The following is a 138,742-nucleotide window of genomic DNA, read 5'->3' on the forward strand; positions in this document are numbered from 1 at the left end:
TTGCTCAAAACTGTTCAACTATTGTCTTTCTCTTTGAGTCAACTACTCACCACGTGCTAGCTAGCTGTAGCTTATGTTTTCAGTGCTAGATTAATTATCTGATCCTTTGATTGGGTGGACAACATGTCAGCTCATGCTGGAAAAGCTCTGATAGGCTGATGGAGTCCCCTGGAAGTTGTCATAATTACTGTGTAAGTCTGTGCAAGTGGGTGAGAACCATGAGCCTCCTAGGTTTTGTATTAAAGTCAATGTACCCTGAGGAGGACGGAAGATAACTGTCCTCCGGCTACACAATGGTGCTACCCAACTGAGTGCTGTTGAGGCTACTGTAGACCTTCTTTGCAAAATAGTGTGTTTTAATCAGTTATTTGGTGTCGTGATTATATTTATTATAGTTTTATCGAAAAAGGATAACTTTTTAAGTGTTTTACAATTTTTATTTCTGTGAAATTCAGTGAGGAGGATGGGCCTCCCCTTCCTCCTCTGAGAAGCCTCCACTGTTCCACAGCGCTACAACAAGCAGTGCAGCAGTAATGAATGAGTAGGAAAGTGTATCTATAGGCTTGCGTTGTTGTTATTATTAGCGGCTTGGGTCATTTCTAATATCAAATAATATTTCACTTTCTCTGGTCATAGGAGTAGCAACATGAATTTGTGCATGAGGCAGAAATAATGCGGTGAGACTCGAGTTTCGCCATCAGCTGGAAGATTGTGTCCCGTTTTGGACAGTGTCAATGGAGGAAAGGGAGAGTGAAGGGATGTTGAGAGGGGGACCCTCATTCTCCTCTCTTCCCTCTGCTGCAACTGACAATCAGATGCAAGCACCATCAGCCCAGTTATAAAGAAAAAATATTTAAATGTATGCTCACTCAGCTGTGCCTCACACGTAATCCAACAATGGATCTATTACCGGTGTGATCATATAGCCTACCTCAAATTAAAAATGGCCTGAACAGCAGGGCAATTCAAACAGGGCAATTCAAACAAAACCAATATATGATGATATTGCATTTGGCCTATAGCTTACTGCACAAAAACCTCATTGCTACAGTACTGTTTTTAATTGGTTATTGTTGCATAGGTTTACATTTTTTAAGTCATGTCTGAGCGGTAGATCTCGGCTTGCATTTTGACTCAGAAAGTGATCTTGACTCAGAAAAGGTTGGTGACCGCTGTTCTAGAGTTTTCCCTGTAGCCACCAAATAGCCTACTTGGCCACTGTTAAAACTGTAACTTAAAGAGGGTACAGCCTCAGTTTACTACTGTAAACTCAAACTGGAAGTTGCACAGAATTGTCACAACTTTCAAGTCTGTGCTCAGCAGACCCTGGTGGCAGGGAGTACTCTTTGGTATTGTTTCATCTGCTGTTGGCCCTTTAAGACAGTTTGTAAACCACCCAAAAGCGATCTATAAAAATATATATTTTTAACTGTAATGATTAGCTGTGTGTGGACGGACCTAGATACAGATGTTATTCTCACCTGCTTCATTATACTATTATCTGATAACTTTAGTTTGTTTTCAGTTTATTTAAGAAGATAAAGGAAGACAGAACAACACATTTAGAAATGGTTGGAGGTAGCTTCCACAGATCAGTCCTTTGTTAGCTACTCTGTTCATTACACTAAATATGTAGTTTCTAAGGTTTTGTTCCTACAGAGTAGACAGGACAGGACACACAAAGGGGCTGTGTTGTTCCTTTCATGGTGGATGAATAAAGGAAGGCCTTTTCCCTCGGGACTCCAGGTGCCTAGCAACTTCTCTGTCTGTTCGGTCCCTTCATGTAGTTCAGTATCGGTCATGTGATCAGTCAGGGTTTCGCTGTCCAGAGCCAGCAGAGTAGAGCTGAGAGAGAGAGAGACATCTGAACTGCATATGTAACACAGCAGGTACCACTAAATGTGATCAGTCTAATAATAGTCTCTCACTGTTTCTGAACTCCAGTTTTATGACTCATGTCAGAGAGAGAATGCTTTGTTTACTGTGTAAACTTGACTTTCCTTAGTCCTTTCAATTTAACATGTTGCAATGACTGCTGTATAACCCCCCAAACCAAATATACTTTATGAGGCATAGAGATCTCCAGCCCACCATGGTAATACTGCTGAAATAACCCTGAGGTTGGATCAATGATTAACACCCTTCAAACACACTATACTGCCCCAGTCTTGTATAGGAAAAGCCATCTGAACTGCATATGTAGCAGGTACCACTTAACGTGATCAGTTTAATAATAGTCTCTCACCAGATCTACATCTTTTGAAACTGAAGCTTTTGGACATCACACTTCCAAGATTTCCAAACATCTTAGAAAGAGATCCCATTATCCTAACTTTCATTTAGTAGGACCATCAGTCAGCCAACAACAACAACGCAAATTAGCAAATTACAAATACATTGGTTTTGTTTTTCAACTGTATCAAATGACATTACTTTGAAATCATCATGATTGGAGTTCATACAGTTTTGTTACAGAAGTTGAATGGTTGTTGCCTTATGTTGCAATGTCAAAAGGTTGCATTTGACTCAGTTGAAAAGTCATTTGAATAATCAACGGGAAAATGTAGGGACACCATGCTTCAATAACTATAGAGCTGCTTATTCTGTTCATATGCATATCTTAGCTTTTTAATGTACATGTGATCCCCCTTTTCGGAGGAAATAACAATGGACTATAGCCAAACTGAAACGGTACAGTAGTTAATATCACTGGATCCAGTCATGGTGATTAGATAGATATTTTGTTTGAAGTGACATTGATATGTGGAGGAAGAGACAACAGTTGGCTGGTAAGGTGCTGGTAAGGTGAGACTCCAGTCTCCAGGGACTTTTCTCTCCCATATTTACTATGAGAGCCCAATTAATATTTCAGCATTTGTAAGGTGCTACAGGAGGTGTTTTAAACATGAGACTGGACGTCTTAAAGTCACAGCCAGCATGCAGGAAACAGACTTCAAATTGGTTTTAGAAACAATTAGACATTTGGTTCCTGTGTATTTCTTGGATTCATCTACGTCCTTAATTGAAGATGATATATGCTCTAGGCCTGCTGCTACTGAATATAATTCTACCTTTTTATCATTTATTTCAGTCTTCTTTTCCTACTCTGCTGACATAACATTTGCCACCTGCACCTGTGAGGTGATCTCTTGTTGGTAATTGTTTATTGCTGTTGTGGTAAAGTTACTGATTGGTGGCGGTAACATGGCCTCTTGGATTGCATTTGAGGCTACCTTACACTGGCACATGTACTGATCCTTATCCCAGCATCCAACAACTTCTCATTGGATTAAAAAAAAACATTACAAAACTGCTGAAGTACAACAAATATATTGTTGGTAGTGTATGAACCTCTGTGTGCCGATGGTAACTAAATAAAACAAGAGGAAAATATATACATAATTGATTATTGCTTTCTGAATTAAACCAATAGAGATGCAAACCTTCATAAAATAACTGTCTTTATTAAAAAGCAGGTGATGTGCAGTTAACACTGCAGGACTAACACACACTGTAGCACTGTTCTGGCTGGACACAGGTGCACAATGCCCCCATTTCTCCTCATTGCCCCAAAACACTGAGGCCCTCAGTTCGTCTGCTCCCAACCTGTTCTCCCTTCCCTCTGTGCACCACTATCCACACTGTGTTGAATTCATCTGTCATCTATCTGGAGTGCAGGTGACAGCATTCAGTACAGATACAGTACTCTGTATGTTAGTAGTATTTCGGATCTTATTAGGATCCCCATTAGCTGCTGCCAAGGCAGTCGTTACTCTTCCTGGCATCCAAACAGATGATTACATCACACAATCACACTGATGATAGAACATCACCATCAAACAAATGCATCTCTTTCACAAAGTCTTTTACAAAACAAAATGCAAAAATATTCCAACACAAAATTCTAATCCTACATAAAAAATAAACACAGTTCCTTAAAAAAGTATTTGTGAACATACTGATTTTGTTCAATCTTCTGTATTCTTGCAGTGAAAAAAAAAACATTTCCACCTCTGTCTTTTTATTAACGTATCAGTCAAATTTAGTATTTTTAACAGCCTTCCTTAGTTTGAAATCATCATGCTTCATTTATATGAGGCAATAACATAGAGAAATGTCAATGAGAAGATAATGATTGAATATTCTACATTATATATCATTTGATGTAGCGTAGTTGCCTGAAGCTACGGAAATAATGAAATGTTAGTGATTTAAAATATGAATGGACTCAATGACTAACATCTTAGACAGGAATAATCATAAAAGTACAAACGTTATGTCATTAATTCAATTAGGCTTGTGAATGTTTTTAAATGAGCTTGATATATTTTCAATGGATATGCATAGCTCACTAATAATCCAACCCTTAAAACCTTGTAATTGAATTCATAAATGTAGAGACTACTGATCTTATTTTTAATTTCCTTTGTTCTCACTAAACCCAAATGGAAAGCATATGATCCTTCTTTCTTACACAATCCGGCCCTGGAACTTCTATGCTTTTCCTTCAGAGTAGATATTACAGAGACAAGTACTGTACACACGTAGACAAATCCAACAAAACAATGGTGAAAAAAGCAAAAACAAACACATCCCTTCATTGCGGAGTCTCCTTGGGATTCACGAAGCCCCATTAGAAACACGTGTAGAATAACGTTTTTGGTTGCTATATAAATAGTCCTTGTCCCATCCATCGTCCCATCACACATAGTCTTTTCTCTCGAACCCGGGCCCACCTGGGGTAGAGCGTGAGACAGAGTATGCCATCCGTGAGGGGTTGTACCTCTTCTCCCGAGGGGGACAGGAACAGCAGAGGAGGCTTCCCCCGAGGATCATGAGGGCTGAAGCCCCCCAGCCAATGTAGAGCGCTGCCCCTAACTCCCTGCGCTGAGCATCAGTCAGCAGCGGGTTGTAGAAGTCCCGGATGATAGTGTTGGCTGACCAGGACACTGGTATCAGCTGCATGACTCCCGACACGATGAAGAACACCCCAGAGATGATCATGACTTTAGCTTTGGATGCCTCGTCCTCGATACAGTTGGTGCACTTGGCCCCGGCGATGGCGATGAGCACGGCCAGGATGGCCAGGAGGATGGAGATGACCGTGAGGGCCCTGGCGGCCTGGAGGTCCTGGGAGAGGGCCAGCATGGAGTCATAGACCTTACACTGCATCTGGCCTGTGCTCTGGACAACACAGGTCATCCACAGGCCCTCCCAGATGATCTGAGCCGTGACGATGTTGCTGCCGATGAAGGCTGTTACTCGCCACATGGGCAGGGTGCAGGACACGATGGCAATGATCCATCCTAATACGCATAGAGCGATCCCCACTAACTCCAACCCTGCAGACATGGTGGTAGTTCTGTTGTTGCTGGAGCTCCTTCTGTGTTCCTTTCAGTGCGCCGTGTTCCGTCACACCTGAGATACCTGAGAGGATCTGACAGAGGATCTGTGAGAAAGAAAGAGACCAGCCAGAGTCAGAGACACTAACACCAATTTACTTAATTTAGCCCCTAGCACCTGTGAGTTTGTGATGTGTGATGTTCTGGTGCAGCCGGGAAGACAAGTATCCTTTATATCCCAGATCAGCTGAAGGGAGGAGCCCTGGAAGGTCCAAAAAAATGCTTCTCTGTGACATCACAGGGTAGGATTAAAAGTTGTAAAAAAAAATGGTGGTTTTCAAAACCTGCAAGGAGTTACTAGCCAGTATTATCGGTATTATCTTGCTCTTCACGTCACCACGAATCTCATAGTGTTTGTAAATCACTCTTTTTAAAATGTTTTAGCTTTTGACATCGGTTAGAACTTTTTAACTTTATATATATATATATTTTAAACCTAAATTAAAAATGAGGTTGAAAAGTGGGGGAATTTCCCTTTACTCATTAATAATAGATTAGCCCTAATCTTGTCTCCTCAGAGCAATCATTCTCTCACAGCATTAGCTGAAGCAGCTTGTAAAATAAGAATGCCTGATCTCAATTCATCGGCAACAAGCTGTCTTGTTCACTCTATTTGACGTGGTCTAACGGTCATGTCTGTCTGTCACTGACTCCAGTGCCCTTGAATTCCTAACAACCGGGAGGGTCTCCCCTAGTTATGCCCCAGAAACTGGGATAATAGACTTTCATGACCCGGTGTTGATAACTCTCTCCGATCCCCATCTTGCTATGAAACAGACCCATTGTTTTAGGGGCCATTTTGGAATGGCTGAAAGTGGGGGGCTGACAAAGCAAGCTCCTTGTTATCTAAGCCCAACAGATATGGTAGTCAGACAGGTAGCTAGCAGCTATGAAAGAGAATCCAACTCAACACATCATTACCATGGATAGATACCCAAGGATCAGTGAAGGAAAATGCCTGTTATTTCCTGATCTGGGTAGAATGAATGACACAGAGGCAGTTCTCTGATATAAGCTGAGAGATTTAAACATACTTTTCTTATAAACTGTATAGCGAGTAGCACAGGACCTAGTGGCACTTCCCATGTAGCAAATCACTTAATAATGTGAATGAAATGTACTGTATAAAGTAACATATAGCAACAAGTTATATTTTTCTGTAATTATATAAAAAAATATTTGAAGAAAAAATGAAGTTTATGAAACAGTTTTTATTGTGAAATTGACACACATCCAACATCAAAATAGTTGATATTTTCACACTTAACAAAAGCTGTTAAACGGTCAGTGTTTGGCATATTGTTATCCAACATACACACAACATACGCTGTTATTCATTCAGTCTATAGAATATAAAATGTAACAATGCAGATGGTTTCAATTCAATTCCTTTCAAATAGTAAGATTACAATACAATATTTACAACACCTTTGTATATTTTAAACAGGCATACAGTACGAAATAAAAGTACATCAAGTCCAGTTTGTTGTGTTCCCCTTCAACAGAGCACCATCAAAAATGATCCAGTAAAAATCAGTATTTTATTGTATTGGTAGAAATCACCACCATTTTATCTGTTCTGGAATTCAAGGTTGGTATCAAATGTCCTTCGTCCGCTGAGCAGAAAGCAGAAAGCAGCTGCTGCCAGATATCCAGGTCAGTTCAAACATAGTCTCTTTTGTCATAGCCGCTAGGGGCCACAGACCTGGTCAGGGAGTACACCATCCGCGAGGGCGGCCCTGCATACCTCTTCTCAGGTTGTGGGGGGCAACTACAGCACAGGATGCACCCCCCAATGAGGAGAAAAGCGGCTGCAGCCCAGCCCAGGTAGAGAGCCCCTCCAATCTCCCTTTTGTGAGCCTCAGGAGTGATGGGACTATAGAACTCCATGATGATGCTGTTGGCTGACCAGGACACAGGGATCAGCTGCGTCAGCGCTGCTACGATGAAGGCTACCCCCGCTGCGATCATCACCCGGGCCTTGGCCGTCTCGTCCTTTACACAGTTGGTACACTTAGCCCCCACCACGGCCACCAGCACCCCCATGATTCCCACAACTATGGAGATGACTGTGAGGGCTCGGGCTGCCTGCAGGTCCGAGCTGAGGGCCAGCATGGAGTCATATACCTTACACTGCATCTGGCCCGTGCTTTGGACCACACAGGTCATCCAGATGCCCTCCCAGATGGTCTGAGCCGTGATGATGTTGACCCCAATGAAAGCGGACACCCTCCACATGGGCAGGGCGCAGGACACGATGCTCAATATCCAACCCAGGACAGCCAGGATCATCCCCAGGATCTCTAGTCCCAACACAGCCATTTTCTTGTTTTACCTTCCTCTGTAAGCAAGTCTACAGGTGTCTTCACTCTCTTCACTTCACTGTCTCAACTTCACGCACAGAACGGTTTCACTGTCTGGGTTCTGCTCTGGAATTCTCACCACCTGTATACTCCCAGTTATCTTTATAGCACTCCACCAACAGATGGTAGAGTCTCATGGTGATTGGCCAAGGAGGTTTTCAAATGTTTTTTCTTTTCTTTCTTCTCAACGACCCCCAGAACAAGCTTTGGCATGAGAACGGCTTGGCTGCACAGATTAATGATTGAAAGGTTGGGCCATGATTGATCCCCAACTGTTTGGGCTGAGGGGAAGGTCAATAAATGGCCAAAGCGAAATAGTTAAAGGATAACGAACAGGTTAAGAATGGACAAGGTAATAATTACAAGTGGAGGAATTGGGAATAACATAAACTCATGTGTTCGTTCAACAGATGTCTACCATTGTACAATTATGTTCAGTTCAAGATACATATTTAGCTCTCTGTGGAGTGTTTACCTCAGTGTATTACTGCTAACCCTTAGAGAGAGCTGCCTAGGAGAATCTGTGTTGGCCTACTGTGTACAAGCACTATTGGCTAGTTTCCAACCCAAATACCCTAATGAAGGCATAAGCTGAATTGCGTTGGGTTTAATAATAAATATATTTTTAAACAAACTTCCATGGTTGCTGAATATCTTTTCATCTGGTTTCCAACCCCAGCAGTAGGGCTCTTTCTTGGATCACTTTCTTTCAAAATGACATGACCTGGGTCAGGAGCCAATGACTGCTCTCTCTGGTACCTGATAACATTATTTTGGGAGATGACGTTGCACAATGAATAAATGCAAAGCTGCATTTGATCATTGTTTTCCACTGCCATGATTCAGACAACAGACAAGCCTGAATTTCATAGTAAATTGTATCTTCTTTCTGACTGCCATTGAAGATTTCTGACAAAATGTGAGACTCCGCTATCTTTTGTCTTTGTTTGGCTAACAGATTTAGAGATCACAGTTAGACAAGTTTCTATTTGGCTGTCAAACATCTCCCAGTGAGTGAGTGGGATAGTGGTCATTGTGGCTTGGGAGTTGATGTGATGAGTGGGTCAGTGTTATCAGACAGTGTCCTCTCCTCAAGGTCACTCTGCACCAAAGGGTTTCACCTTTATTTGAACTGTCTCAACTGTCTGCAGCACAGGAAGTCCCACACACAGACACTGGACTCTGCATGGTTATAGATGGGTACTTACACTCCACAGGTGAACAGACTGAGTAACACAATAGAGCTATTGGAGGCTATGCTTGTTTGTACGATGCTCAAACATCCCTAGGCAGTACTTTAAGTCTATGCTATAAGACTGTCTTAAAAGTGTTTTCCCCTCATCTTATTCTTAGACTATAATGTAAATAAAGCCATTGTCCTATTTTTCATCAATGGGAGCATTGTGAAAGAAGCTAGTTCACCTTATGATCACAGTGTGGGTTACCTACCTCCCCTCCCTATGAAAATGGCTGCTTTTTGTCAGGCTCAGTTTCACTCTCCCAAATGGAACAGGGGGCACAATGGAAGGCAGCAGAAGGCACCCTTCAGAAACAAAAATGACATTGTTGCTGCTCACATTAGCATTGAAATCAAAAAACGTATTTGTGAGCGGTAGACGGGCTGAGTTGTCTAGATTTCAGGTGATATGGACCTGCAGGCATTCCTTCCCTATATTTTGGTATATTTCTTCAGATCCTGTGTCTTCAATGGGATGTCCTGTCTCAGTGTTCCGTTGGTAGCCTGACCTTATTAAGCCAGTTTCATCCTTAACCATAGGCACAGTTACCCCTCCACACATTCATAGCATTCCTGTGGTTATATCATCTGTGATAAGACCTTACTTTCAGAAGGGAATGTCCCTGCTATAAGCCAATTTAACAAAAAAGGAGTTGCTTGTCAGTATGATGTATACTATTGTATACACACATTAGCTGGCACAGTGCATGATGTACTCACATTATGATATCATACTGCTGGATAATAATGCAAAATGCTGTAATTTTCCCGGTAAAGAGTGAACTTATCTTCATTTTTGTATCATCATTGTCAGTCGTGCTAGAAGATTCTGAGTAGACACAACTTACTTAGGGTTAAATGGGAAAGTTATTTTAATTATTTTAAACAACATTAACATTTTCATGATCTAAATCTTCATCATTGAGTAACATTCATTTGAAATTTAGTACACATTTTTGGGTAAAACATGAATAGGATATTTCTCTAATTTATTTGACTCTATAAATGCATGTCTCTAGCTTTACAGAAATCATATATGTAAAACACAATCTAGCATTAATCGGCAATCATTTATACTTTATATCTGAATCACATATCCCACATGGCTGCATTTGTTCTGCACTACCCCTATAGTGTGTAATCAGGAAAGGGGGGTCGCTAACACTAGTTATCCCATCAGTCCCATCAGTCTCAAGGGGCTGTCTCTATACTAAAGCCATTGAACATACACTCTCTCACACATAGTCCCTCCTCATATATCCATTGACAGACATGGGAGACTTGACAGCAGAGTAGTTCACCACCTTGTGGTGCCCAGACCCAGCCCCGTTCCCACCCTGGGATGCTTTCGGGGGGCAGGAGCAGCAGAGTAGAGCTCCCCCTAGGAGAAGCAAACAGGAGGCAGTCCATCCAAAATACAGTGAGTTCCCAAACTCCCTCTTCCCCGTTTCCTCCAGCATCGGGTCGTAGAAATCCAAGACGATGGTGTTAGCCGTCCACGATACAGCCGTCAGCAGCAACAGCCCCGCCATGATGAAGGTCACCCCGGCTCCCAGCAACATGCGAGGCTTGCTGCCCGTGTCCGAGCTGCAGTTGGTGCACTTGGCCCCGGCTACAGACAGGCCGATGCCCATGATGCACAGCACCATAGAGACGATGACAAGGGCTCGGGCCGCCTGTAGGTCCACAGGGAGTCCAAGCATGGAGTCGTGGACCTTGCAGTGCATCTGGCCCGTGCTCTGGACAGAACAGTTCATCCACAGGCCCTCCCAGATCACTTGAGATATGACAATGTTCTGGCCAATGTAGGCGGCTACTCTCCACATTGGCAGGCCACAGGCTACCATGACCCCTAGCCAGCCTGACACACAAAGGATCATACCCAGGATCTCCAGGCCGGCCGAGGCCATCTCTGGAACTAGTCTCTCCCTGTCCCTTGGTGCTCTGGTCCTGGTCTGTGGCTGTCGTCTTTCTCTATTCTTGGTGATGTGATCTTGGGCTGTGGTCTGTCCCTTGTGCAGAGCTGTTGTAGTCTCCCCTTGTCCCCTGGCACTGGGCTGTTGTCTGTCTCTGTTCCTGTGTCTTCTGGGCTGGGCTGCAGTAGTCACTCCCTATCCCTGGGTCTCTCAGGTTTGGTCTGGATAGAAGGCGCTCTGTGTCTCAGAGCACAGCCCTCTAAAGATGATATCAGATCTCCTTGGCTCAGAACGCCCTGGATAAGACTTTAGTCAGTTACGGAGAAAGGGGGAAAGAGAAGGAGAGTGGGATAAACATATTCTACCGTTCTTTATACTGCTAAGAAGATTGTAAAGTGGAGTCAGTTTACATTCAAATAACACCAAATATTTTAGGGTAACATTGATATTTTCGCTTCACAGCTAAATCAGCTAAATCGGGTAACTCCAGTAACTGAATCACTGTCTCTGCATATGAGGTCAAGACACACAATGACAGGCTTTGTTCAGTCAGTTAGACAGATACATTATACCTCTTGGGAGAAACCGCTCTGCTCAGAACAGGCCTGGCACTGAACATGTGTCTTACTCTGCCTGTTTTGTTCAATTAAGTTCTATAAGTCTTATACCATGAAAAAAACATGTGAACTGAACAGGAAAACCTCTAGCCCTATCAACGTTTCACCTTGTTTGTTAGCGTATTCACTCAAGTTGTAATGGATGTTATCTGGACGTACAGTGCCTTGCGAAAGTATTCGGCCCCCTTGAACTTTGCGACCTTTTGCCACATTTCAGGCTTCAAACATAAAGATATAAAACTGTATTTTTTGGGACACAATCATGAAGTGGAACGACATTTATTGGATATTTCAAACTTTTTTAACAAATCAAAAACTGAAAAATTGGGCGTGCAAAATTATTCAGCCCCTTTACTTTCAGTGCAGCAAACTCTGTCCAGAAGTTCAGTGAGGATCTCTGAATGATCCAATGTTGACCTAAATGACTAACGATGATAAATACAATCCATCTGTGTGTAATCAAGTCTCCGTATAAATGCACCTGCACTGTGATAGTCTCAGAGGTCCGTTAAAAGCGCAGAGAGCATCATGAAGAACAAGGAACACACCAGGCAGGTCCGAGATACTGTTGTGAAGAAGTTTAAAGCTGGATTTGGATACAAAAAGATTTCCCAAGCTTTAAACATCCAGAGTTGTTTATGGGTGTGTATAATGGTTGTCCAGCCGTCCGTCTGTCTGTCTGTCTGTCTGTCTGTCTGTCTGTCTGTCTGTCTGTCTGTCTCTGTCTGTCTGTCGTAATGGTCCAACGAGGATCTGGTTTACACCTGATCTCAGGTTGACCCTATAGCTGTTTTGCCTACAGCAAGTTGTATAAAGCTCATTAAATGCAAACTACAAAAATACTTAAAAAGTGTCAATTAAACATTCAACGATCTTAGTGGTTACTCCCTAATACGAAGGGGAACTGAGGAGTAATTAAACATTCAACGATCTTAGTGGTTACTCCCTAATACGAAGGGGAACTGAGGAGTAATTAAACATTCAACAATCTTAGTGGTTACTCCCTAATACGAAGGGGAACTGAGGAGTAAAAATACAAAAATGATCTCTGTTTACAGAAGATGTAATTTTTTTTATATCTAGAAATAAAATGAAGTTACTTCAGAGATGTGTGAGGACAAGCATCATCGATAACGCAAGCCTCATCATGAAAACAGAAGCTACGATTAAGTTCCACATAATTATATTTTATATGTTGGCTCCCGTTACTGTAGTTACTGTAATATTCCCAACCAAAATATGTATGAGCAGCTTTGTGACTCAAAATGAATCAGAAATGCATAGTTCAGTTTCTGCAAAAGACTAATTTGCCTAACAGTTGGTAGCAGCGTTGTACTAGTCTAAGATAACTCTGGGGAGACTGGCTATAATCCTAGACTCATATCACAATACAAACACACGTGTCCAGGAACACCTAGAAAAGGCTACCCACAGACAGAATACCTACAGGATAAGGTTTGAATCACCTGAATTGTTCACCTGCCGTTGGAACGGGAGCAGGTTAGACCAGTTTCCAGGGTTACAGGTGCCTGGCTAGCTTGTCACTACCTCCTGCCATGTATATATACATGGCATGAGGTAGGTACAACCCTTTTTGGTAACAGGTAGAACTATTTTGGGTTCCATGTAGAACCCTCTGTGGAAAGGGTTTTACATGGAACCCAGAAGGGATCTACCTAGAACCAAAAAGGGTTCTTCAAAGGGTTTTCCTATGTGGACAGCCGAAGACACATTTCAGGTCCTAGATAGCACCTTTTTTCTAAGAGTGTAGGGAGAGGGAGAGGGAAGGGGAGAGGGAGAGGGGGAGAGAGAGAGAGAGAGAGAGAGAGACCTTGTTGATAGATTCTCTACCTTCTCTAAATTCTTCAATTTTAAACCTTTTTTGGTGACTCTTTTTCTTCTAGTATCTGAAATAATTAAACAAAATATAGATGAAAAACTTTTAGTAACCAAAAGTAGACAGAGAGATAACTTTTGGAGAAATGTTTTCCTCTGACATTCCTGTACTGTAGTACATTCAGAGTTAATTCTAGGTTCCAGCAAATGAATAACAGAAAATCCCTGGAGGCAGAATTGCTTTCTCTCCCTGTCACTTTTTGTCACTCACTATTGCACAATCCAGTCTGTAACTCTTGGTGTCTCTGATGCCACAACACACTATGGCACATTACTCAGCATTATCCCCTGAGAAAATACGATCGGACAAAAGAATTGAAAAAAGTGAAACCTGCCTCTAAATTCACCCCTTCATTAGAAAACATGAAATTACAGTGTGATACATTCAACATGTAGATTTAAAGGAACTTGAGTCGACTGTGTCTGGAGGACAGTCACCTAAATCTTCTGAGAATTATAAAGATTCTCATGACAAGAAATAAGGTATTATAACAACTCTTATTACACCTGATGACCACTTTGATTTAGTTTACATGTCATTTTCCTAGCCACCGTGCTTCTACACCTGTATTGCTTGCTGTTTGGGATTTTAGGCTGGGTTTCTGTACAGCACTTTGAGATATCAGCTGATGTACGAAGGGCTACATAAATACATTTGATTTGATTTGATTTGATGATGCATGTGATGCTCTGTCAATCCAGAACCACATGAGTCATTGAATTTCCTGTGCTTCTAATGGTTGCTAGTTAACGTGAGATCTTTGTCGCATGCTTGGATAACCCACTGAAACTGTGACTCTGTCCCCTTCATCATGATCCCTGGGCACAGAATAATTACATCACAGATCACACACAACAACCTCCCCCTGACTCCTACCCAACCACCCACACAGATACACACACAGATATCCGTACTTGTAGGAGAAAACCACACATCCTTATTTTCATCAACCATTATACTAAAACCAAATAAAAATGATCCCGTAATAGCATCACGGGAGTGCAACATGCCTTCTAGCCTTTCGTTAAGCCGTAATTGTAAATAAGAATTTGTTCTTAACTGACTTGCCTAGTTAAATAAAGGTTAAATCAAATTCAATAAATAAATAGTTCACACCCGCAACAATAACAATGTCTGAAAATACCACTACCTCTACATAAGCTAATTCACACTTCTAAGAATGATCAAATGTGTGGTTGGGTTATACAACCTAGTATTATATAAAAAAAAAGCTATGACTATTCAACCCCAGAAGTTATAGTTCAATTAGCACTACACATAGGCTGTGTTTATACTTTCTGTGGTGTGAAAAGCACTAAAGGTACAGTTTAGACCAGGGCTGTTCAATTCCAGTTCTGCAGGGCCTAAATAGTTATGTTTTTTTGTTTCTGCTAGTTAATTGCACTCACCTGGTGTCCCAGGTCTGAATAAGTCCCTTAATTGAAGGAGAGGATACAAACCAGAAGTGTTTCAGCCCTCCAGGGCCGACATTGAACAGCCCTGGTTTAGACAGTGGCAGGTGTTTTTGTCTCTTTGTGACCAACGTCATGTGATCCTGGGAGTAGTGTGTGCCTTTTATTGAAACTGCATGTATCTCAACAAGCCTTTTATTTCTTACACCCAGAACAACAATAACAATATCTGGAAATACTATCATTCAGTTTCAACTGCCTCTTTATTAGGAGTTCCACAATGTGATCAACATTACACCATAGAACCAGATGTATGCTGTTTGACCAAAAAACTAGAAACAATCTAACAACATGTTACCACGTTACTAGAGTAATTACAGTGTTACTACAGCTGTATAAGAGAACACTGGACGAGAAGAAGTAATGAATAGTGTTACCAAAATAAGAAAAACAGTAATGTTGCAAGAAGGTTCTGCTTTGTAGGTGTCTATGTTGTTTACGGCATTCCTTTCTAGGTGTCTATGTTGTTTACGGCATTCCTTTCTAGGTGTCTATGTTGTTTACGCCATTCCTTTCTAGGTGTCTATGTTGTTTACGGCATTCCTTTCTAGGTGTCTATGTTGTTTACGACATTCCTTTCTAGGTGTCTATGTTGTTTACGGCATTCCTCTCTAGGTGTCTATGTTGTTTACGGCATTACTGTCTAGGTGTCTATGTTGTTTACGGCATTCCTTTCTAGGTGTCTATGTTGTTTACGGCATTCCTCTCTAGGTGTCTATGTTGTTTACGGCATTCCTTTCTAGGTGTCTATGTTGTTTACGGCATTCCTTTCTAGGTGTCTCTGTTGTTTACGGCATTCCTGTGTAGCAGCACTGCGGGTGTTTGAGTGTTTGATTACATGTTTACTACGTGATCTGGTGTAGGACTCCTGATCCTAAAACAGTGGACCCTCTGAGGCCGATCTGAGTATAATCTCAGTTATAAGGTGATACGCTCCAAAACAATCTCTCTTCCTCAATGCGTAGTACCAGAGTGGGGAACTCAATCTTCTTGAGTTTCTCCATGCCAGGGTAAAATAGGGGCATTGTTCCTAGAGGTAATTTAAGCTCTCTAACAGTGGCCTCTTTCATATATGGAAACAATCTGTATCCCCCCCCCCCCCCCCCCTTCCTTTTCTCTCTACAGTCTGACAACTGCGATCACCTTCGGTTGTGTTTGTGGCTAGTCGAAGACAGACCCGTCCACAGAACTAACCAGCCAGACCCCTTGTCCATCAAAGCAGACACGTCCTCCAGGCAAACGGAAGAACAACAGGCTATAGCCCTCCAACCCCTAAGGACTGACATCTCCTTGCAAGGTCAGCTTTCAAGTATTCCTTTTCGCTCTTGCCTCTACAAAATGGTGGATGAACTGAATGACTTGTCTGATGTGCATCTATCAACTGCTCAGGTGACATAAAGAAAGATTTGATTGATTGGTTGGTTGGTTGATTGGTTGGTTGATTGGTTGGTTGATTGGTTGGTTGATTGATACTTTAACAGACATCGCTGGAGGGGAGTTCACTTTCTCTCTCTGAGTAGAGTAGAGTAACAGGACAATCATTCACTCACTCAATACGGTGGTCTTTATCAGATTTCACATGTATGTCCAATTGTAACGTTTTAATGAAATGGTGTGGTGTAGTGCAAATATTTTTGTACGGAAGTGCCCCCCCCAAAAAAATGTTTAAGTACGTCATCATTTCTCAATCAAAGTTTGTACTGACAGATGTAGCCTATTGAATATTATTACAGAATATATGTAAAATGCATCCTCCAAATGCAACGTCTGCTTATGTCGACGCACATATTGTCTCAAGAAAATGTTATATTTTGAATACCCTCAAACATCAAGTTAGGCATACCTGATTTCAAAATAGGCCATTACTGTCAATAGTAAATGATAATTCTTCACGTTTTACTGCTGAAATGTCCAAACTGCATCTGCATGCCAATCATTTGATCTCAATCAGTTTCATGAGAATATGCATTTAGATCTTCTTGAAATTCTCTTTTCTTGAGCAAATTATAGCAAATGGTGTGCTCTGTTGAGTTTTGGCCGTATGAGAAAACTAAATGCAACTATTCAGCTTCAGCTAACCATCTTAAAATCTCGTTACAAATGAGGAGGTGTTTTGGGTGTAGGTCTAACTGTAACCTTATAGGCCTACTATGCTATGCAATTATATTTGGTTCTGTTATGTAAAATACTAATGAATCATTATGTGATCTTGCAATAATTGATTCAGCTTCAGAAATAATATTTTTACCAGCTCCATGTATTCTCAAATTGAAAAAGGTGAGGGAGCGTTGCTTCCTTGCGCTCCTGCAGCACTACACCCCTGATGAAATGTAACTTTAGTTTAAATATTTGTACTGTTTTTGAAAGGGATTATCTCATAGAAAGGCAACATGTCTACCTTATTTTGGCAATGTCACAAGCCTGGGAAACCAAAGAGCACCTTACATATGAACTATTGTTGCAGTCTTGTAACATATTCTATGCAAGGGATTGTAAACTCAAGCAGGAAAATAATAAATTACAGTAGGCCTATGTATTCAAGGTGATCTGTAGGATGATATACTGGTATTTGAAATAATTAAATAAGTGGATATCCTGGTTAAACTCTGCCATTAGAGTTATAAAAGCATGTGTGTATTCTGGCATTGTTTCAAGTCAACATGATCTGCTGGGAGTCCCAGAGCTGCAAAGGTCAGCCATGGGGTCAAAGGTGAAGAGTGAATGTCAGGTAATGTAGGTAGCTGAAGTAGAATAACATTTTGTTAAAACTCTCTCATTGAAAACTATATAGCGACATCCCTTTCATTTGAGAAATGAAAGGGTTCTGTTCATATTAAGAGGAAAGGGGTTGGGAAGTATCTCAATCAAATGGTCTAATTGTCAGATTATAATACTTTTACCTGTCTAGCATTGATATTTGAGGTTTATATAAAAGATTTAAAAAAATCCTTATTCATAGATGACCTAACATGACCAGATGCACGGGGCATCATTGGCTGGGGGTTGGGGAGGGGAGGGGTGGGGTGAGAGGATTGGGGGAGGGGTGGTAGGGTTAGGGGAGGGTTGGTAGGGTTAGGGGAGGGGGGGGGGGGGGTTGGGGAGGGGTGGTAGGGTTATGGGAGGGTTGGTAGGGTTAGGGGAGGGTTGGTAGGGTTGGTAGCTTGGTTCAACTGCTAAATGACAAAATGCCATTGTATTTGACTTTAGCTAAAGACAGACAGTACTTCCAGACAGTGGCGCAGAAATGACATGTTATGTCAGCTAATACTCCTTCAGATGTATATTCATATCAAATATGTATAAAATATTTCAGAATGATCTGAATGGGTTTCCCATAACATGTGTACCTTTATTTAACTAGGCAAGTCAGTTAAAAACAAATTCTTATTTTCAATGACGACCAAGTGGGTTAACTGCCTTGTTCAGTGGCAGAACGACAGATTTTTACCTTGTCAGCTCAAGGATTTGCAACTTTTTGGTTATTAGTCCAATGCTCTAACCACTAGGCTACCTGCCGCCCCATAACATTGCATTGAAAGTGCATATTTCATTCATAATTTCGACTAAACGTATATTTTTAATGTATATGTGATTCTGAAAATAGAAATTTCAATGGTGATAAAAGTGTAAATATTTTTTTTTGTTCAACTTTAACTTCAAATTCACTGTCTCATGTTTTCTTTGACCGTACATGAGCAACGGCCTTTGATAATAATATCATAATATCCCTCAGCATGGCACTGGTTATTCTTAGCTCTTCAGCAACACCTCACACCAACCGTCAAACAGACATTTTTGTTGAGAAATCACAGACTAGATATATTAGATTACTGTTTAGTTGACAGTTTCATCCTAAAATAACATCCCAATTCCATTTTAGATACTTTATATACCAGGTTAGCCAAGCTGAAATGTAGGCCTAAAGTTTTGTTTGCTACAGTAGCCTAGGTAAATTTAACATAAGAGAAAATGGACAACTGATTGATGGCTTGAGAAGACTGGAGGTTGAGAAACGGCTTTGCCACTGGAATGTGACTTCTACTTTAGTCTACACTTGGATTTCGAGTAAGATGACACTCACCTCTTGAGCATCCTTCATTGTCCAATGGTGTCCCCTACAGGAATAACAACATACAACATCATCATTCTGTTACACCCCACATTCTGTTACACCACACATTCTGTTACACCCCACATTCTGTTACACCACACATTCTGTTACACCCCACATTCTGTTACACCCCACATTCTGTTACACCACACATTCTGTTACACCCCACATTATGTTACACCCCACATTCTGTTACACCACACATTCTGTTACACCACACATTCTGTTACACCACGCATTCTGTTACACCACGCATTCTGTTACACCCCGCATTCTGTTACACCCCACATTCTGTTACACCCCACATTCTGTTACACCACACATTCTGTTACACCACACATTCTGTTACACCACACATTCTGTTACACCACACATTCTGTTACACCCCACTTCATCTTGTATTTTGGTAGTCTTAGTGAAAACATTGTGTCCTGAATAAAGTGTCAATCAAATATTAGTGTGCAGTCATAAAAAAATATATAGTTTAAACACCTCCAAATAACACATTTCCTAATAACCCAACTCTTTTTTCAAATCCCTATTTTTAAAACTCCATAGTCAGTTTCCAAGTCATTCTTTGATATGAGTCCCATAGTAGTGAGTCAGAAGGAATAGCTGTTTTGTTTCCGTGTCAAGTGGCTACATGACCTTGAAGCTGCTCTTTTCTCTTAGGTCAGCACTGCTAGAGGTCACCGGGCTTCTGTCTGTTTGTGTATAAACATTTCTCAGCAAATGGGAGCAGAGCAGGGACTTGTAATATCATATACCTGCATCATATCTCTGTTTTTAACACATTACAAACACCACCTCCTACAACACAACTCTATAAATACTGGTCCCTTTTGTGTGAACCATCTCTGAACTCTTTGGGAATAGCTTGACTCCTCGGGACCTGTCTGTACTCAGGTTGAAGTGTGTGATACTCAGGTTGACGTGTGTGAGGTCAGGAACAATCAGTGGACAGTGTGTGTGTGAGGAACTATTCAGTCAAGATGGTTTCCCAGGGGATCCAGATCATGGGCATCATCATGTCGTTGATCGGCTGGTTGATGGTCATCATCGTGTGTGCCCTGCCTATGTGGAAGGTCACAGCCTTCATTGGAGCCAACATCGTCACGGCCCAAACCATCTGGGAGGGAATGTGGATGAACTGTGTTGTGCAGAGCACTGGGCAGATGCAGTGTAAGGTCTACGACTCCATGCTGGCACTACCCCAGGACCTCCAGGCCGCCAGAGCAATGATCATCATCTCCATCCTGACAGGTATCTTCGGCATCTGCCTGTCGATTGCAGGAGGGAAATGCACCAACTGCATAGCAGAGGAGGGATCCAAGGCTAGAGCCTGTATTGTGGCTGGAGTCCTCTACATCATCTCAGGCATCCTCTGCCTCATCCCAGTGTCCTGGTCAGCCAACACCATCATCAGGGATTTCTACAACCCCATGCTGATCGAGGCCCAGAGGAGGGAGCTGGGGGCATCTCTGTATATAGGCTGGGGTGCTGCAGCACTGCTGCTGATGGGAGGGGGGCTGCTGTGCTGGAACTGTCCCCCCAAGCAGGACCACCACTATCCGGCCAAGTTCTCTCAGGTCAGATCCACCTCCTCCGGACCCATGCAATATGTCTGAGATGTTCATGTCAGTGTCATGTTAAGATCTACTTAATCAAATTGAATTTAAATGAGGACACTAAAGACAGTTCTCATAACAAAAACTGTGAGAGTTTTAAATCACAAAGAACTTGAATGGGTTTGTTGAGTTAAAATAATGTTACGAGTTATGTTATAGTTATAATATAAGTATTTTCGTTTTTTTGAAACAGCTGATATTCTCTACTACTGAAGTACCCTGTCAGATTAAATCCATGAGGTTAGGAATACTTTATATCAAGTTATGTCTCCATTTTGGCACTGTCTTAACATTGTTCCTGTGATTAAAACAAGTGTGTCATCATTGTAAATAAACTGTACAATATAAATATAATACGTCTGTATTATCCATTTATTTATGAAAGCTCAACAATGAATCACTCACATGTGCTTTCACTGGGTTATTAGTGAGGTGAATTGTCTTTCTGTTGCAGTAAAACATTTTATCCAGTATCAGTACAAACACCCCTATGCTCTGCTCTGTTTGGTGTGTAAACCTTGACCTATTTAGAATAACTATTCAGATGCTTGATAACGATCAGATTCATGTTGACTTGATCATAAAATAGAAAAACAATAAGAGATGAGGAAAATAAGAATTTGTCTGTCTACTGGCAGCCCAATTCTGATATATTTTCCACTAATTGGTCTTTTGACAAATCACATCAGATCTTTTACAGAGATGAAAAGATTTGTCAAAAGATCAATTAGTGGAAAAAATATCAGAATTGCTCTGTCTTTGTAAATGCAGCCTCAAAAACATCTGTAGCCTACTGTCATTGTTAGGCCTACTACATTAGGTTTCAGTTAGACCTACTGATTCGTCTATCACACCAACAGGCCAATCCGCACAGCACCAGACAATTGTTATCAGGTGTGATTCATCTAGACCCCATAGGTGCAGATAAGTGTTCTTCTTTTATAAACTTAACCACGGTTGTCATTTTAACACCATCTAGAAGTAGCCTACTGTACCATGCATTCAGCTTGTTTGCAAATTCTGGGCATTAGCCTCGGCATGATCGGATGGTTTGGAGACATTATAATTTGCGCTTCCCATGTGGAAAGTGACCACGTTCATTGGCAACAACATTGTCACAGAACAGATCATGTGGAAAGGCCTGTGGTTGATGAACATGCATGGTACAGAGTACGGGGCAAATGCAGTGTACAGTCTCCAATTCCATGCTGGCACTACCTCAGGATCTACAGGCGGCCCGTGCCCTAATGGTCATCTGGTCGCTCTCAAAGCCATCCTGCTGTCTATCGTTGGGGGGAAATTCACCAACTGCACCGAGGACACGCGGTCCACAGTCTCCATAGCATCGGGAGGATTTTCATAGTCTGGGGGTCCACGGGACTCATGCTTCTGGGTGGAGGGATTCTCTGTAGCCAGTGTCCACTAAGCCAGGATCGGGGACACTCCTCCAAATACAATGTGGCAAGATATGTAAAATCCTATTCGGCAAGAGCGGCCTATGTGTGAGCACATGGCAATATTTGCTTTGAACATTGACTAGCCTAACAATGTTGCTTTGGGGCTTTTGAACTAACTTTTTGTTTTAACTCCAATAATTTAAACACATTTTCCAATAAAGTTTTTAAATTGACAAATGTATTTCATTCCACCTTTTAAAGCATTAGTGATGGGTGTGGAGTGGTTGGACTGTTGTAAGATAAAGGGCTTGTGTAGGATGGGCTACTCCATAGTCTGGACATTTACTTTGAGGCAGTGTGGTAAGATTGTCCACGAAGTAGATTAAACCAAATACCAATAACTCTTTAAGTCTCCTCCAGGGTCCACTTAATTATATCATCCATCTCACACACGCACCCTCCCTCTCCTTTACCCCTCCTTGTTAGGGTATGTCAAAGCTCGATATAGATATTTCTAAATACTGTCATACGAGGCTAGTGGTTTGGTAGACTCATACGAGGCTAGTGGTTTGGTAGCCTCATACGAGGCTAGTGGTTTGGTAGCCTCATACGAGGCTAGTGGTTTGGTAGACTCATACGAGGCTAGTGGTTTGGTAGACTCATACGAGGCTAGTGGTTTGGTAGACTCATACAAGGGTAGTGGTTTGGTAGACTCATACGAGGCTAGTGGTTTGGTAGACTCATACGAGGCTAGTGGTTTGGTAGACTCATACGAGGCTAGTGGTTTGGTAGCCTCATACGAGGCTAGTGGTTTGGTAGACTCATACGAGGCTAGTGGTTTGGTAGACTCATACGAGGCTAGTGGTTTGGTAGACTCATACGAGGCTAGTGGTTTGGTAGACTCATACGAGGCTAGTGGTTTGCTAGCCTCATACGAGGCTAGTGGTTTGGTAGACTCATACGAGGCTAGTGGTTTGGTAGACTCATACGAGGCTAGTGGTTTGGTAGACTCATACGAGGCTAGTGGTTTGGTAGACTCATACGAGGCTAGTGGTTTGGTAGCCTCAGACGAGGCTAGTGGTTTGGTAGACTCATACGAGGCTAGTGGTTTGGTAGACTCATACGAGTCTAGTGGTTTGGGGTCACCATGTTAGAACCATTTCCCCAACACAATGTGTTCAATGTATCTTAAGCATAATCTAAATGGCTCTTGTGGTTAGGTGAAGGCTTTTGGGATGAAGATAAGTTCTGATGTGGTTAGTAAGTGTCACCATTACCCTTTTCCCTAAATTGCAAGTTGTTGACAGTTTCTTGTAACCTGCAGATGATGAAATGTTAAATGATCAGACCACAGTGAGTCACTTGTGGAAACAAATGACACATTGAGTAACTGGTAGTGGAATGTCACTTTCATAACATGTCCTAACCCTACATCTTTGGAAATATAAATATAAAATCCAAATGTGGATACATACAGTGATGGAAAAAACAACTTTTTATAAAATAAATAGGCCTGCATATGTGTATTTATTTACATTTTCAAAGTCACAATGAAGGTCAGGGATTTAGCATTTTGATAGATGGGTAATGCCATCATGGAAGTGCCAGTTTCAGTGTAGATGGTATCAAGTTGGAAGAAGTGTAATCCCAATGAAGTCCAGGTTGTTTTGAACCTGTCGCATATGAAAGAGAGCTTTCTGAAGATGACAGTATTGAGTGAAGTATTGTCACCACTTTGTCAGCTCTGTCTGTGTGTCACAAAGTATCTACAGTGTGATAGCCTGAGGAAACTGGTCTGTCCGGAACAACTCACCTGGTGGCAGGAAACCACTCCTCCTGCACATTCTTCCTCCTCAGCGGGCTCCAGTTGTTTCTGATCGTCAATCAGACCTCTCACATAGCTCCAGAGATCCAGACCTAGGCAGCCAGACTTCTCTTTCTCCCACTCCGGAAACAACCTTTGGTCATGGGAAGGATCGGAAAGGAGGTGTTTGGCCAGGTGCTCAGCTTCATCGGCTTTGTGGGGGTGGCAGTGACCACGGGTATCCCCATGTGGAGGGTAACCACTTACATCGGTGCCAACATCGTAACAGGACAGATTGTGTGGGACGGCCTGTGGATGAACTGCGTGATGCAGAGCACGGGACAGATGCAGTGCAAGATAAACGACTCAGTGATGAGGCTAGCGACTGACCTTCAGGCAGCGAGGGCCCTGGTCATCATCTCCATCATCTTCATCTTTGTCGGCCTGATTGTCACCTTCATCGGGGGCCAGTGCACCAGCACCCTGAAGTCTGAATCCTCCAAGAGTAAAGTGACGATCCTTGGAGGCATCCTGCTGCTCATTGGTGCTCTTCTGGTCCTCATCCCCGTCTGCTGGTCGGCAGCGTTCACCATCTCAGACTTTAATAACCCTCTGACCATCGAGACCCAGAGGAGGGAGATAGGAGCCTCCATCTACATCGGCTGGGGCTCCACAGCGCTGCTCCTCATCGGAGGGATCACCCTCTGCACCTCCTGCCCGCCCCAGAAGATGTATGGGTACCCAGGCTATCCTCAAGGAGCACCCATGTACCCCTATCCAGGCCAACCAATGGTCCAGGCAGGGCCCTATGGGAGAGTTTACACCCCAGCCAGCAGACCCTACTCAGGGACAGGTTCGTATGCACCAAGCAAGCCATATGCAGCACCAATAGAATACGCTGTACCTGGACGGCCTGGACGGTATCTGTAACAAAGTGAAATGGAAAGCGGGAACGTCTCCCTGAATATTGACTGGTATTCTGGACCTTGATGTTTTCAAGCTATTGTTTTGGTTAGCTTTGCCTCTGAGTTTAATTGCACCACCAAAATGTACTTATATCATGTACTTTTGTCCACATTGATATGTAGATATTGTTATTGATGAGAATAACATGCAATTTATAGACATGAAAATGATTGGGTGAATGATATTCATTATGTTTATGAGTGTTTGCACTTTCACACGAGGAAGAATCTGTTCTTTCAAATGTTGACAATGTAAATCCTTATGTCTTGACTACTATACCAGTATGCAAACATTACAACAAATAGTTTGATAATGAGAATGGATGTAGCGTAAATTTTCATTTTAGCAGCAACCTGTGTTCTCCCATTATGCAACCGATACTGTTGTCTTGTAAATAGCTGGCTGGTCTATGACTTGTGATGTATCTGTACACAGAAAACAACCCATTTTTCTGTAAATATGTAGTGCCTATATTTACCAAATATAAACACACACGTTATTATATAAAACAATGTGTAGGCTTAATGTGTCTTTGTGGAAAAGTTGGGAAACAATAACTGCGATTTCAAATGTTCATGAACTGTGAGCAATAATCATACCAATAATCAAAGCCTATGCATTTTCTAACTTACGATTCATGTTTTAAAAGTTGCATTTTGAATTCAACTCTGCTTTAAATCATGAATCTAAACATCTAAGTCGTTGGGGGAGGGGGTACTAAGCTAACATATGGAGTTTGTTTAAGATGGTCATACCATAGATCATTTAGCTATTTGAGTTTGAATTTCAGGACCCTTTCAGGTATAAAAAAAATATATATATTTTTAAATTTGGCCTTTACTACTATAGCGCATAGTAGCACATTGAATAACACATTCATAAATGGCAAAATACATAAGGAATAAGGTTTTGAAGTGTATGTCTTATATCTAGGCGATATAAGAAAGCTCAGGGAATAAATATATATATATATATATTTACACATATTCAACCCCTTATTTTTGTTGACACAAAACTACATCTATACTTCCATTCATTTGTATGGGTTACCTTCAGATGTGATCCTGTGACACTTAGTTTGTAGCCAAAACGGTTTTGACGCTAGACAGAAGTTGGCACATCAGCGTTTCCGACATCAGACAAGTCCCGTGGGGCTTATAGGGGTCGTAGAGCAAAACGGAGAACACCAGCGTGTTTGTGAAAGTCTCATCTTTCTATATTAGTTTGTAGGCCAAACTGTTCAGACGCTACAGACGTTGATGTGAGTGGACCAATCTTTTTCTCATGGTTTGACAAACATCGCCGTAGCTCGGCCACTTTCCACCGCAGGTGCGGAAAGCCGACATAGGAGGATGTGGTGTACTGAGACACAGCCCATGCATATATCTCTAGCTTAAACTGTCAGATTTTGATAGGGTGTGTCAATAGACTCTTAAGGATTTTAAGGGATCAATATCTTTCAGTTACATGATGACGTGTATCTGTGAATCTCCTTTCATTTTGGAAATGAATGGTTGCATTGTTGTTTAAAAGCTCCCTCATATCTCCTCTCTCCAAATATACAAACATCCCACTGGGCACACAATGGTTGAATCTACATCGTTTCCACATCATTTCACTCAAATTACGTTCGTTGAACCAACGTGGAATAGATGTTGAATTGACGTCCGTGCTCAGTGGGATAGTTTTGAGAGTCTAGACTGTAACTCAAATAGGTTGTTTAATTAGATTGCCAACAGCTTTCTTTAAAATCAAGGTTTCTTAGATCTGTACCCGGGCTTAAAGGCAATGTTCTGTAATATGTTTATTTAATGTATTGGTTTATTTCATGAAAGAAATGGGTTCAGGATCAAAACCAAGAAAACAGAGACTGAATATAGGCCTTAACTTACTTCTGGCTATGACAAATCAGAATTCTGGTGGTATTAGCAACCTGATTACAGAAAACAATAGTTGCAATAAAAAATGTCATCATGAAAACAGGGAACAACAGTAGCTTCGAACGTCCGGCCATGACTAATGAGAATTCAGGTGGCATTCTTGACGGTTTATCTCTCTACCCTGAAACCAATGGGCAGACAGGCCTAACCACCCAGCCAAACGGCATTTACTACAGAGGCATTTTTTGAATGGACCAATTACTATCTCTTCATCACAGGTCTTGAGGTGCATCTCATCGAAACCCATTGTCATTCACACATACCGACAGGGGAGGTGAAAGAATCTGGTCCGGCTTGAAAATTACCATGTCAACTGGTTTCAGGTCAGGGGGAAGGATGTTGACTCCACCCTTTCAGGAGCAGAGAGGTCCATATAACTTCAGGGGACGTGACTTAGTCATTAGTTAACAACGATTACAACCAAGCTGAGCTGACCTGCATTGACTCTCCTCTACAACTTCTGTCTGAGCTTCATTGATTTTACAACAAAAAACAAGAATTCTTCAAAATGGTGTCGATGGGAAGACAGATGCTGGGCTTCGTCCTGGCTATCATTGGGTTCCTGGGGACCATTATTGTGTGTGCCCTGCCTATGTGGAAAGTCACAGCCTTCATCGGAGCCAACATCGTGACTGCTCAGGTCATATGGGAGGGCTTGTGGATGAACTGTGTGACCCAGAGCACGGGACAGATGCAGTGCAAGATCTATGACTCCCTCCTGGCCTTACCCCAGGACCTGCAGGCTGCCAGAGCTCTAAGCGTCATCGCCATCATCGCATCATGCTTCGGCATCCTCTTGGGAATTTCTGGAGGAAAGTGCACCAACTTTGTGGAGGATGAGGCTTCCAAAGCTAAAGTAGCCATTGCCAGTGGGATCATCTTCATCGTGGCTGGCGTCCTCATCCTCGTCCCTGTCTGCTGGTCTGCCAACACCATCATCAGGGATTTTTACAACCCTCTGCTGGTCGAGGCCCAGAGGAGGGAGCTGGGGGCCTCGCTGTACATCGGCTGGGGCACCGCAGGGCTCCTGATCCTGGGAGGGGGGCTCCTCTGCAGCTCCTGCCCACCCAAGGAGGAGCGTGACAACTACCCAGTGAAGTACTCACAGGCAAGATCCACAGCTACCAGCAGAGCTTACGTTTGAGCTGGAAACTGTTGAAAGAAAGACTGTAAATTATTTGATTATCTTTGGCAATCTTCTGTGAAATGAAAATATCATGCAAGTTACTGGTATTATCCAGTCTTGTTCTTTTCCATTTTACGTTTTGAAAGTTATGTGAAATCAGAACAGAGTAAATATGTGAAAACAAATTAACTGAGCTCTTCAGAACTTTGCAAGAAAAAGACAAGACAGAACTGTTGCCTATAAGAAATGACGTTACAGAGAAGTAGTACTAGTCTATACGCAGTGTAGAGGGATCATCTCATGGGTCATGGGGTGATGACTGAAGTGAATTGAAGCCATTCCCATAACCCTAACTTCTCTTTTACCGTATAAGGACACTGTGCCAGAATGATAGTATTGATGTAAGAACATGGACTATATGTACATTATATATGTATAATTGACTTGTCATAACTTTGTACAGTAGATCACAGTATGTTTTGCAAACAGCCAATATATGTTGATTGATTATGTCTAAAGAACGTAATCAATTGCAAACCTTATTTCTTTTGTATAAAACATTTCCAACAAAGTTTATAATTGGTGTTAACTGTCTTTTTTAAGAAATTGACTCCAAGTTACTGTGATTTCCTTTTTCTCAGCTGAAATCTTAGCTGAAAATGTCTAATAGCATAGTATTTAGGTGAAATGACCTCCTGACAATCCTCTCTCACTGTCTTCTGTTTGAATGACACCAAAAGTGGGACTTTACATCACATTGATTTGAGTAAGAAAGTGAGGAAAGTATTTAACCCTGTCACACAATCCTGAGAACACTGATTTCTTCTAAGGATTTGAAATAGATTTCCCCCATTATTAGAAATACTCACTGAGACATTTACTTTAAAGACTGGCAGTGACAGATTGACAAAATCTTTGAGGGGCAAGAATGCACAGATGAACCAGTTACACAACTTAAGCTAGGTTAGATAAAAACTATTGTCTGTGAAACAAGCTCTGCTATTTAAACTGGCTTCCTCTCAGAACCAGCTATGTAGAGATGATGTGCAGAGATTGGCCAAAATGTATAGTCCTACTGGATATTTTCATAATTTATTGTTATTTAAATTGAACAAAATGGTAGAACCTGGTTTGTTTTCATTGTTTTCATTGACAATTGTCACTACTTTCTTGAACAAGAAGCATTAAAAACATATCACCTTACCACCCCTTAAACTACATCGTAATTCCTTGTGCCAAGTATACCAAAACATGTCTCGTTACATCTTCTTCTTGTGACAGTGAGACGCTGTTTGCATACATTACATAATGCTTAAGTTAACAGTGCACATTATAAAAATATGTTGTATGAGTTTAAACAGATCAGATTATCTCTCGCCCCCAGCCCCACCTCTCTCTTTTCGTGCCAATGGAATGTGAATGTCTCCAAATCGGGGCATACTGTATGCTCTGAAATCTGGTGACCTCTCTAACCCAGTGAAAGTGAAGCTTGGCATAGGTGTGTCAGGAAAGCAAAACAAATCACTGTTGATTTTTAGTTGAGAATGTGTAAACTAAGAAGGTATGATGAGTTCACATAAACACAGAGGGCGAGAAGGGTACTTTATAGGGCTTAGTGGTCCCCTCCTCTGTTTTCTTTTCTGTCCTCCCATGACTATTTATAAACTTATTTCAGCACTATTTGCCATCTATTGCTAACAAAGTCAAATGAATCCCATTGAAAGTTCATTTTGCTGAGCTTTCAAGCTGGTGAGTTTTCAAGCACATGCCTACATCCTCATTCCTCATAGGATGTTTGAACAATAAAAGCTTAGTAAACTGATCTACCATATCCAAAAAGGAGAATAAAATGAAACTCCCACCTTTATTATCCGCACAGAACAATGTATCCTGTAAGGCTGGTATTATTTGGCTGGCTCTCAGTTTCTTAAAGCTGGACAGGCCAGTGACACTCTTCTTTCTAGTTTTCAAATGCACCAAAACACCTGATTGCCTTCCAATATTAACTTGGAGACACAAAGAGTTAGTCAATGAGTAGAGAGAGACAGAGAGACACTGCATTCAGAATGTGTTCCATGGGCATTCAGATGCTGGGCAGTGCCCTGGCCTTGATCGTCTGTGTAGGGAACGACCATTGTCGGCGGCGTGCCCATGTAGAAGGTCATAGACTTCATCTGAAAAAACAATGTCACCTCGCAAACCATCTGGGAGGGCATCTGGATGAGCTGTGTGGCCCAGAGCACGGGCCAGATACAGTTTAAGGTATATGACTCCATGATGTCCCTCAGCTCCGACCTGCAGGTTGCTAGAGCGCTGGTCGTGGTGGACATCGTGGTGGGAATTGCTGGCCTCTTCATGGTGTTTGTCGGGGGGAAGTGCACCAACTTTCTGTTGGAGGAGGTGGCCAAGGCACGGGCGACGGTGGCGGTAGGGGTGGTGCTCATCATCAGTGGGATCCTGTGTCTCATCCCTGTATCCTCGACAGCCAGTCTCATCATCCAGGACTTTTACAATCGACTCCTGGTGGATGCTCAGATGAGAGAGCTGGGCGGCTGGGATCCTGCTACTCCTGGGAGGGGGACTCCTCTGTGGTAACTGCCACCCCAAGGAGGACGACAAAGCCCCCTCTGTGAAATATATACTGGCCAAGTCGTCAGGAAGTTAAAGAAAACCGGCAGGTTCTGTGGCAAGTTCCTCCACCCCAACAAAGACCGACATTTAATATGAAGGTTCATGGGACAACCTGGTCTGCATGAAAATGTTGTTTCTCCATCTTTTCAAAAGGTATTGGTGGTATAAGAAGGTACATGGACGGACATTGGAATATAAAGGAAAAGGTACCCGTGGAAAGATGTTGTATGCAAAAAAACTGTACTATGAAGGAAAATATGCACTTAACTATTTGATTGATTAGCCAGGGAAACACTTCACTCTTAGAAAAAAGGGTTCCAAAAGGATTCTTCAGCTGCCCCATAGAGGAACCCTTTTCGGTTATCTCTTTGGAAAGGATTCTGTATAGAACTCAAAACGGTTCTACCTGGAACCCTATGGGGCAGCTGAAGTATCCTTTTGGAACCTTTTTTTCTAAGAGTGAAGTGTTTCCCTGGCTAATCAATCAAATAGTTAAGTGCATATTTTCCTTGGCTCCCAAGTGGGTGGGCCTATGCCCTCCCAGGTCCACCCATGGCTGAGCCACTGCCCAGTCATGTGAAATCCATAGATTAGGGCCTTATTCATTTATTTAAATTGACTGATTTCCTTAACTGTAATTCAGAAAAATCGTAGAAATTGTTGCATGTTGCGATTATATTGTTGTTCAGTATATGTAAATGTTATTTGTTTCTCGAATTCCTGGCAAGTTGATTATACACTGTTGCAAATTATATTAGTCAGCAACTTTTTTACTGTTGTATGTTCTCTGTTTTATTACAATAAACTATCTTTTCATATTTCAGGGTGAGTGTTTTTTTATTCAGTACTCCCACTGATGTCCTTGTTTTCACTATACGCATTCCTCATGATCATAAAATGTTCTCTGTAAGGTTCAAATAGAACACTGGTAAAACCTGTTTGACAGGAACTGGTGTCAGAGAATTCCACGCATGCTTCAAACTCAATGTGTTTTTCGACCAAAATATACAATTACAAGGCTTGCAAACATTTGGTATGTCTATTGTGACAGATATTGTTGTATCAACCCACTCTCGTAATCTTTAAATCAATAAAATAATCAACTACGTTTGAGTTCATAAAAAGACGTGGTGTGAGTTGAGTAGGTTTACACTAAGCTGTGAGAAAGCAGTGTTATGTTCCCCTGTTATCAGACCTGTAGACCAGGGAGACTCCAGTTCCGCTGTCCTCGTGCAGAAAATATTGAGAGCTTAAAATGACTGAATCCCTTAATTGCGTATAATTTGTCTCAAAATAAAATGTTCTCTTTGCCTTAGGTGTTTTTGTTATTGTGTTATTAAGACAAAGTTTAACATCAAGTCATTGATTGTCACATTATATTCAGTAGTGTTACAGAAAGACTGTCCAGTAATATTCAGTAAGATTTGAATGATCAAATCCTCCTCATATTCCACCCAGTATCAATTTATGCATCATTGTTTCACTCTGAATGACAGTTTCACTGCTGCTCGTTCTCTTTCTATTCTATTCAAAGAAACCTGCAATATTGTGGAACACCTCAGTCATGTCCCTCCATCAAATAGGTCCGACACTGATGACACACTACTGCTATCTAGTGGTATATACAGTGCCTTCAGAAAGTATTCAGACCGAGTTATTCTAAAATTGATTAAATGAAGAAAAAAAATCCCCAGCAATCTACATACAATACCCCATAATGACAAAGCAAAAACTGTTTTTTCGATATTTTGCAAATTTACTAAAAATAAAAAACTTAAATACCTTATTTACATAAATATTCAGGATGCTCAGGTGCATACTATTTCAATGTATCATCCTTGAGATGATTCTACAACTTGATTGGAGTCCACCTGTGGTAAATTCAATTGATTGGACATGATCTGGAAAGGCAAACACCAGTCTATATAAGGTCCCACAGTTGACAGTGCATGTCAGAGCAAAAACCAAGCCATGAGTTCGAAGGAATTGTCCGTAGAGCTCCAAGGCAGGATTGTGACGAGGCACAGATTTGGGGAAGGGTACCAAAAAATGTCTGCAGCATTGAAGATCCCCAAGAACACAGTGGCCTCCATCATTCTTAAATGGAAGACATTTGGAACTTCCAAGACTCTTCCTAGAGCTGGCCGCCCGGCCAAACTGAGCAATCGGTGGAGAAGGTCCTTAGTTAGGGAGGTGACCAAGAACCCTATGGTCAGTCTGACAGAGCTCTAGAGTTCCTCTGTGGAGATGGGACAACCTTTCAGAAGAACAACCATCTCAGCAGCACTCCACCAATTAGGTCTTTATGGTAAAGTGGCCAGACGGAAGCCACTCCTCAGTAAAAGGCATATGACAGCCCGCTTGGAGTTTGCCAAAAGACAACTAAAGACTCTCAGACCATGAGAAACAAGATTCTCTGGTCTAAATGAAACCAAGATTGAACTATTTGGCCTGAATGACAAGCATCACCCCTTGAGGAAACCTGGCACCATCCCTACGGTGAAGCATGGTGGTGGCAGCATCATGCTGTGGGGATGTTTTGCGCCTGCAGGGAGTGGGAGACTAGTCAGGATCGAGGGAAAGATGTATGGAGCAAAGTACAGAGAGATCCTTGATGAAAACCTGCTCCAGAGCACACAGGACCTCAGATTGGGGTGAAGGTTCACCTTCCAACAGGACAACAACCCTTAGCACACAGCCAAGACAACGCAGGAGGGGCTTCAGGACAATGTCCTTGAGTGGCCCAGCTGGAGCCCGGACTTGAACCTGATCGAATATCTCTGGAGAGACCTGAAAATTGCTGTGCAGCAACACCCCGCATCCAACCTGACAGAGGTTGAGAGGATCCGCAGAGAAGAATGGGAGAAACTCCCCAAGTACAGGTGGTCCAAGCTTGTAGCATCATACCCAAGAAGACTCAAGGCTGTAATTGCTGCCAAAGGTGCTTCAACATAAGGGTCTGAATACTTATGCAAACGTAATATTTCAGTTGAAACATTTCTAAAATCCTGTTTTTGCTTTGTCATTATATGGTATTGTGTGTACATTGACTAGGAAAAAAAACAATATAATCAATTTTAGAATAAGGCTGTAAACTAACAAAATGTGGAAAAAGTCAAGCGGTCTGAATACTTTCTGAAGGCACTGTACCTAATGTACGTTTCCCACTGTGTCCTGTAGTGTGCCTGTTAGGAAGTAGGATGGACAATGTCCAACCTAGAACCAAACAACACATTGCATAGACCTTCCTATCAGTCAAACGGACCATACTTATACCTTTTAAGGTTTGTAAACCGCAGTGCTTCAGCATGGACATTTGGTTAAGGGATTTCATTGACTTATTGACTATGGAACGAGCGGCATCTGCCCTCCAAGACCATGACAATGACCCAGAGGGTCTCTGGAACACTAGAATAACGTGTAAACCGTAGAGCATAGCCTAGTATATCAACTGTGTATTTGTTTATGAACTATACCCCCCTTCTTGCCGGGTCCCAGAGGATGCCTAGCTTGTTGTGGCACGGATCAATGGGTGTCCTCCCCCTTCTATTGTTTATTGTCATGTTTGGATGTTGGTTGTCTGTCCCATGTAGCTCAGTTGCACTTGCAACACCACTGTTGTGGGTTCAATTCCCACAGGGGACAAGTACGAAAATGTATGCACTCACTACTGTAAGTCGCTCTGGATAAGAATGACACACAATGTAAAAAAAACATCTCACTGTGTTGTTGTCTTTGTAAATGGAAAATCAAAAAGTATAAATGGGAGAAAAAAATATGTGGAAATTGCTAGACTGTAATCACAGAGATAAAAGAGCCAACAGACATTTTGAGCATATTGTTAAAACATATTTTTTCTCTTTGTTTCATCCCCAGTTCTGCACAAGCTGTAGCGCCCCCCATGGCTGTGGAGGAGCTGGGCATCACCCTGTCCATGGTGGGCCTGGCAGGCACCATCCTGATCTGTGCCCTGCCCATGTGGAAGGTTACAGCGTTCATCGGCACCCACCTGGTGGTCATGCAGGTGTTCTGGGAGGGCCTGTGGATGACCTGTGTGTCTGAAACCACGGGACAGATGCAGTGTAAAATCTATGATGCTCTTCTAGACCTGTCCCCTGACCTCCAGGCGGCCAGGGGCCTCATCGTCATCAGCATGGTACTGGGCTGCCTGGCATTCCTCGTCTTCCTCCTGGGAGCTAGGTGTACCAACTGCCTGAGCCATCCCAAGTTCAAAGCCAGCATGGTGCAGGCCGCAGGGGTCACCTTCGCCCTGGCTGGGTTAAGCATCATAGTGGCTGTGTCCTGGACGGCCCAGTCAATCATTAGGGACTTCTATAACCCGCGGGTCCCTGAGGTGCTCAAGAAAGAGATGGGGGCGGCCATCTATGTGGGCTGGGTGACCTCTGGGTTCCTGTTCTGTGGAGGAGGGGTGCTGTGTACCAGCTGTCCTCCAGGGGGGAGAGAGGGCAGGCATGGTTCCAGCAGTAGGTACACCCTGGCTAGGATGCCCACTCACACTCACAGCAGCTATGCCATAAAGAACTATGTGTGAGAGGGGAGTGCTTTATTTGCCTTTTAACTTCAGGCAAATAGTGTTGGCAGGTGTTGGCACTATGAAGAAAAATGTCACAGCAAGTTTTTCCATGACAACATTGTTATTTTGTACATTGAATGTCCATGTCTGGTTATTCAGTGTATTGTCTGACTTTCATAGATTTAGAATTGCCCTGGAACTATTTGATAGCTTGGTGGAAGTTTAAAAAAAATAAGATCATGTTAATTGATTCTTGTTACAAAATAAGTCTGACTTAGGTAATTGTAGCTATTAAAATGTTCACTCTATCACCATGAAAGATGTTTACTGAGGAAATATCTGTTATTGAAATATAATCACTGAAAATCAATAGGTTACTAATATTGACAGTACAACTACGTCAACTGAATGAACCTGATTGTTTTTATATCCCTGTATTGTAATTCACATATTTTCATTTTTCCCCATCCTATTCAACTGTGGTTACTACTTATAATGTGTTTTTGTAACAATGTTATCACAGTTAATTTTGTGATTAGCATGATTCTGCATGCTAAGAGAATAGAGGCAGTACTTTAGCGGGCAACAAATCATGTTCGTTGAATGATTTGGGATTTGAACTTAATAGAAATAAACATTTTGATTAGAAATTACTTTTGTTGCATCTCTTTTATTTATCTTATTGAAAAAGTGTATCAAAACTCATTAGAAGGGAGAAGATTGAACATTCAGAATGAAGTATGAAACATGCTGTACTTGGGGAGGCACACAAGGCTTATTTAACAATTACATGTTCCTATAAGACCACAGAGTCAGAGGCTGAAGTCAACAAAGCACACAGTGACATCTTTGTTTTAGCGACTGAGTGGCAAAACTGAAAAAGAGGGATTGTTGTGAAACCATGTCACAGTAAACAGAAGGAATCCTCTTTATTCCCCAGCTGTAGAGCAGGACTGCTGCCCCACGCCCTTTTATTTTCAGGAATCTGTGAGGACCGGTTTCACATCACACAGGCTAGACTCACACACAGGCACGCATGCCCACACACAGGCACACAGACTGTGCCTGCAGCTGGTCAAGCCCTGCTTTATGTGAGGAGCTAAGCTCAGCTCAGTCATGAAGAGGCAGTTGGAGCTAGCAGTGTTGGGCCTGGTCATTACAGGCTGGCTGTGCGTCATCCTCACCCGCTGCCTGCCCCTGGGGAGAGTCAGCGGTACTCTGGGCGACTCCACAGCCACGCTGTCGGCGTACTGAGACAGGGTGTGGCTGGAATGGGACCACTGGGACCTCAACCATGACGGTAGCCTCCACTGCTCCTTCTACCAGTCTTTGTTATCTCTCTGGAAACTTCTGAACATAGAGAGGCCTGATCATGGCTTGTATAGGTGGTGTGGTCATCAGTATCATTGGAGAGGTGTGGTTTCCGAAGAGGAATCATGTGAAAGTTGCCTCCGGTGTGGTGTTTCTGCTGTCTGTTTGTCCCTGCAGCCTGGACCTGCCACCACACTAACAAGCCACTGGAGGGCGCTGTGGTGCTGAGGAGAGAGTGGGGAGCTGCCCTGTACATAGGATGGATCTCCTCCTCTCTAATGGTAGTAGGGGGAGGGTTTCTCAGTACTAGATTCCCCACGTTCCAGCAGAAGAAGGGGTCAGAAAGAGGGGGTTATACTCCAGATTATCCTGTGGCAGAGCAGGGGCCAACCAGCCCCCTGGATACTATTCACATTACTGAATTTAGACACAGCCAGTATGCTCGGGCAACAACACAGCCATGAGAAGATGCAATCAGGTATGATTAGGTATGAATAGACCTCTAGGTACTATAGTCAATGTTAGAAATCATGCTTCCACTGCAATGAAGCACTTTGAAAGATGTTGAAGAATTTAGGATAGAGGTAAAGGAGTAGCACTAACCATGGAGTAAATTGCACTTTCAACTGTAATAATTGGGTCTGAAATGTTGTCAATTTGCTTAATTTCTGTATTGGTGGTGAAGGTTTCCCATTAAAGTGTTACAGTGGCTTCAGAAAGTATTCACACCCCTGGACTTTTCCACATTTTGTTGTGGTACAGCCTGAATTTAAAATGGATTAAATTGAGATTTTATGTCACTGGCCTACACACAATACCCTATAATATCAATGTGGAATTATGTTTTTAGGAATTTTTACAAATTAATATAATGCTAAAAGCTGAAATGTCTTCAGTCAATACGTATTCAGTAAACATTTGCTTAACAAGTCACATGGACTCACTCTGTGTGCAATAATAGTGTTTAACATTACTTTTGAATGACTACCCCATCTCTGCACCCCACATATACAATTATCTGTAAGGTCCCTCAGCCGAGCAGTGACCTTCAAACACAGATTCAAACACAAAGATCAAGGAGGTTTTCCACTGCCTTGCAAAGAAAGGCACCGATTGGTAGATGGGTATAAAAAAGCAGATATTGAATATCCCTTTAAGCATGGTGAAGTTATTTACTACACATTGGATGTTGTATCAATACACCCAGTCACTACAAAGATACAGGCGTCCTTCCTAACTCAGTTGCTCGAGAGGAAGGAAACTGCTCAGGAATTTCACTGAGGCCAATGGTGACTTTAAGTTAGTGTTTAATGGCTGTAATAACAGAAAACTGAGGATGGATCAACAACATTGTAGTTACTCCACAATACTAACCTAAATGACCAAGTGAAAAGAAGGAAGCTTGTAGAGGGCAGCAGGGTGGTTAGAGCGGTGGACTAGCAAGTTCAAACCCCCGAGCTGACAAGGTACAAATCTGTCGTTCTGCCCCTGAACAGGCTGTAATAACCCACTGTTCCTAGGCCGTCATTGAAAATAAGAATTTGTTCTTAACTGACTTGCCTAGTTCAATAAAGGTAAAAAAGAGAATTAAAATATTCCAAAACATGCATCCTGACTGTAAAAAGGCACTAAAGTAAAAGTGCGAAAAATGTGTCAAAGAAATTGACTTTATGTCCTGAATACAAAGCATTATGTTTGGGGAAAATCCAACACATCACTGATTACCCCTCTTCATATTTTCAAACATGGAGGTGGCTGCATCATGTAATGGGTATATTTGTCATCGGCAAGGAGTAGGGAGTTTTTTTTTATATAAAAAGAAATGGAATAGAGATACTGTAAGAACAGGCAAAATCCTTGAGGAAAACCTGGTTCAGTCTGCTTCACAAAAGACACTGGAAGACAAATTCACCTTTCAGCAGGATAATAACCTAAAACAAGGCCAAGTATACACAAGACTTGAAGATAGCTCGAGCAACAACCAACTTGAAGAATTTAAAATAGAATCATGTGCAAATATTGTACAATCCAGGTGTGCAAAGCTCTTAAGAGACTTACCCAGAAACACTCACAGCTGTAATCGCTACCAAAGTAATTCTAACATGTATTGGTATTGAGATATTTCGGTATTTGGGGCGGCAGGTAGTGTTGGGCCAGTAACCGAAAGGTTGCTACATCAAATCCCTGAGCTGACAAGGTACAAATCTGTCGTTCTGCCCCTGAACAAGGCAGTTAACTCACTGTTCCTAGGCCGTCATTGTCAATAAGAATTTGTTCTTAACTGCCTTGCCTAGTTAAATAAAAGATTTAATACATTTGCAAACATTTCTAAAAACAAGTCATTATGGGATATTGTGTGTAGATGGGTGAGAAGATTTTTGTTTGGGACAAAATGTGGAATAAGTCAAAGTATGAATAGTTTCTGAAGGCACTGTATCTTACAATAATGGTATAAATTTGGGATAAAGTGTCATATCTACTGTATTGGCATAGGGCTATTGATACCATTTTTGGATAGACTATGCCATAGTAATCACAAAATAATGAATAAAAACAATGAAATAGATTACGTTTTTATTTGCAATTGTTTATAAGACTCATATTTAATTATGAAGAAACATATATAAATTAAGGGGTTACATAAACTATTCATAACAAAATATGCCTTTTCAAACATGGCGAAATGGTAAACTGGGTAAAATGAAAGGCAGGGTCAAAGCCATATGAATTACTTTAGAAGAAGTTGACTCACAAAATAAACTTCATTAAATTATAGCAATTTTTTGTTTACAAGCAAACATTCAAGTGGTGCATGCAACAAAGCAAAAATACTGAATGTTATCAGATCTTCAACCAAAACTAATATTAGAACAGACACTGGAAATAAGAAGGGCTCCATTGGTATTGGAAATAGTGGCCTCTTTAATGAGGGGTTTGCAGTTTGTGTGGCAGCGGTGGTGGTAAGATAGTGTATGTATGTAGTCCTATAGGGCTCTGTGTGAAGGCTATTCCAGACGCTCGTCTCCCTCTTCCACATCCTTCAGACTGAGCACCTCCAGGGAACCTTTACCTTTCGTCTCACAGCGGATCAACACATCTATCTCCCTGAAGCAGCCCGGGTCCACCAGACACACCTGGAGGATGGAGGGAGATATATATATATATATATATATATATATATATATAGAGAGAGAGAGAGAGAGAGAGAAGTGGGAGGGAAAGCAGTGTTGTTGTTGCATTACTTGAATTATTTACTACAAGTGTATACAGTCTATTACATATTCCTTTTGTTATCAAGTCTAGATAACTATTTTAGTTTAGAGCAGGGGTGTCAAACTCATTCAATGGAGGGCCTAGTTTTCTGCAGGTTTTTGGTTTTTCCTTTCAATCAAGACCTAAACAACCAGGTGAGGGGAGCTCTTTACTAATTAGTGACCTTAATTCATCAATCAAGTACAAGGGAGGAGTGAAAACTCGCAGACACTCAGACCTTCGTGAAATGAGTTTGACACATGCGCTTTAGAGCCCTACGGTGTAGTCTTGTATAAACCAGAGAGATCTGTCTCTCACCATCTCCAGCTGGTCGTCAAAGTCTTCACTTTCCACCACCTTGAGGAGGGGTTTGAGTTTCTCCTTCAGCCTCTTGCCGTCTTTGGCCGGCAGGACCAGCCTCAGCCTCATGTGGGCCCTCTGGATCTCTATGGACTCTTTCAGCTGCCTAATCACCTCCAGAGCCTTGGAACAAACAGCAGTTAGATTCATGGGGCATTAGTATGACAAAGACTGTCATTAGTTGGTATGTACTGAAACCCAGTAAGTATTCTGGTTTATGTAGCTAAACAACAAACAGGTTCAGTGTTTAATATGACAGACTAAACTCCTCACTTAAAGGGAAACATTTATGGCTAAATCTAGCCACTGCTTGTACACACAGTATGCACAGTGAGTGAGCATTTAAAACAAAGCTGTTCATTCATGTTCAGCCGTTCATCCATGACGTTTATATTAAAATATGGCAAATGTGTACTGTAGCAACAACCTTTTGTCCCAGCCATACCTGCTGCTTGGTGCTTTTGTTGGCCTTGACAGAGTAGTGGATATCCTTCATGGCCCTCTCTATGAGGTTGACTGTGTATGGTCGCTTGGTCTCTGGGTTCACACACTTCTCTGCCACGATGGTCGCAATGTCTCTGAAACTCGTCTCCAATTGACTCTGCCTCTCCTTGTCTGAAACCTGGAGTTCTCCTTTAGCTAAAATCTGACCAACAAAGGGAAAGAAAAGACATACTGAATAGGCAAATCTCACAACAATAACATAACGTTGAATGAATGTGAGTAATATTGATTACTGGTGTTCTGTTTCTGTCAATGTATTTACTTGTTTACATATCTCTGTCAGGTCATCTGTTCCAAAGGCTTTTGACAGATCATCTTTCTTGGCAACCTGACCCTTTGAAACATTATTGAAAACAGAGCTGGTCTGCAGCACTTCATCCAGGTCCTTCTCTCTGTGTAATTGGCAAATGAAAATGGCATGGCGATTTATTAAGTGTTTACATGGGGCTTTGCTATCTCAGTTTCTTAATCCTAGTCCTGGGGTGCACATTTTTGCCCTAGCACTACACACCTGATTCCACTAATCAAAGGTTTGACAATGAGTTAGATAGTGGAATCAGGTGAATAGTGCTAGGGCAGATAGTGGAATCAGGTGAATAGTGCTAGGGCAGATAGTGGAATCAGGTGAATAATGCTAGGGCAGATAGTGGAATCAGGTGAATAATGCTAGGGCAGATAGTGGAATCAGGTGAATAATGCTAGGGCAGATAGTGGAATCAGGTGAATAGTGCTAGGGTAGATAGTGGAATCAGATGAATAATGCTAGGGCAGATAGTGGAATCAGATGAATAATGCTAGGGCAGATAGTGGAATCAGGTGAATAGTGCTAGGGCAGATAGTGGAATCAGGTGAATAGTGCTAGGGCAGATAGTGGAATCAGGTGAATAGTGCTAGGGCAGATAGTGGAATCAGGTGAATAGTGCTAGGGCAAAAAACAAAATGTGCACCCCTTCGGTTCCCCAGGACAGAAACACTGTGCTAGATGATGCTTTCAATATCTATAGGTATTGATAGGCTAATCTCGACAACCTAAAAACAAATATTATGTGAACTCAGACCCGCTATTGGATTTGGTTCTGGGGGAGTTCGAGGGGGTGACCCCTTTTGAAATTCAAAAAAGATGCCAGGTGTAGATGACTCAAAGTCCAAAGAATCAGTGATGCAAAACACATGGCACCTAGACTGTTCCTCATATCCTCATTATTCCACAGCCTCTCGACTCTGGGTAAGAATATAATGCACGATACAAGACAAGTGAGCCATGATGATGACGTGAGTCATGACTTGCTACTCTGAAACAGCACATTAGATTGTATTATTTACATATTATTTATTTACATTCATAGCTAATTATAAATACATCAAAGCTGAAAGCATACTACCATTAGTCGTAATACTACTGGTGTTTGCTATATGCCTCGGTGGGTATCAAACAGATCCAACTAGCTAACGTTAGCTATCATAGCTACGCAGCTAGCTAAATTCCTAAAATACTCACGCTCCAGATCTCCAGCTCATCACTTTATTTTTGTAGCAGGCGATTTCAAATCGTTTTCCTCCCTTTTTCATCCTCACCACCGCCACATTTGTGAGTCGGATCTGGTTTGTTGGTGTAAATATAGACATATTTCTGCTTTACAAGACAGATGAATCTGTCAGTAACACTATTTTCTTTTAGCGGCGCTGGTGTGCTATGAGTTTCACAAAAATTCCGCCGGACTGAAACATACTATGTGCAAACGGTCCTATTTTTTGTTGGTCTCTGATGGAATTGTTTAGTATTTTTTTTTAAACATTTAAATTTTGTACGGTACCATGACGACTGCTACGAATAAATATACATATGTTTACTTTTTATGTATTTGACAAACTAGATACTTTGCATAAAATATCACGTGTAAATGAAGTTGTTCCTGTACCGGTGTATTTTATCCAGAGAATATAATTGAATGCTTTAAAAACTGTGTTGCAAAGTAATGGAATAGAGGGGTGTAAACATATGGCTATGCCTATGGGATATCATCAAATATTTGTATATCTGTAATATAATTAAACCTCCAATTCCCACAATGTATTTCGTTTCATCATGGTAACAATTATGGCTGCTCCCAGCTGTTGAACTTTGATGTTCCTAAAACGTTTGTCAATATTTACATTGATGATACAAAACATTGCACAGGAGAAAGAAACCATTTTGCGGGGCTCAACTTTACTGCTTTTGGATTTGATAACCCATGTTTTGACGCTGATATTGATGGTGAGTGAGAGTGTCGCGGAGAGAACTGGGTATCTGAAAGGTGAGATGAGGATGGTGCAGAGAAGGTCAGTCGGCGCATTTTTTATATCAGTGAAATAATGTCCTCGAGCCTGGTAGCTAGCAACTGCTAGATTCTATTTCAAAAATAACTTTTGTGCCCTTTCTGAGATCTTTAGCTGATGTGTGTATGTATAGTATAGAGATCATATTTCGCGTATGTATAGAGATACTATTAAATTACTAGAAGGGATGGTCATAAACACTAAAAGTTCCAGAATGGGTTGTAATTGGTAGCCATATTGGTCAGGGAGAAATTCAAACCAGTCTGATTGGAATGAACGGCAGTAGAGGCGTAATCCTAATTTTACTTATGCAGGAAAATAAAAGTAAGGCATGTGATAGAATGATAAATTGTGTAATAAAATTATTGGCAGCCTAAAATAGTCCGAATTAAAAATACAGTTTATAAGGGTTTCATACCAATGTTCTGTATAAATAACCTTTTATGTGTAACAGACCATAAATGTTTAATTTGTTGTTTTCTTGGAAAGCTGTGAGTGCTATTATACGATACAATATCAATTCTTGTTGCATTTACAACTTGTCTAAGTCCTATCAACTGATTTGAGCCAGTATATGGTTGTGGATTGACTGCATTGCTTGAATGGAATGTTGGCATATTGGCAAATTTGAAAAAATGTATGGAATCATTCCTCTAAAACTGGTGATATACAACATCCAGGATTAGCATTAGCTACTTTAGCGTGGTGGAAAATTATGTTTCATAAAGAGAAGTATGTATACTTTCCCAGTTTTTATCACCTTTTCACCATTAAATTAAGGAACAAATTGATGTCTTTGCAGCCTGAATGGAGAATGTTCTATGCATGAACCAGTCCACAGGGGATACGAATGTATAGCCAGCTACATAGATTCCCTTTGGACTGTAAAATGAAACGACTCGATATCACCATTTGCCGGTCTTTGGGCTAATCCAGAACATAATGTCTTTGCAGGAACAAGGAAGACAGTCCGCAGCACCTTCAAGAGTATTTTTTTGTCAGGATGGCAGAACAGGATATACTTGCACACAGCTGCCGATGTTTTGGTTGGAATTTGGTTCTCACTGAAAATGGCATTGAAAAAGGTCATTTAACTCTTCACTTATTATTTGCTCAAAGAGCAGTTCTGTTTACATTTCTATTAATTCTAATTATTTATTTGTCTACTGGTAAATGAGAGTCAAATTGAGAGCTTGGGACTATAAGGTTATATCTGCATTTATGTCAAATTGAGTTGTTGACATTAATCTGGACAATGTTCTCTACCTACTATTGAAGTCAAAAGTTTACATACATTTATGTTGGAGTCATTAAATCTTGTTTTTCAACCACAACCACTTCTTGTTAAAAAAACTATCGTTTTTCCAAGTCTGTTAGGACATCTACTTTGTGCATGACACAAGTAATTCTTCCAACAATTGTTTACAGACATATTATTTCACTTATTATTCACTGTATCACAATTCCAGTGGGTCAGAAGTTGACATACACTAAGTTACTAAGTTGACTGTACCTTTAAACTGTTTGGACATTTCCAGAATATGATGTCATGGCTTTAGAAGCTTCTGATAGGCTAATTGACTCTGTTACACCAGCTCTGTCTGGTGACCAGAGTTAAACAATTTGGAGGTAATGCTACCAAATACTAATTGAGTGTAGGTAAACTTCTGGGAATGGGATGAAAGAAATAAAACTGAAATAAATTATTCTCTCTACTACAATTCTGACCTTTCACATTCTTAAAATAAAGTGGTGATCCTAACTGACCTAAGACAGGGATTTTTTTAATTGGAATAAATGTCAGGATTTGTGAAAACTGAGTTTAAATGTATTTGGCTAAGGTGTATGCAAACTTCTGACTTCAACTGTATATAGTTCTCTAAATACCCCAATTCATGTTAAGTTCAAAAGAATACAATAAAAAAAATTGCTGACATCATTCAAACCAATGGGGATTTGGAACTTTAAAACCAATTATCTCAGAATCATCTTTTTGCAGATAGAACTTTGTAGTCCCAAGCTCTCCAAATGTTACACGTTATTTTTCTCTGTACCCCATTAGAACACTCTTACCAATCCAGTGACCCTCTGGCTCTACAAAGCTGTGGAGTAGGATGGTTACAGTGTTGAGAAAGTGGTTGATGTCAAGGATCTCTCTGTACTTTGCTCTGTTCATCTTTCCCTTAATCCTGACTAGTCTCCCAGTCTCTGCCGCTGAAAAACATCCCCACAGCGTGATGCTGCCACCACCATGCTTGACCGTAGGGATGGTGCCAGGTTTCCTCCAGACGGGATGCTTGGCATTCAGGCCAAATAGTTAAATCTTGGTTTTATGAGACCAGAGAATCTTTTTTTCTCATGGTCTGAGAGTCTTTTAGGTGCGTTTTGGCAAACTCCAAGCGGGCTGTCATGTGGTTTCCATCTGGCTTCCATCTGTCAACCCCAAGTTTGCCTCTTTTTATTATTATTATTTATTTTTCTTATTTAAACCAATGGCTGGCACAGGTATAAATATTTTAAATGAATCCCGTTCAACCAGGAAAGATTTATTATTTTCATCAGTATTCCATTCTGTTGGGCAATACTTCACCATCTGAGAAATTAATAGGAGATTTGTCGCCTGGCACAGCAGACACAGCAGGAAATTGCCATTTATTCAACAGAGATACTTTACAGTTCGGGGAGAGGGATTTTTATCTCCAAAGAGAAATTACCAAGGGTGCTCGGCCCGGCCTCCGGCCCAGAGATCTAGTTTTAGATGCTCAGTGCATTGACTCTTTGTGCCCAGTGTTCAATCATGATCCTCTCTTCTTCGAGCAGCATAGAGTGTTGCAGGCAGCTCTTTGCTGTAGGAAACCATAGGGCAAGGGGCACCTTACACTGGCTGCCCTGTAGGGCTTAAATCATTTACAATGTTGCTCTGCTTTGGAGATTTGTTCTGTGTTCAAATTGTTGTCCTCATACCTCATCATTGTGCTCCCTATGGAGCTGTTGTTATTGGTTCCTACTTTCACTGTGGATGTGTGTAATGCAATAAGTTGTCCATAGCTGCATCCTGTTTTTGCATCCAGAAATGGGGCCATTCCTGTATAAAGTTTCAGAGAGATCCTTATTCTATATGTATATGTCACATATTCTGCATTTGTTTATCTTGTGCCACTTTCCAGATTTTTGATGACATCTCTCTCTCCAGTGCTCCAACAAGTTGGTCTGTATGTTCCTATTGGCTGTGTACACTGACGGACATCCCACAGAAAATGCTGAATGGTTCTGTAAGTGTCTGGAGGAGGCATCCACTGACTTCAGATATGGGAACGCCTACCTGAAAGGACTGAGATATGCAGTGTTTGGCCTGGGCAACTCTGTGTATGGCTGCCATTATAATACGCTAAGAGATCTGACAAAACACTGTGTGTCTCCTATCGATATGTTTCCACCATGTGTGGTGCTGCTACTTACACTTGCAATCCGTTTCTTTGCTTATCTGATACTTTCATGGATATTTTTTGCATATTATACATTCCTCTTTTGTACACACTAGAATACTAAGCTCATTCAATCGATTATCATTACCACTATTACTGTTCTCTCCTGTCCCATAGCTAACCATCCACTTTCTCTAAACACATCATTCAACCCCTTCTGCCTTCTCCCTTAGGTGAGTAAGAATGTGGACAAGTGGCTGTGGATGCTGAGCGGCATCCGGGTTCTGTCCAGAGGAGATGGCAACTGCAACGTAGCGAATAGCCACAATGGCAGCGTGCATGCTGACTTTCTGGTCTGGAAGACCAAGTTCCTGAGCTGCCTGCAGGTCCTGGTTGCAGGGCAGAAGAAGGCCTGTAGTGGAAACTGTAAGATGGGCAGCTCATGTAAGACCAGGAACAGGAAGAAACCACAGTCCTCAGTCTTCTCCTATCAGGCATTTCCAGAACAGCTCAGCTCTGAGGTAAGACTAAACATAACTACTCTTAACATGCATACCTCCCATTACTAATGCTATCTCATAGAGCTGATTCATAGTTCACGTAACTCCATGCAGGGTTATGCTGTCCACAATAAGGTATTTCTTATTACACTTTTATCTGGAGTGGATTCCTTGACACTACTGCTATTACTAAACATGCACATACCCTCTTTCTCATATTGTCATGGTAACGTGAGTTAGCGGTGCTACTTTCTCTTCCTGCTGTCTCCAGTGCTGTACGCAGCAGGGGTGATGTTGAGCGAGTAGAGGAGAGTGAAGAAAGAAACTACAGTATGAAGGCTAATCATTTTGATTTATCTACCATGCATCCATTTAGCTTTCATTTAATCCTGCCAATGCCGACAAACTTGTGGTGGGCAACATCATTTTAATCAGCCACGTACCCCGAGGAGTTCCTAAACTCCATAAATATGCATATGTTTTTCTTTATTTAATCAAGCAGCTCCAACAAAAGGTAATGACTTGTAATAAAATGTATCCCATATGGGATCCTGGATGTGTTTAATCATGGATGTATTTAAGATTAGTTGTGGATATATGCCTTAATAAATCAGAAGGAGGTTTGGACCCTTTAGGAGATGCTTGAAGTGAGAGAGGCAGGTCTCTCGTGTACTAGGTGTGAATGATCTCTCCGTATTTTTCATCCACTTACTCTCTCTGTTCTCACCTACAGTTGAAGTCGGAAGTTTACATACACCCTAGCCAAATACATTTAAACTCAGTTTCACAATTCCTGACATTTAATCCTAGTAGGTCAGTTAGGATCACCACTTTGTTTTAAGAATGTGAAAGGTCAGAATAATAGTAGAGAGAATGATTTATTTCAGCTTTTATTTCTTTCATCACATTCCCAGTGGGTCCGAAGTTTACATACACTCAATTAGTATTTGGTAGCATTGCCTTTAAATTGTTTAACTTTGGTCAAACGTTTAGGATAGCCTTCTACAAGCGCCCCACAATAAGTTGGGCGAATTTTGGCCCATTCTTCCTGACAGAGCTGGTGTAACGGAGTCAAGTTTGTAGGCCTCCTTGCTCGCACATGCTTTTTAAGTTCTGCCCACAAATTTTCTATAGGATTGAGGTCAGGGCTTTTTTATGGCCACTCCAATACCTTGACTTTGTTGTCCTTAAGCCATTTTGCCACAACTTTGTAAGTATGCTTGGGGTCATTGTCCATTTGGAAGACCCATTTGTGACCAAGCTTTAACTTTAGCTTTAACGACTGATGTCGTGAGATGTTGCTTCAATATATTCCCATAATTTTCTTACCTCATGATGCCATCTATTTTGTGAAGTGCACCAGTCCCCACTGCAGCAAAGCACCCCCACAACATGATGCTGCCACCCCCGTGCTTCACGGTTGGGATGGTGTTCTTCGGCTTGCAAGCCTCCCCCTTTTCCTACAAACATAACGATGGTCATTATGGCCAAACAGTTCTATTTTTGTTTCATCAGACCAGAGGACATTTCTCCAAAAAGTACGATCTTTGCCCCCATGTGCAGTTGCAAACCGTAGTCTGGCTTTTTTATGGCGGTTTTGGAGCAGTGGCTTTTTCCTTGCTGAGCGGCCTTTCAGGTTATGTCGATATAAGACTTGTTTTACTGTGGATATAGATACTTTTGTACCCGTTTCCTCCACCACCTTCACAAGGTCCTTTGCTGTTGGTCTGGGATTGATTTGCACTTTTCGCACCAGAGTACGCTCATCTCTAGGAGACAGAACGCGTCTCCTTCCTGAGCGGTATGACAGCTGCGTGGTCCCATGGTGTTTATACTTGCGTACTATTGTTTGTACAGATGAACTTGGTACCTTCATGCGTTTGGAAATTGCTCCCAAGGATGAACCAGACTTGTGGAGGTCTACCATTTTTTGAGATCTTGGCTGATTTCTTGTGATTTTCCCATAATGTCAAGCAAAGAGGCACTGAGTTTGAGGTAGACCTTGAAATACATCCACAGGTACACCTCCAATTGACTCAAATGATGTCAATTAGCCTACCAGAAATTTATTCTAAAGCCATGACATCAATTTCTGGACTGTGCCTTTAAACAGCTTGGAAAATTCAACTCATTGTATGTAATCTTCTGACCCACTGGAATTGTGATACAATGAATTATAAGTGAAATAATCTGTCTGTAAACAATTTGTTGGAAGAATTACTTGTCATGCACAAAGTAGACGTCCTAACCGACTTGCTAAAACTATAGTTTGTTAACAAGACATTTGTGGAGCGGTTGAATAACGAGTTTCCATGACTCCAGCCTAAGTGTATGTAAACTTAAGACTTCAACTGTACCTGTCATATTCTGTTCATCTCTCTCTCGTTCTGCCATCACCTTTCCCTATCTACTCCTCTCCCTCTCACCTGCTGTCTCCCGTCCTCCTCTCTTTCCCTCTCTTTCTATCTGCAGGAGGAGCTGGTAGAGTCCAGTAGTGACGAGGAGACAACTGGGTCAGAGGAGAATAGCCCAGGCTCAGTCATCGATGTGGAGGATCTAGGAAACATCTTGAACGGCATCAAGAAAGCCAAGGTCAGTCAGATACAAACCACACTCTGGGTTTTACACTAGCATACTACCTAGAAATGAAGCAATGTAATGGGCATGCATTATACAAGGTTTGCTGGTATGTATACTTGATTGGAACATAGCCATGGTTTCAATTTCAGTTTCGACATACAGTATTTCATGGTACTGTATCTGTGAGGCTGAAGGGTCACCATAGCATTTTATAACTTCGTACTATTGCTCCATAAGCCATTATGATGATTTTTTTTACAACTGCTTTACAACTTCTCCTGGCTGTTTTTGACATGGCATTGTACTACACCAGTCAAAGGCCACATATCCTCTGATTTGCCGACAAGCACATACTCTATTTGGCTTCTGTGATCTCAGGCTCCATGGGGACACCAGAGTGAGTGGGGTCCCCATGGAAGGCCTCATTGCCTTGCTTTAGCAGCTAACACATAAGCTGAACATGTGACTGTGGAGTAAACGTGGTTTCATTGAAGGAAAAGCAGAGCGAGCGGCAGATGGTGTGGTAGACACCAGCCTGGGCAGGAAAAGTGGGGACTTGCATAAGAGTGAGCTGTGAACGTGCTCTGGACGCCCACTCCCCAGACTTCTGGGGATGAGTGACTCAAGATGAGAAGAGGGAGAGGAGACATTTACAGTACTCCTCATCTCGTTTTAGTCACACTCACTACTGAAGAATGAAGGGATGGAGAGAAGCAGTAAGAGCTGCAAATATCCATCCCCTCCGTCTACCTTTCCATTTGATTGACATGTTGATTTGGGGAGACGTCTGTCCACAATAAAGTGCTGCTCTGCCTTAACAACACTATCAACAAGGCAGTTCCTAGATTTGTCGCACATTGACTGCTGTTCAGTCGTGTGGTCAGGTGCTACAAAGAGGGACAATTGGCTCAGAACAGGGCAACACGGCTGGCCCTTAAATGTACAAGAAGAGCTAACATTAATAATATGCATGTCAATCTCTCATGGCTCAAAGTGGAGGAGTGATTGACTTCATCACTACTTGTTTTTATAAGAAGTGTTGACAAGCTGAATGCACCGAGCTGTCTGTTTAAACTACTAGCACACAGCTCAGACACCCATGCATACCCCACAAGACATGTCACCAGAGGTCTCTTCACAATCCCCAAGTCCATAACACACTATGGGAGGTGCATAGTACTACATAGAGCCATGGCTACATGGAACTCTATTGCACATCAGGTAACTGATGCAAGCAGTATAATCAGATTTAAAAAAACAGATTAAAATACACCTTATGGAACCAGTGGGACTGTGAAGAGACACACACACACACACACATGTACAGACATGCATATGCACACACATCCATTGTAATATGGTGGTATTATACATTTTGTATTGTAGATGTGTAATAATGTTATATGATATTTTGTTTTATGTGTGATGTAAGTGCCTTAATGTTGCTGGATCCCAGGAAGAGTAGCTGCTGCCTTGGCAGGAACTAATGGGGATCCATAATAAATATAAATACACATGTCCTGTACATCTGAACCAGAATGGGAACATTTTCAACGCCCACAACTAGCAAATAATTGTGTTGTTCAGTGATAAAAACATATCAAGCAGGCCCAATATTAAACATATGAATCATATCATGATACAAAACATTTGCCTAACCAGGAGGGAAATAATACTTAGGTTGGATTCTTCAAAGTTGACTACAGATAATTATTTATGTATACAAAATAATGTAGTGCAATGTAGTGCAAAATGTTTTAAAGGTGTTTTTGTATTGATTATGAGGTGATTATGGTGTGATTATGAGGTGAAATCTGCATGCTGTAAATTATATAGGCTTTGAGGCATTTTGGCCATTTTGGCCATCTGGAACTGATACTAGTTTGTTTTGCACGTTGTGCAGTGCATACAGAATGAACATATTTAACAGGACTTTGCTGCTAATGATGTGTGTGTGTGTTGAAAATGTAGTATCTTTCCTACAGAAAAATACTTAAGGGTCAGCACAGCAGTGTTTAATGCCAGACAGTTTTCTGGCATCATTCTTGTTTAGGCACCATGGGACTGATATCTCCCCTGATCCAGACTGATGTTGTTGGACAGCAAAGGAGAGGAAAGGAATGTAATTTTCAGCTCTATTTGGGACAGCTGTCACTCAAGCAGAGTTTTCTGCTCTGTTCTGGTCTCCGTGATGTCACTTTCCTCCAGTGTCACCTTCCTGCTCTGACCCCACTCGGACTCCATCCTTCCTCTTATAACCAGGAAGGAGCACTTCTGTCCCAACTGTCAGTCTTTGTGCTTGCCCACTGGGGAAAGAGTGTGTGTTTGCTCAAGACGGGGTGTGAAATGAAGTTGTTTTGTGTGTTTTTAGCATCTCGGGATGGCTGAAGGGTAGTAAAGGCAATGACTTGAGTACGCACATATTTTATCCTTTCCTTCTTTCACTTTAGGTTGAACTTTAATAATTTGGACATATTCTCTTTGTTCAGAATTACCTCTGCTGCAGAGGATAAATTAATTAGAGTTACCAGCATAGAGGAGGTGTGATGGTGTGGGGGAGCTTTGCTGGGGACTTATTTACTACGGAGTAAAACTGGCCACTACCAAAAAGGCCTGATTGGTGGAGTTCTGCAGAGATGGTAGAACCTTCCAGAAGGACAACCATCTCCACATGGGAACTCTGGAGCTCTGTCAGAGTGACAATCAGGTTCTTGGTCACCTCCCTGACCAAGGCCCTTCTTCCACAATTGCTCAGTTTGGCCGGGCAGCCAGCTCTAGTAAGATTCTTGGTGGTTCCAAACTTCTTCCTTTTAAGAATGATGGAGGCCACTTTGATCTTGGGGACCTTCAATGCTGCAGACATTTATTTTGTACCCTTCTCCAGATCTGTGCCACAATCCTGTCTTAGAGGGAGGGAGAGAGTGAGTTCAGCCAGGATTTAGAACGGCTGCCATGTTATTTAATCTCGAAATCTTGATGATGTAAAAATACGACAATCCCCTACGTTTTTATTGACTAACATTTGGGATAATGTGTATCCAATTCTGTTTTGGTGTCTACAAATTGCATATTTGCTTTCACTGGACATATTCATAGGTTTTGAAAACTATCAGAAATAAACTGCACAATGGTGAAGCGTCAATTATCGCTTAACGGCAATGTAGGAGAAGGTGGCGCTCCTGGATCATTCAGACAGAAACCGCGTTAGCCAGATTGGATGACTGGTTCTACCCAGAGACATGTATTTATAGAGTTGAGCATATGCAGTTTCTGCATTATGATTTATTTACTTAAACATTCTCAGACATGTTAGCGCTCCATCAGTATTAACATTACATGTGGAATATTTTTTTCAAATACTATAAAACTGAATGTGAAGAATGAGCATTATAGAGAACAAACCCCTTTTCACGTTATTTAAGATAGAATTTAAATACTATTTTGAAATGATCAGTAAATGTAAAAAGCAATACGCACCATAAAAGTATTTAACACATTTCAAATGAATCTTGATAGGTAATAACCCTGTCTGTCAGGTTTATGAAAAAAGAAAAAGAGCATTATGATGCATTTACATGACACTACAACATTCTATGGCATCCATGTTAGCTCCCCATTGACATTACACGAGGATTATATCATGGCATTGTTGAATACTTGTTACTGATTGGCTTAAATGGCATTATGGCTCTACCACTAAGGGAAGTCAAAGACAGGGGTTTTCAGGTAGTCTAGTACTTACTGTACCTCCATACATCATATTCCCTCTCAAAACACCATTGAGATGGCTGGTCATCAATTGCTGTGCTCAGCTTATATTGAATTCACTGACAGGGTGTCCACCCACTCTGTAGAGTGGGTGAAAACATGCTTTAGTGAGGAAATGTCACTTCCTTATGCTATAAGATACATTAACCGAGACAAATATGAGTATTTCTCAAAAACGTATTTTAACATTATATCCAAAAAGTCAGATTTCTTAACCTAATACATCCGATAATAAGTACAGAGCTCTATTGAGAGTGGTGCCTCTTTCTCGCAGGAACCTTTGTAAAGGCTGTTGGTGGAAGGTGAGGACCAAGGTGCAGCGTGGTACGTGTCCATGATTTTTATTATAACCGAACACTAGAACAAAAATTATCAAAGCGGCACAAACGAAACGGCTCTATCTGGTGAAGACACACAAAACAGAAAACAACTACCCACAAAACCCATGTGGGAAAAAACTACCTAAGTATGGTTCTCAATCAGAGACAACGATAGACAGCTGCCTCTGATTGAGAACCACAAGGCCAAACAACAAAGAAATACAAAACATAGAAACTGAATATAGAATGCCCACCCTAGTCACACCCTGGCCTAACCAAAATAGAGAATAAATGCCTCTATGGCCAGGGCGTGACAACTTTTGAGGATTTTACATGTTGTGGTGGTAATCTGCAAAGTTGTTTCCAAGAGTCGCAAAAGACTAAATGAAACGAGCATGAAACGAGCAGAATTAAACGTTAAAAGATTTGAAAATAAAAAGCTTGCCCAGTGCTCCGTTGACATTTCACAGAAATATTCTAGTTTATGTGATAAATATTTGAAAAACAGTAATTTCGCATTAATATGAAAGTGTATACATAAATGTGAAAATACTAAGTCATGTCTCAAAATCCATATATATCTTACCTCTATATTGTTTTATGAAAGATGACGAGTTAAACAGTGATTCTTTCAGTTTAGCCTTAATTCTCACACAGCATCCAGCCTAGCTGATGAGATTCTATTTACCAGATTTTTGACCACTTTTTTTCTCTGTCCTCCATCAATTTAGTCACCCTAATTTTGGCCATCCTACAAGGGGAACAGATTATGATCGCAACATGAGGTTTGGACCATTGGTTTTCTTAGAGCAGTATCTTCACAATTGACATTGATCAAAAGATGCGTTTTTGATTGGACACCCTACTGGTAGTAAATACAGTAATTATAATAAATGCCTTAAATGCCTGTCTCTTGATAATGTACAGTATATAAATAAATGTAATTCAATGTCATTAAATTGTGACACAGGCAGTGCTCTGGTATATCTTTGTCACAATATGCAGGAGGGCTGATTTTGTCTCTTCGTCATTGTACACAATTGAACATTTGACATCAGAAACTAAGTCAGACTATGGACTGTAGGTGTCAAACGCTGTTTTGTGTATCGACCCCTCTCTGGCTCTTGACTCTGTTGTTGACTCTGCCAGTAGGAAATACAGTATGATGCTTCACTATTGTTCCTCCTATCGATTCTCTTTGACTAATCACCTTGGAGAATAGCTTGGTCAATAGCTATTCATAACTTTACTGCCACATTAAGTCCAGTGAGCTTTTCAAAGACTGATGGCAGTGCATTACACATTTTTGTTGTTTGCTGGGCTCTATCTGGGAACAATGCCAGACAGTGAGTGTTAAATGGATCTTTGGCCTTGCTGCTAGGCTGTTTGCTGTGTTGGGTCTGTTGTGTTGTGTGAGGACCACTGTCCTTAGTGTCCTGTTTCATTGTTGATTCCCCTCAACAAGCATCTGGACCAGGTCTGAGGGGAGGGGAATGAGGGACAGCAGCAGTTACACTCTGTGTCTGTGAGCATCACACAGGGACATGTTTGGACCATACAGAACTACAGAGATACAGTATATAGTGCTCACACTGAAACTCCAGATTACAGCACTCATAGATTGATGTTGTATATCTTTTGGAAAGTCGAATCCCAGTTTATTGGTTGCATACACAGTTTAGCTCCTAACAATGCAAAAAAAAATCAAGAAACATTGGAACAAATCTAATTAACAACCCAAACAGAACTGTGACAGTAGTCACCTCCAATCTTTTATTTTTATTTTACCAGGCAAGTCAGTTAAGAACAAATTCTTATTTTCAATGACAGCCTAGGAACAGTGGGTGCCTGTTCAGGGGCAGAACGACAGATTTGTACCTTGTCAGCTCGGGGGTTTGAACTTGCAACTTTCCGGTTACTAGTCCAACCCTCTAACCACTAGGCTACCCTGCCGCCCCAAATCTGATGTCCAGAAGTGCTTGTCGGTCATAGGACATAATACACATTTTTTTTTGAGTAAATAAAGTAAAACACTAAAATTAACTAAAGACTGCAAAGTTGGCTGGGAGCTAGCAAGAGGGCGACCATCTCCTACGCCATACTGACAGGCCTAGACATGGTCTAATAAGTCAAGGGCTGAGGTGTGGAAGAGCAGTATCCTAAACTTGCTACAAAGTATTTGCCAGAGGAAAAATTCTTCCCAGCGTGAAATAATTCCCAATCATTCTGATTGTGTTCCGATTGTGACCTCATGTTGTAACATTTTCTCACAGCATGAAAATGTTTCCAGTTCAGTAATTGCACTGGGAAGGCTGAACTCATGTGGATGTCTCTCTCACGCCTTCTCTTGCCCTTGATTTAGCTAGCTAGCATAATTAGCTGTTAGCTGGTCGAGATGGCTTGTTCTCAGAGGTGTGCAGTTTAACCTTGTTTGTATAGCTAAATAAACTAATTTAAAAGCTAGGTTTTAGCCAAAGCTATTTTTACACGACACAGGGCAAAGTACAGTAATCCCTTTACACGGTGGAGGAGGATGTGGGAGGACTGTCTGACAAGTGTGAGGGGTTACTTATTCATTCTATCCTACGACAAAAGCCCCCCTCTACCAGGGATGGAGTTCCTCGCTAAACAGGGCTGAACATGGCTTGTCTGACTGAGGACATGCTTCACATTCACCCACACACAAACACATGCATTGCCACCCCTCTCTCTGCAGCATAAACCCAGCTGTAGAGAGCAGATAGAGCTGACAGATAGCTGCTGGCTGGGCTCAGAGCCTCAAACTTTAGTCAGCTACCCCAGCAGTAAGCTAAAGTACTGCACAGCCTAGGAGGTGATAAGCAGACAGAGACAGACAGTGTTCTCTGTACAGCCCCTCAAACCCAGACAGATGCCAACCAGACCTAGACTGTTGATACTTTCGGATGCACAGGCGTTGTTTTGAGACTCAACACCACTGAGGCTGTGCTGAACCAGGCTGTTGTGCTTTTTTGTTGGCCCCCGCTACAGAGAGAACATGGACTTGCTCTGCATTTAGAGAGAGACTATGGGATGTTTGGGTCACTGGCTCTAGTCAATACGTGAGTAAGTGCACTGTCTGATATGAACAAATCCAGCCGCATGAATTGCAAAAAAGTGCAGAAAAAGGCTTGAGTTTTGTTATTGGTGTATATAGTATACAGAATCTTCCAGGCCCCGGTTCTGAAAAATGTATAATTATAGGCATTCTTTAAATCATACTACTATGGTACTGTGATTAAAACAGATGTCATGCTTGATAATACGATTATTAAGATACGGAAATCTTTCTGGTTAGAATGATTTTTTTCTCATATTTTTTTGTGTTGTTAGGCCTAACAAAGTTGATTTACTTTCCCAAAATTCACAAGTTTTCCAGAAATCCTGGTTGAAGAATTGCAGGAAATCTGGGCCTTCCAACCAGGATTTCTGGAAACCCTGTGGTCCTTGTGACTGTCATTGCTAAAACATTATACAAAAAGACAAACATCTCTTGGAAAGGTCACTAGGTGTTGTACTAAGGCTGTCTAAGTATTTTTTGTTGTATTTTATCATATTTTAATTTGCTTGCGCACCACAATGAAATCCCTTAAAGAGTAAATCAGCTTTGTATGTCCTTATTTTATTCATAATTTGTGTACTGTCTGGTCAGGTATAATCATAATTCATATCAGATCTGTGTACAGCTTGCTCTTGTGTACAGCTGTGCTTTTACAAAGTTAAAAAAAACTTGAAGTTCAGCTAATAATCAGGACCAGTGGTTGGAGCTGTGCTGTGAACCTGCTGCAGGCAGACAGTCCCTGGTGTGAGACGTCACCTGTCTGAGAACAGAATTAGCCCTGAGCCCAATGTATGCACGCTTGAATGCAAACACACACTATCCACTCTCCCCACTTTCACACACGAACACGTCCACAACTGCTGACAGACTATATCAGCCCGGCGATAACTAGCCCTTGAAGAGCCCTGTTACTCTGCTACTCTGAGACGATGAGATATAGTAGTACCCTGTAGTCAGGTCTGGGCAGTGGCAGCAGTACCCAATACAAGTAATTTGGTTGGACCGATAAACATGGCTACTCTCCAAGGCCAGTTGTCGATCATCATGGCGTTTGAGAACATGACTCTGTAATACCTATTCATACATTCAGGGAAACTTTCCACCAGGACTTCATTAATCTTGCGTCGGTGTTGTTAAACAGCGAGTCCCTGGAAGCGTGGTGTATTTACATGGTGTACTGTATGGTATGCCTCTCTCCCATGCAGTGTAATTTACTTCACCAGTCTGGCAGATTGACTGGGGGGAGGGAGCTGTACCTGTCTTAAAGAGCCCAGAGCAGTAGCATTGAGTCAGGTACTGGAGAGGCCTTCTACCCCTGGTCCCTGGGGCCCAACGGTGGTGTGGTTGTGCTTGATGGTTATTTAGCAGAGTTAAGTTTTGATTGATAAACTCTGCTTAATTGATTGATTGACTGCAGGGATATTTCCCTTTGAAAGCTAGACTTTCTCATATGTCTTGGCTACAGTAGCGAGTAGCTAATCTGTCAATCAACAAGATGAGTGTCAACATCAGCTTGGTTGATCAAGGTGGGAATCTGTCTTCCTGTCTGTCAGGAACTGCTTAGTAGCTGCAAGGTGAGGCTGGGGAACAGTCACTGCTCCATGGGCATCCAGTCATATAGAGATCTACAGTATATGACTCTGTGAGTGTCCATTGTCACCCAAGAAGTCATGACACTTCAGATAAAATCACTTAACCCTTGATTTTCATAGTCCAGTCAAAAATCAAAGACTGAATTTGGGAGTTATTTTATTTAGGATGAAATGCTTTCAAATTTGCTTGAAATACCCTAGCAATTATCAAATGTCTTAATTTGCTGGGCCAGAACTCTGTTCCCTCTCCTTTGAAGAGTTATCCATCTGTTGGAGACATATTGCATCACAAAAATTCAACAGGTGTTTGAAGTAATTGTCTGCCTACTGTTGTTTGGAATCAATCTACCCTTTTGTTTTGCCATTGTGGTACTTTTTGTTCTATTGATTTTTCCCTGTAGCAGCAGACAAGGTAACAGCCCCGAAGACCTTCTATTCTGTACTGTATATTAATTGAATCAGTATCGCCACTGTCAGCATTGCAGTGTATTACTGAGGGGCATGATTCATGTCTGTGTGATTGGTAGAGCAATGTCCTAAAGCAGGCCCCCTTTTGTCAGCATTGTTCAGGTGGTGAGATTTACAGCTGTAATATCAGTGGTGCTCAGTGACTCATAGCCTCATGGACAACCCTGTCGGGCATAGAGCAATTATCAAGGCCAAGACGGTTGATGATGCCTCAGATTGGGCATCATCACATTTGCCAAACTTATCTTACCCCATCCTGGGCCTAGTTCTGTTTAGTGCCGCATAGTCAATGTCTATGGTTCGTTGTCATGCACAAACAGATCAGGGACCATTCTAATCCTAGCCTATTCAGAGATGACACCCATATGGCCACACACAGTGACGTGACATCACACGTCATTTGGTCTATAAATAATATGTCTTGTGTAATATTTGTAAATACTGGTTTTAAAGACATCATGTTCCCACTGCTGTCTGTGGTTTGACCTGAGACAATTGACATAATGGAATACATGTCTCACTCGTGTCTGGTATTGAAATTTGCTTGTCATGATCAGAGTTGTAGTGTTTAAAGGTAAAGTTCACCCAAATTACAAAGTTACATATTGGTTTCCTTACCATGTAAGCAGTATATGGAGAAGGTTTGACAGTAATCCATGGTTTGGTTTAGTTTGTTAGTTTTGGTTTAGTCTGTCACTGAACGTTTTAGCATTTTTGGCAAAAATCCCATTGAAGTCATGGTACCGATATTAGCATTTTCTGCGCATCATGTTCAAATCATCGTTAAGTGACTTTGTTGAGCTCTTCCCAATACATTTTTTATACTTTCAGATGATTTGGACATAATGTGAAAAAAATGCTAGTATCGGTACCGTCCATGACTTGAATGGAATTGGTGCCACAAAATCCAAAATGTAAGCAATTTGAAAACAGTGACAGGGAAATAAAACCAAATCATAGATTCCTGTCATAACTTGTCCATTGACTGCTTACAGGGTGTGTAGTAATTTAGTAATTTGGGTGAACTTGAACTATTCCGTTAATGATCCAAGAGTGTTGTTTTTACAAGCCCTTATCAAATCACTAAAGAAAATATATTGTTGTCCAATTGTTATTGAAGGTCGGTGTGAGAGTAGTTACGTTTATGTCAATAAAGCACCTTTTTAATGGCCTGCTATGGGGCAAACAAACTAACCCAGAGTTTTGTTTGGCCAAACAAAAACTAACCCAGACTTTGAGGGCAAACAAAAACTAACCCAGGGTTGTGTTGGGGCAAACAGAAACTAACCCAGAGTTGTGTGTGTTTTGCTGCAAAGAAGAGAGAGCAGAGCCAGGAGGATGGACAGATTGTGAAGCTGTCCAGGCTGAATGGAATGATGAAGGCTGAGGAAAAGGAGGAGAGGAGAGAGTTGATCACTGCTGCCCTGAGGGAGGCCCTGACTGTAACGGGATTCGTCCTCCTCTGACGAGAAGTATGAGACATCGGACCAATATGCAGCGTGGTACGTGTTCATCATGTTTTAATGAACAAAATCACTGAACACAAATAGAAAATAACAAATAGAAAGACAGAAACGAAAACCGAAACAGTTCCGTGTGGAACACACAGACACAGAAAATAATCACCCATGAAACACTGGTGGGAAAAGGCTACCTAAGTATGATTCTCAATCAGAGACAACTAACGACACCTGCCTCTGATTGAGAACCATACCAGGCCAAACGCAAAATACAACATAGAAAAACAAACAGACTGCCCACCCCAACTAACGCCCTGACCATACTAAAACTAAGACAAAACAAAGTAACTAAGGTCAGAACGTGACACTGACTAAGTAAGGTAAGGAGCAGACCTTCAGTGCACTTCATAATCACTACAGAAATATAGTCAAGGTACTGTAACACTGGAAGCATTAGAGAAATATAATGGAATTGTGGTTGCACTTCTTTTTACCGTACTGAAGTGCCCAGGTATGCATGCACTTAACATTTACATGGTGGAACGTTACTTCTAGCCATGTTTTATAAAACATTATCTTTAGGACAGATGACATCAGCAACTGATGTACCATCGTTGGTCCTATAGTTCCCTTAATAGCTGCCACTTTGGTGGATAAATTATCCAGCTTCGATAATCTGCTCTGAAACAGACCCACAGCACCAGATGCATCTGAACAGCATGTCCTTAACCTTTGTGTCTACGGAGACACAGGGGAAAAAGTGATAATTCACTAGAAAAATAATAAAGGGGTCATAGGGTGGGGAGGCACTGTGTGTGTGTTGTCTAACGGGATGAGGAACGGGCCAGGATGGAGTGTGTGTAGGGAGAGTGTGTGTGTGTTGCTATGCAGAGAGTAGTGGGCTAGTGCCTTGAGTGTGTGTTGCCTAATGCGGTTTAATGATGCAGCCCGTTCCAATTACCCTCTCTTCCTTCTCTCCACTGCTGCTCCTGCTGGCACCGTCTCCGGAAACTTCACTCTCTTCTCCTCTACCCACTGCTATATCCTTGACTCGTGGTCCTCAACATAGTGGTGAGCATCAATATGGCAGGTGTAATAGATTTATAGATTTCCTTCCTGCATTTGTAAAAGAGCTCTAATGCCTAGAAGATGCTAATCAATCCACTGGTTGGTTGCCTCTGCTCAGCAGAAAAATACTTTTGTGCTTTCAGAAGTCTTAGTTTGGAAGACTTCCTTTTTCACCTGCATTTGGTTTGCAGTACAGCATTTGAGATTGCATTGAGCAATATCATTCTATGGTCATGTAGAATATGGTAGTAAGGTATTGTAGACTGACATACCTGTTACAATAGTTCATACCCTCTTACAATGTGTCAACATGCTGCCTGAGCATGAGTAATGAACACTACTATTTAACCCATAGACATACAGTTGAAGTCGGAAGTTTACATACATCTTAGCCAATTACATTTAAACTCACTTTCTCACAATTCCTGACATTTAATCCTAATAACAATTCCCTGTCTTAGGTCAGTTAGGATCGCCACTTTATTTTAAGAATGTGAAATGTCAGAATAATAGTAGAGAGTGATTTATTTCAGCTTTTATTTCTTTCATCACATTCCCAGTGGATCAGAAGTTTACATAGACTCAATTATTATTTGGTAGCATTGCCTTTAAATTGTTTAACTTTGGTCAAACGTTTCGGGTAGCCTTCCACAAGCTTCCCACAATAAGTTGGGTGAATTTTGGCACATTCCTCCTGACAGAGCTGGTGTAACTGAGTCAGATTTGTAGGCCACCTTGCTCGCACACGCTTTTTCAGTTCTGCCCACACATTTTCAATAGGATTGAGTTCAGGACTTTGTGACTGCCACTCCAATACCTTGACTTTGTTGTCTTTAAGCCATTTTGCCACAACTTTGTAAGTATGCTTGGGGTCATCCTGACTGATGTCTTGAGATGTTGCTTCAATATATCCATATAATTTTCCTACCTCATGAAGCCATCTATTTTGTGAAGTGCACCAGTCCCTCCTGCAGCAAAGCACCCCCACAACATGATTCTGCCACCCCCGTGCTTCATGGTTGGGATGATGTTCTTCGGCTTGCAAGCCTCCCATTTTTTCCTCCAAACATAACAATGGTCATTATTCCCAAACAGTTCTATTTTTGTTTCATCAGACCAGAGGACATCTCTCCAAAAAGTACGATCTTTGTCCCCAAGTGCAGTTGCAAACCGTAGTCTGGCTTTTCTATGGCAGTTTTGGAGCAGTGGCTTCTTCCTTGCTGAGCGTCCTTTCAGGTTATGTCGATATAGGACTGGTTTTACTGTGGATATAGATACTTGTTTCCTCCACCACCTTCACAAGGTCCTTTGCTGTTGTGTTCTGGGATTGACTTACACTTTTCGCACCACAGTACTGTACGTTCATTTCTAGGAGACAGAACGCTTCTCCTTCCTGAGCGGTATGATGGCTGCTTGGTCCCATGGTGTTTATACTTGCGTACTATTGTTTGTACAGATGAACGTGGTACCTTCAGGCGTTTGGAAATTGCTCCCAAGGATGAACCAGACTTGTGGAGGTCTACAATTTATTTTCTGAGGTCTTGGCTGATTTCTTGTGATTTTCCCATGATGTCAAGCAAAGAGGCACTGAGTTAGAAAGGTAGGCCTTGAAATACATCCACAGGTACACTTCCAGTTGACTCAAATGGTGTCAATTAGCCTATCAGAAGCTTCTAAAGCCATGACATCAATTTCTGGAATTTTCCAAGCTGTTTAAAGGCACAGTCAACTTAGTGTATGTAATCTTCTGACCCACTGGAATTGTGATACAGTGAATTATAAGTGAAATAATCTGTCTGTAAACAATTGTTGGAAAAATGACTTGTGTCATGCAAAAAGTAGATGTCTTAACCGACTTCCCAAAACTTTAGTTTGTTAACAAGTCATTTGTGGAGTGGTTGAAAAATGAGTTTTAATGACTCCAACCTAAGTGTATGTAAACTTCTGACTTCAACTGTACATATATTCACATATAGTGGTGTCTGAAATTATTGACACCCTTGATAAATTATTGTATAAAAAAATTGTTGTATAAAATAAATAATGAAATAGTGAGCTATAATGTATTCTTAAAAAAATGGGAAATTATAATTTTTTTACGAATTCAATTGCTCATAGAATTCTGAGTGTACAGAACACCTGCTCTTTCCATGACAGACTGACCAACTATGATCCCTCATTGTCACTTGTTAAATCCACTTCAATCAGTGTAGATGAAGGGGAGGAGACTGGTTATAGAAGGATTTTTCAGCCTTGAGACAATCGAGACATGGATTGTGTGTGTGTGCCATTCAGTGGGTGAATGGGAAAGACAAAAGATTGAAGTGCCTTTGACCGGTATAGGATTGTAGGTGCCAGGCGCACAGGTTTGAGTGTGTCAAGAACTGCAACGCTGTTTCCTGTGTGTATCAAGAATCGTCCACCACCCAAAATATTCAGCCAACTTGACACAACTGTGGAAAGCATTGGAGAACATGGGCCAGCATCCATGTGGAATGCTTTCCAAACCTTGTAGTCCATGCCCCAACGAATTGAGGCTGTTCTGAGGGCAAAAGGGGGCACAATTCAATATTAGGAAGGTGTTCCTCATGTTGTACACTCTGGATGTTAGCTAAAGAGTCTTACCTCATTTGGAAAGGAGACTTCTCTGCCTCTAATTAAGAACATAATGTTGTGAAGGCTTAATGTGTCTGTATCAACAGAGCCAACATTTTTATTTGAGCTTTTTTCTCTACAGATTTTGTCAATATTTCATCAGTATTAGCCTAAAACTTGAGCCTTAATGAGTGAAAAGTTTGGTATTTGTCGATGTAAAATGTATTATTCATTTCAGATCTGTAGAGGAGCTCTCGGACAGGACTGAGTAGGGCAAAGAGATTGAGAAACTCAAGTGTAGCGCTGGCCTACTGGGTTTCCTAGAGAACTCAGCATTATTGATAAGGGAGGAAGATCTCAGTGTCTCTTTGAATTCTGTGGAAAGTGAAAACATTTTATTTTGTTGAAACGGTTATTTTTTTACTCTGTTTATTTAGAACCTAACGAACAACTAGTCAAATCTCAAATCAAGTTTGTTCACCCACTGGGTCAATCAGCTGAAAGGACAAAGACATGTTTCCACCAGCACAAGTACCCTCCTTTAGGTGGAATCTCCTCCTTGCACGTCTAAAGACTGCATCTTTGTTGCTAGGCAGGAAGTTATGTAATGTGTGTAATATCTGTTCCATCTCCCTTCATCTGACCTGACCTCGGCCCACATTCCCCGCACTACTAGGCGCCTCCTGTATATAGCCTCGTTATTCTTATCGAGTTACTTTTTATTTTAGTCTACTTGGTAAATATTTTCTTAACTGTTCTTGAACTGCACTGTTGGTTAAGGGCTTGTAAGTAAGCATTTCACGGTAAAGTCTACACTTGTTGTATTCGGCGCATGTGACAAATAAAGTTTGATTTGATTTAATCCACTGCTATCTAACCTTATCAGTGACCGCAACCAAGTGATTGCCTCTTCCCTTACTTACTTTCTAGACCCATACTTCTTATCCACCCTCCATTGACCCCACCACATACATTCCTCATACATGTAACCATTAACTTCTAGCATAGCAGTTATTTAAAACTAGAACCCAACAAAATGGACAATATGTAGTGTACCTTCACATCTCAATTGTAAGGATATGGGTTACTCTTGTTTTACGGGTAGACTGGTGACTGTCTGATTACTTTCATGTAGCCATGGGAGATTAATACAGTGTGAATACAGTGTGACTGCAGTTGGAGTGGGTGGCTATAAGCCATACAGCAGCGCAGGTTTGGAGGTCATCTCTCTCTGTGGCTGGCCTGGTGTTCACATGAGCTTCTCCAAATAGATAGGTACAGTTAATCAGATCCACTGGGAGGGAGAGGAGCAAAGCCCACCTCCCGTCTACCTCCCCCTCGCTCCTACTCTCTCTGTGCAGACAGACATAAAAGGCAGTTGAGGCGTTTGAAGTGTAGGTTTTTACCTAATGAACACCGGAAGGGAAAGGGCCCTCAGATTAGACTCAACACTAACTCCCACTAGGCCCTGTTCTCTTCTCTGTGCTGCATCCAGCACCAGCCAGTCTTCAGCAGAATTGTAATATATCTGAGTTGGAACAACAGCCCCAGCTCCCGACACCTCCGAATTTGCCCCACGTGGGTCGACAAACAAGTAATAAACAGTAGTTAGCCTGTGCTCAGGGGGATTGTGGGTAAGAACATGATTTAGTGTGTGTGTGTGTTTCTGACTGTGTGCGTGGTACAATGGATTTGCTGTGGGTGTAAAGGAAGCGTCCTGGATCGATAGCCAGCCCCCCCGTGTTTGGGTAAATGGTAAATGCATCTTAATCCCCCATCGTGCATCATATCGTTGGGCCTTTGCTAGCATTGCAATAGACTGAGTTATATTTTATTTATTTTATTTTACAGCATAGCTCAATTACACCAGGCTTTAACCTATCCAATAACAGGAGGACACCAGTCCTGAGAACAGTGAGATCAATAATTACTCACTTTTGAAGAACATAAATCTGACACAAGATGGCTGACTTTTGTTTCCAAGGTGGGCAAGGCTATAGTTAGCTGCACAGTAACCAAAGCACACCGGGTGTCCTACTAGGATGAAAGATGACCTGTCAATGCAGCCATTATGAGCACTCAACATTTCAACACCTGAAATGTCATGTGTTTTTTTCTCTCTCATGGGGTCTATATCATGCTGTTTTACCTCACACACAGGACTGAAATAGAACTTCTCATAAATGCTGTGTCTTTTGAAAGGCATACATGGGAAGGCCCCCCTTGAATTCCTATGAAGAACCCTTGATATAAAAGCACTGGCATGTATCACGATGATTTAAAAGAGACAAATAAAAGTATTATGTTTGATGGGGCTGACTTCAGAGAATGGCTGTCAGAGCTTGAAACGCTGTAAATGAGTGGTCCAATCCACAGCTGGTATAGACAACCCTTCATCATCATGTATACTTATATCACACTCAGCCTCAACACCTTTTGAAGTTATGTTGCAAATTTTAATGTGTGGGCTTTGCTCTTGGGAAATCACACATCATACTTTTTTTTAATGCTATTGGCAAATGGTCTAGTGCCTTCTCACGTGTTATGCAATCAGTATTACTATGTTGTTACCATGTAACATTACAAAAGTTGCAATCTATCTACACATTTTGTTGTTAGGACAATTTGTTTTTAATTGTTTTTCTACAGAACTCAGTCAAATGGAATCTCACACATTGTCAATATACATGTCCCTCCCTTCTCCCCCCACACACAAATCCACATACATTCATTCTCACAGAGGGATACGCAAAGAAAAACACGAAGGCAAAAAAATCAATCCAAAACAGTCTGACATTCACAAATAGAAACAACTCAAAAACAAGACACCCACTATACAGCATGTTCTCTAAGGGTGTTTTCAGACTTGGTCCTTTCAGACAGTTTTTGTGACACTAAGCTCCGCAGTTGTCTTGTCATTATTCCCACACCATACACTAGACTACTGCAACACCGTTTCCACTGCCTTAAGCCCTTCACATTGGAGAGAGAAGTTGATGATGTGCCTGTTCGCGGAAAAACGTGTGCTGTTTTTGGATATTGATTAGCGGTTGTCAAGGATGCACAGAAATGCCAAAATATGTGTGGAGTTTTGTACTGACATGAGGTCCAGATTATTTGTTTGCATTATGTTGATCAATAGGCTAAGAGAGCTTCATAAACTGTTTATTCGATTGTGGGGTTTAAATAGTGTGAGAAGACAACATATTTGGTGAGAATCACAACATATGTACAAAATCTGATCTAGCTCTTAAAGGGGCAATAGCCTATACAATTTTCAATTAGGCCTAATTCACTAAGTGAACTGGCAAATGAGTTGAGTCCTCATTCAAAGGCAAGGGCAGTGTGAATGCAAAAAGAAACAGAGTATATTTCTTCTCTTTTTTTTTACCCCACTGGACTGAGATTGGTTATATTAAAGAGGACTATATGTGAAAACACCCTAAGATTCCAAATTTGATTAAATATGTCTAGTTTATGTTTGACGTTATAATACATAGAGTCTAATGGGATGTATACTGTAGTTCAGTCCTCCAGTTAGTTATTGCGGGTGGATATGAGGCTTTCCAATTGATGGCCATACATTTTTTTTGTAGCAATTAGACCTAGATTACAAAACGTGATATTGATCCCTAATATTTACATTTCTCAACAGACATGATCGTGGTGATGGAGGGCTATAAATTCCTAGACACAATGAAATGAAAGCACATGCAGTACCAGTCAAAGGTTTGGACACACCTACGCATTCAAGGGTTTTTATTTTATTTTTACTATTTTCTACATTGTAGAATAATAGCGAAGACACCAAAACTATAAAATAACACATATGGAATCATATAGTAACCAAAAAAGTGTTAAACAAATACAAATATATTTGAGATTTGAGATTGGCCACCCTTTGTAATCTAACATTCATAAGCATGTACCTTCGAATAACTAATTAACAGGTATTATTCTTTCCACCAGTCCATGCTAAGAGGAAGAGGAGGTTGTTACAAGCCCTCCTTTTATGGCGTCGAGTCCCACATGTGTATGGAGTCCACCCTTAGCCTCGTCTGTGCCAACAAGTGTGACTTCTGCTGGAGGTGGGTGCAGCTGAACTATCATTGTCAATGTGATTGATTTAGAGGTTTTGGAATAATTCATGCACCAGTTTATTGCAATAATTACATTATTCTCATATGCCCAGTGCAGTTGTATTCTCATCTTAACCCAATAACCAGTGCTGCATTTCACAATATGGCTAAGCACACCTAGACCCTTTTTGTTCATTGCTGAAAGTCCGGAAGAGCATATGACCCAGGACCTTACCCTCCTATCATTTTAAAATGAACCATATTACAATATTGTCATAGGCAGACTGAATACAGAACTTAGTAAAGAACCTCAGATATTCGTATCCCTCTTCACCCCGTCATTGACTGATGGCCATGCTATCTCTTAGCTAACCAAAAGCTAACGAGGCAGCTAATGATTAACGTGTGGGTGATTAATGATCGTGCTAATTAAAGGGACAGAGGTTAGAAGCTGAATTACATGACGTGACATTGAATGTGATTGGAGGGGGCAGATATTTCTCCTCAAGTTACCTTCAAAATAGCCTGGTCCCTGATCTGTGTGTGCTGTCGGAAGACAACTCCTAATGTAAGACTACACAAATAGATCTGGAACCAGGCTAACCTTTGAAAATATGAAGATAATAAAACTCCTTTGTGAAAATGTCTCTGCCAGTTCAAGCCTCTGGCGAATGGGGTGCTGTCAGTAGTGATAGTCCCGTCTGAGTTGAGGTCCCTATCTGGGACAATTGGCAACAGCAGAACCTTGTCAGACACATAGGTATTGTCTTACTGTCCTTCAGCAGCAGGGGGCACCAGAACTGATGGGTAGACTGAATGTTCTCTAGTCTAGTGAACTGTGAGTGTCTAAACAGAATTTGTGTAAACTTCTGTTAGCTTGTGCCCTTTAGGTGATCTGAGAGGGACTAAAATGGTCATGGCAGGCCGATGTAAGAGGTCACCAGACCAGTCTGGTTACTTAGCCTGACCCACTGGGGACAGACAGGCCAGGTCTGGGGCAGTGTGTGTGTGTGTGAACAGACAGAGCTGTCCTTTCTGATCTTGTCTATCTGTCCCGACAGACACCACACTAACCTGGTGGGCACAGAGTGGCGCTGGAAGATGGACCTGCTGAGAAGATACTACTGGAGGCTGTGGAGAACCACCAGAACATGTTCCGACAGTTGAGCTGAGTAACACACACACACACTAAAAAAGATGATCTGACAGTAGACAGGTAACCTTAATAACACTTTGGCTTTGTTTACACTTATAACAGAAAACAAAATTGCAACCAATTCTGGAATAGGTTGGCCTAACAGCTCATCACAATACCTAATCTAGATTCAAGAGACTATACTTCACCATCAAGTTGAGAGTCACGACACATGCTTCAATGAAGCAGAGCTGTATGAGCGCTAGAACTGTGTCACAGACCTGGTCAGGCTAACAGACAGACGCTGGGCCTGGGGGATATTTGGTTGACACTTCGGTCCCCACAGTGCAGTGTCATCATAGTTGTGCGTCCCAAATGGCACCCTATTTCCTACATAGTGCCCTGGTCAAAAGTAGTGCACTATAAAGAAATAGTGTACAATTTGGGACACAAAAAGTGCAGTGAGGCTCTGGGCTGATTCAGTCATCAGCACCCTGTCTGTCCAGCCGCTGTCACACCTCTCCTCACCGGGCCCAGAGTGTGACGCACTTGTCACTGGGCCTGTCTCTGACCTGTCTATGCTTTGTAAAGCAACAGCTCAGTTGGCCATGACAGTTCCAGCAGTTAGTAAAGAGAAAAACATGGCATCTATCTTAGTTTGTAATCAATTGAGGATGTGCACACTCGGCTTGACTTCAACAGCAGCTTCTACCCCCAAGTTATAAGACTCCTGAACAGCTAATCAATGGCAACCCGGACTATATGCATGCCCCCTCCCTTCCTCTTCTACTCTGCTGCTACTCTGTTATTACCTATGCATAGTCACTTTAATAACTCTACCTACATGTACATATTATACCTCAATTACCAATACACCGGTGCCTCCGCACATTGACTCTGTACTGGCACCCCCTGTATATATCCCGTCTATTGTTATTTACTGCTGCTCTTAAATGATTTGTTCTTATCTCTTACTTTAAAAAAAAAGTGTACTATAGGTATTTTCTTGAAACTGCATTGTTGGTTAAGGGCTTGTAAGTAGGCATTTCACTGTTGTACTTTGCGCATGTAACAAATCATTTGATTTGAAAAAGCATCCTCTCACTATATTATTCAGTGGTTTATTAGATGGCCTTTGACTATAGCAGTTGATGATTTATTCTAGGATAACCCAAACATGTCACACATGACCCATCACAAAACAATATAAATGCCTCCCCATTGGGATCAACGGAGCTCTCTCTCCCTGCCCTCTGTCGACTGCACTGATTCAGTCAGTTTAGCCAGGAATGACTCAAGTGTCACTGTTTCTCTCTTCGTCAAGTGCCAATTCCATCCAGTCAAAGGAACATGTCATTCCAATTTGTTTCCCATACTCAGCCCTTTGATGGACATCTGGATTGGAGTAGTTAGCGACATGTCTACTGGGACTGAAATGAACACAACCGAGTTGCATTGCTGATTAGTGAGCTTGTGGTTGAACCAGGGGGTTGCTGTTGGCAGGTGTGTGTGTGTGTGACTCCTCTCTAAAGTTCCTGATTTGCTCAGTGCTGCTTGTCACGTTCATCCGTGGTGGTGATCTGTTTTCATTTGACCACCTAGTTTAATTGAGTCATGTCGGCACAGAATAAAGCCATTTGGAGTCAGTTTGGGTTTTTGATGTTTTTTTCAATTCAACGTTCAGGGTTAATGATTGACATTAGGTCAAGTCAATCTTAGGGGCTCTCTGAGGACTTCTGATGGAAATGTAATCCGGATAGTCGGATCTGATCACTAAACCCCTTGGGATAATGGTCTTGGAGTATAAACATTTCTATTGTAGAGAGCTTTAGAGGACAATGGTAATGATGTGGATGTATAAGACACTAATACTCAGATTCATAACCATTCCCCTTCCTCCGTCCCGCTATCCATCGTTCTCGTTAGAATAGATACTTTTAATGGAGCACCATGTCAGCATTGATACAGTACTGTATGAACAATCCACTTTAGAGTGAATGAGTGCCCTTCCAGAGGACAGCCAGCGACCCATGTGGGAGTGTAATGTGATTCCACATCACATAATATAAATAAAATAGACACATAATGAGGCCTGAGGGACCTGTGGGGGGTATGTGTGTGTGTGTGTCAGCCTGGGCTGGTGATATGACTGAATTAAAGTGTGATTTCTCCAAGGGCCCTATATGAGGGCCGGGGGAATGTACAATTATCATTTTCAGTTTGATGTCTCTGTGTGAAGCTGTTCTGTGATGTGATTTACCCCTCAAATGTATCAGAGACAGCAGCCGTTTACCTGGCTTCATCAATGGAAATAATTATATGGATTTGTTGTCGCTTGCTGCCATTATTCAGGTTAATGTTGTTTCATACTGCATTGATCCACAGCATATCACTTTTTTGGGGGTCATGCAATTAGTGCATGAAATCAATATTTTGAAAACTTTACTGTTTACTTTTCGAATCAATTTTGGTTAGTTTTTTGGGCTTGTGTGAGAGTGCTTGGCATGTGCATCTGTATGTGTGCGCATCGGTGTGTTTGTGTGTGCATGCAAGGAGAAATATACTGAGTGAGTGTGCATGCATGGAGAAATATACTGAGTGAGTGTGGCGTGTGTTGATTCTAGGCAAGGTGAGCAACGTCTAGGCACTGCCAGGAGATCCATAGTGATCAGTGGTAGCTGAAGAGACTGAGACCTCCCAGTGGGAAGAGGAGAGGGACTTGGCCTGGCTCCAATGTTCTCTCTCTCTCTTTTATTTTTGTATATCTCTCTCTCTGACTGTTCTCTGTTTCTCCCACACCATATTTTCTTCCCACCAGTCCATTCCTTTTAAAGGGGAATGGGAACACAACCCTAAATAACCCCTTTCTTGCTTTTATTATTCATAATAAGACATAATGTTCCCCTTTAAATCGTTGAGGGGGAGTGAACAAGTGTACATCACAGGCAGAGGAGGTTTGTGCAGTCATTAGGCTCTCCAGCTTCATGGTCCCCAAGGCACAGTTCCCCCAGGAGATCAGGTGGGGGTGCCACTGAAGGTGTTGGAGGTGAAGAGAAGTTGTTGGCCCAATCCTAAGGGAGAGAAGAGATGGCTTCTCCAGCTTTGTCTCTTTCTTTCTTTGTGTCTCCCTTTCAGTCCTAATGCCATTTAGCCTGACAAAAACATAATCTGTTTCTTTCTTTTCTTACTGTAACCGTTCCTTTCTCTAGGGTGTGTTCGGGCGGCGCTCTTTCGCTCTGACCGTCACCTCTTCTCTCTTTTGAAGTCTATGCAAACACAGAAGCACATTGAGGCTTCTGACTAAGGCAGGGCCGAGCCAGGTCATAGAAGAGCCTTAATCTTGAACAGAATTGCAAATCACAGTTTCAACTGTCTGTCAGCCTAGCATCGTCTCCGTCTCTCTCTTTTTTACCAGCATGGTGCCTTAGGTAAAAAAAATACATCTTCACCTTGCATGTCTTTGAGTACACACAGTCATTATATACTGAGTGTACAAAGCATTAAGAACACCAGCTGTTTCCATGACCTAGACTGACCAGGTGAAAGCTATGATCTCTTATTGATGTCACATGTTAAATCCACTTCAAAGAGAAGATGAAGGGGAGGAACAGGTTAAAGAAGGATTTTTAAGCATGGAGTCAATTGAGACTTGGATTGTGTATGTGAGCCATTGAGAGGGTGAATGGGAAAGACAAAATATGTAAGTAACTTTGAACGGGGTATGGTAGTAGGTGCTAGGCGCACCAGTTTGTGTCAAGAAATGCAACGATGCTGGGGTTTTCACGCTCAACAGTTTCCCTTGTGTATCAACAATTGTCCACCACCCAAAGGACATCCAGCCAACTTGACACAACTGTGGAACGCTTTGGAGTCAACATGGGCCAGCATCCCTGAAGAATGCTTTCGACACCTTGCAGATTCCTTGCCCAGACAAATTGCCACTGTTCTGCAGTGTACAGTGAATTCGGAAAGTATTCAGACCCCTTGACTTTTTCACATTTGGTTATGTTACATTATTCTAAAATGGATAAAAAAATAAATAACAAATCTCATCAATCTACACAAAATACCCCATAATGACAAAGCAAAAGCAGGGTTTTAAGAAATGTTTTCAAATGTATAAAAATGGAATAAAATAAATATGACATTCACACAAGTATTCAGACCTTTTACTCAGTACTTTGTTGAAGCACCTTTGGCAGAGATTACAGCCTCGAGTCTCCTTGGGTATGACACTACAAGCTTGGCACACCTGTATTTGGGGAGTTTCTCCCATTCTTCTCTGTAGATCCTCTCAAGCTCTGTCATGTTGGATGGGGAGTGTCACTGCACAGATATTTTCAGGTCTCTCCAGAGATGTTCGAACGGGTTCAAGTCCGGGCTCTGGCTAGGCCACTCAAAGACATTCAGAGACTTGTCCCAAAGCCACTCCTGCGTTGTCTTGGCTGTGTGCTTAGGGTTGTTTTCCCATTGGAAGGTGAACTGTCTTCCCAGTCTGCGGTCCTGAGCACTCTGGAGCAAGTTTTCTTGCTTTCTGTACTTTGCTCCATTCATCTTTCCCTTGATCCTGACTAGTCTCCCAGTCCCTGTCGTTGAAAAGCTTCCCCACAGCTTGATGCTGCCATTACCATGCTTTACCATAGGGATGGTGCCAGGTTTCCTGCAGACTTGACGTTTGGCATTCAGGCCAAAGAGTTCAATCTTGGTTTCATCAGACCAGAGAATCTTGTTTCTCATGGTCTAAGAGTCCTTTAGGTGATTTTTGGCAAACTCCAAGCGGGCTGTCATGTGCCTTTTACTGAGCAATGGCTTCCCTCTCGCCTCGCTACCATAAAGGCCTGATTGGAGGAGTGCTGCAGAGATTATTGTCCTTCTGGAAGGTTCTCCCATCTCCACAGAGGAGCTCTGTCAGAGAGACCATCGTGTTCTTTGTCTTCTCCCTGACCAAGGCCCTTCTCCCCCGATTGCTCAGTTTGGCAAGGTGGCCAGCTGTAGGAAGAGTCTTGGTGGATCCAAACTTCTTCCATTTAAGAATGATGGAGGCCATTGTGTTCTTGGGGACCTTGAATGTTGCAGAATTTTTTTGTTACCATTCCCCAGATCTGTGCCTCGACACCATCGTGTCTCGGAGCTCTACGGACAATTCTTTCGATCCCATGGCTTGGTTTTTTCTCTGCCATACACTGTCAACGGTGGGACCTTAAATAGACAGGTGTGTGCCTTTTATAAATAATGTCCAATCAATTGAATTGACCACAGGTGGACTTCAAGTTGTAGAAACATCTCAAGGATGATCAATGGAAACAGGATGCACCGGAGCTAAATTTCGCGTCTTATTGCAAAGGGTCTAAATACTTACGTAAATAAGGTATCTGTTTTTAATTTGTTAACATCTCTAAAAAACTGTTTTCACTTTGTCATATGGGCTATTGTGTGTAGATTGATGAGGAACATGTTTTTTTTATCCATTTTAGAATAAGGCTGTAACGTAAGAAAGTCAAGGGGTCTGAATACTTTCCGAATGCACTGTATATGCGCAGTGGTAAACGACTTACACACACAAAGCCTCTTGGTGTGTGTGTGTGTGTGTGTGTGTGTGTACACACACACACGCAGTCCCCCTTATCGACAGGAAGGGGCGTTGATGAGCACAATAAGAGAAGCAGGTTAAGTGTCTGAGTCTGGGGAACAAGAGAACACAACAGCACACTGTCAGTTCAGAATGTCTCTCTCTCCCCTGTAGAATACACTGTTTTTCTCTGCTAAGCATTCTGAGGACAGAACAGAACACTTTGGCAACACACAATTAAAACCTCTTTGGAACTGACTGCTGAATAGATTAGAGAAGTCTTGGAGAGGCGCTGACTGCTCTGCTTGCCTGTGTCTCTGACTCAACAACCTCCCAATGTCCCTACAACGTCCCCATAACTTTTCTACAACGTCCCCCCCAATGTTTGTACAACATTTCTCTTCCGTTCTTCTGAGAAAGCTGAAATGGCATTTGATTGAACATGTTAAAAGCAGACTTCACAGCATTGTAAGTGCATTTTTATTTGCTACCGCTACCTACAGTGCTGTAACACTCTGCTCACGTTTGTGTTATGTTAATGTTGTCATCTAAGGTGACATTGACACACAGGCACAGAGGCTCAATACTAAGGACATTTTATTTTGATGGCATTGGGATTTTTGTAACTTCTTACCTATACATTACTAAGGTCCCTCAGTTGCCAAGTTATTGCCAAAGCACTGACCTCAAGTCACGTATCAGTTTTGGAGGTAAACATTGACACTCATGCCCACATATTTACCTTTGTGGTCCCTGATTTCAAAGCAACCTCTGACCTTTGAACCACATCCAAACAGATTATTCCTCCCAGGCAGATGCCCAACCAGACAGCTTGTTCCTTCCAGGTCATCCTATAGTGTCATTGGCTGTGGCCCTGCCTTGTCTGTCAGAGACCTGACTTACAGTATAGTCCCTGCTCCCTGGTCTGTCAGAGTAGGTGATGGCACCACACGACAATTCCCACAGCCACGGACAAGCTGTCTGAATTTATCGAGCCAGATGCCCAGACATGACTTTGATTGGAAAACGCAAGTGTTCACTTAGGGAAGGGGAGGTTGTGTGTGTGTGTGAAATCCTTCCAACAGTTGCTTATTTGGCTAATTGAACTCTGTCATTGCCTGTGTCCTTGCCACTCTGGGTAATTACTATGGTTATACTGTGGGATATTTATTGGAGTGAAAAGTGTTGTTTGTGTGGTTACAACCTCTACCAAACCTCTTTGACATTGTCTGTTTCCTTTGCTTTGCATGTAGCTACATCCTCCTCCTGCTGCTGTACTGGCAGTTTACAGCCAATTGCAATCAAGCCTCCCCTCTCAAAAAAGACCTGAATACTAGTAACGACGGTGCGCTCTCTCCTTTTTTATATCCTTCTTATTCTCACTCTCTCTTACTCACTCACTCACTCACTCACTCCTGAAATGGCAGAGATATCAGTGTACAGCAAAGTGTTTTCAATCACTGCTGAAATAACTACTTCCTTTGCTTGGCTCTCTTACGTTGAACATAATAAACGGCTCCTTATCCTCCGGACGTGTACCAAACTCACTAAAAGGGGCAGTAATAAAGCCTCTTGAAAAAGCCAAACCTTGACCCGGAAAATAAAGAAACTATCGGCCTATATTGAATCTCTCATTCCTTTTTCAAAAATGTGAAAAAGCTGTTGCTCAGCAACTCACTGCCTTCCTGAAGACAAATAATGTATACAAAACCCTCCCATCTGGTTTTAGACCCCATCATAGAACTGATACCGCACTCGGTGAAGGGGGTAAATGATCTTTAAATGGCGTCAGACCAAGGCTCTGCATCTATTCTTGTGCTCCTAGACTGTAGTGCAGCTTTCTAGACTATCGATCACCACATTGTCACATTCTGACCTTTATTTCCTTTGTTTTGTATTTATTTAGTATGGTCAGGGCGTGAGTTGGGTGGGCATTCTATGTTTGTTTTTCTATGATTTGGGTATTTCTATATTTCGGCCTAGTATGGTTCTCAATCAGAGGCAGGTGTCATTAGTTGTCTCTGATTGAGAATCATACTTAGGTAGCCTGGGTTTCACTGTGTGTTTGTGGGTGATTGTTCCTGTCTCTGTGTTTTGCACCAGATAGGGCTGTTTTTGGTTTTCCACGTTTATTGTTTTGTAGTGTTCGTGTTTATCGTTTTTTCATTAAACATGAATCAATATAACCACGCTGCGTTTTGGTCCGCCTTTACTTCACCACAGGAAAACCCTTACACACATTATTTTGAAGAGATTGGAAACTGTAATTGGTCTACGCCAGGCCTGGTCAAAGGCCAGCCCGTATGCGGCCCGTAACCTGATTCAATATGGCCTCGTGGAATCACGCTCAGCTCACAAAGAATTTGCAATAGTAAAATTCAAATTAAAAGCCCAATTAATACTTGCCTTTGTGTAATGATTTAACTCCCACCGCTTGTGGGACATTTTATTTTGAAGGCGCTTATAAATCACAACTGCACGAGCACAGGCAGTGACTGACAGGCTGACACGCTGACACGCATGTCACAAATTGCGCAAAAATTTGTTTTTTTGAAGAAAAGGAAAGTAGACAATGAATGTTGGGTGTTCCAGCAAGAGTGGACATCAAAATATTTAATCTTAGCTTCCTACTGCCTGAGCTATATTGTTGATGCAAATTGAGAAGAGCGTGGGGCCTAGGATCGAGCCTTGGGGTACTTACTCCCTTGGTGACAGGCAGTGGCTGAGACAGCAGATTTTCTGACTTTATACACTGCACTCTTTGAGAGAGGTAGTTAGCAAACCAGGTCAAAAACCCCTCAGAGACACCAATATTCCTTAGCCGGTCCACAAGAATGGAATGGTCTACCGTATCAAAAGCTTTGTCCTAGTCAATAAAAATAGCAGCACAACATTGCTTAGAATCAAGGGCAATGGTGACATCATTGAGGACCTTTTAAGATTGCAGTGACACATCCATAACCTGAGCAGAAACCAGATTGCATACCAGAGAGAATACTATAGACATCAAGAAAGCCAGTCAGTTGTTATTAAGTTTTTCCAACACTTTTGATAAACAGGGCAAAATAGAAATAGGCCTATAACAGTTAGGATCTGCTTGATCTCCCCTTTAAATAAAGTATGAACCGTGGCTGCCATCCAAGCAATGGGAACCTCCCCAGAAAGGGGAGAGAGAGGCTTGGTGATGATAGGGGCAGCAACCTTAAAATAAGAAAAGGTCCAAAACATCTGACACAGATGTTTTTTTGGGGTCAAGTTTCAGGAGCTCCTCCAGCACCTCAGACTCAGTGACTGCCTGCAGGGAGAAACTTTGTAGTGGGGCAGGGGAAAAAGAGGGAGAAGCATCGGGGATAGTCACATTGAAAGGGGTGGGAGATGAGGAAATGTTGGACGGGCAAGGAGGCATGGCTGAGTCAAATAGGAATCCTGACTTAATGAAGTGGTGATTTAAAGAGCTCAGCCATGTGCTTATTGCCAGTAACAACCATATCATCAACTTTAAGGGACATGGGCAGCTGTGAGGAGGAGGGTTTATTCTCCAGGTCTTTAACTGTTTTCCAGAATTTATTGGTGTTAGACCCACAGAGAGAGAACTGCTCCTTTAAGTAACTAACTTTGGCCTTCTGGATAGCCTGAGTGCTCTTATTTCTAAATTGCCTGACCGAGAGCCAGTCAGCCTGAGTATGCGTGTGCCGAGCCTTTCGCCAAATGCAATTCTTGAGGTGGAGTAACTCTGCAAGGTCACGGAGGCTGAACCTGTTTTTAATTCTCATTTCCTTCATGGGGGTGTGTTAACAATACCCCTGAAAATAAATAAAAAATAGGTCCAAGCGTCTTCGACAGAGGGGTTCAAGTTGATTCTATACCATTTTACAGAGGCGAATTCATGAAGGAAGGCTTGCTCATTAAAGTTTTTTTATCTCGCGTCTATGACAAATCAGGACAGGTCATGGCATCATGGCCCTCATGAATGAACTGAATTCCAAACTACAAGGCAAACGCCTTTTTGCACATCAGATGTACAGCCTTGTCAAAGCCTTGAAGGAAAAATTACTCCTCCTGACCCACCAAGTAGAAGTCAACAATCTCACCCACCTTCCGATACTACTAGTCTGTTCCCTATCAGATGACAACAATCTCACCCACCTTCCGATACTACTAGTCTGTTTCCTAGCAGATGACCAGCAGGAGAAGTATACGCTGCTGCGTGCTTTGAACGGTGAGTTTTTTCCATTGTTTTGGAAAATGACATGCTGTTGGTTTTCTCTCCTTTCACCTTCAATGTGGATAACGCTCCCACTGACCTGCAACTTGAGCTTATCGGTCTTCAGTCTGATGCAGTGGTTGTTTTGAATAGTTCTCCAATGTCACTGACGATGTTCTATGCATCTCTCGATGAACAAAACTTTCCAAAGATTAGGAGTCATGCTCAGAAGATGTTTGTACTGTTTGGGTCAACCAATGTATTTGAAGACATTTTCAGTGATAGAAAAATAAAACAAGTCAAGGAACAGATCATCTCTTACTGATTCTCACCTTTCAGCAATCCTGTGCATAGCGACGTCAGAAACTATACCTGATTTCACTGCTCTAGTCAATGCCCATTAGAGACTTCACTCCTCACACGGATTGAATAGTTTAATGTAATGTTGAGCTCTCTCGCTTGTGGTTTTGTGCATACCCGTTAACAAGAGTTCTGTCTGTGGTGCTGAATGCAAAGTGTACTTTTCCCTCTGAGGTCATTGCATGTTTAATAATGAAAATACCTATCAAAAGGAGCATGGTGTACATGGTGTAACGATCTTCGTCTTCATCGGATGAGGAGTAGGAAGGATCGGACCAAAATGCAGCGTGGTAAGTGTCCATGATTATTTATTAGAACAGAACACGAAAATACAAAATAACCAAGTGAATGTAAGAAATGAAAATCGAAACAGTCCTGAAAGGTGAAAACACAAAACAGGAAACATCTACCCACAAACACCATGTAACGGCTTTCTTCTATCTCCTCTTCTGATGAAGAGGTAGAACAAGGATCGGACCAAAATGCAGCGTGTAGAGTGCGATTCATATTTTAATGAACAAACGTAAAACACGAATCAAAATACAAACACTACAAAATAATAAACGTAATGAAAACCGAAACAGCCTAAACTGGTGCAAACTAACACTAAGGACAATCACCCACCACAAACTCAAAGAATATGGCTGCCTAAATATGGTTCCCAATCAGAGACAACGATAAACACCTGCCTCTGATTGAGAACCACTTCAGACAGCCATAGACTTAACTAGAACACCCCACTAGCTACAATCCCCATACATACACACCACATACAAAAACCCATGCCACACCCTGGCCTGACCAAATAAATAAAGATAAACACAAAATACTTTGACCAGGGTGTGACAGAACCCCCCCCCTAAGGTGCGGACTCCCGAACGCACCTCAAAACAATAGGGAGGGTCCGGGTGGGCGTCTGTCCATGGTGGCGGCTCCGGCGCGGGACGTGGACCCCACTCAATCAATGTCTTAGCCCCTTCTCCTCGCGTCCCTGGATAGTCCACCCTCGCCGCCGACCATGGCCTAGTAGTCCTCACCCAGAACCCCACTGGACTGAGGAGCAGATTGGGACTGAGGGGCAGCTCGGGACTGAGGCAGATCGGGACTGAGGGGAAGCTCAGGAGTGAGAGGAAGCTCAGGAGTGAGAGGAAGCTCAGGCAGGTTGATGAATCTACCAGATCCTGGCTGGCTGGTGGTTTCGGCAGATCCTGGCTGACTGGCAGATCCTGGTCGACTGGCAGATCTGGAAGATCCTGGTCGACTGGCAGATCTGGAAGAGTCTGGTCGACTGGCAGATCTGGAAGAGTCTGGTCGACTGGCAGATCTGGAAGAGTCTGGTCGACTGGCAGATCTGGAAGAGTCTGGTCGACTGGCAGACCTGGAAGAGTCTGGTCGACTGGCAGACCTGGAAGAGTCTGGTCGACTGGCAGATCTGGAAGAGTCTGGTCGACTGGCAGACCTGGAAGAGTCTGGTCGACTGGCAGATCTGGAAGAGTCTGGTCGACTGGCAGACCTGGAAGAGTCTGGTCGACTGGCAGACCTGGAAGAGTCTGGTCGACTGGCAGATCTGGAAGAGTCTGGTCGACTGGCAGATCTGGAAGAGTCTGGTCGACTGGCAGCTCTGGCTGCTCCATGCTGACTGGCTGCTCCATGCTGACTGACAGCTCTGGCTGCTCCATGCTGACTAGCAGCTCTGGCTGCTCCATGCTGACTGGATGCTCCATGCTGACTGGCAGCTCTGGCTGCTCCATGCTGACTGGCTGCTCCATGCTGACTGGCTGCTCTGGCTGCTCCATGCTGACTGGCTGCTCTGGCTGCTCCATGCTGACTGGCTGCTCCATGCTGACTGGCTGCTCCATGCTGACTGGCGGCCCTGGCTGCTCCATGCTGACTGGCGGCCCTGGCTGCTCCATGCTGACTGGCGGCCCTGGCTGCTCCATGCTGACTGGCGGCCCTGGCTGCTCCATGCTAACTGGCGGCTCTGGCGGCTCCATGCTAACTGGCGGCTCTGGCGGCTCCTTGCAGACTGGCAGCTCTGGCGGCTCCTTGCAGACTGGCAGCTCTGGCGGCTCCTTGCAGACTGGCAGCTCTGGCGGCTCCTTGCAGACTGGCAGCTTTGGCGGCATCCTGCAGACAGGCAGCTCTGGCGGCTCCTTGCAGACTGGCAGCTCCTTGCAGACTGGCAGCTCCTTGCAGACTGGCAGCTCTATGCTAACTGGCAGCTCTATGCAGACTGGCAGCTCTATGCTAACTGGCAGCTCTATGCTAACTGGCAGCTCTATGCTAACTGGCAGCTCTATGCTAACTGGCAGCTCTATGCTAACTGGCAGTTCTGAACAGGCGGGAGACTCCGGCAGCGCTGTAGAGAAGGAAGGCTCTAACAGCGCTAAACAGGCGGGAGACTCCGACAGCGCTGGAGAGGAGGAGGGCTCCGACAGCGCTGGACAGGCGAGGCGCACTGTAGGCCTGATGCGTGGTGCTGGCACTGGTGGTACTGGGCCGAGGACACGCACAGGAAGCCTGGTGCGGGGAGCTGCTACCGGAGGGCTGGGGTGTGGAGGTGGCACAGGATGGGTTAGACCGTGAAGGCGTACTGGAGATCTTGAGAGCGGTGCTGGCACAGGACGTGCAAGGCTAGGGAGGTGCACAGGAGGCCTGGTACGTGAGACTGGCACCATCTTCACCAGCCGACTAACACGCACCTCAGGACGAGTATGGAGCGCTGACCCAGGTGCCATCAAATCCCCGACACGCTCCGTCGGGCGAATTCCATGTTTAAAACACCAACACAGCAACTCCCTCATTTCTCTCTCCTCCAATTTCCCCATTAACTCCTTCACAGTCTCTGTTTCGCTCACCTCCAATTTCCCCATTAACTCCTTCACAGTCTCTGTTTCGCTCACCTCCAACACCGGCTCTGGTCTCCTCCTTGGCTCCTCACGATAAACAGGGAGAGTTGGCTCAGGTCTGGCTCCTGACTCTGCCACACTCTCCCTGAGCCCCCCCCCAAGAAATTTTTGGGGCTGACTATGGGGCCTCCGTCCGCGCCGCCTTGCTTGCTTCGCAAACTCCATTCTCCTATATCCTTCCGCGCACTGCTCCATCGAATCCCAGGCGGGCTCCGGCACTCTCCCTGGGTCGACCGCCCACCTGTCTATCTCCTCCCAAGAAGTATAGTCCATACTGTACTCCACTTTGGGCTGTTCTTGCCTGTTGACACGCTGCTTGGTCCCTTTGTGGTGGGTGATTCTGTAACGGCTTTCTTCTATCTCCTCTTCTGATGAAGAGGTAGAACAAGGATCGGACCAAAATGCAGCGTGTAGAGTGCGATTCATATTTTAATGAACAAACGTAAAACACGAATCAAAATACAAACACTACAAAATAATAAACGTAATGAAAACCGAAACAGCCTAAACTGGTGCAAACTAACACTAAGGACAATCACCCACCACAAACTCAAAGAATATGGCTGCCTAAATATGGTTCCCAATCAGAGACAACGATAAACACCTGCCTCTGATTGAGAACCACTTCAGACAGCCATAGACTTAACTAGAACACCCCACTAGCTACAATCCCCATACATACACACCACATACAAAAACCCATGCCACACCCTGGCCTGACCAAATAAATAAAGATAAACACAAAATACTTTGACCAGGGTGTGACACACCAGGTGGGAAAAGGTTACCTAAGTATGGTTCTCAATCAGAGACAACAATACAGAGCTGCCTCTGATTGAGAACCATACCAGGCCAAACGCATAGAAAATAAAACAACATAGAATGCCCACCCCAACTCACGCCCCGACCAAACCAAAATAGAGACATAAAAAAAGAACTACGGTCAGGGTGTGACACATGGAGAGAACATTATTTCTGTGCATGTTAAAAAAGTAAAATAATTAGCATATTTGGATGTGATTTACAGTAGATGTATCTGTCAACACAGTCATACACATGATATATAATTCTGGCCCGCGATGGAAAAATATATTCTAATGTGGCCCTCATGGAAAATAATTGTCCAAGCCTGGTCTACGCGTACCCTCAAGTTCTTGCCTGGTTTAGGTCTTATCTGTCGGAAATATATCAGTTCGTCTCTGTGGATGGTTTGTCCTCTGACAAATCAATGGTAAGTTTTGGTGATCCTCAAGGTTCCATTGTTTTCACTATATATACTACCTCTTGGTGATGTCATTCGGAATCTCGATGGATGTACAGTAGTCTCAAATAAAACTGTGAAGGACCTTGTCGTTACTCTGGACCCTGATCTCTCTTTTGAGGAACATATCAAAAATATTTAAAGAGTAGCCTTTTCCCATCTTCGTAACATTGCAAATATCTGAAACTTTTTGTCCAAGACTTATGCAGTAAAGCTAATCCATGCTTTTAGTCCTTCCATACATACCTACACTTGTTCCTAGAATTTCTAAGCAAACAGCTGGAGGCAGGGCTTTCTCCTGTAGAGTAAAATATGTATGGAATGGTCTGCCAATCCATGTCAGATGTAGACTCGGTCTAAACCTTTAAGTCTTTACTGAAGACTCATCTCTTCAGTAGGCCCTATGATTGAGTATAGTCTTGACCAGGGGTGCGAAGGTGAATGGCAAGGCATTGGAGTGACGGAACCACCCTTGCTGTCTCTGCCTGGCCGGCTCCCCTCTCTCCACTGCAATACTCTACCTCTGACCCTATTACGGGGACTGAGTCACTGGCTTGTTCCCGCTCTCCCATCCTTTCTGTCCTCGGGCTCGTACGGTGGTGGGCTATATATCTTTGTGGGCTATACTCAGCCCTGTCCGGGAGTAACTTTGGGATGGGGCCACTGACCTGCTCACCGGACTTGCTACCTTGTTGTGCTGCTGTTCCAGTTTCTGCTGTTCTGCCTTGTCCTGGACCTGCTGTTTCTACCTTGGAATGTTTGGCTATGAAAAGCCAACTGACATTTCCTCCTGAGGTGTTAACCTGCTGCACCTTATATAACCACTGTGATTATTATTTGACCCTGCTGGTCATCTATGAATGTTTTGAACATCTTGAAGAATGATCTGGCCTTAATGGCCATGTACTCTTATAATCTCCAACTGGCAGAGCCAGAAGAGGACTGGTCACCCCTCAGAGCCTGGTTCCACTCAAAGTTTCTTCCTAGGTTCCTGCCTTTCTAGAGATTTCCTTAGCCACCGTGCTTATACATCTGCATTGCTTGCTCTCTGGGGTTTTTAGGCTCGGTTTCTGTATAAGCACTTCGTGATAACTACTGGTGTAAAAAGGGCATTATAAATACATTTGATTGATCTCTCTGGAGAGAGAACCCAATCCTGTGGCGTTATTGGAGTCGACAGTAATCCAGTAACATTCACCGGTTAATATGTTGCGGTGCAAAATCGTCTTGGCATTCTGCCAAACTCAAGGAAGAGGGGAAGAGCAAGGCGGCGCAAACCAAAATGTTTCTCGCCTGCTGTGTCCCACACTGATTTCTCTCTCTCTCACTATCCCCTTGTTCTCTTTCTCTCCCTGTCTCCCCATTCCCTCCCCCTCTCTCGCTCTCATCCCCGTATCCTATTCCTCTCTGACCTCTTCCCCTCCAAGAGTCTAGTACCAGTGACCAAGCTGTATGTGAGTGTGGGTGCCGGCACCAAGGGCAGTCTGAAAAAGATCGACCAGCTGCTCTTCAACGACTTCTGGCCGAGGTTCCTAGACAGCCTCAAGGCTCTGGGTGAAAAGGTGAATACCTCTAGTACCCTTCGTTCTAACACTACTTAGATAAACCAAGCCAAGGTAAGCTGTACTACACTGTGCTGGCCTGGATACAACACCACAACAGTTGTTGGAACCATGCTGGAAAGGACAATGGGAATGGAAAGCAACTTGTTCGTTTTATAAATACTAGTAGCCAGTTTGGACAGGCTCAGTGCTCCAACCCCAGCCCCTCAAAACTAATTGACTAAGTTGGTGTTAAGCCAACCACACCCTCCCCTTAATTTTTACTGAATGTTCATCCAAACATCAACATCATTGTTATAGAAAAGCCCTGATAAGTACTGTTTCTATTAGCTGAGTGACTGCTATTGTGTCCTCACATCAGGGATTCAATATTATAGCCTTTTTATTATCCAAATGAATTGTAGCATTGAGCCTCTTTCATTATCTGCCTGTTGCGCTTCAATTATACGGTAATTGGTTTCACACCACTAGCAGATATCAATGAATGGCAATTTTCCACTTTTATAACATTGTAATACAACCGATGTTCATTGGGGAACAAAGACCAATTAGATGCGTAGGTAAGTTGCCGTTTTTTCCCTTGCATGTGAGTCATGTTGCTGTTTTATACAGTGACTAGCCTGGTTCCAGATCTGTTTGTGCTGTCTTGCCAATGCATGCCAATGACTATAGGAGTTTGGTTGAAAATGAAAATCTGTCCAATAGCACGATCATTATCATTATCCATGGAAAGTGTCCTAATTTGATGAGGCAACAGGAGAGAATTCTCATCTCCACGATTCAAAATTAAAAGCCAGGAGAGTTAAAAAAAAAACTCCAAACAGATAAGAGTGGTTGGCGTGGCGATGATGGACACCTTCTGATGCCTTACATTTTCACTCTCAAGGAGCGCAGTGCATCCTGGGAGTTTTCCTTTACCAATCAAAGCGGAGAGGGAATACAGTAGCACTCTCCCTGTCCCCTCTATGAGAAGTATCACTAGCTTTACATACTGGCTGGCATAACAGGAATATGCTACACTGTGATTTCTGTTCAACAAAAATATAAACGCAACATGCAACAATTTCAAAGATTTTACTGAGTTACAGTTTATATAAGGAAATCAGTCAATTGAAATAAATAGATTTGGTCCTAATCTATGGATTTCACATGACTGGGCAGAGGTGCAGCCATGGGTGGGCCTTGGAGGGCATAGGCCCAGTCACTTGGCAGCCATGCCCAACCACTGGGGAGCCAGGCCCAGCAAATCATAATGGGGTTTTCCCCACAAGGGCTTTATTACAGACAGAAATACTTCTCAAAAACCCTCCACCCCCCTCAGACGATCCCGCAGGTGAAGAAGCCAGATGTGGAGATCCTGGGCTGGCATGGTTACACTAGGTTTGCTGTTGTGAGGTCGGTTGGACATAATGCCAAATTCTCTAAAAACTATGTTGAAGGCAGCTTGTGGTAGAGAAATGAACATTAAATTATCTGGCAACAGCTCTGGTGGACATGCAGTCAGCATGAAAATTGCCCGGCATTGTGTTGTGTGACAAAACGGCACATTTTAGAGTGGCCTTTTATTGTCCCCAGCACAAGGTGAACCTGTGTAATGATCATGCTGTTTAATCAGCTTCTTGAAATGCCAGACCTGTCAGGTGGATGGATTATCTTGGCTAAGGAGAAATGCTCACTAACAGAGATGTGTATATATATAAACATATTTGTACCCAAAATGTGAGAGAAATAAGCTTTTTGTGCATATGGAACATTTCTGGGATGTTTTATTTCAGCTCATGAAACATAGGACCAACACTTTACATATTGTGTTTATATTTTTGTCAGTGTATATGTAAATTCTGAAATTCACATTCACAGACATCGCAATGTCACTTTGCTGGATGGTTGGAAAGGTATGGTACAGTGTGATGATAATATATGTTCATACATCAGTATGCTGATCCTTTATTGTGGCTGAGGTTAGTGGAAATGTCTATTTCCTCCTGATTATAATGGTATACAGTACCAGGAGCACTGAAGTGTAATGTGGTTCCATTCATTATCATATATTTCCCTGTGCTTGAAATGAGAGAAATATCAATACGAAAGTAGGAAAGGTCTGTTTACCTCATTGGGGAACTTAGAGTGACAAATAATGCCAGTGGTCTCTGCAGCTTTCTCCTCAAGCTTTTTTAGATGGTCAACGACACATCAGTGGAATGGGAATCTCTGTTTCTTTGTTATCCATTCCAAGCCTGTTTTTAATGGTTTGTTGTTGCCAGATAGCTTCTCAGCTTCTTGAGGAACCCCAACTCAACTCTGGGACTAATTTAATGAACAGTGACCCCCAAACAAATCTCTGAAAATGCAAGTCACTGGCAAAGTCTGGAATTGAAACCGTCTTCATTTCATTATACCCTCTGGAAAATGCAAGGAACTACAGATGTAGGCTGTTTTATGAGTCGAGTTTTACAGTAAGCCTCTTTTATTCTCCCAAGACTTATATTCCCCGTGAAATGTTTCAAAGAGAGAGACTTCATATTTTGAGAAAGTTCTATCCGCTGTCATTTGCTGCCATATACAGTGCCTTGCGAAAGTATTTGGCCCCCTTGAACTTTGCGACCTTTTGCCACATTTCAGGCTTCAAACATAAAGATATAAAACTGTATTTTTTTGTGAAGAATCAACAACAAGTGGGACACAATCATGAAGTGGAACGACATTTATTGGATATTTCAAACTTTTTTAACAAATCAAAAACTGAAAAATTGGGCGTGCAAAATTATTCAGCCCCTTTACTTTCAGTGCAGCAAACTCTCTCCAGAAGAGTTTCAGTTCCCTCCAGTGAGGATCTCTGAATGATCCAATGTTGACCTAAATGACTAATGATGATAAATACAATCCACCTGTGTGTAATCAAGTCTCCGTATAAATGCACCTGCACTGTGATAGTCTCAGAGGTCCGTCAAAAGCGCAGAGTGCATCATGAAGAACAAGGAACACACCAGGCAGGTCCGAGATACTGTTGTGAAGAAGTTTAAAGCCGGATTTGGATACAAAAAGATTTCCCAAGCTTTAAACATCCCAAGGAGCACTGTGCAAGCGATAATATTGAAATGGAAGGAGTATCAGAACACTGCAAATCCACCAAGACCCGGCCGTCCCTCTAAACTTTCAGCTCATACAAGGAGAAGACTGATCAGAGATGCAGCCAAGAGGCCCATGATCACTCTGGATGAACTGCAGAGATCTACAGCTGAGGTGGGAGACTCTGTCCATAGGACAACAATCAGTCGTATATTGCACAAATCTGGCCTTTATGGAAGAGTGGCAAGAAGAAAGCCATTTCTTAAAGATATCCATAAAAAGTGTCGTTTAAAGTTTGCCACAAGCCACCTGGGAGACACACCAAACATGTGGAAGAAGGTGCTCTGGTCAGATGAAACCAAAATTGAACTTTTTGGCAACAATGCAAAACGTTATGTTTGGCGTAAAAGCAACACAGCTCATCACCCTGAACTCACCATACCCACTGTCAAACATGGTGGTGGCAGCATCATGGTTTGGGCCTGCTTTTCTTCAGCAGGGACAGGGAAGATGGTTAAAATTGATGGGAAGATGGATGGAGCCAAATACAGGACCATTCTGGAAGAAAACCTGATGGAGTCTGCAAAAGACCTGAGACTGGGACGGAGATTTGTCTTCCAACAAGACAATGATCCAAAACATAAAGCAAAATCTACAATGGAATGGTTCAAAAATAAACATATCCAGGTGTACATATTCTTTATCCCCTTACACTGTGTACAAGACAGTAGTTTTGGAATTGTTAGTTAGATTACTTGTTATTACTGCATTGTCGGAACTAGAAGCACAAGCATTTCGCTACACTCGCATTAACATCTGCATGTGACAAATAAAATTTGATTTGATTTGATTTGATTTGAATGGCCAAGTCAAAGTCCAGACCTGAATCCAATCGAGAATCTGTGGAAAGAACTGAAAACTGCTGTTCACAAATGCTCTCCATCCAACCTCACTGAGCTCGAGCTGTTTTGCAAGGAGGAATGGGAAAAAATTTCAGTCTCTCGATGTGCAAAACTAATAGAGAGATACCCCAAGCGACTTACAGCTGTAATCGCAGCAAAAGGTGGCGCTACAAAGTATTAACTTAAGGGGGCTGAATAATTTTGCACGCCCAATTTTTCAGTTTTTGATTTGTTAAAAAAGTTTGAAATATCCAATAAATGTCGTTCCACTTCATGATTGTGTCCCACTTGTTGATTCTTCACAAAAACATACAGTGTTATATCTTTATGTTTGAAGCCTGAAATGTGGCAAAAGGTCGCAAAGTTCAAGGGGGCCGAATACTTTCGCAAGGCACTGTAAGAGTGGAAGAGAAACATTGTCTGCCATCCTGATTGAAAACAGTTCACGAAGTTCACTCTGCCCTGCGATGCACTGGAGAAGTAGAAGTGGGGGAATTTTTGTTCTAACTTCTAAGAAGAGGACCTTGAGTCTGCTTGCAGCACATGTTTTCCATCTGAATAGAATAGTTGGAACTCCAATGCTTTCATCAATGGTGACGTTCCGTAGAACTATTTATATTTAATCATGCCTTTTATTACAGACTTGCTCACTGTCTGACAGACACAGCCATTCAACACAACATTCTCTCCTTCTCCACACACACACATGCACACACGTACACATAGACACTCATTCCCGCCATATTTTTGTGTTTCTCTGTCTGAGTCACCCAATGAATGAATTCCAAGAAGTGACGTGAGGAATAATAGGAAATGTAGAGTCCACTCCTATAAGTCTTATCAGACACTGTGGATGTGTTCTTTCTTTGGAGAATTTATATGACAACATGAAGTTGCTACGTTGAAGGTGGTAACTAGAAAATGAGTCTCCTCCCCAACTCTCCCCTCCTATCCTTTCAGGGTAGCATGATTTACCCAGTACTATAAGAATACCCAAATGCATCTGTGTATCTTTCAAAGCTTCTAACAGTGTGAACACACACACACACACACACACACACTCCCTCTAACAGCGTATCTAATTTCAATCACCTTCATTAGCCCTTTTCTAGAAAGCAGTGGAAGAAAAACTGCACTCAGTGGCCTCGTAGCATAACAACCTTGAACATAGATGTGGGCTGTAAAATGTTTTATTGGGATGTCTTCACTTCCTGGCTACAATCAACCTGCCAGCTTCCCCCCCTCTGAGGCACAGTCTACTCTAGACAATGGACAGGTTTATTACAGCTTCATGTGTGAACCTCTTTTCACTGTAAATCTGGTGGTAAATGCAGCCAAATGGATTGCTGTAATTGCCGTCTGTGTCAGGCGTTTCACCAGTTATCAAAGTGATTTACTCTGCATTCGGGTAACTCATCGTTATCCACTACCTATGAATGTTTTTAACACTTAATAAAACAAATTTCATGGCAGAAAAACAGTCACTATGCACCAGGAATAGTCGTGGTTAGCGTTTTTTCATTGTCAAGTGAGCAAATTACTGGTAGACTGTATAAACTGTTGTTTACTTATTATCACTTAGTGTTAGTACCTGTACCCGGTGGTTTTTATTCGGTTCTGCCTGGTTCGTTTTCTGCAGCTAGTAGGATAGACCAGTCAAGTTTCTTGTCTAGGAGTAGTGAGGTCTCAATCTGTCTCTGTCTCTCTTTCTTTCTCTAGCTCTCCTTCTTGCCTTCCCTGGCCCAGTGACTTGTGGTGATGTAGATCTGTACATTCTGGTGATGGATGGTGCAATATTGGTGGATATACATGGTATATACAGTAAGGGATGGCTGAAGAAGGGGTTATCAATGTATCCTTTTACATGATGTATAGGTATGGGATGCTTATAAGAAGGTTGCTTCTGAAGAACAAGGTAGTTGCAGACATTTTTTGTCTGCATTCCTACGATTCTATATACAGTTGTAACGACGTTCGTCTGTAGGAGGAGAAGCGGACCAAAAAGCAGCGTGGTGGTTACTCATGTTCTTTAATGGAAAATGAACGATACATGAAATAACTTATCTACAAAACAACAAACGGAACGTGAAAAAACCTATACAGCCTATCCTGTGACAACAAACACAGTGACAGGAACAATCACCCACCAAACACACAGTGAAACCCAGGCTACCTAAGTATGATTCTCAATCAGAGACAACTAATGACACCTGCCTCTGATTGAGAACCATACTAGGCCGAAAACATAGAAATGCCCCAAAACATAGAAAAACAAACATAGACTGCCCACCCAACTCACGCCCTGACCATACTAAATAAATACAAAACAACGGAAATAGAGGTCAGAACGTGACAACAGTATATCTACATAATATACAACATACAAGCTATCAATGATAGACAAAGCACCTGTCTGCCGACCAGACTCAAAATATGACCAAAAAACAGGTGTGCCTGCCTGCCAGTCTTGAACAGCCTCTCTAGGGAACAGGCAGAGACACTAACAGAGGTAGTGAGTTAGGCCATAGTAATCCCATCTGTGTGGCTCATAGCTTCCTCTCATGGTGGGCTCCACCCCCATCCCTGGTTGCTAAGCTCTCCTCTCCCCTGATATTCTCTTCTCTCATTCTGACCGTTCCCTCTTTCTCTCTGCTCTGCTTTCCAAGCTGGCCTCATCCCTGTGCTGAGGGACTGACGGAGCTGTGCTGTGGCAGCTCTGTTGGCTTTGGAGGGGAGGTGGCTGCAAATACCTCACCTCCCTGCCTTCCTCCCTGGCACCATGGCCCAATTATCCATACCCCACTGATCTGAAGGGGCCAGAGCCACCACTTCTCCCTCTCTCTGAGAAGAGGATAAGGGTAGCGAGAGAGAAATGGAGTGAGAGAGAGAAGTATAGGAACAGGGGAGGAGTGTGTACCCAGTTCCCATTCTTTTCTTCTCTCCCATCGCCATTTACTTAGTCTTTCTGCTAGCTCCAACCTTTTCTCCCCTCACCTATTTACTTTGAAAAAGGCAGTGTGAAGTATACTGTGCTTAGTATAGATGTGAAATATGAGGCAGTTAATCCGGGGAGAACCATTCCTTTGTCAGGGAATGGGGGTTAGCCTATTTATTTCGACCCCTATTCCATTTCCTGTTGGTGTGTTCCTGACCGTCACAGGTTAATAGATTGCCAGGGGACCTCAGCAGGTGGTATCTCGCCCCTGGATGACGGGTGTTATCGGCGATGACCGTGATGAAGGTTCACCTGTGGGTTGACCTGTTTGACAGCCGTAAAACGACAGGAATGAGAATGATAGAGGGGCCTCTTAGACAGTTCCATGGGTGGTTTTTCATGTCATTATACCCAACAGATATGGGGTAACAGCTCGGGAAACACCTTAGCAGTGTACAAAATCGTGGAGATCTTACGAAAAACGTAACATTTCAAATACTCTGCACAGCATTTACGACAAAATGACATTCTAAATGTGCAGCATGTCTCACTCTCCCTCGATCACGACAGACAGATGGGGGTGAGGCATGAAGCATCATCACAATCTGGATAGAGACGAGTGACATTAATACATTTATTAATTCTTCTATACGTCCCAATTCTGGTACTCTCAATTGAGCAAGTCTTTTACTGTGCTGTTTAGAATGTAATCACCGTTAATTATAAAGGTCAATCAGCTATGGGACAGCAGGTAGCCTGGTGGGTAGGAGTGTTGGACCAGTAACTGAAAGGGTGTTGGATCGAATCCATGAGCCAACAAGGTAAAAATCTGTTGTTCTGCCTCTGAGCAAGGCAGTTAACCTCCAACAACAACTACTCCCCGGGGGATGATGACGTAGATGTTGATTAAGGCAGCCCCCCACTGATTCAGAGGGGTTGGGTAAAATGCAGAAGACACATTTTAGTTGTGCAACTCCCTCTCCTCCCCCCACCCTCTTTCTCTCTCTCTCAATTGTTTCAATTCAATGTAAGGGCTTTATTAGCATGGAAAACATATGTTAACGTTGCCAAAGGAAGTGAAGTAGATAATCAACAAAAGTGAAATAAACAATAAATGTACACTCACAAGTTCCAAAATAATAAAGACATTTCAAATGTCATATTATGTGCAAATAGTTAAAGTACAAAAGGGAAGTCAAACAAAATATGGGTTGTATTTACAAATGTGTTTGTTTTACGCTGGTTGCCCTTTTCTTGTGGCAATAGGTCACACATCTTGCTGCTGTGATGGCACACTGGTATTTCACACAATATATATGGGAGTTTATCAAAATTGGGTTTATTTTCAAATTCTTTGTGGGTCTGTGTAATCTGAGGGAAATGTGTCTCTAATATGTTCATATATTTGGCAGGAGGTTAGGAAGTCTCTCGACAGAGGACAGTGTACAAACTGACTCTGGTGAAGACGTGGACTGTAGACAAACTGAAGGCCTACTCGGAGCTCGCTGGGACAACCTGATTTCATTGAGGTCAAGGTAGGTGGTGACTCTTCCATCCAATCCATCTCTGCCCCCTCCATTCCTCCACCCTCATTCTTGTTCCATGGCAGGAGCTATAAAAACAACAATATCTAGAATTCAGAGCTCCTTGTGGAGTGCAGTCAAGTCATTTCTTGGAAAACCCTCTTTGGTAGTGTCTCTATCCTCACCTCATTTGCCTGTCTCTTTCCCCCTCTTCCTCTCTCTGACAGTGCTATGTTATGTGTATATAGGGAGTAGAACCACTTAATGACCAGACTCACATTTGCTCTCCTCATTACGATGTTTGTGTGAAAGCAAACCAACCACTGACTGACTCTACTGCAAATTAACTCATATAGGGGGCATAGAAAACACACAACATATGGTTAAATACCTCAGAAATACAATACAGCTCCCCCTTATATTCCCTGCAGTATGACAATAAAGAATATTTAATGACAATGTAATGGCGAAACTCCCAATGAATACAGGTTTAATGAAGTCTGAGCATGTCATACCCAATTATCTGCATTTTTTGCTGCACGTTTTCTTTCCGACTCAATTTACTGACGGGGTTTATCCTCTGATAACGGTCAGCTGGCCCTGTTTAGATGTGCCCTTCATAAGAACTGAAGTACTAAGAGAAAATGGCCGATGTATAATATAAAAAGGGAATTATCTGAACAACTGAGTCCGATCTGATGGCTTTTTCATGACATCCCAGATTAATCTCGCCGCACGCCAAACGCTGTACCATTAGTCATTGTTGAGTGATCTCCCACCACACGTATCCCAAGTGGCACCCTATTCTCTTTATATTGTAGGGCCTAATGTTTTTGTTCAGGTGCCTTTGTTCACTATATAGGGAATAGGGTTCCAATTGGGACACATACAGTGTGTGTGTGTGTAATTCATCTGAAGACTCACTGCAGTACAGTACATTGACCCTGGCGTAGTAATTAGACTGATAAAGTATTAATGTGATGGGAGGAGGAAGGCTGAATTTGTTCTTAAATGACTTGCCTAGTTTAAATAAAGGTTTCATTGAATTGTTTTTTTTGAGCAGCCTTGTCTGGACAGCATGTGGTATGGATAGTTGCTTTGTCTTCTTCATGCCTTTTTCGTGATATCCAATTGGTAGTTACAGTCTTGTCCCATCGCTGCAACTCCCGGACGGTCTCAGAGGCGAAGAGAGCCATGCATGCTCTGAAACACAACCGCCAAGCCGCACTGCTTCTTGACACACTGCCCACTTAACCCAGAAGCCAGCCACACCAATGTGTCGGAAGAAACACTGTACAGCTGGCGACCAAAGTCAATGTGCATGTGCCCGGCCGACACATGGAGTCGTTAGAGCCAGATGGGACAAAGACATCCAAGCCGGCCAAACCCTCCCCTTACCCATCGAACGCGATGCAGTGCCTTAGACCACTGCGCCACTCGGGAGGCCCTCTGTATGCCTTTTTCAGTTGGTCTTCTAGATGCGATCATTGATATTTTCCCATTGATATTTTCTGGGTGTTTCCATTCATCATTTGAATGGGATGCTTAACAACATCATACAACTGCAATTCACTGCAATATCCGTGAGGCATGATACAGTTTAGTTCAATAGACTCAGGAACTTGGGGGTAAACTGTTGAACCTGTAAAATCTCCTGATATTTACTTCTCACAGCTATGCTGTCCAGTGCTGTTAGGCTTTAAACTCCAAAATGAAACATCCTCAAAGCAAAGAAAAGCACACAGGTAATTTTCTCATCAATGTGCTATAAGACATTTATACCACCAACATTGAAGCATCATTTCTGGTCTATTATATTCTATTACCTAATCTCTTCCTTTGGCAGTACAGTAATTGTCTGATGCTAGAGGTACAATACGATGGCCCCTTTCTCCTGCTCTTTATCGCATCTTCTCCTTTAGACTCACCTCCCCTGAAGGAGAGGAGGAAGATGTGAAGAGGAAGTTACGCAAGATAGGCCACTATATCTCCTGTAAACTCTAAACAAGGCCGTCAGAATGGGAGGGGCCCTCTCAAAAAAAAACACACCCCTCTCATTTCAAAACCGGGAGCATGCTTCGGCCTGATAAGTTACATGTGTAACTGTTTGTCACACACTTTGATCCAACGCTGTGTCCTGGGTTTACGATTTATAGACACACACTGACTCCGGTGCTCCTCCCATTCATTCACTCTCTCAGCAATTATTACAGCTCAGTCAGTTCAACATCTGCTTCTCTCCTTGAACTTCGCTTCTTCACCTCCTGCTATGGGGAAGCTGTGATCACCTGCTCTCCTCATCCACACACACACACACACACACACACACACACACACACGTGTTAATGAAAATCCACCACACTTCTCACACCTTCCGTTAGCTCTCAGCTCAATCTCTCCACCAGCTGACTCAGAAGGCTCATCTCATGTGTGCTGAGTGTGTTTGTGTGCATAATAATACAATAATTTGGTGTGTATTTATATTTGTCCTGTTTCACACGTACAAGTGTGTATTATACGCATGTGTGAATTGGAAATACAGTGTGTTTTTTTTGTTGTTGAAATATCCCATTCCCCCTGAGACACCCCCCGAAAGTGAGGTCACAGCCAGGGTCAGCCATTATCATGTCAAGGAGGCAGGAGCTGTGGATCCCTCCCAAAACACCTGACAACAGCTGAGGAGATATGTTGTTCCAGAGATAATTTAGAGATGCCGACACAAGATCTTCTTGCCAATCCAACGGCACCATGAGATATTGGCCATTGGACACGGTGCCAGGCAGGCTGCATCATCAGGTCTGATGCCAACACTGTTGAAATGGATCGTTCGGCCAATCAGTGAGAGCCAAGGTTACCTGCAAAGATATTTCAATTGTGTTTAGTCATAGCATCAAGCCACAGAGTAAATGTATGGATCTGAGGGGGAAGCTATTGTGTCAAGGGACAGAGTAAATTTATGGATTCGGAACTGAGGAATCCTCCATACAGTTCAGGAGTTAAGAAAATAGTCCCCTTTAGGAATTACATTATTGTTGTGCAGATGTCAAGGTTGACTATAAACCTGAGTTTATAGTGCATTACCACTCCCACTCTAATCAACCTGTGTCTGGGCAATTAGAGAGGACAAACCCCAGGGATTTCCAACAGACACATTCATCAACATTTATGCCATGCTGCATGCGCTGATATAATAGCCTACCTCAATTTTCGCTCTTTGGAAGAAAATATTCAGGAATTATTAATATATTTTGAGTTTATGCCAGGTTAATGCAGGCATTATTTGAAGCTTGTGTGTGCTGCACTGTGATGCACTGTTTATATTTGCAGAATCACTATATTGAGAGTACAGCATTAAAATATTAGGCGCTGCTCATGGTTAATATAACCATGGCTAGATAGGGCTGATGGTTCGGATAGTTTCCTAATAGCTAAAATGGAGTGGATTATTTTACATTTTTACACTCATGGTTACAGTTACATCCAACTATCCACCATACCTAAAGTTACTGAAGTGTCTAGAAATGCCTGCATTTCTGAGGATTGTGTCAATTTCAGTGTATATCCTAGTTCTTAGAGGAGCTGAGATTCGACAACAACGAGCTGGTCGCAGCGCAGTGACAAACTATAAAAATGATTTCCATTAGCTGGGCAGAGGGAGGTAACTGAGTGGAACATGTAAAAGTTGCCCTATTTTCACCACCAAGGGACAGACAATTGGGACGTACTTGATATGGGAAAGTACTTACTACGACACAGCCTAGTGACCATGGCTTTTGCACAGCTAGAGATTCTTCTGAGATCAGGGTTTGGGAGAAGGCAAAGTGGCATACAATGCAACCCCTTTCAACACCTCAACTACAAATACCTAGGTGTCTTGTTAGACTGTAAACTCTCCTTCCAGACCCACATCAAACATCTCCAATCCAAAGTTAAATCTAGAATTGGCTTCCTATTTCGCAACAAAGCATCCTTCACTCATGCTGCCAAACATACCCGTGTAAAACTGACCATCCTACCAATCCTCGACTTCGGCGATGTCATTTACAAAATAGCCTCCAATACCCTACTCAACAAATTGGATGCAGTCTATCACAGTGCCATCCGTTTTGTCACTAAAGCCCCATATACTACCCACCATTGCGACCTGTACGCTCTCGTTGGCTGGCCCTCGCTTCATACTCGTCGCCAAACCCACTGGCTCCATGTCATCTACAAGACCCTGCTAGGTAAAGTCCCCCCTTATCTCAGCTCGCTGGTCACCATAGCATCATCCACCTGTAGCACGCGCTCCAGCAGGTATATCGCTCTGGTCACCCCCAAAACCAATTCTTTCTTTGGCCGCCTCTCCTTCCAGTTCTCTGCTGCCAATGACTGGAACGAACTACAAAAATCCTTGAAACTGGAAACACTTATCTCCCTCACTAGCTTTAAGCACCAGCTGTCAGAGCAGCTCACAGATTACTGCACCTGTACATAGCCCATCTATAATTTAGCCCAAACAACTACCTCTTTCCCTACTGTATTTATTTTATTTATTTATTTTGCTCCTTTGCACCCCATTATTTTTATTTCTACTTTGCACACTCTTCCACTGCAAATCTACCATTCCAGTGTTTTACTTGCTATATTGTATTTACTTTGCCACCATGGCCTTGTTTTTGCTTTTACCTCCCTCATCTCACCTCATTTGCTCACATCGTATATAGACTTGTTTCTACTGTATTATTGACTGTATGTTTGTTTTACTCCATGTGTAACTCTGTGTTGTTGTATGTGTCGAACTGCTTTGCTTTATCTTGGCCAGGTCGCAATTGTAAATGAGAACTTGTTCTCAACTTGCCTACCTGGTTAAATAAAGGTGAAATTAAAAATTAAAAAATTAAATGTTGAAACCCAGAAACACGCTTTGGGAGCTATCAGAGTGTTCTGTATTCACTGAATGTTTTCCTTCACAATAATTTGACTCAGAAATGAACAAAGCAATTGTAAAAAAAAAATGTCAAATGTCAAAACATTTTGTCAAAAACAAAGATGAAACCATCAACAGCGTCTCAACAGATCAAAGGAGCCATGATGTTGACAATTGACACATTTTTTAAGAGCGGTATCTTACATCACACCATTCTCATCAATTCACTTGGTTTTGTGCGTAGAACCTAGCTGTTGCTGCAACAGCTGATGACCCACCTGACTGCATTGCACTTTAGCCCAACCCAATTAATCATTGAAGCTGGAGACTTATATCTCCCTCACGAACTTTAAGCATCAACTGTCAGAGCAGCTTACCGATCACTTCACCTGTACACAGCCCATCTGTAAATAGCCCACTCAACTACCTCATTCCCCAAATGATTTATTTTTGCACCCCAGTATCTCTACTTCCACATCATCATCTGCACATTCATCACTCCAGGGTTAATGCTAAATTGACACTCATAGGACATCTTTTTCGATAATGTGCATATTTATATCCAAAAATCTCAGTTTACATTGGCGCCTTACGTGCAGTAATGTTTTGATTCCAAAACATCCGGTGATTTTGCAGAAATACCCATAAAACATTGATAAAAGATACTAGTGTTATTCACAGAATTAAAGAGACTTCTCCTTAATGCAACCGCTGTGTCAGATTTTCGAAAAAGCATAATCTGAGAACGGCGCTCAGAACCTAAAACAGCCAGAGGAATATCTGCCATTTTGGAATCAACAAAGTTAGAAACAACACCATAAATATTCACTTACCTTTGATGATCTTCATCAGAAGGCACTCCCAGGAATCCCAGTTCGACAATAAATGACTGATTTGTTCCATAAAGTTCCATCATTTATGTCTAAATAGCCACTTGTTGTTAGCGTGTTCAGCCCAGTAATCCATCTTCATTAGGCGCAGGCACTTCATCCAGACAAACTCGAAAAGTTCCATTACAGTCCTTTAGAAACATGTCAAACGATGTATGGAATCAATCGTTAGGATGTTTTTAACATAAAACATCAATAATGTTTCAACCGGAGAATTCCTTTGTCTTCAGAGAAGCACTGGAACGAGAGGTGACTCTGTCGGGATCGCGCATCATGAGACCAAGGCTCTCTGCCAGACCACTGACTCAAAGAGGTCTCATGAGCCCCTCCTTTATAGTAGAATCCTCATTCAAGTTTCAAAAGACGGTTGACATCTAGTGGAAGCCCTAGGAAGTGCAATCTCATCCATATCTCAATGTGTATTCGGTAGGCCAAGCTTTGAAAAACTACAAAACTCAGATGTCCCACTTCCTGGTTGGATTTTTCTCAGGTTTTCACCTGCCATATGAGTTCTGTTATACTCACAGACATCATTCAAACAGTTTTAGAAACTTCAGAGTGTTTTCTATCCAATACTAATAATAATATGCATATATTAGCATCTGGGACAGAGTAGGAGGCAGTTCACTCTGGGCACGCTATTCATCCAAAAGTGAAAATGCTGCCCCCTATCCCAAAAAGGTTAACAATATGCTGTATCTTTGTTAAAGCAGGAGGCATTTCAGTCCAGTCTTATTGCACTGGTGATGTCTTGTTAGTGGCCTCAGGAACCAGAATAGAATCCATTTTATATTTCAGTTTCTTCTCTCTTTCCTCGCCTTAATTTTTATTCTCTTTCAGGAATGTTAAAATTTGATTGTAAAGATACTGTATGTGAATATGCCAGCTTACCAGGTGCCACAGGTGTTCCCTGACCACCATGTCTAAGGGGGACAAGGAACTCTGTGACATATCATTCATATAACAGACATAACCAATGCCCCAAAAATACTTTAGAATAACCCGTCAGTAGAGCCCACTTATACATTAAAATCAATTCACGGCAGAGCGTAGTTCAACCCGCTCTGAGTGAGTGAGAGGTTATGAAGTGTGTCTGAGACTAGAGGCTGGTAAGCATTTAACGTGCAGAACACACAGTTCACACCTTCACTTCCCCATAACCCACTGTGTCTTACTAGACACTCACATACCGATTCTAAAACCTTGCATAACTTGCTTCTTATTCAATTTTAGCTCAGTGTGAAAACGCACCGTACCTGATTCTTTGGTTCTATGGCTGAGAGCCTATTTGCTTAGACTGCTGTAACCTGGACACTGACAGGTCTGTTTGTTCTGGAATCTGAGAACAATGTTACATGGACACTGACAGGTCTGTTGGTTCTGGAATCTGAGAACAATGTTACATGGACACTGACAGGTCTGTTGGTTCTGGAATCTGAGAACAATGTTACATGGACACTGACAGGTCTGTTGGTTCTGGAATCCGAGAACAATGTTTCATGGACACTGACAGGTCTGTTGGTTCTGGAATCTGAGAACAATGTTTCATGGACACCGACAGGTCTGTTGGTTCTGGAATCTGAGAACAATGTTACATGGACACTGACAGGTCTGTTGGTTCTGGAATCTGAGAACAGCATGGGGATGCAAAGCTGGCACCCAAACTCACCTCTCACTGTGGCGTCAGAAACCCACCTCTCACTGTGGCGTCAGAAACCCACCTCTCACTGTGGCGTCAGAAACCCACCTCTCACTGTGGCGTCAGAAACAAGCTCTTTATTTCTACATTGGTGTGATGTATCTTAATCAGTGGTGTGATTCAGCCGAGAAAGCTGCTGGCTCCTTGCCTGAGAACATGCCTGTGGGAAACATAATACCAAAACACATACTAAATCTGTACACACACAAACAGAAAAAGAGACACAGACATGCACTCATAATGGGATAATTAACACACATGGGTGCCAGAGGAGGCTGGTGGGAGGAGCAATAGGAGGGCAGGCTCATTGGTTTCCATATATGTTGTGTTTGATACCGTTCTATTTATTACATTCCAGCCATTAGAATTAGCCTGTCCTCCGATGTGTAGAAATTGTAATTGCTGCAAACGGATTGTCCTTTGGGGACTATAAACATTTACAGAACCCACAAATCAAATCAAATCAGCAGACACAAATGCAACCATCATGTTTTAACAGAGAACATGGCGCACCCCTGCATGGGTTCACACTCCCACATGTGACTGACAGAAACAAGGAACATACAATTATCACATCTGTACTAATGAGTATGGTACCCCCGCATTCCTCTGCTTACTATTGAGAAGGAATATTTATTTATCAATTATTTATTTGGACTGCATTAGTCTGAGTTCATTATGCTGTTAAAATGCAAATCCCCTGTTCAGAAAAAAATGTATATGCCTGAGACAAAGACGTTTGACGCCTCTTTCAAACATCATTTGTCATTTGGTTAATTGACTCCTCTCAGTTAACAAGATGATTAGCATTGAGGCTAATCAAGGCCATCCCCTGGGTGTGTGCCATGCCACCATGTGAAGTTGAGAGAATGCCAAGAGTGTACAAAGCTGTCATCAAGGCAAAGGGTGGCTACTTTGAAGAATTTAAAATATATATATATATATATATATATTTTCATTTGCTTAACACTTTTTTGGTTACTACATGATTCCATATGTATTTTTTCATAGTTTTGATGTCTTCACTATTATTCTACAATGTAGAAAATAGTCAAAATAAAGAAAAACCCTTGAATGAGTAGGTGTCTCCAAACTTGACTGGTACTGTATGTCTCAAAAGTATCTCAAAGTATGTATTTTGTGAGCAACAATCCCTTGTTAACAAGGTATTTTGACACCAATGGGACTTCCTGGCAAAATAAAGGTTAAATAATAACAGCTAAAATAAACATTACAGGCATGGCTAAAATGCTGCTTTTAAAGCAATGTTCCCGGGTAAAACGCTGCAGATGTCGGCTCAATAGAAAATTACCTTAAAAACTGCATTTTCAACCAGCAGCGATCGGATTGAATCCCGTCCTAGATTTTGTTGATCTCACCAGGCTCTAATATCATTAGTTTCCTGCTGCCAAATAATGAATGTTCCCAGATGGCAGCTCTGATTGTAAAATGCAGCAGAGTGCAGTGCAAGGTGGACGGTGTGATCCTAAATCATTTTGTAGTATCACCCGCGGTCATCATTAGAGCATCAGATTATCATTTGAGTGTTAGATTATGTGATTTTGAAGCTTTGGGTTCAGAAAGAAAATGAAGAAAATATTTACTGACTGAAAGTGTCCCCAACTCCACCACTCCCACACTCAGACACCAAGTGGCACCGAATTCTGTTAGGGTCTCCATTGGTGTCAGTGTTCTCATGCGTTTTGGGCTGTTGCTGTCATTTCCAGCTATTTCCTCTTTGGCAGAGGGTAGCTTTCAGTTTGGCTCCCGTGCCCTTCAAATCTGTTTGCTTAACTGAAAGCCCAGAGTTCTGCCCCTGTGATGCTAATACACACACACACACACACACGCGTATGTATATTGTGCACACACTCATGCACAAGCATGAACTCCCACAAGCTATTCTATTCAAAGACAAGAATAGTGATATTTGCAATGAGAGGGTAAAAAAAGAAGTAATTGCTATGAAGCCCCTCTTTTGCCAAAGTAAAGGCCTTAATGTATCCCCTTAACGAATGTCATTGACACAAGCATCAAAGACCTGGCTTCAGAATGCGTGCACACACGGGCATTAGACAGTGTGTCGTCAACACAGGCCCAATGGCGGTGTGCAGAATGGGGTGTGCCTCAGGGCTCTGGTACTGCCTCAACACCCCTCCATCTCAGGCTGAGTATGCACCTGTGTGCACAAATAGCAGCCTGAGAATGAATGAGGATGCCACCTTGCCAAACACAGTGAAAAATGTCAAAGACACCATTCTTCAACAGACCCCCCCCCCCCCATTTGAATGAAAAATAGGTCTTATAGTAACTATGAATCTGCTGAGTAACAAAATCAACCCATGGGTATAATACATTAACTGGTCCCTATATTTTGAAACCCAAAAACACTGTATTCATAAATGTTTATGGCTTTAGAGGGAGCCAGCATTATTGCTACAAATTTAGATCTCCACTCCAAACTCTCCTTAATCGTCCCCCAAATGAGAACTGGGCTACAAAATGGTTTGAACAAACCCAAGCACATTTACTTTCCATCTGTCCTTATGAATTCCTGGCCAAGCAGCCATTCTGATCATCCCCCATATGCTTTGTGTTGTTGGATAATAAAGGAAGAGAAGGGAAGGGTTGGGTCTGGATGGAACTCTGATGTTCCGTTCTGAGGGTACAAAACATTCTGAGGATGGGTTCTGATTCTGAAGCCAGGGCAGGAATGGATGTGACAATGTTGGCATCACCAGGCTCATTCTGCTACCCTGCCTCCTGTCCTATCCAGTCCTGTCCCTCTCTGTGCCTGGCTGGCTGAAGTCACAGAGACACACAATGTCTACACTAGCATTCTACCTAGAATAAAGCAATGTATTCAGCATGTATTTAAAGTTATGTGTGAATATTTGAATGTAGCCTAGCTAGCCTGAGGAGATACTTGATTATAATACCTTTTTCGGGACCAAACCTGTGCCTGCCTAGAGTGGGCCATATGTTTTCTCAAGGTTGGGTGGGTTTCCAAATCACACTGTCGTTGTTGACAAAATTAAATATAAACCGTGGCGCAGCAGGATTTCTAAAGGCAGTGTGTGGGAGGGTGCCAGTTTAAAGCTAAATCTGTCTTTAAAAATGTATGGTAAACAAACTCAACAACTCAGAGGAGAGTGGGACTGCATTTTAGTCCAAGATAAAAACGATGTGTGTGTGTGTTTACCATAACACACACAAACATTCTAACTAATGATTCTGGTCATACCCTCTCCTTGAACTCTGTGGGCTAACTTTAGATGGAATCTACAAATTGGTTCTGAGGACTTAAGGATGGTGAGGAAGCTGGCTAAAGGATCCACATTACTATGGAGACAACTTAGATGAATGAACACATACACACACCGCACAAAAACATACTTATCTGTTGTTAAAAGCCTGAGTAATCTTTACAAAAACAAAATATACAAACAAATATCAACACACTTAGTATTTCTTCATAAACCATGATAGTGGTAGTCCATAATAATAATTCTTATGTTTATCATTATACTTAGTTTCAACAAATTGTTCCATATGCTAAATAGCAATGCGTTGCTAAAATGAATTCAGGATGACACAGCGCATACATCACTTAGAGAAATGAAGTGAACCAACCACAAAACCATTCCAATCTCACCAGGGTTGATGCACGCCTCTGGTAATCTGAATAGAAGTGACCATCAATCCTAGCCCACCTTCTCCATCTCACGAAGACATGCACACACTGACAAAAATGCACACACGCACACATACACGGACTAACAAACATGCTCACATACATGTGCACACACAAACCAATCAAAGAAATCACCTGCATTAATACATAATTTTGTAGATATTTTCCACTTAATTGCTCTTGCTAGCAAAAAAACTGATTGTTAACTCTTGATATTTTTGAAAAAGACACTCCTGACAATATCCTAAGGGTTTACAGAATTTAAGGTTGTAACTGTGATGTTTAAGAACTTTGAAATTGTTGTACTTTAAATGTTAGAAAAGCGGTTAGCTTTTGGCTAACCGCGGTTAGCTTTTGGCTAGCCGCGGTTAGTTGGTTGCTAGCTCCGGTTAGTTGGTTGCTAGCTCCGGTTAGTTGGTTGCTAGCTCCGGTTAGTTGGTAGCTAGCTCCGGTTAGTTGGTAGCTAGCTCCGGTTAGTTGGTTGCTAGCTCCGGTTAGTTGGTTGCTAGCTTCGGTTATGCTAGCTTGTTCAATCATTTTCCAATAATTAGCATTAATCTCAGTTGCAATAGTCTTGTCTTTCTATTAGCACTCTTCTTATACGGGTTAAATGTATTTTGAGCATGGGTATAACGTACACTTCTAATGAGATATACCAGTCTTTAAAGGCTTTCATGTTTTAGAGTCTCCTATAGGGCTATAGTAGGCAACAGTCTTCTACATAATTATAACCTGAACAGGTGAATTAAAAAGTTAAGAGTAAATGTGTTTGCGGTATAAATGTAAAGAATTTGAGGATGTGAATATGTCAGGGATTTATGAGACAGATCACTAAATACACTTTAAAGAAAACAAAAGAAAACATTGAAATACAATAAAAAGACAGTTTGCACTTGAGAAAATGTTGAATAAAATAATTGAGAGAACCTTTGAAAGAGAAGCCACGTTCTCCTGTTTCTTTATTTATCCTGTGTTACAATAACTATTATCTGCTGCACCAGTCCAAAAACTGGGACCTGTAACACTAAATTTAATTGACTGCAATTTCAGCAACAAGAATCGTTGAATCTCGATCTGACTGTGAACATTTGAAACTACAGCTGGCGAGTCTGGGGACCTTCTCCCCTGCAGACGGAAGCCCTTTTTTGACTGGCTCTGTTGGACCAGCATGTAATGCCAAAGGGACCTGTAGACTGAAGGCACTCAGCCATCCCTAACATGTAAGCATCTGTTCCCCTGAGGCCGAAGCCATTATAGTTTAGCCTCTAACCTACACTCTCTCTATAAGCAACACTCCCTCTCTCCCTAGAGGGCTGGCCAACCTGCACCTATCATTTGTCTTGCTACACACAATGCAGGAGACCTACAGTAGAAAGGTATGGTGAGTGTGGTACTGTAGAGAGAGGGAGGTGTGAAAAAGATCTGTGAATAAAGAGTGAGAGCAGATGATCATTGTTCACGGCATGCCCAGAGTGAGAGGAGGGATTGATCGCTTTTCTGTCACTCCGTATGACATGTCTGTCTCGTCAGAGTGAAGTCAGCAACTCTCTAAACCTCTGAGAAACACTGAAGGAACATGACTACTTTTCAGAGGCGGCAAGGTAGCCTAGTGGTTAGAGCGTTGGACTAGTAAAAGGGTGCAAGTTCAAACCCCCGAGCTGACAAGGTATAAATCTGTCGTTCTGCCACTGAACAGGCAGTTAACCCACTGTTCCTAGGCCGTCATTGAAAATAAGAATTTGTTCTTAACTGACTTGCCTAGTTAAATAAAGGTAAAATAAATAAAAAAGTAGACAAAACATTACAAACAGCTAGCAGCAAAGTAGATTGGTCACGAAAGTCAGAAAAGCAATAAAATGAATCGATGATCTTTGGATGTTTGCACTCACGAGACTCCCAGTTACACAATAAATGTTCCTTTTGTTCCATAAAGATTATTTTTATGTCCAAAATACCTCCATTAGGTTGGCGCGTTATGTTCAGAAATCCACAGGCTCGAGCGGTCACGACATCGCAGACGAACATTTCAAATAGTGTCCGTAAAGTTCTTAGAAACATGTCAAATGTTTTTTATAATCAATCCTCAGGTTGTTTTTACAATATATAATCGATAATATTTCAACCGGGACTGTAGCTTCTTCAATAGGAGAGATAGAAATGTCTGCTCCAAGCTGTTGTGCATGCAAACCGCTGCTGGCACTCAGCCATACAATGACGTGATGTGATCTTTCTCGCTCATTTTTCAAAATAAAAGCCTGAAACTTCCCCACTGTTCACACCATGGGGAAACCATAGGAAAAGGAATCTGGTTAATATCCCTTTAAATGGAGCGAAGGCAGGCAATGGAACAGAGAGCTTTCAGGAATAACAGCACGTCCGGGTTGGATTTTCCTCAGGTTTTCACCTGCAATATCAGTTCTGTTATACTCACAGACAATATTTTGACAGTTTTTGAAACTTTATAGTGTTTCTATCCTAAGCTGTCAATTATATGCATATTCTATTATCTGGTCCTGAAAGAATAGCCCGTTTACTTTGGGAATGTTATTTTTCCAAAAATGAAAATAGTGCCCCCTAGTTTCAAGAGGTTAATGTGAGTCTGGAAGGAGAGTTTACAGTCTAACCAGACACCTAGGTATTTCTAGTTGTCCACATATTCTAAGAGTAGTGATGCTGGACAGGCGGGCAGGTGTGGGCAGCGATTGTTTGAAGAGCATGCATTTAGTTTTACTTGCATTTAAGAGCAGTTGGAGGCCACAGAAGGAGAGTTGTATGGCATTGTTAAATTACACATTAGGCTGGAACTCAATCTGGTAGCCTAGAGGTTAAGAGTGTTGGACCAGTAACTGAAAGGGTGCTGGTTTGAATCCCCGAGCCGAGTAGGCCAAAAAATCTGCTAATGTGCCCTTGAGCAATCTGACAATTATATGCATACTCTAGATTCTGGGCCTGAGAAATAGGCAGTTTCATTTGGGTACGTTTTTCATCCAAACATCAAAATACTGCCCCCTACCCTCAAGATGTTATTAATGCTGGACTTCAGTCCCAAATGGCACTGTCACTTTCTGACCATAGTTCTGTTATTTTATCTTTGTTTTAGTATGGTCAGGGCGTGAGTTGGGTGGGCAGTCTGTTTGTTTTTCTATGTTGGTTTTTGAGTTCGGCCTAGTATGGTTCTCAATCAGAGGCAGCTGTCAATTGTTGTCCCTGATTGAGAATCATATTTAGGTAGCCTGGGTTTCAGGTTTGGGTTGTGGGTGTTTGTCTTCCGTGTTAGTGTTCGTACCACACGGGACTGTATCGTTCATTTCACGTTTATTGTTTTGTATTTTTGTAGTGTTCAGTTTATGTATTATAATAAACATTATGGACACTTACCACGCTGCAAATTGGTCCTCCGATCCTTCTCGCTTCTCCTCCTCAGAAGAGGAGGACGTGGTTCGTTACAGGCACCATATTCCCTATATAGTGAACTACTTTTATGGGCTCCGGTCAAAAGAAGTACACTATATAGAGAGTAGCAGAAGACTACTGAGGGGAGGACGGCTCATAACAAAACAAGCTTTAAGTTTCTGTCTTTCCATTCACACAAGTGACAGACAAATATACAGTGCATTCAGAAATTATTCCGACCCATTCATTACATTACATCCCTTCATCAATCTATGTACAATACCCAATGATGAGAGTGAATGAACACATAGAAACCATGCATTTTATGTATTATATACCATTCCACATATTCCGCTCCAGTCATGACCACAAGCCTGTCCTCCCCAATTAAAGTGCCACCAACCTCCTGTGGAATAGTGTGCCATTTGTCCACCCTACCCTTCTCTAAACTCCTCTGTCTCAGCCTTACACCATACAGTAGCCAGGTATAATCACCTGCATAACCAGTAGCGGTGTGTGGGTAAATTCACTGGGGAAGCCAAGCCAGGAAAAATACCGTGTTGTGATAATTGCATTGTTTGTGATATACAGTGCCTTCGGAAAGTATTCAGACCCCTTGACTTTTTCCACATGTTGTTACCTTACAGCCTTATTCTAAAAGAAAATATGTTTTAAATCCTTAGCAATCTTCGCACAATACCCCATAATGAAAAAACAAAAACAGGTTTAGCCATTTTTGCAGATTTATATATTAAAAAATGAAATACCTTTTTTACATAAGTATTCAGACCCTTTGCTATGAGACTCGAAATGAGCTCAGGTGCATCCTGTTTCCGTTGATCATCCTTGAGATGTTTTTACAACTTGATTGGGGTCCACCTGTGGTAAATGCAATTGATTGGACATGATTTGGAAAGGCACACACCCATGAATGAAGCAAAAGAGATATGAATGAAGTAAAGTGAGATCCTTGATGAAACCCTGCTCCAGAGCGCTCAGAACCTCAGACTGGAGTGAGGCTTCACCTTCCAACAGGACAACGACCCTAAGCACACAGCCAAGACAATGCAGGAGTGGCTTCGGGACAAGTCTCTGAATGTCCTTGAGTGGCCCAGCCAGAGCCCGGACTTGAACCCGATCGAACATCCCTGGAGAGACCTGAAAATAGATGTGCAGCGAAGCTCCCCATCCAACCTGACATAGCTTGAGAAGATCTGCAGAGAAAAAGGGGAGAAACTCCCCAAATACTGGTGTGCCAAGCTTGTTGCGTCATACCCAAGAAGACCCGAGGCTGTAATCACTGCCAAAGATGCTTCAACAAAGTACTGAGTAAAGGGTCTGCATAGTTATGTAATATTTCAGTTTTTTAAAAATATATATAAATTGTCAAACATTTCTAAAAACCTGCTTTTGCTTTCTCAGCACGGGGTATTGTACATAGATTGATTAAAACATTTTTTTTTTAAATAAGGCTGTAATGTAATGAATGGGTCAGAAAACCTTCCGAATGCACTGTATATTTGCCTATGTCACTTGTGTGAATGGAAAGACAGAAACTTAAAGCTTGGTCGCAAATGGATCTTCCAAATGGTCAACGACCCCAAGCATACTTCCAAAGTTGTGGCAAAATGGCTTAAGGACAACCAAGTCAAGGTATTGGAGTGGCCATCCCAAAGCCCAGACCTCAATCCCATAGAAAATATGTGGGCAGAACTGAAAAAGCATCTGCGAGCAAGGAGGCCTACAAATCTGACTCAGTTACACCAGCTCTGTCAGGAGGAATGGGCCAAAATTCACCCAACTTATTGTGGGAAGCTTGTGGAAGGCTACCTAAAACGTTTGACCCAAATTAAACAATTTAAAGGCAATGCTACTAAATACTAATTGAGTGTATGTAAACTTCTGACCCACTGGGAATGTGATGAAATAAATAAAAGCTGAAATAAAATCACTCTCTACTATTATTCTGACATTTCACATTCTTAAAATAAAGTGACATAACTGACCTAAGATAGGGAATTTTTACTAGGGTTAAATGTCAGGAATTGTGAAAAACTGAGTTTAAATGTATCTGGCTAAGGTGTATGTAAACTTCAACTGTATATACAAGGGGGTACCAGTACTGATTCAATGTGCGGGGATACAGGTTAGTCGAGGTAATTTGTACATATAGATAGGGGTAAAGTGACTATGCATAGATAATAAACAGCATGTAGCTGCAGTGTAAAAACAAAGGGGGGAGCTCAATGCAAATAGTCCGGGTGGCCATTTGATTAATTGTTCAGCAGTCTTATGGCTTGGGGGTAGAAGCTGTTAAGGAGCCTTTTGGACCTAGACTTGGCGCTCCGGTACCGCTTGCCGTGTGGTAGCAGAGATAACAGTCTATGACTTGGGTGACTGAAGTCTGACAATTTTTTAGGCCTTCCTCTGACATCTCCTAGTATACCTCTGGTACCACTTGCCATGCGATAGCAGAGAGAACAGTCATTGACAGTGCACCAGCTGTTATTGACAAATAGACACACACTCCCAATCTCTCATACTCCTCCCTCCTCTCATAGATGAGTTAGCGTCCAGAGGTTGATAGGTTTGATGAGTCACTGTACTTCTGATTGGTTAATGAATGCTCCTGTAAGGCTGGCAGCTCATTGGAGACTGGAGACTGCTGCTCCATGAGCCCTATAGTCCCTTAGTGTGATTTATGATTGATTGAAGAGTCTCTCTGCATCTGTAATGCTCTCTCTGCGTGTGCATGTCTGCACACTGTTGTGTGCATGTGTATGCTGTATGTACTGTACTAGCAATATCCCTATGTGTGTTTCCCTATGCAGTTAAAGCTGGAGGGAGAGTGGTGGACGTGGATAGACTACGAGCGGTTCCAGGAGCTTGTCCAGGCCTATGAGGCAGCCAGACCTTCTCTGCCCAGGACCACATGGCCAAGACCCCAACCCAGGCCCTGTTTGGTGCCCAGAAGTGAGGTTTCGGCCCAACAGACACACGCTACCAGAGGAGACACAAGACCAAAGATATCTCAGGATGCTGAGAAAGAGAGAGAGTAGAAGAGAGGAGAGACAGAAATTCCTCCTCTCCTTCCACACAATCTTAGACTTTTACTGTTCACAATCAGTTTTAATGTATTGAGAGAGACTTAAAGTGAGTGATAGAATGGAAGAGAGAGTATTATGGATATTAAACAATTTGGAACATACAAGTGTCTTATGTCGGTAAAACTTAAATTCTTGTTAATCGAACTGCACTGTCCAATTTACAATAGGCTTTAAAGCGAAAGTATGCCATGCAATTATTTGAGGATGGCGCCCCACATCAAAATATTTATCCACCAACACAGGTTTCAGAAATTCACAAATAGTGATTAAATATTCACTTACTTTTGGAAAATCTTCCTCTGATTTGTCTTCCAAAGGGTCCCAGCTACAACATGTAATGTCGTTTTGTTAGATAAAATCCTTCTTTATATCCCAAAAGGTCTGTTTAGTTGGCACCATTGATTTGAGTAATCCACTCGTTCAACATGCAGAGAAAGGAATCCAAAAGGCTACCGCAAAACTTTGTTAAAACAAGTCAAAATATGCTTCACCATATCTATTGTGTTATAGTCTCCAACATTATTTTATAATTTCTACAAACTTCAGTGTTCTTTCCAATGGTACCAATTATATGCATAACCTGGCTTCAGGGCCTGAGCAACAGGCAGTTTACTTTGTGCATGTCACTCAGGTGGAAATGGAGAAAAATAGACCCTAGCTTGAAGAAGTTTAACTTCTATTTTTCTCCACTTCCTGTCTGACTGACATGCCCAAAGTAAACTGCCTGTTACTCAGGCCTACCCCTTTTTCCTCCAAACATAACGATGGTCATTATGGCTAAAGAGTTCTATTTTTGTTTCATCAGACCAGAGGACATTTCTCCAAAAAGTATGATCTTTGTCCCCATGTGCAGTTGCAAACCGTAGTCTGGCTTTTTTATGATGGTTTGGAGCAGTGGCTTCCTCCTTGCTGAGCGGCCTTTCAGTTTATGAAGATATAGGACTCGTTTACTGTGGATATAGATTATTTCGTACCCGTTTCCTCCATCTTCACAAGGTCCTTTGCTGTTGTTCTGGGATTGATTTGCACTTTTCGCACCAAAGTACGTTCATCTCTAGGAGACAGAACACGTCTCCTTCCTCAGTGGTATGATGGCTGCGTGGTCCCATGGTGTTTATACTTGTGTACTATTGTTTGTACAGATGAACGTGATACCTTCAGGCGTTTGGAAATTGCTCCCAAGGATGAACCAGACTTGTGAGGTCTTGGCTGATTTCTTTTGATTTTCCCATGATGTCAAGCAAAGACGCACTGAGTTTGAAATACATCCACAGGTACACCTCCAAATGACTCAAACTATGTCAATTAGCCTATCAGAAGCTTCTAAAGCCATGACATCATATTCTGGAATTTTCCAAGCTGTTTAAAGGCACAGTCAACTTAGTGTATGTAAACTTCTGACCCACTGGAATTGTGATACAGTAAATTATAAGTGAAATAATCTGTCTGTAAACAATTGTTGGAAAAATGACTTGTGTCATGCACAAAGTATATATCCTAACCGACTTGCCAAAACTATAGTTTGTTAACAAATTTGTGGAGTGGTTGAAGTGTATGTAAACTTCTGACTTCAACTGTAGCCTCATTGATATTTTGTGTTTCCTAATTAATTCATTTACAAACGAAGAATGTGTTTAGTGAGTCTGCCAGATCAGAGGCAGTAGGGATGACCAGGGATGTTCTCTTGATAAGTTTGTGAATTGGACCATTTTCCTGTCAAAATGTATCAAGCGCTTTTGGGTGTCAGGGAAAATGTATGGAGTAAAAAGTAAATTATTTTCTTTAGGAATGTAGTGAAGTAAAAGTAAATGTTGAAAATATAAATGTCACGCCCTGTTCCTTGATTGTCTCCACACCCTCCAGGTGTCGCTTATTTTCCCTAGTGTATTTATCCCAGTGTTTCCTGTCTCTCTGTGCCAGTTTGTCTTGTATGTTTAGTCAAGTCAACCAGCGTGTTTTTCTTGTACTCCTTTTCTCTTCTCTTTTTATTGTCCTCTTGGTTCTGACCCCTGCCTGACTCTGGACTACTTTCCTGCCTGCCTGATCATCCTGCCTGCCCTGACCTTGATTTTTTCCTGTCCTTCGGTACCTATTGGAGTCTGAACTGGTGTTGACCTTTATGCCTGTCCATGACCATTCTCTTGCCTACCCCTTTATATTAATAAACATTGTAAGACTCCAACGATCTGCCTCCTGTGTCTGCATCTGGGTCTCTCCTTGTGCCTTGATAGTACGAACTGGCCCTGACAGACCCAGCAGACTTGGACCAGCTCCGCCACACTGTCTCCCTGCAGGGAGCCACCATTAGGAGACATGAGGAGTCAGCATTTCACTGTTAGTCTACAGTACACCTGTTGGTTGCCAAGCATGTGACAAATACAATTTTATTTGAGCCTGTATTTAGCTTACTTACTTTCTCGTGTTCTTATTATTTTATTTCTTGTGTGTTTTTGTCCTACTTTACTTTATAACATAATATTTTGTTAGGTTCTGATTATTAGAGTAAGAACTCAATGTACTCTGTGAAAGTTCAAACCAAGTTAATTCTTTCCAAGGGATCGAACAGCTGAATCGACCAAAATATGTTTACATTAGTGGTGTATATGTACCCAACTTTGGGTGGAGTCTCCTTCTTGCTAAACATTGTATCTTTATCGCTAGGCAGGAAACAAAGTGATACAGGCCATAAACGTTTCCTTCTCCCTTAACTTCTTGATTCTACTTGAGACGCATATGTCTCAAGTAGGCACCTGGAAATGCAAATGCGCTACGCTAAATGCTAAATGTACTCGTTAAAACTCAAACCTTGATCAAAATTCACAAGCAGGGTATTGAATTAAAGCTACACTCGTTGTGAACCTAGCCAACAAGTCAGATTTTTAAAATGCTTTTCGGCGAAAGCATGAGAAGCTATTATCTGATAGCATGCAACACCTCAAAATGCCTGAATGCGACGTAAACAAAGACTCTGCTTATCCGACGCAGCACAAAACGCAGAAATAAAATATAAAACATTCATTACCTTTGACAAGCTTCTTTCTTGGCACTCCTATATGCCCCATAAACATCACAATTGGGTCTTTTTTTTCGTTTAAATCGGTCCATATATACCCAAAATAGCTTTCTATGGAAGCTGTGTCATTCAGAAAAAAACATCGTTTTTAAACGCTGCGTCATTTTTTAAAATTAAAAAAGTCGACGATAAACTTTCACAAAACACTTCGAAATCCTTTTGTAATCCAACTTTAGGTATTAGTAAACGTTTATAATCTATCAAAATGATTACAGGGCGATGTATATTCAATAGCTCCTCGTCTGCAAATCAATGGCTGCCAATGTCCACATTCACAGCATCCTGGTGGAGACTGGAAGAAACGGAATCCAGATAGTTGGATTTTCCAACAAAAAATTCAATTGAAAATGACGACAATGGCGACATCGTGTGGAATTTGTATGAATTGCATGCAGGTCGATATTAAATTTTGTCCCCTTTTAACAACCCATGGAAGTGACTTATGGAAATTATTTGTAGCTTTCAGAGAGCAGTTTTTCTTGCATTTTTCAATGAAACACACGATCTGTTATAGTCACAGCCGTGATTTAACCAGTTTTAGAAACTTCAGAGTGTTTTCTATCCACACATACTAATCATATGCATATACTATATTCCTGGCATGAGTAGCAGGACGCTGAAAAGTTGCGCGATTTTTAACAGAATGTTCGAAAAAGGAGGGGGTAGAAGTAAGAGGTTTTAACGTGACCTGACCTCGACCCCCTTCATCACTAATCCATGGCTTTGTCCCCTTATCAATGCCTGCCACGTGATTGTTTTCCCTACACTCAGTACATCAAACAGAAGTTTATTTGTCACTTGCGCCAAATACAATAGTGCAAAAAGGGTATTTGGCGAACAATAGGTAGGTAAAGAAATAAAACAACAGTAAAAAGACTGGCTATATAGAGTAGCGAGGCTATAAAAGTAGTGAGGCTTCATACAGACACCGGTTAGTCAGGCTGATTGAGGTAGTATGTACATGCAGATATGATTAAAGTGACTATGCATATATGATGAACAGAGAGTAGCAGTAGTGTAAAAGAGGGGTTGGCGGGTGTTGGGTGGCGGAACACAATGCAGATAGCCCGGTTAGCCAATGTGCGGGAGCACTGGTTGGTCGGCCCAATTGAGGTAGTATGTACATGAATGTATAGTTAAAGTGACTATGCATATATGATAAACAGAGAGTAGCAGCAGCGTAAAAATAGTTGTTTTGTGGGGGGCACACAAAGCAAATAGTCCTGGTTGCCATTTGTTTACCTGTTCAAGAGTCTTACGGCTTGGGGGTAAAAACTGTTGAGAAGCCTTTTTGTCCTAGACTTGGCACTCCGGTACCGCTTGCCATGCGGTAGTAGAGATAACAGTTTATGACTGGGGTGGCTGGGGTCTTTGACAATTTTTAGGGCCTTCCTCTGACATCGCCTGGTGTAGAGGTCCTGGATGGCAGGCAGCTTAGCCCCAGTGATGGTCTGGGCCGTACGCACTACCCTCTGTAGTGCCTTGCGGTCAGAGGCCGAGCAATTGCCGTACCAGGCAGTGATGCCCATATATTCCAAGATAACAATTAACTTCTGGTTTAGCCCCTCGGTTATGGCACCCCTCAGGTCTCTATGACAACTAATGATCAATAACATTTAAAGTTCAGAAATCCAAACCTATCAATTTGTACGACTGATATTGATTACTGCATTGTTGGGAAAGAGCTTGCAAGAAAGGCATTTCACTGTACTTGTGCATGTGATAATAAAACTTAACTCAGCCAGTCAAGAAGATGTGTATCTTTATATAGACATAAGAAACAAATTCAAAAGCATGTTTTTGTCTTGCATGTTTACTCCCTGAGTAGAGACTGGGAATCGTTAAGGCTAGGAATGAGTGGTCAAAGTCACACAGTGCATTTCCAAGCAGCTGTCTCTCCATTAATCACACTCTCTCCTCACTAACCCACCCTCCTCCTGAGAGTGGGTAAGAGAGAGAAAGAGTGCAAGAGAGAGAGAGAGTGAGAAAAAAAGAGAAAGAAAAGACAGAAAATGAGACCGTGTTTGAGAGAGAGATGGAGGACAGAGAGAGGTCCCTGTATTCATTCCTCCTCATCTCTTTTCTGTTTCCCGTCACAGCTGAGATGAGGATGAGGGAAGGGGAGGGTGACTCCTGGTATGCCAGCTTGCATTAGTGCTCTCCAGCTGTTCTGATTGGCTTCCACAGATGCCACACGCTGAGACAAACCACAACTAACACTGCTGCAGTCCCCCTGGGTGGGAGCTTTCTGCTCGGTAACTGTAGTATGCAATCTGTAGTGCTGCAAAGTCACTTCAGCAGGCATACATGTAGAGAGAGAGAGAGATTATTTTCCATTTTGTATTTTTTCACATCGTTACAACACTGCATATAGCTAAAATATGACATTTGAAATGTCTCTATTCCTTTGGAAATCGTGAGTTTAATGATTACCTCTCATTTTTTATGATCTATTTCACTTGCTTTGGCAATGTAAACATACAGTATGTTTCCCATGCCAATAAAGCCCTTTGAATTTAATTGAATTTACAGAGACAGAGAGCAGGAGGGAGGAAGGGAGGGGAGGGAGAGAAAGAGAGAGATCTAGGAGAGGGATGGCTGAGAAAGAGATCTGCTTCAAAAACCCCTGCTGTTGAAAACCCCAGCATGGTCCCTTGTCACTAGGAGAGCTGCTGTGGAACTGCACACAAATTGAACTGAACAGAACACAGCATGACAAAACACACCAAAGAGACCTGACATAAGTGACATGGAAATACATTTCACTGGAGTTTGTCTGTGTAGTGTCCGGAGTGATCTTGGGTTCGGTCTTCTAAGTGTCGAAGATTATTTGTATTATTTATTTAAATTTTTCCCCCACCTTTTTATCCCCAATTTTGTGATATCTAATTGGTAGTTACGATCTTGTCCCATCGGGCTCGGAGAGGTAAAGGTCAATGCGTCCTCAGAAACATGACCTGCTAAGCCGTGCTGCTTCTTAACAGCTGCTCACTTAAACCGGAAGCCAGCCGCACCAATGTGTCGGAGGAAACGCTGTTCAACTGACGACTGAAGTGTCTAGTGACTGTCTAGAGGAGAGCTAGCCGCTATGTAGCTACGCTAATGAAGCCTTTAAGAGAAATGTAAAAAGAACCGACTGGGCGCTAATGTTTGTGCTAATAAGGAATGAGACCATTTGTAGGGCCGACACACCAGAGCAAGAAAAAGAGAGAAAAAAGAGACAAGAAAAAATCTCAACATTTATTTATTTATTATCCAGTCTAAAAGCAACTCACTTCTATGCTATTGTATAGAAGGCATTATGTATCCACTGTGTATTTTCCTAAACACCCTATATTTTCTGAAGATCGCTCAGGTACCATGAATAGTCACGAACTAAACCACAGAACTATTATCTAGCTATCTGTAGTCTCTGAGCTGAGCTTCATTCTTCAGCTATCTCTTCATTCTGATTCTAGAGCAGTTTCCTCACACCAACCGTTCCTCCAACACTATCTATCTCCCTGGTTATTCTCTCTAACCATTCTGCCCAGTTGCTGTCTCTGGGGAGACTGTCTGTTGGCTTGCTGTTTTCATAACACACTAATCTGCTGGTGTGAATGAAAGCACTGGGGCCTCCCCACACACAGAGAGCCACAGAGAATAAGGCCCTGGGCTTATAGCTGCCTGGTCCTCTGGGGAAACACACCAATGCGACACAAGAGTCGTTCGAAAGTAAGGGGTTCTTCTACATAGAAGATCATAGGAAATCCCAGGACATAGTGTCTCTAATACTGTAATAAGTTCACATAGTTGCTGTCACAAACTCCAAACTCCACACAGTTGTCACTGACTAGTTGGATATTAATTTCCCACTGAGCAAACAATGTATGTACTTACAGCACTCATATCTATTCATTTTTATCAGGTTTTTGCTTTGACAGACCTTAAGTACCTCTAGTTCTATGGGAAAATGTACAGGATGAGAAACTCTATATAGATATAGAGGAGACTGTGGAGTCTTCAAGCCAGGACAGCTTTAAAATACCAACAGAGCCATATGAGTCAGTCTACATAGAAAGTAACTGAAGGAATATAACATCTATTTGCGTAATTAATATACTTTTCACCAATCACTGATGGGCTCTGGAGGAGTTGTTGCGCTAACTATTAGCGTGTTAGCCATTAGCTGTGCTGTCATTATCTAAACCAATAGAGGAGAGGTAACCTCTAACTATACTCATTAGCATGTTAGCTATGAACTGTGATGTTTTTGCCTTCACGGTCTAGTAACTGTCTAGAGGAGAGCTAGCCGCTATGTGGTTACACTGATGAAGTCTTTAAAAGAAATAGAAACATAACTAATTGGGAGCTAATGTTTGTGATAATGAGGGGGGAGACCATTTGTAGACATATGCGCCATTTGTAGAAGTATGCACTCTCTAACCGCTCTGTCCAGGAGCTGTCTCTGGGGAGACTGTCTGTAAGCATGCTGTTTTCATTACACACAAATCTGCTGGTGTGTATGAGAGCACTGGGGCCTGCCCACACATAGAGTGACACTTAGAGTCAGGCCCTGGGCTTACAGCAGTCTGGTCCCCTGGGGAAACACACCAATGATAGAGATCCATCACAGCTATAAGAAACTCTCATGCTCATGAGTACGCACGCACACACACACACAAACAAATTGCTTGCAGAGAGACTTAAAACAGGAGAGTTAGATGCTGTTACATGAATCCCAATTGAAGAAACGAACTGAACAACTATTCAGTTCCTCTACTGTAAAATGATGTTTCACAGCCATTACAGAAACAGCACTGCCTCCATTGTAAAATGATGTTTCACAGCCATTACAGAAACAGCACTGCCTCCATTGTAAAATGATGTTTCACAGCCATTACAGAAACAGCACTGCCTCCATTGTAAAATGATGTTTCACAGCCATTACAGAAACAGCACTGCCTCCATTGTAAAATGATGTTTCACAGCCATTACAGAAACAGCACTGCCTCCATTGTAAAATGATGTTTCACAGCCATTACAGAAACAGCACTGCCTCCATTGTAAAATGATGTTTCACAGCCATTACAGAAACAGCACTGCCTCCATTGTAAAATGATGTTTCACAGCCATTACAGAAACAGCACTGCCTCCATTGTAAAATGCCACAAATAGAGATACAGCATTCAGATGCTCTGTGGATTGATGCTCTGTGGATTTTATGTACACTGATTTGATAAATTATTGAACAATCACAGATGCAGTACCACACATGCACGTTGTTGTGCACACACACACATTTATACTGTTTTTACATTCCAGAGGTGTTAAAATAAGTCTTAAAACAGTATAATCCTCCACCAGATTAAAATCACGTGTATTTTAAAATTCCTTTCCAATGCTCAGGCTATAGAAATAACTGTTTAAAACAGGCAAACTGATGACCATACATCTTAGAGCTATAGCGCAATGGCCAGAATACTGCTTGGTCCTGTTAAAGGTGGATAATAAACTCTTGTAGACAGCATCAGAAAAAAAGCACTCAATTATGAAAATTAAGTTACACTGGATAGAGTCTAAATTGGGGTCTCGAATGAGAAAGAAAGAGAGAAGAGGGAGGGAGAGAGGGAGAGAAGGAGGGGGGTAGAGAGGAATGGGGATGGAGAAAAGGGAGGAAGGGAGGAGAGAGAAAGATGGAAGGAAGGGTGGAAATCAATGCAATGAAATATTGACTGTGGCCTTGTGAGAAATGCCAGCTGGCTCGTGAAAAATGGAGATGAATTAAAGGAACAACTGGCTTTTTTGCTCCTTTTGCGTGTCAGGGACGTGCAACGTGCCCACCTACTCAGTCCCGCTGGAGGGATGTTGTCGGCAAGGAGACGGATGTGTCACCTGCCTTCTGAGTCGAGAACTTTTCTTCATCACCATCATCATTGCTCAGGGTCTCGTAAGTGAGCACTTTGACAGGCACCAGGGAGGGAGGGAGGGGGCCAATCTGAAAGGTGAGCATTCTGTGTGTTTGTTGCGTGTGTGAATAGGTGTGTTAGTGAAAAAGATCTCCCACTTCCTTTGTCTAGTATTTAGAAATGAGCAATATAATTAGCAGTGTGCGTTTTGGCATAACTGTGTGTCAGCGAATCCCCCACCTCTCTCTCCTTTCCCCGTGTTTATTCTAATTAGTGGGGTGGAACCACCTCAGACCTCTAGCAAAGCAGGTGCCTCAAGAGAGATGACCAACCAGCCCACTCACTGGTGGAGGTGGCTGCCACTCACAGCTCAGGATTCCTGATGCATAGAGTGTTCAAAGAGTTTAATTTGTGACAGAGCTAATTTTACATTCACCAGTTATGAGAGAAGCCTAGAGCTGCCCATCTCTCTGTCATAGTATTATCTTCGTTATGCCTTGTTGATCATATTATCTTTGTTGTTTCTGTGGTGACTTCCTAGAAGACTCAGTGGGGAACGATACAGATCAGAAATACACTTTTCTCAACACCCCACAGTGACTCAACACAGAAAGACAGACTGAATTAGGATCAAATCAAAGGCTGTGCCCGCCCCTGTCAATTAGCTCTCCCTCTCCCTCACACAGACAGCAGGGAACCGGGACAGGCTGACTGGGGAATGAGAGAGGTAAACATAATCAATAGATCATTAATAAGCCAGGCAACATCAAATAAAAGCGGGTAAAGAACGCTAATATTTGGGGAGGAATAAGAAGATTATTATAAGTCAGAGTTTACTTGATGGCAGCAATTTTGTGCATATTAAATAGACGACAAAGAGCATAATTATGGGCCCCAGAAGATGAATAAACAGTTTTCTTCCATAGTTGACATCATTAAAGTAGAAGATAGGAAAAGATAATGAGAAAAGACAACAGAAAACAACAACAAAGCCAAACCCCCTTGAGTCATGTCTTCATTCTTCCTCTTTGGCTGGAAAAGTAGTCCAAGGAAAAGATGCATATACAGTATGTGTCTGAGGCTTAACATAACGAGTCCCACCGTCGCGATATATAACTTCTAACCCCTATTAAACATTGAGTGTTTGAGCTACAGAATTCTGGGTTGTACCATTGAATTTGTCTATTCCTTTTTTAACCATTAGTCTGAGTGATTAACGGGGGTTGAGCTGGAGCTGTGTTTGTGAGACAAGGGTGGATCCCGAAAGGGGCCGGGTCTTTTTTTCAAAAACGTCTGTAAAGTCAGAATGGCTTGCTCTTTGAGGCCTACAAGTGTCACAAGAGTCATTAGAAAGTAAGGGGTTCTTCTACATAGAGGATCATAGGAAATCCCAGGACATAGTGTCTCTAATACTGTAATAAGTTCACATAGTTGCTGTCACAAACTCCAACAGTCGTCACTGACTAGTTGGATATTAATTTCCCACTGAGCAAACAATTTATGTACTTATAGTACTCATATCTATTCATTTTTAAATCAGGTTTTTGCTTTGGCAGACCTTTTTTTTATTGACATTTATCAATAAATGCAATAATGCAACTGTTTATGTAAAACAAAGTGTTCTACTTGTAGCCCTGGTTGTCCTGAAAAGAACATGGTAAAACACTTCATTGTGATGCTAAATATAAAGACTGGACATGCAGATAAATGAAAGTCACATAAATTAAAAGCCAATTTTTTTGCTGGGGTCTCAGGTTTAGGTGGAATTGTGGTGTGTATATGAAGCATATTTGTTGATTGCAGGTGGCTGGTGTAGCAAGGTCAAAAAGGCCAAAAAACGCCATTATACATGGAGGGAAATATATCCTGTACTGCATACATGTAGTCACCTTTCCCTCTACCACACGATACAAAACAACATCACAATAACCAAACAACTTCACCACTTCTACAACCGTATATCCAAAACATCTTCCCAGGCTATACAGACAGGCCCCCCAACACACCATATCTCCTGAAACATCTCCACACTTTTATCATTCTATAGAACTGAAATTCAACCCTAAGGCACTCAGAGACCATCCCATTAAATAATAGTAAAGGGTCTGTTATCCCCCCCACCTTCGACCCTGTTCCTCCTTGTTCGCCAAATAGCCAACGTCGCCTGAGCAAACAGAAAATTCAACAAAACACATTTGGTCTTCTCCTTATTCGAATACCTGTATCCCATTAAAAATATCCCAACAGTAACCCCCCCCCCCCCAACCTCTCACACAGACATTCCAACAGAGACATTAATGCATTAACCTGGCGCACACAGAAAACACATGATTCACAGTTTCTTTCATAACACAGAAATGACACCCCTGCCCGATTCCCGGTTCAACCCGTGCCAACCAGTTGTTAGTGGCCATGAAGAACCCTCCACTGGAGGTCCCCTGACCTCTTTAGTACTGGGGGTTTGTAGAGCCCCCTCCACCTAAAACCCACCACCTAAAACCCACCACTCTCCACCCCACATACCCCCTGCCACTGATGTGCCTTCACTCCTGTTAGGCTCCTAATGTTCCTAACCTTAACGCAGAGGTTGTAGCGTCCTTTACCTCCCACCCCTTCAAACTCCCCCAGGCTCGGAGTGTTAAAATCTAACAAGTCCTCCAGACCCCCTTGCTAGTCTCCAGTCTCTGCCGTCACCTGCAGTGGCGGAAACATTAGTGCCTCCCCCTTTGGCCGCTCAAACACCCCCCCTTACCGGCTCAGACAGTGCCTCCAGGACCTCCTCCAGGAATCTCTCCAGCAGCCTAAGAGACGTTATTCCTGTTTGTTGTGCCAGGACATCCGGGGTTTTCCACCCCTCCTCTCCCAGCAGTCGCAGGTCACCCAGCCTTTGTAAACCCGCTGCCATCAGTTGCCTCTGCAGTGTGGCCGACTGAACCAATCTCAAAGGGATGGCTGGGTTGTGTAAAATAGGTTCCTCCCACACCCACAGCCCAGGCTCAACACCCCCTTCTCGTGTGGGCCTTAGAAGCTTCCAGGTCCTCAACACTGCAGAGTAAAAATCTGAGAGACCTGCTGAACTCAGCCTCTCCAGCTTCATGCGGAACAGCTGCCGGTCCAACCCTAATCAGCCAGCTCTCCTCAGCAGCGTGCATACTGGTTCCCTCCAGCCAACATCAGTATGGTACAGCAGTCTCTGCACCGCCTTTTGTCGGAAAGCAGGCATCCTGCTCTCCGGTTCCACCAGGCCCCATCCTCCTTCGTGGATGGTCATGTACAACACTGCCGCCCTCAGCCAGTAATGACTCAACCAGAAAAAGTTCACCAGCTTGCTTGCAGGTCAGACCGGCGAGGGGTTGAGGACAGCCAGTTTACTTCACAGGAAGATGCCACCAGGTTGTTGATTATCAGCACCCTCCCTCTATATGACACTTGGAACAGGAACCACCTCCACCTGGCCAGTCTTGACACCACTTCCTCTGACAGTCCCTCCCAGTTCTTCCTGACCCACCTCTCCGAGCCCAGGTACACAATACTTTAAGCTCTTCACAACCCCACTGCAAACCACCTGGAGGCAGATGAGGGGCCCTATCCCCCCATAACAGAGCTTTGCTCTTGCCCCAGTTTACCTTAGCTGACAAAGCTCCCTCATACACCTTCAGACTGGTCTCTAGTGCCTGCATATCCTGACCATCACAGAAACGTCATCTGCTGATATTGCTATGCCTGTCACCACATCCATGCCTGTCCAGCACACTCCCTGCAGTCTCCTGCGTAGCAGTCCCAAAAAAGGCTCAATGGCTAGTGTATATAACTACCCAGATAGAGGGCATCCTTGTCTAATGCCCCGTCTCACCCAGACTGGCCTACTGAGCCCCCCTCCCACCTTGACCATCCATGATGCCCCAGCATACAACAGCTTCACACAGATCAAAAAACTCTTCCCAAACATCACATTAAACAGATACTCATGGTCCACTCTATCAAAAGCCTTCTCTTAATCTAAAGAGACCAGTCCAAAGTTCACATTAGAACCTCTCGACAAGTCCAACATGTCTCTGATTAAGAACAAGTTGTCTGTGATTGAGCGTCCTGGTACGAATATGTTTGGTGCTATCAAGTCCAGATGGGACTTCAGTCTGTTAGAGAGGACATTGGCAAATATATTGTAGTCTGCACAGAGCAATGCCACAGGCCTCCAGTTGTTAGGAAAAGTCCCCTTTTTTGGGTAGGAGTGTCAGAGCCGCCCAACGGCAGCTCAGCGGCAACTCTCCTACCCCGACACATTCACGCAACACGCAAAAGAAGTCCAGTCCAATTATTCCCCAGAATTTTTTATAAAACTCAACTGGGAATCCATCGACCCCTGGTACACGACCAGGGGACATCTGAGTTACGGCCTCTGCCAGTTCATGGTACAACAGAGGAATGTCCATTTCATCCCTCTGTGCCAGAGAGAGCTTAGGGAGTCCTGCGAACAAGACCTGAGCACACATAGGATCACACATTTCTGCCCTATACAACTCAGTATAAAACTCCACAGTCCGCTCCCACATCTCATCCCACCACAGAGGTCACCCGCCCATCAGACAGCCATAGACAATGCATACGTCTTTCCAAACCCAAGATGAAGGAGCTGGGAGCATCCATCTCCTTGAGCATGGAAAACCTAGCTCTTATAAGTGCTCCCTTTGCTATAACCTGGAAAAAACTGCCCAGGTCCCTACGTAATTCAGCTAAATTAGCCTGGAGGACTACATTGCCTTGCCCCATTATCTCTACCTCCATCTCACTAATACAACTCTCTAGTTCCCCCAATACTCTCCTAGCCTCTGAGGATGAGAGAGCTGTATACTGTTGACAGAAAAGTCGAATTTGGACTTTCCCCACATTGCACCATTGACTCAGAGACTCATACTCCTCTCTTCGCTGCCCCCACCTTTCTCAAAAGGTCTGGAAACCTGAGCAAAAAGTGGCATCTTGAAAAAGCTTTACATTAAACTTCCAATAGGATGCTTCCCGGGGCCCTGGTGAAATAGACAGCTGAGCCATGGTTATGTGGTGATCCGAAACCCCCACCGAGAGAATGGTAGTTCACAGCAGCCTATTCCTCTGATTCCTGGACATATAAAAATGATCAAGTCGGGCTGCACTCACCTTAGCCCAAAAAAACTTTACCCATGTATACTGTATTGTGTTGGGATGTTTAGTTCTCCAAACATCCACTAGGTCGAACTGATTAATGATGTCCCTTAACACTCCCACTGACACTGAATGAGGCTCTTCCCCCTTTCTGTCTTTCGTAAAATACATTGTACAGTTCCAGTCCCCGGTGACCACCAGCGTCTCCTCAGGCGCTACCTGTGAGAGTTCCTGTCTAAGACACCCAAATAGAACCCCCCCTCTCTCTCTGTGTTAGGAGCATACATATTTATAAAGACAAAACCCATGTTGTTAATTTCTGCTTTTACAACAAGCAGCCTACCACTACACAACTCCTTGGAGGAGCAAAGTTTTACAGATAGACCCGGTACAATAAGGACTGCCACCCCTGCACTAAAATGTGTCCCATGGCTCAACACACTTGCCCCTTTCCACCAGAGCCCCCAATCGACTTCATTCACCACATCATTATGCATCTCCTGCAGAAACAACACCTATACTTTTTTGTTTTACATATTCACCCAACACACTCCTCTTTCCCACATCTCTGGCACCATTTATATTGAGCGGTCCTACCCGAAGAGTCTCCATAGGAAGTGGGAGAAAAGCTAGCAAAGAAAGAGACCAATAGCAAAGCTCAAAAATCCCCAGTGCCAGAAAGAAACTATTCATCTAAACAGTGTCTGAAGGTAGACCCTTATGCACTGTTGTGACCCAGTTCCTCAACCTAAACCATTTCCTGGGTGAGAGGACACCATGTCCCTCATTTTTCATAGCATTTTGTATTGATCTTACAAACTTTCTCGGATCTTACAAACTTTCTTGGTCTCATTCAGGAACCTGGTCAGTTCCCTCAACGTGAACTTTGACCCCTCTGCTTGACTGGCTGTCAGCTCCGGACCCATTGAAGAGGAAAAAAACTCCTCCTCTTCCTCAGACTCACTTTCCTCCTCATCTCCATCTCCCATCCTGACCACCTGCCCTTCCTCTCTGGTCAGGGCCTCCCCACCAGCACCAGGCAAAGGTTCCATGGTGCCTTTGACCACACCAGCCTCTCCCCTCCCACCTCCTTTCTTCTCCCCCTTTTTCCTTTTCCTCTTGACACCCTCCCCCCTAGTCTCTTACACTTCCTCACTATACTCTCCTCATCCACTAGCATAACTTGACTAGACTCAGCCTCATCTACACCGCCCTCCATAGCATGACTAGGCCCCATCTACAACACCATCCATAGCATGACTAGACACAGCCTCAGTTACCCCAGCATCTCTAGCCTGACTAGACCCAGCCTCCACTATACCACTATCCATAGCATGACTAGACCCAACCTTCGCTACACCACCAGCCATAGCATGACTAGATCCAGCCTCATCTACACCACCATCCATAGCATGACTAGACCCAGCCTCATCTACACCACCATCCATAGCATGACTAGACCCAGCCTCATCTACACCACCATCCATAGCATGACTAGACCCAGCCTCATCTACACCACCAGCCATAGCATGACTAGACCCAGCCTCATCTACACCACCATCCATAGCATGACTAGACCCAGCCTCATCTACACCACCATCCATAGCATGACTAGACCCAGCCTCATCTACACCACCATCCATAGCATGACTAGACCCAGCCTCATCTACACCACCATCTCTAGCCTGACTAGGCCCAGCTTCTGCTGTCTGCATCTCATTGCCCTCTGCACGCTGACCTCGATTACCCCCACTGGCGCTTGTGCCCTCACCTTGTCTACGATCTTTATGTGGGAAAGCAAAACTCTAAGGCCACAAAACCCCACACTCAAAACACAGTAGACAATCTGTGCTGGCAAACCCTGCGTAGAGCCCCTCCCCATGCCTCACTTTAAAATGCACATTTAGCTGTTGCTCATTGTTATTCAGAAACAAACACTTGCCTACGGAATGAAACAACATGCTTATCGGCATCTGCCTGAAAACTTGCCGACAGTACACGAAACCTGCTAGCAAACTTACCAAAACGACTCAACTCTTTCCTGATTTGATCATCCGTAATAAATGGAGGCAAATTTGCAACTACTACCCTTGTTGAAGGGGTAGAGAGAGGTGAAATTGGCACCAACACACCCCTTAAAAATATTCCAATAGCAATTAGCCTACCAACCAAATTTGCGCTTTTCATGAACACAACCACAGCTTTGTTCATTCTAGAAGCGGAACTTATAAATTCAGCTCCTACCTGTTAACCGACTGCAAGCAGAACCTCCTCCACTTTTACTCCATTGTCAGGAACACACCTGAATCCATGCCATATCGACAGCGTCTCCTCCGCGCTAGGCTGAGAAGCCATTGCGCACACCACACCTTCCAAACCCCAGGAAACTAACTCTGTCCTCTTCCACCCTAACTTTGAAAAAACCTGTGAATACCGCTGAAACAAATTGTACATTAACACTCCACCATAGAAAATAAAATTGAAAGAAAAGACCAAGGATAGAATAAAGAAAGTTAGTTAGGACAAAGCCCTCCACATCAAACACTGAAACTCCAAAAAAATCCCAGCATGCACTGAGAGAGAGAGAGATTTTGTTAAATGAATGAATGATTAAATTAATATACAAACAAATGAATGAAGTTACCCTCTAATGGTTTAATGACAAAGTACTAAGGTCACACAGTTGGTGGTGCAGTGTGTAGTGGATAACCTTGGTGTGTGCGATGAGCAGACAGTTGGAGTGCTCATGTTCACAAGTGATCTGGTACTGAGGCAGCATGTCAGCCAGCTGCTGGACAAAATGGATGACCTCCTCATGCCACGGCATGTTGGCCATGGTCAGGCTACTGGCCGAGTTCTCCCCACAGTATGTCACTCCCTGGAGAGAGGTAACAGGAAGGGAGGGAGGGAGAGATAGGAGAAGGTCGGGGGAGAGAGAGAGGGAAGGGAGGGGGGTGATTTTTGGAAACTACAAGGTATGTATATTTGGTTTTACAAATTCAGGTTCAACAGAGGGGAGGAGAAAAACTAATTAACCAGTGAGAAAGAGATTACATAAGAGGGAGAAGAGAAAGAGACAGACGAATAAAATGTGAATCTTCATCTTGCAGAGCTCTCTCATAGACTACTGGACTGAGAGAGAGAGAGAGAGAGGGTAATATGGACCTCTCTCTTCACTCTTCCTTCTGCCTGGAATGTTACCTGCTGCACTAGGTTACTTCCTGTTCATATATATCCTACTGTACTGAGAGACACTGACACACTGATTACTGCACAAAACCCACACACAACCAAACACACTGAAAATAGACCCACTCAGTCAAAACACCTCAAACTATGTCTTTAAAGAACACATACAGACATATCGTACCACAAATGCATGCTAACACATATTTTAGTCATTTAGCAGAATCTTATCCAGAGCGCCTTACAGGATCAATTAGGGGTATGTGCCTTGCTCAAGGGCACATTAGCAGATTTTTTGGCCTACTCGGCTCAGGGATTCAAACCAGCACCCTTTCAGTTACTGGTCCAACACTCTTAACTTCTAGGCTACCAGATTGAGTTCCAGCCTAATGCGTAATTTAACAATGCCATACAACTCTCCTTCTGTGGCCTCCAACTGCTCTTAAATGCAAGTAAAACTAAATGCATGCTCTTCAAACAATCGCTGCCCACACCTGCCCGCCCGTCCAGCATCACTACTCTTAGAATATGTGGACAACTAGAAATACCTAGGTGTCTGGTTAGACTGTAAACTCTCCTTCCAGACTCACATTAACCTCTTGAAACTAGGTGGCACTATTTTCATTTTTGGAAAAATAACGTTCCCAAAGTAATCAGGCTATTTTTCAGGACCAGATAATACAATATGCATTTAATTGACAGCTTAGGATAGAAAACACTCTAAAGTTTCCAAAACTGTCAAAATATTGTCTGTGAGTATAACAGAACTGATATTGCAGGCGAACGCCTGAGAAAAATCCAATCAGGAAGTGACTATTATTTAGAAACCTCTGCGTTCCTATGCGTCCCTATTGAGCAGTGAAAGGGATATCAACCAGATTCCTTTTTCTATGGCTTCCCTAATATGTCTAGTGTCACAAGACATAGTTTCAGGCTTTTATTTTGAAAAATGAGCGTGAGCGACAACATTGCGTCAGTGGTCAGCTGGTGGCTCTCAGAGTGATTTGTGCGTAATAGACAAATGCGGCCATTGTTTATTTCGCTCCTACTAAGAAGCTGGCCCGGTTGATATATTATCAAATAGATATTTGAAAAACACCTTGAGGATTGATTATTTAAAACGCTTGCCATGTTTCTGTCGATATTATGGTTCTAATTTGGAATATTTTTTGGCGTTGTCGTGACCGCAGTTTCCGGTGGATTTCTCAACCAAACGTGAAGAACAAACGGAGGTATTTCGGCTATAAAAATAATCTTTATGGAACAAAATTAACATTTGCTGTCTAACTGGGAGTCTCGTCAGTGAAAACATCCGAAGATCATCAAAGGTAAACGGTTAATTTGATTGCTTTTCTGATTTTCGTGACCAAGCTTCCTGCTGCTAGCTGGACATAATGCTATGATAGGCTATCGATAAACTTACACAAATGCTTGTCTTGCTTTGGCTGTAAAGCATAATTTCAAAATCTGACATGACAGGGTGATTAACAAAAGGCTAAGCTGTGTTTCACTATATTTCACTTGTGATTTCATGAATATGAATATTTTCTAGTAATATTTTTTGTCTGTTGCGTTATGCTAATTAGTGTCCGTTGACAATTCTCCCGGATCCGGGATGGGTAGTTCCAAGCAGAGACTGTAAACTCTCTTTCCAGACTCACATTAAGCATCTCCAATCCAAAATGAAATCTAGAATCAGCTTCCTATTTCACAACAAAGCATCCTTCACTCATGCTGCCAAACATACCCTCGTAAAACTGACTATCCTACCGATCCTTGACTTCGGCGATGTAATTTACAAAATAGCCTCCAACACTCTACTCAGCAAATTGGATGCAGTCTATCACAGTGACATCCGTTTTGTCACCAAAGCCCCATATACTACCCACCACTGCGACCTGTATGCTCTCGTTGGCTGGCCCTCACTACATATTCGTCGCCAAACCCACTGGCTCCAGGTCAAATTGGAACAAATTGCAAAAATCACTAAAGCTGGAGACTCAAATCTCCCTCTCTAACTTTAAGCACCAGCTGTCAGAGCATCTCACAGATCACTGCACCTGTACATAGCCCATCTGTAAATAGCCCATCTGTAAATAGCCCATCTGTAAATAGCCCATCCAACTACAGTGAGGGAAAAAAGTATTTGATCCCTGGCTGAAATGATCAGTCTATAATTTTAATGGGAGGTTTATTTGAACAGTGAGAGACAGAATAACAACAAAAAAATCCAGAAAAACACATAACAAAAATGTTATAAATTGATTTGCATTTTAATGAGTGAAATAAGTATTCCATGTGTAACTCTGTGTTGTTGTTTGTGCCGCACTGCTTTGCTTTATCTTGGCCAGGTAGGAGTTGTAAATGAGAACTTGTTCTCAACTGGCTTACCTGGTTACATAAAGGTGAAATAAAAAATGTAAAAGTCTGAAACTCAAGCTTATGAAATCAATCAATCACATTAAAACCTGAACCCCCTTAGCTTTTAACAAACAATAAAGGCCAAGTCTTGTTGTGGTGGTGCGCCAGAGAGGAACACTATTGAGAAGAGAACAACAGTGAGACTGGCTGCGTGTCCCAAATGGTATAGGGTGCCATTTGGGACAAAGCCACTGAGTCTCAGAAGTTCACAAGGGCTGCAGGGCCAATACCAGCCAGCAATACCAGCCAGCAAGCCATCCAGCTAGCCAGCCAGCAAGTTGTGCTGCTGCTCTGAACCTTAACGCAGAACACGAGTACAGAACACACAATCTCCCAAGGCTAGCACCATGCAGGAGGAGAGAAAAATAAGAATCAGAGTGAAGGAAAAGGAAGGAGAAAGTCAGAGGAGTAACACGTGAATCAGAGGAGTAACTATGATTTAGAGTGTGGTTAGCATGCACACACACCAGTGGTGGGTCCAACACTAGTCTAAGTGTGACACTGTATAAAGAGGACTGGAAAAGTATTATCATTTAGAACTACACTGTGAAGAAACCTTTGATGTTTCATACGGAACTGCTAATAAACCCGTTTAAAAGGTCGGGAAATAAATGGACACCTGCGTTGAAAATCCAATTCCACACAGAAATGATCTGTGTTCAGATCTATCATCTGATCCCTCCCTTCTTAGCTCACGGATTGTCAGTATCATTCTTTCTGCTGCCAATACAAGACATAATTCCTCCCCACAGAGGTCCCAGATTTAAACCTAGCTTCATCATCCCAACTTGCTGAAACTGTTCATCCATTTCACATCCACAGAGAGGGATAAACATCTTTAATTTTAGTCTTGTCCGGCCGGTATCTAGGGGCGGCCGACAGCAGCGTTAAGCAGCTAAAGAAATATAGTGTGAGGAAGGGATAGAGACTTCAACAGCTTTCCTTGCCATACACCTTCCAACCTCAAGGCCCAACCTCTCCACCCTCCCTCCACCTCTCTGTCTGCCTTTGGGCTATGGCCGGGTCCGGCGCCAATCTCCTGAGAACGATAAGGAGTGGGGGCATGCAGACAGGCGTCAGGGAGAATTGATGAGGAGCCTGTAGGCCTCTTATAATGATCAGAGAGAGAGAGAGAGAGAGAGAGAGAGAGACAGACAGACAGACAGACAGACAGACAGACAGACAGACAGACAGACAGACAGGTTAAAACCAGGCTCCAATCACTCTTCTATTTCCAGTAGAACAGTGGTGGTAAGGGAGGGGGTATTTATGTAGCGTTGCGTGATGATAAATCAGGAATATTACACAGCAAAGCTGGAGGGTGGAGTGCATTGCCCCTATAAGGGTGTGTGATGAGCTAATAAGTTATGTTTCAGTGATGGAGCCCCTACCTCCTGTAGCAACATGCAACATACATACCCACACACACACACACACACAAAAGACAAAGATCATCGCAAATATGCTGTTCATCACCTTCAAAGGCGCACAAACAGAGAAAGAGAGAGACAGAAAGAAACTATGAAGTTTATCGCACCCCTATAGTAAGGTATTGTTCACACAGATAAGTCCCCAAACACACACTAAAATTCCTAACACCCCTAAAGTAAGATACCATTCTGTTCCCCAACCCCCACCTACGTTATGCGATCATTAATCAATGAACGGGGCTAATTTGAGTCCATGGTTGATGTATTCTATCATGATGTCAGCTCCAATCCTCCTGTGACATACTAATTGCTAGGCTATAATGCTTTAGTCGATACCTGCCCAGAGCAAAGGCTGCCCTTGGCTTCAGAGTGACACTGATCGACAGCAAGGAAGAGAGCGCGATATGGGGGGGGGGTCAGTAGAACTGAGTCACTCACAGCAGTGCTTACTAGTCAAAGGTTTGGTCTGCTTTGAGTGTATGTCATGGCCAAAAGTTTTGAGAATGACACAAATATTAATTTCCACAAAGTTTGCTGCTTCAGTGGCGTTAGATATTTTTGTCACATGTTACTATGGAATACTGAAGTATAATTACAAGCATTTCATAAGTGTCAAAGGCTTTTATTGACAATTACATTAAGTTGATGCAAAGAGTCAATATTTGCAGTGTTGACCCTTTTTCAAGACCTCTGCAATCCACCCTGGCATGCTGTCAATTAACTTCTGGGCCACATCCTGACTGATGGCAGCCCATTCTTGCATAATCAATGCTTGGAGTTTGTCAGAATTTGTGCGTTTTTGTTTGTCCACCAGCCTCTTGAGGATTGACCACAAATTCTCAATGGGATTAAGGTCTGGTGAGTTTCCTGGCCATGGGCCCAAAATATCAATGTTTTGTTCCCCGAGCCACTTAGTTATAACTTTTGCCTTATGGCAAGGTGCTCCATCATGCTGGAAAAGGCATCAAACTGTTCCTGGATGGTTGGGAGAAGTTGCTCTCGGAGGATGTGTTGGTACCATTCTTTATTCATGGCTGTGTTCTTAGGCAAAATTGTGAGGGAGCCCACTCCCTTGGCTGAGAAGCAACTCCACACATGAATGGTCTCAGGATGCTTTACTGTTGGCATGACACAAGACTGATGGTAGCGCTCACCTTGTCTTTTCCGGACAAGTTTTTTTCCGGATGCCCCAAACAATCGGAAAGGGGATTCATCAGAGAAAATGACTTTACCCCAGTCCTCAGTAATCCAATCCCTGTACCTTTGGCAGAATATCAGTCTGTCTCTGATGTTTTTCCTGGAGAGAAGTGGCTTCTTTGCTGTCCTTCTTGACACCAGGCCATCCTCAAAGTCTTCACCTCACTGTGTGCAGATGCACTCACACCAGCCTGCTGCCATTCCTGAGCAAGCTCTGTACTGATGGTGCCCCGATCCCGCAGCTGAATCAACTTTAGGAGACGCTCCTGCCGCTTGATGGACTTTCTTGGGCGCCCTGAAGCCTTCTTCACAACAATTGAACCGCTCTCCTTGAAGTTCTTGATGATCCGATAAATGGTTGATTTAGGTGCAATCTTACTGGCAGCAATATCCTTGCCTGTGAAGCCCTTTTTGTGCAAAGCAATGATGATGGCACGTGTTCCCTTGCAGGTAACCATGGTTGACAGAGGAAGAACAATGATTCCAAGCACCACCCTCCTTTTGAAGCTTCCAGGCTGTTTTTTGAATTCAATCAGCATGACAGAGTGATCTCCAGCCTTGTCCTCGTCAACACTCACACCTGTGTTAACGAAACAATCACTGACATGATGTCAGCTGGTCCTTTTGTGGCAGGGCGGAAATGCAGTGGAAATGTTTTTTGGGGATTCAGTTCATTTGCATGGCAAAGAGGGACTTTGCAATTAATTGTGACTTTGTGAAAATTAAAAGTTGTGTCATTCTCAAAACATTTGGTCACGACTGTAAGTACAGCGTTAATAAGGTTACTGAACATTTCTGAGGCTCTGTGTTGAGCAGTGTAGTGACCACGCCTGCAGACTACAATACACAGCGACCATAAGCCCACAGTTTTATCTGTTGTAATGAACTGTAAACTTGTAACATAAACTTGTACTTCAAAAAATGTACCTGGAGCTTTGTAGTACAGACAGATCCTGAGGCTTGCCAAAGACACACTGATACAGGAACACATGCTAGGTCACCCTAAACAAAGTGGTTCCTTAGAAGTACTTCAAGAGCTGGGGAGCTCAACATCTTGCGACAACCTCCACTGACCTGCATAGCATTAGACCAGATCAGTACTCCTACAGCATTCCGACTGGTGGAGCACAGAACACCAGAAAATTATGATAAACTGGAATGAAACAATGTAGTGAGCTTGTCTTTTTTTTTCATGTACACAATGTTGAACATGGCATTTGAACTTCGGCCTAGTGGCTTTTCAAGATAAAATGAAGTACACCAGAAGCCATACAGCAGAACTCCTTCCACTGAACGACAAGGAGAATACACAGGGTTCCCGAAAAGACACAAACCTCACGATCTCACTGACTGCATGGATTGCATGGATGTACTATGCAATTACCTGTCCCATCCAATGTACTCTGCTGCAATCTGCTCTCCCTGGTTACGGCTGCAGTCTTCATGTTCTAATGAAGTGCCATGTAACGATCAATAACAGCTCGTTCAACAGAGATTTAATAAAGACCTAGCTGGGTCTCTGGGGAGGACAAGGACTCATAGGGAGAATAGAGGATGTTGTGATGAAGTCCAACTGTGTGTGTGTGTGTGTGTGTGTGTGTGTGTGTGTGTGTGTGTGTGTGTGTGTGTGTGTGTGTGTGTGTGTGTGTGTGTGTGCGTGTGCGTGTGCGTGTATGTGTGTGTGTGTGTGTGTGTGTGTGTGAGAGAGCGAAGAATAGGTTATAATGATTTTTTTTAAATCTTGAATAGCAACAAAATCTCCACTGTACTCGAACAGCATACTTAATTAGCTTTGCTGTACTCTTAATTTGTTTGAATTATTAACTATCAAGTGGCTCAGTCGCTTACTGCAAATATTCCCACAGCACAGACAACACAGTGACCAGATTCTATATGGTATGCACAATTCTATATGATATTTTACACATTTTGCCACATTTTGCCATGAGGCTCAGAGAAAGATTTGCTGATTTAAAGCTAATTTCTTGCAATTTCTACACATTTTGCCATAGCTTATGACGTGTTCATATGCTTTCTGGGGGGGCCTCGACCGACGTGTTCATAATACGATATCTGGGGGGGGCCACGACTTCCAGGGGGCCCACAACCGACGTGTTCATATGGTATCTGGGGGGGCCCCGACCTCCAGGGGTTGTTGTTGTGGGCCCCCTGGGGCACGTACCCAGCATGCTCGTTCGGTAATCCGGCCCTGTTTCAGCTACTGAATGGATTAGTGTTTTTGGTTGTTGTTGTTGTTTTCTCTATGTCTTTATGCTCTTCTGTTAATTAACTTACTCTCACAGAAGTTGTCCCATGTCATTTCAGCAGGCCATGACACCCACCATCTCAGATTGTTCTGAAAAATAGTTTCTGTAGATAGAAACAGATAACATAAATATTGCAGGTAGCATGACAGGTAGGAGCGTTAGGCCAGTAACCGAAAGGTTGCTGGATCAAATCCTTGAGCTGACAAATAAAAAATCTGTCATTCTGCCCCTGAGCAAGACAGTTAACCTACTGTTCCCTGGATGCCGAAGATGTGGATGTTGACTAAGGCATCCCTCCGTACCTCTCTGATTCAGAGTGGTTGGATTAAATGTGGAAAATGCATTCAGTTGTACAACTGAATAGGTTTTCTCCTTCCGGAAACATTATTTTGTTGAAATATAATTTAATCTCTGAGAAATTAAGCTAATTGATTACACCCAATTGGCCATTTTAATTTATAGGAATCATATAATATTTAATAATTATTGTACCTAAGATCCGATTTAGACCAAACTTTTTTCTAAGAATGAGCAAGACATGAGGGTCCAAAGAAATAGTCAAAAAGCCACCCATGACCCCCCTACACCCACGTCAATCCCATCCTTCTCTTTCCATGACAGACTGACCAAGTGAATCCAGGTGAAAGCTATTATCTCTTATTGATATCTCCTGTTAAATCCACTTCAATCAGTTTATATGAAGGGGAGGAGCCAGGTTAAAGAAATATTTTTAAGCCTTGAGACTATTGAGACATGGATTGTGCATGTGTGCCATTCAGAGGGTGAATGGGTGAGACAAAATATTTAAGTGCCTTTGAACGGGGTATGGTAGTAAGTGCCAGCGCACCGTTTTGAATGTGTCAAGAACTGGGTTTTTCACGCTCAACAGTTTCCCATCTGTATCAAGAATGATCCACCACCCAAAGGACATCCAGCCAACTTAACACAACTGTGGGAAGCATTAGAGTCAACATGGGCCAGCATCCCTGTGGAACGCTTTCGATACCTTGTAGAATCCATGCCACGATATATTAGGAAGGTGTTTATTATGTTTTGTACACTCAGTGTATAGTATCAGTTATTTATGTTTGACAAGTAGTATGGAGCTGGAGCTCAGAGTATTGTTTCTTCATGTAATGTATTCTCAGTGAATTTGGTTATGTTTTTTCCCCCTGTTCAGAGAAATGTGTCATTGAAGTAGTTGGGTTTATGTCTGTCGTGGAAATTTCCTGTATTTACCAAGTCATGAGAGCAAACCACACACAAGTCAGAGTTAGTTATCACAAAGTCCATCTTCAATTATATGAGCTCCATCACAACCCTGTGACTCTCAGATCAATTCAGTGTCTATAAATTAATTCTCTGAGAGTCCCTTACACATTGCAACTGAGATCCTTTATAGCAAAGACACACATAGCCAGACAGCATTGGCATAATTTATCATTCAGCTTTGTCTCCTAAACTATGTTATTTTCTCAAACTCAGAACCATAAACAAATCCTCCATATCAACAGGCATATATCAAATCCATCCTATCTTGACAAGATCACAGAGACACATTGACTGGCACACAGACATTGAGGAGCCAAGAGATACACGCTTGACCTCTCCCCTCTCTCCGGCCCAAACAACTTAGTCTTGACAGAGAACAGATACTGCAACCCCGCCACAGTATTATACAAACACATTCTGATGAGAAGTAACTTACAAACATATGATGAATATAAAACATCTTACCTATGTTACCAACTAATTCTGATTATTCCCCAACATGTCCCATCCATAGATGGTGCTGTTCCTGCTATTAGGTAGCCATCTTGAGACAACTCCGATATAAAGTGTTTTTTCCCAAAGTTGTCCTACTTATTATGTTTTGTACACTCAGTGTATAGTATCAGTTATTTAAGTAGTATGGAGCTGGAGCTCAGAGTATTGTTTCTTCATGTAATGTATTCTCAGTGAATTTGGTTATGTTTTTTTCCCCTGTTCAGAGAAATGTGTCATTGAAGTAGTTGGGGTTATGTTCCATCCATAGATGGTGCTGTTCCTGCTATTAGGTTGTTCTTTTTTAAAGTATCACCCAAATTACAAAATTACATATTGGTTTTCTTAACCTTTAAGCAGTCTATAGACCAGGTATGACAACAACTCATGTTTGGGTTTAGTTTACCTTGCCACTGTTTCAAATGCAAACTTTTTTAGCATTTGTGGCACAAATCCAATTCAAGTCAATGGTACCTATATTAGCATTTTCACGCTTCATATACAACTCATCTTTAAGTAACATCATTGAGTTACACAATCCATTTTTAGATACTTTAGGATGATTTGGACATGAAGTGTGAAAATGCTAATATATGTACCATTGACTTGCATTGAATTTGTGACACAAATGCTAAAAAGCTAGCATTTGAAACGGTGCCCAACAAAACAAACACATGGATTGGGAAAACCAATATGTCATTTTGTAATTTGGATGAACTAACCCTTTAACATTGAACCATCTAGTGGTCCAAACTTGGTAATATCAGGATGTTGGATGGGATATAAACCTAACAACTTCAACTTCAGTGGGTGTCAAAATCCTCTTATTGTGCTTTTTGATGTGGAACGACCCATAGGCTGGTTGCAGTATGGTGAGTATGTGCCAGTGTCTCTCCATCACCCTCAATCCGTCCATGTGGTTGGACTTATAGCAGGCGGGAACTGAAGTAGGTAATTGCAGTATGACAGTAAAAAAAGAGGGTGACATTTTAAGTTGAGTCCTTACTTGTGCTCTATGGTACTGAAGATGATGGATATACTGACAAGATACATGTCTCTCTGCCCTAACAATGGGAGTCGTTGTCCACAAAGCAGCACAGCGGGCTGTATAGCTCCCGCCTATCCTTTCTTTGGATTGGTGGATGCATCTCATCATTGTAATCCTTTTTGGAATATTTGATGTGGGTTGTTGATGTCAACCGACTGTATTCAATGGAGAGAGATGTTATGCTACTAGCCTTGTACCATGAATATGCATAGCCATCTTGAGACAACTCCGATATAAAGTGTTTTTTCCCAAAGTTGTCCTACTTATACCTGTACACTCGTAACAACTTAAGCATTATGAAACTTATGTTCGATCAAATAAACCTCACGTAGTAAATAAACCAGTCATTTTTTGTTGTTGTTGATCAAATTCAACATTCTAATTGACCTCCACACAAAATCTCCTGGCGAAACAACTAAAAAACGCCATCTGCTGGAGAGAGACAGATTTTCCTGCCGAGTTGGGCCTCTTCCTCTTCCTCTCTGAT

At 42.4% G+C, this 138,742-nt stretch overlaps 6 protein-coding genes and 2 pseudogenes across 6 annotated transcripts; 5 read left to right on the forward strand and 3 right to left on the reverse strand.

Annotated features, from left to right (window-relative positions):
- Positions 1-2,848: 2,848 nt before the first annotated feature.
- Positions 2,849-7,940, reverse strand: LOC139386414 (claudin-3-like). The gene is made up of 3 exons (XM_071131990.1): positions 7,263-7,940; positions 5,995-6,011; positions 2,849-5,362 (listed from the first exon to the last, which is right to left on the reverse strand). The coding sequence occupies exons 1-3, from the start codon at positions 7,722-7,724 to the stop codon at positions 4,702-4,704; spliced, it is 1,140 nt and encodes a 379-aa protein (XP_070988091.1). The 5' UTR covers positions 7,725-7,940; the 3' UTR covers positions 2,849-4,701.
- Positions 7,941-10,069: 2,129 nt separating this feature from the next.
- Positions 10,070-10,979, reverse strand: LOC139385547 (claudin-4). The gene has a single exon (XM_071130694.1). The coding sequence runs from the start codon at positions 10,910-10,912 to the stop codon at positions 10,238-10,240; it is 675 nt and encodes a 224-aa protein (XP_070986795.1). The 5' UTR covers positions 10,913-10,979; the 3' UTR covers positions 10,070-10,237.
- An 8,917-nt stretch (positions 10,980-19,896) lies between these two features.
- On the forward strand, positions 19,897-25,319 carry LOC139385638 (uncharacterized). The gene is made up of 2 exons (XM_071130869.1): positions 19,897-20,486; positions 24,000-25,319. Exons 1-2 carry the CDS (start codon positions 20,008-20,010, stop codon positions 24,772-24,774), a joined length of 1,254 nt encoding a protein of 417 aa, XP_070986970.1. The 5' UTR covers positions 19,897-20,007; the 3' UTR covers positions 24,775-25,319.
- A 1,539-nt stretch (positions 25,320-26,858) lies between these two features.
- On the forward strand, positions 26,859-35,599 carry LOC139385719 (uncharacterized). Its single transcript, XM_071131000.1, has 2 exons — positions 26,859-27,893; positions 34,384-35,599. The coding sequence occupies exons 1-2, from the start codon at positions 27,259-27,261 to the stop codon at positions 35,057-35,059; spliced, it is 1,311 nt and encodes a 436-aa protein (XP_070987101.1). The 5' UTR covers positions 26,859-27,258; the 3' UTR covers positions 35,060-35,599.
- On the forward strand, positions 29,943-30,541 carry LOC139385619 (claudin-4-like; annotated as a pseudogene).
- Positions 35,600-36,157: 558 nt separating the features above from the next.
- LOC139386115 (claudin-4-like) lies at positions 36,158-36,816 on the forward strand (annotated as a pseudogene).
- A 2,096-nt stretch (positions 36,817-38,912) lies between these two features.
- On the reverse strand, positions 38,913-42,367 carry LOC139386113 (ribosome maturation protein SBDS). The gene is made up of 5 exons (XM_071131542.1): positions 41,967-42,367; positions 40,731-40,860; positions 40,410-40,610; positions 39,923-40,087; positions 38,913-39,486 (listed from the first exon to the last, which is right to left on the reverse strand). Exons 1-5 carry the CDS (start codon positions 42,092-42,094, stop codon positions 39,358-39,360), a joined length of 753 nt encoding a protein of 250 aa, XP_070987643.1. The 5' UTR covers positions 42,095-42,367; the 3' UTR covers positions 38,913-39,357.
- A 3,217-nt stretch (positions 42,368-45,584) lies between these two features.
- LOC139385720 (tRNA-yW synthesizing protein 1 homolog (S. cerevisiae)) lies at positions 45,585-113,037 on the forward strand. The gene is given in 14 exon segments (XM_071131001.1): positions 45,585-45,635; positions 45,981-46,173; positions 46,444-46,733; positions 49,185-49,304; positions 59,836-59,982; positions 67,612-67,730; positions 68,783-68,826; positions 68,829-68,883; positions 84,409-84,713; positions 91,879-91,881; positions 93,052-93,127; positions 93,129-93,162; positions 110,567-110,633; positions 110,636-113,037. Coding segments are annotated over 14 exon segments (1,647 nt in total). The 3' UTR covers positions 110,779-113,037.
- The last annotated feature ends 25,705 nt before the right edge of the window (positions 113,038-138,742 follow it).

Source organism: Oncorhynchus clarkii, chromosome 27, assembly GCF_045791955.1.
Source record: "Oncorhynchus clarkii lewisi isolate Uvic-CL-2024 chromosome 27, UVic_Ocla_1.0, whole genome shotgun sequence".
Taxonomy (NCBI): Eukaryota; Metazoa; Chordata; class Actinopteri; order Salmoniformes; family Salmonidae; genus Oncorhynchus; species Oncorhynchus clarkii.

Bases quoted from the DNA above. Each gene is read 5' to 3' on its own strand.
- LOC139385547 (XM_071130694.1), bottom strand. From the start codon at position 10,912: ATGGCCTCGGCCGGCCTGGAGATCCTGGGTATGATCCTTTGTGTGTCA.
- LOC139386414 (XM_071131990.1), bottom strand. From the start codon at position 7,724: ATGGCTGTGTTGGGACTAGAGATCCTGGGGATGATCCTGGCTGTCCTG.
- LOC139385638 (XM_071130869.1), top strand. From the start codon at position 20,008: ATGGTTTCCCAGGGGATCCAGATCATGGGCATCATCATGTCGTTGATC. The intron at 20,487-23,999 runs GGGGGCATCTCT...CCGGAAACAACC, and splicing joins GAGGCCCAGAGGAGGGAGCT to TTTGGTCATGGGAAGGATCG.
- LOC139386113 (XM_071131542.1), bottom strand. From the start codon at position 42,094: ATGTCTATATTTACACCAACAAACCAGATCCGACTCACAAATGTGGCG. The intron at 40,611-40,730 runs GTAAATACATTG...TTTGTTGGTCAG, and splicing joins TGACAGAGATATGTAAACAA to ATTTTAGCTAAAGGAGAACT. The intron at 39,487-39,922 runs GTGAGAGACAGA...TCCATCCTCCAG, and splicing joins TTGACGACCAGCTGGAGATG to GTGTGTCTGGTGGACCCGGG.
- LOC139385719 (XM_071131000.1), top strand. From the start codon at position 27,259: ATGGTGTCGATGGGAAGACAGATGCTGGGCTTCGTCCTGGCTATCATT. The intron at 27,894-34,383 runs AGCTGGAAACTG...TTTCATCCCCAG, and splicing joins ACCAGCAGAGCTTACGTTTG to TTCTGCACAAGCTGTAGCGC.